The 130,338-nt window shown below is 46.9% G+C and overlaps 1 protein-coding gene across 1 annotated transcript; it reads right to left on the bottom strand.

Annotated features, from left to right (window-relative positions):
• Nucleotides 1-37,143: 37,143 nt before the first annotated feature.
• On the bottom strand, nucleotides 37,144-129,531 carry LOC141201356 (retinol dehydrogenase 7-like). The gene is made up of 5 exons (XM_073663368.1): nucleotides 129,377-129,531; nucleotides 78,739-79,072; nucleotides 47,391-47,649; nucleotides 40,997-41,163; nucleotides 37,144-37,501 (listed from the first exon to the last, which is right to left on the bottom strand). Exons 2-5 carry the CDS (start codon nucleotides 79,049-79,051, stop codon nucleotides 37,287-37,289), a joined length of 954 nt encoding a protein of 317 aa, XP_073519469.1. The 5' UTR covers nucleotides 79,052-79,072; nucleotides 129,377-129,531; the 3' UTR covers nucleotides 37,144-37,286.
• Between the last annotated feature and the right edge of the window lie 807 nt (nucleotides 129,532-130,338).

The raw sequence follows: 130,338 nt of genomic DNA, 5'->3' as shown, positions 1-130,338 counted from the left end.
CGACGGTATGACAGTTGTACAGGTACTACCGTCTACAGCGCATGATAGCAGCTCCTGTTCTTCCTCCTCCTCCTCCTCTCCCTCATTGTCCCCAATGCACGTTGGGATGAGATGAGGCTGGGCTGTGTGTAATCGCCCGCTACGGCTTCTTGATCCATCTCATCATACTCTGGCTGCAATGCCTCCTCTTTAATTATCTGCAGAGAGCGTTGCAAAAGACAGACAAGTGGGATGCTGACGCTAATGATGGCGTCATCGCCACTCACCATCTTGGTTGTCTCCTCAAAGTTTGTCAGGATGGTACATATGTCAGACATCCAGGTCCACTCCTGAGATCTTATGTGTGGAGTCTGACCTGAATATCGACGGCCTTATTACAGCTGGTACTCCACAACTGCTCTCTTCTGCTCACAAATCCTTTGCAACATGTGGAGGGTAGAGTTCCAACGTGTGGGGACATCACACACCAGTCGGTGTGCCAGAAGCTGCAAACGCTGCTGCAACACAGCAAGGGCGACAGAAGCTGTAGCCGACTTGCGAAAATGAGCTGACAGGCGGCGTACTTTGATGAGCAGATCTGGTAACTCGGGGTACGATTTAAGAAACCGCTGAACCACGAGGTTATGCACATGAGCCAGGTATGCTCCGTGTGTGATCTCGCCTCTCCTCAGAGCCACCACCAGGTTACGGCCATTGTCACACACGACCATGCCTGGATGTAGGTTCAGCGGTCTCAGCCACAGATCTGCCTGCTCTTTCACAGCCGTCCACAACTCACAAGCAGTGTGAGGTTTATCACCTAAGCTTATGAGTTTCAGCACAGCCTGTTGAAGCTTGGCTGAGGCAGTACTGCAGTGCTTCCAGCTTGTAACTGATGTGGTGATATCTGAGATGGAGGCTGAACATGAGGAGGAGGAGGATGATGCGCAGGAGCTGTACACTGTGGGGGCAACTCTGGCTGACATAGGGCCCGCAATCCTCGGTGTGGGGAGGATGTGTTTACCCAGTGTGCCGTCAGGGAGATGTACCGTCCCTGGCCACAAGCACTTGTCCAAGTGTCAGTTGTCAGGTGGACTCTCCCAGTAACTGGGTTGTTGAGGGCACGGCAGATGTTTTGGGACACGTGCTTGTGTAGTGCAGGGATGGCACACCGGGCAAAATAGTGTCGGCTGGGGACCGAGTACCGAGGGACGGCCACCACCATAAGGTTGTGTAAGGATTCCGTCTCCACCAGCCTAAAAGGCAGCATTTCCAACGCAAGCAGTCGTGAAATGTGCGAATTTAGGACTGTGGCCTGTGGGGTGTTGGCTGCGAATTTGCGCTTTCGTTCAAAGCTCTGGGATATGGACAATTGAATGCTGCGGTGGGACGTGGACGTGGACATTGATGCTGTTTCTTGAGAAACTGCCATAACAAGTGAAGACTGAGAGGAGGGGGCATCTTTGCATGCAGTATGGACAGGGGATTGCCTTGCACGCACAACAGGGGGTTCTCTTGCACGCACAACAGGGGGTTCTCTTACATGCACAACAGCGGAAGAAGCAGTGGTGACACCCGCTGACACTGGTCGTGGACCCTGGGGTTTGCCCCACAAAGTCGGGTGCTTTGCTGACATGTACCTGATCATGCTTGTGGTGGTCAGGCTGGTAGTTTTGTCACCCTTGCTGATGCTGGCCTGGCAGGTGGTACAAATGGCCTTTTTGGGGTTATCCAAATTAAATAAAATAAAAAAGCGGTCTATAGGGCGCTAAAAGAATGAACACTAGAGGTGAAAAAATTTTTAGGGCTAAAAAATAAATTGAATGAGCCCTTTCCACACCGCGTTTCGATAGTGAACTATCTTCCCTTGGGGTTATCAGCAGAGTCTTTAAAAAAACTCCAGACTCTGGAAGACCTACTGGTTGCACTGGCAACGTCCCTCGTGTTGGTGTTACGGTTGCCTGCCTTCTGTCTGTGGCCACCACACTGCTTCTTCCTGCCTGTTGGGGTACTCTGCCTCCCTCCCTCTGTGTGCTGCTGGCCTCGCTCTGCGTGTCCTCCTGCCATGTTGGGTCAGTTACTAGATCATCCACCACCTCCTGCTCTTCCACTTCCGCACCACGGTCCTCCTCCTCACTTTGTGGCAATTGTGTCTCGTCATCGTCCACCTCTTGTGACAAATTGCCAGCGTCTCCTTCCTGTGGCCGTGGCTGTTCAAATATTTGGCCATCGCTACATGGGATCTCCTCTTCCACCACTTCAAGCGGAGCAGGCGAGGGGCCCAAATATGGAAATGGACCAGTGAACAGCTCTTCAGAGTGTCCAAGTGTGGGATCAGTTGCTGTCTGACGACACTCGGCATGGTGGAAGGAAGGAGCATCAGGGTGAGGAGGAGTATGCAGTCGAGACTCACGGCTACTAACACTTGAGCGTGTGGAAGACAGACCGGAGGTGGTGGTGCCCAGGTAACTGGAAGTATTATCTGCTATCCAATTAATAACCTGTTCACACTGATCAATTCGCAATAGTGGTCTTGTTGTTGTGTGCTTCCCTAGTAATTCAGTCAAGAACATGGAGCGAGAAGATGTGGCTGTTGGTTGTGGCACATTGTCACCTTGGCCACGGACCATCACCAGAACATCCTGTTCTACGTTACTTGCAACGCACCTTGCCCATTGTAAATGAAGTAAAATAGCTTACACTCGCACTATCAATGGCAAAAGGGTAATAAAAAGGAGATTAGAACCGTGGAAGAGGAAAACCACAGTTCTCTTTCTCTGGACTACACCAGAATCTTTTAAACAGATATATTGGTGTCTGAACAGTCAGCGAGACACTGAAAATGTTTTTTTTATGGAGAAAAGATAAAAAAGTGGATAATACAGAGATTTGAACCGTGGAACTGCAAAACCACAGTTATAATTTCCTGGTGTATACCAGACTTATTAAAATAGATATATTTGTGTCTGAGCAGTCAGCGACACACTCAAACTGTTTTTTTTTATAGAAAAAAGGCAAGCAGGTTGATAACACCCAGATTTGAACCGTGGAGGAGGAAAAACACAGTTCTAGTTATCTGGCCTACACCAGACTCTTTTAAACAGATATATTTGTGTCTGAACACTCACAGAAACACTCATTTTTTTTTTTTGGGGGGGGGGATACCAAAAGGTTAATAAGACGCGTATTTGTACAGTCTGACTGAGGAGAAAAAAACAAAAAACAAAACCAGGATTTAGATAAAAAAAAAGGATTTTTCCTGGCCCCTGAGACCTGGGGATAAGTCTAGCAATTTAACCAGCAGGAGCACACAGGACTGTAATGCAGTGTTTGTTGGTATAACCACTGCGTCTCCTATACAGCCTGCCTGCCGACCTGATATCTGGGATGGATATTAGTCCTGAGAAGGACTATTTGTTTGATTTTGAAGGCTTTAGAGACCCTACACTACCTATTTCGAAGTATAAATTTCTCCCTAGCTCAGGAGCACTGACCCTACACGGTCTGATCCGGAGCGACTGTGTCCAAGATGGCGGCGCCCGGTTTTAAATACTCGAGGTGACGCTGTGCGACCAGTCAATCACTGTAATGCCCACAAACAGCATGGCTGCTGCATTACAGTGACTGGCTGGCAATCCCTGCGTGTTTATTGGCTCTGTAAAGAGCGCCAAACATGCAGGGCGGAGACCCGAGCTCCCGCCCGAGTAACCCAGTAAATGCTCGGTGCTCGCCGAACATCCCGAGTAGTGAGATGCTCGTGCGAGTACCAAAGCAGCATCGAGCATGCTCGCTCAACACTAGTTCCTATGTCTTCATGTATGGATGAGTCACTTAGCCGTGTTTCCATGTCTAAGGTATGACTTTTTGCCGTGATTCTTCCAGACAATGGCCCTAAGTATAAAGTCAATGTCATCTTTAGCTTTAAGAAGAACAAGGAGTCCTGGAAGTAATGTTATGGCCCCCCACAGAACCCTGATCTCACCATCATCAAGTATGTCTAAGATTACATGAAGAAACAGAAGGATTTGTACAAGCCTACATCCTCAGAAGATCTGTTTTGTTCTCTAAAATGTTTGGAACAACCGCCCCACTGAGCTTCTTGAACACAGTTTTTTTAAGCGTACCTGGGATGGTAGTCACTACTCACAGACAAGCTGTGAGGCAGGGTAGTCAAGAAGTCCGGGGTCAGATACCTATACGTTGTAAACTAAGGGGAAAGACAAAGGCATAGTGAAGTTATGGTCTGAGGTCAGAATACCAGGAAAGTAGTGGATCAATACAAAGAGACTAGGCAAACTAATGGTCAGAGGTAAGGTCCAAGGTCAGCCAGCAATTAATCAGAGACAAAACACTGAAGAACAAGGCAAACATGCACCACTGAGCTAAGGCTTCAGCTGGCAGTAATCTGAGGCAGGCAGCAAGCTAAATTGCCAGGTAATAACCCAGTACAGGAGACACCTAGAGAAAACCCAGCATGCCCCAGCCCTGATTGAATGACTGTACTGTCATTCACAACACTGACAGCTCAGCATGCCCCAGCCTCAGACTGGGTGGCTGAATCATCAATCAAAATACTGACAGCTCGACATGTCCATGCCTCAGATTGGATGTCTGAATTGTCACTCACTATGTCAAAGACACAATGAGTGGTGGAATCCTGACAGTACCCAGAAGCATTCATGCTTTGATTTTGTTTTGGAGGTAAAAGGCGGTCATACCAAATATTAATTTGATTTACATTTCTATATTGTTCACTTTGCATCTTGTTGATTGAAATAAATAAACTGATAGCAATACATATTTTCATTTCTATATATACTGTGGTAGATCGGTTCACTTGGTTGTACATAGAGGTACACCAGAACACTGTCTCTTTAAATCTTCTGCTGAGTTTATTAAGAGTACTGCATAAACCACGGCAATGTTAGCAAAACAAACACGGCCTTCCTGGCATAAGAGGAAAACAAAACATAATGTATGGCACAGTCCTTGTTTCTATGGGTAACCGCCCGCTTCAGGAACAAACAACCCAAGGTTTAGCTTTCCTTCACATGGCAAAACAGCTCAGAGCTTTCACCTCCAGGCCCACCCCACACCAAATACTCTAACGGTTGGGATTTCATCCTCTAGCCTCCTCCCTCTCTCTGGTCCAATGCCCACCTGATGGCTTAACACTCCTTCTCCATGATGGAGTAGTTTTCCTCACAGGGAGATAGTTTACGACTCAGGTACATTATTGTGCTCTTCGCCATTCACTTCCTGAGACAAGACGGCACCTAATTTGACAACTGATGTGTCCGTCTGGACCCCAAATGCCTTGGAGAAGTCTGGAGCCACCAAAACTGGCTGTTTACACAAGACTAGCTTCAGTTCCTGGAAGGCTTTCTCAGCTTCTGGGGACCACTTAGTCATAGCCGACTTCATCCCGTCAGAGGTGCGGTTACCAAGGCGAAGTTTGTGATCAGCTAACGGTAATAGCCCATGATGCCTAGGAATGCTCTGACCTGCTTCTTTGATACAAGATCTTATTCAGCTTCCGGTAGTCATTGCAGAACCATCATTCTTCATCTGGTCTAGGGCTAGACCAGCCGCTCTTGGACTCTTCTATGACACCTACAGTTAAAACCAGAAGTTTACATACACTATATAAAAAGACACATATGAATGTTTTTCTTAATATCTGACATGAAATCAGAATAAACCTTTCCCGTTTAAGTCAATTAGGATTTCCTAATTTTTAATATTTGCCAAATGCCAGAATAATGAGAGAGAGAGAGAGAATGTTTTAAGGCATTTTTATTACTTACTGCAAAGTCAAAAGTTTATGTGGCACCCCAGGGGTCTGGTTACCACAGTAATAGAAATATTACGTCTAAGAGCAAGTGGGAGGTTTCCTGGTCAGGAGCCCTTAAACATGCAACACCTCCTGTCCCAGACAGATAGGAGTGGAACCTGCCCTATATAAACTGGATCTGGGACGGGGTTAGTGAGTCAGAGCCTGGAGTTAGTTCCAGACACAGGGAAAGTAACAGCGAGGAGCTCTGTAGGAGCAGGAGCTGAAGACCAGGGACTTGAGCTAAGCCGAGTTCGTCCTAGCAGAAGATGCTAAGAAATGGACACAGGAGTCCGAGGCTGTGGGGACGTATATATACCCAGCAGCAGAAATCCGCCGGCAGGGGATTTCAGGTCCTCTGGCCATAGAAGCCCGGAGGCTCAGTCACGAGCAAGGGACCAGCACCGCCATCGAGGAGCAGGAGCTATCAGAAGGCCCCAAGTCACCAGCCATACGGGTGAGCACCACACGGTACACTCAGGGACGTGGGCTACTTCCACTCGCTTACAGCAAGGTAGCCAGGAAGAGTGCAGTCAGACGGGGAGGCCTACAACTCCACCTGGTCAGGGGAACTCCTGTTTGCTCACAGACTGACCAGGCCCCTTATGCTAGCCAGTACTCCCGGGAGGGTCTGCCTTATTATCACCAGTAAAGACCCTGAACTGCACTGCAAAGACTCTGAGTCGTTCCTGCTGCGCCCGTGCACCATCACTCCCATCATCCACATTCCCTGCCCTGAGGCTATACTCTTCCCGTGGGGAGTTATCCCATCCTTTGCTGCGCACACCACACCAGCCTCAGCGGTCTGCCTTGCTGCGGCGGTACACCCTGACCGCAATCCACGGGTGGCGTAGTCGGACATTAAACCACAAAAACCCTATAAAGACTGCCACTGGTTTGACCACCCTGAGCCACGGGACCGGGTCGCCGCCATGGATACTACAACCCGCAGAGACCCGGCTCCGGGTAACCCACACACGTGCACACACGGCCCAGGGGACGCGTCAACTTTGGCGTAGTCGGCAGGATTGTGACCAACCCGCCACAAACTGGTATTGCGTGCCTGAAAAAGACTTTGCACTTACCTGAGTGAAGTTTCCCGCCATCCGGAGCCGTTTCCCGCCATCTTCAGTCGTCTCCCGCCATCTTCAGTCGTTTCCCGCCATCTTCAGCCATTTTCCCGCCATCAGACACCATCTTCAGGACGCCGCGCGGCAAGAAGAGGGGCGTGGACGTCCAAACCGCGCGAGACCTGAAGCCCCGCCTTACGCACCGACGCTGCGCAAGGTCCTGGAAGGGAGAGAGAGCGACGCTGACGTCACCAGGACGCGACGCAAGGTCCTCGTCCGTAGCAGCACCAGCGGAGCCGCGGCCTACGGAAGAGGATCGACGGAAGGTAGGCCACACTTAACTAGGGGGGAGGAAGATGACGGACACGGAGGGACCCTCTACCACCAGCGCGGCCGCTGCCGCAGTAATGCCGTTCACAATGCCTTACATCCCCGGAGCGGCCTGGCTGCCCCAATACTCAGGGGAGTCGCATACTCTAAGCGACTTTAAAGAGAGACTGTACAGCCTATTTAAGGTATACCCCCTGACGGAGGGCCAGAAAGTCAGCATATTGATAGGCCAGCTAACCGGCACAGCCCAACGCAAAGTAAAGTCCTGGTCAGTCAGGGACAAGGAGACCGTAAAGGAGATCTTGGCCCGTCTGAAGGACACTTTTGATACCCGCACCTCAGCCGAGATCAAAATGAGATTTTATGGGTGCAAGCAGCGGGCCCAAGACAGTATAAGAGACTATGCTTTGAGTTTGCAAGAGGCCCTCGGAGCCATTAAACAGGCAGACCCTGACAGTGTGCGGAATGCAGATGAACTGTTAACTGAGCAATTCATTGAGGGTCTGCTATCCAACGCCCACCGAACCCAGTTACGTGCAATGGCCTTGCAGAACCCTGGTTTAGACTTTGCAAAGTTCAAAGACAGGGCCATCCGGGTGCTCCGAGAACCGGCACCGGGTAGCGCTGTAACCCACCGGCGCCCTGCTATTACCTATCATCAGGAGGCAGCGCCCTTGTCTACAGAGTCTGTAGGAGCTGGTGCGCAGGCTTTGGACAACAACCCGGCTACAGACCTGCACCATCAGGTCCAAGAGCTGACTAAAAGCGTAGCCGCGCTAACCAGAACTGTGCAGTCTTTACAGGTCTCTCCTCCAGGAAAGATCCAGCTGGCGTCCGGACCGGAGGACGTCCCGTGGCACCGACAGAGGAGGATCCCATCGTCCAGAGGAAGACCCAGCGACAGATACAACGAGGACGGACAACCCATCTGCCGCCACTGCAATCAACCCGGACATATGGCAAGGTACTGTCATTTAAACGGGCACAACCTGGGGCAGAGGGCCAATCCCCAGGCATAAGATCATCAGGCCCATCGAACTGGCGTGATAAATACGTAGGGGGATGTCCAGTCTTGCCTGTGGTACTGGATGGCATTCCTATGAGTGCCCTAATAGACACCGGGTCACAGGTAACTACAATCCCTTATGTGCTCTTTAAGCGGTACTGGAATGACTCGGACATAACCCGCTACCCAGATGACGACCTGAGTATCATCGCCAGCAATGGTCAGCCCGTGCCGCAGGTGGATTCAAAGAGGTGACCATTAAAATCGGTAAAGTTGAACTGGCGGCACAAGGACTGATTATTGTGGACATTGACCATCGTGAGAGTCACCCTAAAATAACCTTGGGAACTAACGTGATTGAAAATTGTCTTGCAGAGATAATTCTCATTTTACAGCAGGTTGCCAAGAACGCCAGTTCCAGCCAGCAGCGTGTTCTCCAAAAAGAGATCCGGGCACTGATGAAACGGCAACAAATGGAACTATCTGGTGGTGAGATTGGTAGCGTGAGAATGTGTGACCCGTTCCCTATTGCCATGCCCCCGAAAAGTGAGATGATGATCTGGTGCCGGGCAGCTATTGGTCTAAGAGGTAGAGACTACCAAGCAATGGTGGAACCGTTTACTCAGACAGTAGGCCCACCATTTTGACAGCACGGGGGGTGATCGATGTACGCCATGGGAGGGTACCTGTCCGCATCATAAATATCGGGGAGAGAGAAGTATACCTGCCCCGGTATGCCACGCTAGCCAAATTGTTCACCATAAACCAAAATTCTGTAAGGGCCATGGAACCCTTGCCTCCATCTCAACCAGAGGAAGGTAACGGCTCTAAGAAACAAATGGAGGACTGGTGTCAGCAACTGCATTTGGGTACTGACTCCACTCCCTCACACCAAAAACAGGGAGTCTACCGGGTGGTTCAGGAGTACGAAAGAGTCTTTAGTAAACACCCGCTAGACTTCGGACGAGTAAAGGGGGTAGAACATCACATCCCCACAGGAGACCATCCACCCATAAAGGAAAGATACCGACCTGTACCCCCTGCACACTATCAGCATGCAAAGGGGATGTTGCGAGACATGAAGGAGGCTGGGGTAATCAGGGACAGCTGTAGCCCCTGGGCAGCTCCACTAGTTCTGGTGAAAAAGAAGGACAACACAATGAGAATGTGTGTAGACTACAGAAAGGTCAACCGTATCACACACAAAGATGCGTACCCGTTACCTAGAATAGAAGAATCTTTAGCTGCATTAATATCTGCTAACTTCTTCTCCACTTTGGATCTTACTAGCTGGTACTGGCAGGTTCCTGTAGCAGAGGCGGACAAGGAGAAGACTGCGTTCACCACCCCAATGGGTCTCAGCGAATTCAACTGTATGTCGTTCGGGCTCTGCAACGCACCAGGAACCTTCCAGCGGTTGATGGAATGCTGTCTGGGACATCGGAATTTCGAGACGGTCCTGTTATACCTGGACGATATCATCGTTTATTCCAAGACCTACGAGGACCATCTGAAACACCTGGCAGAAGTGTTTGACGCCCTGGCAAGCTACGGCCTAAAGGTGAAACCCTCCAAGTGTCACCTGCTGAAACCAAAGGTACAGTACCTGGGAACCATGGTGAGTGCTGATGGAGTGGCTCCTGACCCCGATAAGATTACCGTGATTAAAGACTGGCCAAGACCCTCCAGCATAAAGGAAGTGCGGCAGTTCCTCAGTTCCTCGGGTTGGTAGGCTACTACCGAAGATTCATTCCCGGTTTCACCAAAATGGCAGCTCCTATGCAGGACCTCCTGATAGGTCAATCCAGGAAGGCCAAAAACCAGAAGCCGCCCTTCAGGTGGGAAAAGCTGGAAGAGGAGTCCTTCCGCCAGCTGAAGATGGCCCTCACGGGGGATGAAATCCTGGCGTACCCTGACTACGGCCAACCCTTTATCCTCCACACAGATGCGAGCAACATCGGGCTAGGAGCCGTACTGTACCAGATCCAGCAGGGGAAAGAACGGGTAATCGCTTACGCCAGCCGAAAACTATGACCCACAGAGAGAAACCCTGAGAATTATAGGTCATTCAAGCTAGAGTTCCTGGCGGTGGTGTGGGCAGTGACTGAACGTTTCAAGCATTACCTTGCCTCTTCCAAGTTCACCCTGTACACGGATAACAACCCGTTGACACACCTGGACACTGCAAGGCTTGGTGCCCTGGAGCAGAGATGGATGGCCCGCCTGTCCAACTATGAATTCACCATCAAATACCGGGCGGGACGCGCAAATGCCAACACGGATGCCCTATCCAGAATGCCAAACTTACCGGACGTAGGGGAAGATCCAGAGGAACTGGAAGTCGAACTCCCTGCGTTCCACCGTCAAGGGGTTACCCTCTATTCCCACCGTGTAAGGGACAGGTGCTCTGCTACGTTCAATCCCTTACCCCACTACAGCTGGGCGGAGACACAAGACAGTGATCCCGCAGTCCGTCTGGTGAAGGAAATGCTGACACAGGCTGATGCCCGTCTTGACCCAGACGCTCCGGAGGAGACCAAGCAACTGTGGAAGGAGAAAAGTAAACTGTTTCTTTACAAGGAGAAGCTGTGCCGGAGAATGGTCAACTCTAGAACACATGAGCTGACCTGGCAGGTAGTGGTCCCAAGACGAGACGCGGCTATGGTTCTGGAGGCATACCACGACGGAGCAGGACACTTTGGATGGAAGAAGATGGAGTTCTTGTTGCGTGGACAGTTCTACTGGGTAGGCATGAGAGGAGCCATCGAGAGGTGGTGCAGAGAATGTGGCCCGTGCAGCCTAAGAAGAACAAGAAGAGACCGTGCAAGCCAGAAGACTCCCCTGCAGCCCATCATCACCAGGCAGCCACTGGAACTGGTAGCCCTGGACCATGTGAAACTGGCTCCAAGCAAATCTGGGTACGTCTATGCCTCCACCATCGTAGATCACTACTCCCGGGTCCTGGTTGTGGTCCCTGTCAAGGACTTAATGGCTCAAACAGCAGCTAGAGCCTTCCAGCAGCACTTCTGCCATCCACACGGGTATCCGGAGCAAGTGTTGACTGACCAAGGGCCAGCCTTCGAAGCGGAGGTCTTCCAAGAGTTCTGCAATCTGTATGGCTGCAGGAAGATAAGAACAACGCCCTATCACCCTCAGACCAACAGACTATGTGAGAAAATGAACCAGGTGGTGATAGACTAGCTAAAAACATTGCCCCTGGAAGAACGCAGTCTGTGGCCTGAAAAACTGCCTGATCTGGTGGACTTGTATAATCACATCCCCGTAGGTTCCACCAACTGTACCCCGGCTTACCTAATGAGAGCAAGACCTGGTAAGCTGCCTATTGACCTGGATATGGGAGTCCTGACACCTGAGGAAACCTCACCAGGGGCAGACTGGGATACAGAACGGCAGCAGCAGTATCGGAAAGTGCAGGAGAGCGTCGAGTGAAGTCTGTCTCAAGCAAGAGAAAGGCAAGAGAAGACTTATAACCAGCATGCTCCCGCTGTTCCCCTGGTACCTGGAGAGCAGGTCTTGAAGAGTAAAAGGCGGCTCTACAAGTTGGACGACCAGTGGGAGAAGGACCCGTACACAGTACTGCCCTCAAGCCATGATAATCCAAAAGTCTGCATGATCAGTAAGGATGGAGGAGAAACCACAGCCATTGTTTCCAGAGACCACCTGAAAAAGTGTCCCGAGCAGCTGCAAAGCCTTGACGAAGATCAAGAGAACCCTCAACCCGCAGAGGAAAGGGAAGAAATGATCAGTACCGTACTCGGAGACTTTCCCCGGTCCTGGACTCAAATTAACAACGCGGTCGTGGTACCCGTCCTCACCTTTCTCCAGCCAGCCCCTCAAGGGCCTACAGAAGAACAGGGAGTGTCAGAAGAGCAGCCGGCCCAAGAGGCAGAAGAATCCATACCAGCAGCCCAGGAGAATCAACCCTCTGCAAGTAGTGAGCCTGCTGTGCCCCTAGTAAGCCAAAGAGTACTCAGAAAGCTGCCAGACCTACCCGCAACACCTCCTACACCCTGTAGTGCAGAATCAGATAGTGGGTTACGTAGGTCCACCAGGAGCACTAGAGGACAGATGCCCGCTCGCTGGAGAATCTAAAATGTAATGTGAATTTACCTGTAAACTGCAAATGTTGAAAATGGTTTATGTTTGCTGCCTGTTTATTAATTATGCTTCTCTAGTTACCCTTCAGGTTTATTTGGACTGATAGGTTATGGACGCTGAATAACCGGAACTACATTGTAAATAGTTGCACCAGGTGCCTCTTGCGAAGACAGCCACGGAAGAAAAACCTGTCTGGCGTGGTCCCGTGTGGTCCAAAGAAATTAGCTTCGCCTTGCAGCCACGCCCAGGGCCAACGTTTGGGGTTTGCTTTGGACAGGTCCCCTACTCCGTTCTAAAACTTCACCTTGGGTGATATGGACACCTGGTTACGGAAATGCCGTGACCTTAAAGACAAAATGTCCTTGTACATATGTTATGCTATTGTTATACCCTGTATTTGTGTTTTCTTAAAAAAAAATGTGTTTAGTCCCGGAGTACTAAAATTTACTAGGGGGGAATGTGGCACCCCAGGAGTCTGGTTACCACAGTAATAGAAATATTACGTCTGAGAGCAAGTGGGAGGATTCCTGGTCAGGAGCCCTTAAACAAGCAACACCTCCTGTCCCAGACCAGATAGGAGAGGAACCTGCCCTATATAAACTGGATCTGGGGCGGGGTTAGTGAGTCAGAGCCTGGAGTTAGTTCCAGACACAGGGAAAGTAACAGCGAGGAGCTCTGTAGGAGCAGGAGCTGAAGACCAGGGACTTGAGCTAAGCAGAGTTCGTCCTGGCAGAAGACGCTAAGAACCGGACACAGGAGTCCGAGGCTGTGGGGACGTATATATACCCAGCAGCAGAAATCCGCCGGCAGGGGATTTCAGGTCCTCTGGCCATAGAAGATCGGAGACTCAGTCACGAGAAAGGTACCAGCACCGTCATCGAGGAGCGGGGGCTATCAGAAGGCCCCAAGTCACCAGCCATAAGGGTGAGCACCACACGGTACACTCAGGGACGTGGGCTACTTCCACTCGCTTACAGCAAGGTAGCCAGGAAGAGTGCAGTCAGAAGGGGAGGCCTACAACTCCACCTGGTCAGGGGAACTCCTGTTTGCTCACAGACTGACCAGGCCCCTTATGCTAGCCAGTACTCCCGGGAGGGTCTGCCTTATTATCACCAGTAAAGATCCTGAACTGCACTGCAAAGACTCTGAGTCGTTCCTGCTGCACCCGTGCACCATCACTCCCATCATCCACATTCCCTGCCCTGAGGCTATACTCTTCCCGTGGGGAGTTATCCCATCCTTTGCTGCGCACACCACACCAGCCTCAGTGGTCTGCCTCGCAGCGGCGGTACACCCTGACCGCAATCCACGGGTGGCGTAGTCGGACATTAAACCACAAAAACCCTATAAAGACTGCCACTGGTTTGACCACCCTGAGCCACGGGACCAGGTTGCCGCCACGGAGACTACAACCCTCAGAGACCCGGCTCTGGGTAACCCACACACGTGCACACACGGCCCAGGGAGCGCGTCATTTACATACACTAAGATTACTATGCCTTTAAATGTTTCAGGACTGCCATCATACTGATCAGGAAGGAGACGCGTTCTGTGTCTCAGAGATGAACGTGCTTTGGTCCAACATGTGCATATCAAGCCAAGGACAAAAGCAAAAAACCTTGTGAAGATGATGGCGGAAGCAAACGAGTACTGTATCAACACGGGCTGAAAGGTCTCTCTGCCAGGAAGAAGCCATTACTCCAAAAGAAACATAAAAAAGCAAGATTAATGTTTGCAAATGCTCACAGGAACAAAGACCTTAATTTTTGAAGACATGTCCTGTGGTCTGATGAAACTAAAATGTTACTTTTTGGGCATAATGACCATCGTTATGTTTGGAGGAAAAAGGGAGAAGCTTTGAAGCCTAAGAACACTATCCCAACTGTGAAACAAGGGGGTTACAGCATCATGTTGTGAAGTTGTTTTGCTGCAAGAGGGTGCACTTCACAAAATAGAGGATATCATGAGAAAAGATGAGGTGGCAATACTGAAGCAACATCTCAAGACATCAGCCAGGAAGTTAAAGCTTGGGTGGAAATGGGTCTTCCAAATAAACAATGACCCGAAGCATATTGCCAAAATGGTAACAAAGTGACTTAAGGATAACAAAGTCAATGTTTTGAAGTGGCTGTCACAAAGCCCTGATCTCAATCCAATTGAAAATTTAGGGCAAAGCAGAAAAGGCAGATGCGAGCATGGCGACGTACAAACTAGGATCAGTTACACTAGTTTTGTCAGGAGGAATGGGCCCAAATTCCGACCAACTATTGTGAGAAGCTTGTGGAAGGATATGCCAAACGTTTGACTCAAGTCATTCAGTTTAAAAGCAATGGTACCAAATACTAATGAAATGTATGTAAACTTTTGACTTTGCAGTAAGTAATAAAAATGCCTTAAAATATTCTCTCTCTCATTATTCAGGCATATGGCAAATATTAAAAATTATGGTAATCCTAATTGACCTAAAAACGGGAAAGGTTTATTCCGATTTCATGTTACATATTGAGAAAAACATACATATGTGTCTTTTTATATAGTGTATGTAGGCATAGTAACATAGTAACACTTGAGGCTCTATGAGGACTTCATTTTCTATGACCTGAATATGACCCGACAACTCCGAAAACAGGTCTCTGTTCCGATGAAGCAACTCTTGGCACTGCTGGGCAAGTGACAGTGTCTCTGCCACCTTGATATCTTTCACGTCATCTTTGGATATAGCCAGCAAACATGGAGTTACCACTGGGTCCTCACCCAGCAGCAGCAGCTGCAGTTTCAGCGGCAACAGCAGGTGCAGCACCAACAGCAGCAGCAACAGCTGTACCAGCAGCAGACAAACAATCTGATTATGCATCAGATTGCGGTCCTGCGAGAGACGCCCCGACTGCCAAACCTGGATTGTCCTGAGGCCGGGGACAAAGTCAGGTCAGCAGTGAGAAAGATGAGTCCCAAGGACGACATGGAAGCTTTCCCCACAGTGTTTGAGTGCACTGCAGAGAAATTGCCAATTTTCCAGTTGGCTGAAGTGGTGGCCTCGTACCTGATGGGAGATGCCCAGAAGGCATACTTTGACCTCAGTTGGGAGGATGCCAAGAACTATGGAAAACTTAAAATTGAGATCCTTGCCTGACTGGGGGTCAATACGTATGTACGGGCACAACGTGTGTACCAGTGGCCCTTTGTGGAGACCCGCCCGTCTAGGTCTCAGGCGTTTTACTAGTTGCAGTTAGTAAAAAAGTGGCTTCAGCCTGAGACCTTGAGCCCGGCCCAGATGGTAGAGAGGGTTGTAGTCGACCAGTTGGTGCAAACTCTGCCATTAGCCATTCAGTTCTGGGTGGGACAACTGGATCCGGACAACCTAGATTAGGTGGTTAGCCTAATTAATTGAGCACTTTATGGCCAGCCAGGACTGGGATCCTAGTGACACTTGTCAATGGGTCGTTGGTTGCCGGGGAAAATCCCAATAGTCAGAAAATACATGTATACATGGGGATCTCCAGAAGTATCCGACAGCGGAGGTCACCTTTTCCACCCTGTGTCGGGAGATTAAACATACAGTGCAAAGACCCTCCCATACGGGACTGTTTTTGGAAGAGACTTGACTCTGTTCTGGTCCCTATAGGAGAGCAAAACTAAACCTCCCAAGGTAAAAGTATATCCGGGAGCTGAACCCAAAGATCCCCAGTCAGGAATACCTGCCATAGGGGTCATCATCATAGGGAAGAGTATAATCTCAATAGGTTTTTCCTGGTGGTCTTGGCAGGAGAGGTCGAGGAGACCACATCACCTCCGGAGCAGGAAGTATCACGGGGTACTTTTGGAACAGCTCAGCTCCAGGATCCCACACTAGCCTGGCCACGGGAATGGGTGAAATGATAAATGGGGTAACACGGCAACCTGGCACACAGGTGGTTTTTCTTCAAATGGCAGTCAATCAGGAGTTATTATACTGGGTGGAGAAAGTCTGCAACAAAATAATAGACCAGCTGGTAGTGCCCCAATCATACCACGGGGAGGTGCTTGAGATGGCACACAAACAAGTGCTGGGAGGTCATATGAGAGCTAAAAAAAACGCAATAGCGTATTTTGCAGTGGTTCTTTTGGCTCGCGGTTTATGCTGAGATTCAGAGGTTTTGTGAGTCATTGCCAGTGTGTCAGCTGACTGCACCCACAGCAAACTTCCGTAGTCCACTGGTTCCTCTGTCTGTCATAGAGGTACCTTTTGAGTGGATTGCTATGGTTCTGGTAGGGCGAATAGTGAAATCATCCCGGGGCCGCCAAAACTTATTGATTGTACTGGATTATGCGACTCATTACCCAGAAGCAATTCCTCTTCACCATACTGTAGGCGGGTGGAGGGCTGACGAAGATGCCGTGGCAACAAATGGGTTGACAGAGTTGAAGATGTTAAATGTGTGTGCTGTGTACTCTATAAGTTATGTGATAAAGTTTTGCTGTCTTTTATCCCTATGGCCATTACTGTATTCTGGTTCTCCTACAGGCTCTGTGTAAGGCCGTCCTTGGGAATGCGGGAGGTCTGTCCACTAGGGGAACCATAAAATAGGTAGGGATATAGTTTACATTACATTACTTAGACATTAGAGAGTTAACTCAGGGATTATATCATCAGTTGGGAGGGATTAGATCATCAGTTGGGAGGGGTAAGAACAGTTTTATAGAAAACAATTTCCAGGTTACAGGGAGTTGGTCAGGGTGTAGTCCATGACACGGACACCCGAGTTCTGGGTCCAAGAACCTTATAGTATGGGAGCAGTGTAGGTCCTATACGAGAGAGAGAGTGGAGTGTAGAAGGAAGGCTGAACGGACAGGGAGACAGGTTATGTGGCGCCCCTGAGGGTTCAATCACCACAGAGGTACTGCACCTCACCCAGAGGTGTGGTGTCTCCTTCTCTCAGGTAAGGAGGGAGTGCTGCCCGGAACCCCAACACCCACATTCAACACTACACTGCTCCAGGCCGGCTGGAAGGGCAAGATGCAATGTGTTTTCCTGCTGAGCCCTGTCCCTAGCTGGAGTGGCGGGAACCCAAAGGTAGGGGTAACCAGTAGTGGGTGGAGGAAGTAGAGTAGGGGAGCACCATAGAAGGAGGTATATAAAGGGAAGCCATCTTAGGGTGGCAAGACAGTTCAGTAGGTCAGTCAGTGAAGACAGTCTGGGAGCAGAGTCTCCTTAGGAGCTCTGCCCCACAAGTGGGGCCTAGTGCTAGAGGCCCAGGAGGGGAGCAGAGGAGGAAGGCTCCGTTCTATTGATGGGATCCCAGGGGTACGGCGAGTGCAGGACGGCACCCGTATGCCCCGAATCTGTCAGAAGACAGAGGGATCAGGCCGCAAGAAGGGGACCAACCCCTGGACCAGCCGGTGTTACTCCAGGTCTCGGCTGGAAAAACCGGAGGCTTCTGGCTTTTATAGTGCAGTTGCCACAGCCTCATCTTGGTCACCGTGAGGGTCAAGCAGGTCCGGGAACTCCAAGTTGCCCAGAGGGACTTCAGAGCACCCGAGCGGGACTGTGAGTGGGGAAGCGCAGGGCAGGAGGGAGAAGACCCAGCGTGAAGTCGGTCTAGAGAGGAACATAAGAAAGCGGGGTTCCGTCAAGTGCTCCTAACCTACCTGAGGAAGAGCTGAACCCCCGGTCTGGTGAATGCAGCGAGACGTGGGAGGCTGGAACCCGCGCAGTGTATCAGTGGAACGTACATGAGAACTGTGAGTAAAGACTCGGATGACTGCACCGCAATGCCTCCGTCCATTATTTCAGCTGCGCCATCACTACCACCTGCACTGCAAGTCCCAGCATCACCACCATCAAACTCCACACTGCCCCGGGGGCCCACTCCTCACTGTCCCGGGGGCCCGCTCCACCTGTGGGGAGCAGAAACACCTCAGCTGCCATCCCATCACCCCCCGGAGGTCTGCAGCAGCACTGGTAAACCTTACCAGGTACCACAGGTGGCGTCACAAACTATTTATTTTATTTTTCCTATCCAAGTTACAATCCCCCTTTTTGGTTGACTGCCCTGGGCCACGGACCGGGCGAGCCACTGTGACATATCCCCCACCAGCATCCATAGGCCCGGCTGCCGAGTACCCCATTGCCCTTGGGGGCGCGTCAGTTACAGCAAGCAGATACAGTGGTGAAGAGTGTTTTATCAGAGCAAGTTTCCTGAATAGAATGAGGACGCATTTGACGCATGATCTGGACTCTGGCACAGTCCAGAGCGTAAAGCCTACAGGAGGTACTGAGAAGCAGGCCTCTGTATCCCTCATGGGGAGAATTCCAGCTGGGTCGCAGAGGAAGTGGAAGATGGTGGTCTCAGGACAGGACGAGGATGAACACTGGAAAGGCACATAACCAAGAGTACTTCTCTAACAGAAGACCATGTTTTAATATGTATGCTGCATCCGTGTGTATAAGAATTGCACAGTAAAAGTGAGCCTGTTAATCCAGATCTAAGATCTCCTGTCTTGTTTGAAGTCGGTTCCGGTCCCATGGACAATATAAGAGTGAGTACAGAAAATCCTTCAGCACACAATACACTGCACTCTCCGTCCTTTTATAGAAGAGGGGACACAGGGGGAAGAGAACTCAGTTCGGGCCCACACCGTGTTGATACTGGCCCTGTGCCTCCCCCTTCAATACCTCAGTAAAACATATTGCCCGATAGTTGTTTGCCATGTTCTGCTGCTTTGGACTACCAAAGTAGATCCTTACCGACCAGGGGACTCCTTTTATGTCCAAGGTCACTAAAGAATTGTGTAATTGTGTAAACAGTTGTGCATGTCAGTCTACCATCCACAGACCGATGGTCTAGTAGAAAAATTTAATAAGACCCTAAAATCTATTTTAAAAAAGTGGTAGCTAAAGATGGGAAGGACAGGGATATGTTGTTGCTGTATCTAATGTTCGCCATCCGGGAGGTACCACAGTTCCACGGATTCTCTTTGTTCAAACTATTATATGGTAGACATCCCAGGGGCCTGCTGGACATTGCCAAAGGGACATGGGAACGGGAACTCACTTCTCATAAAAGCATTGTAGAGCACATTGCGAGTATGCATGACAGGATTACTTCCATAATGCCTATTGTAAAGGAATATCTCCTGAATGCCCAAGCAGCTCATTGCTGAGGTTACAATAGAAATGTCACAGTTAGGTCCTTTAAACTAGAGGATAAAGTATTGGTTTTTGTACCCACCGCAGAAACTAAGTTCTTGGTCAGGTGGCAAGGCCCATATAAAGTCTGGGAAAAAATTGGAGAGGTGAACTACAGGGTGTATCAACCCGGGAAGATGAAACCTGAGCAAATTTACCATGTCAATCTATTAAAGGCATGGAAAGACGGGGAATGTTTTGTTACAGAGGCGACTCCGGTCGCATCTCCTATGGTCCCTCATACACCAACCTGGGAAGATGCTGCAAATGAGGTAAAGATTAGCTAAAGTCTCTTGAAATAGCTGCAATGGTAAGCTTAGAAATTAGTGCATTGGAATACGGACGTATTCTCGGAACTGCCAGGTCGGACAGCTGTGATCCAGCATGATAGCATCACTGAGCCTCAGGTAAGGATGTGAATAAAGCCATATTGTGTTCCAGAGGCCCGGAGGCAAGCCATCTTGGAAGATGTAAAGAAGATGCTCCAGTTAGGAGTCATTGAGGAGTTCAGGAATGAGTGGACTAGTCCCATAGTACTGATTCCAAAACCAAATGGATTGTTACGATTCTGTAACGATTTTCAGAAATTGAATGAGGTGTCGAAATTTGACCTTTATCCAATGCCACAAGTGGAAGGGCTGATTGAGAGGCTGGGACAGGCACAGTACTTCATGATGCTCGACTGAACTAAGGGTTACTAGCAGGTGCCTCTGACAGAGTCAACCAAAGAAAAGACCGCCTTTGTTACCCCAAAGGGTCTCTATTAGTGTTGAGCGAGCACTAAAATGCTCGGGTGCTCGAAGCTCGGGCCGAGCTCACCGTGATACTCGGGTGCTCGACCCGAGCAATGAGCCCAATGTTAGTCTATGGGAGACCCGAGCATTTTTGCGGTGGCACACCCGGCAGTCTGTAGAAAGCCTAAAAAGTGGCCAAAACGATAGTGACAGTGCTCAAATGACATGGGGACAGCATGGGCATCGCCCATGGAAGCATTTCTGACCCCCAGGTCACTGCTGTCAACAACGTGGTCAGAGGTATTAAGCCACTTTTACGGGCTCACAATAAAACGTTCAAAAACGAAACTGAAACTGCTTTCCTGTGAAATATGTTAAGGAACTTCCTTTCCAGGGAAAAGACTTGTGTATAAGGTAAAATAAATAACCAAAAACAAAAATACTCCTCCACACCTTGGGCTATGTTCACAAGTAGCATTTTTTATGCGTTTTTGCACTTTTGCATTGCTTTCAACCGTGACAAATGCATTCACCAGGAAATGTCATTTTAACATTTTACAATCTTATCTGGCCATGTGCTGTGTGATAAATGCATACAGTGCTGAAAAGACATGGGAACAGCATGGGGAAGACCCCTGGAAGCATCTCTGACACCCAGGTCACTGCCTAAAAGTGTGCCCATCAGAAGTGATCCTTTATGCATCAGAAGATGCAGACTTGCAACTATCCCCGTGCAAGTCCTTGTCCCAGGGCAGTGTTCAATTGTACCTCCCCCATTCCTTGCAATGCAAGCGCAAGTATGCAGCCTGACACCCACCCACCCCCAGGCTGCAATACCATACTGCTTGCTTGCTTGCACTTGAAATGGGGCCTTTTAGTTTGGAGGAGGCTGAAGCTGGCCACTAAATCATGGCTGCTTCGGCAGCGAGGTATCCATACTCAGTCGCCAGCCGCCCAGCGGCCGGGTGTCCACGCTCGCTTCCCAGCAGCCAGGGGGTGGCCGGGTGTCCATACTCGGTCCCCAGCCGCCCCGCGGCCGGGTGTCCACACACGCTCCCCAGGCGCCTGGGGGCGGCCTGGTGTCCATAAGCGGTCCCCAGTCGCCTTTTAGGCATGTGGAGGCGGAATCTGGCCACCACGTCATGGCTGCGTCGGCGACCTGGTATCCATACTCAGTCCCCAGCTGCCCAGCGGCCGGGTGTCCACGCTCGGTCCCCAGCCGCCAGGGGGCGGCCGGGTGTCCATACTCGGTCCCCAGCCACCCCGCGGCTGGGTGTCCACACACGTTCTCCAGCCGCCTAGGGGCGGCCGGGTGTCCATAAGCGGTCCCCAGCCGCCCCTATTTCTCCTTGGAACATCCCCCCACACACTTTTCTTAGCCCGGCCTGCTTTAGGGCAGCATTGGACGAGCCCACCAGAGAACCAGACTCCTCCAGTGGGCCCTAGATTCTCCATCAGGGGAGTTGAGAGTGCCAAGATGAGGAGCATGATGATGATGATAGAAGTTAGCGTCTGCTTTGTTTTCTTGGAATGCAAGCACATGTATGTAGAAGCGGCTAGGCCTGAGGTGATCAGCATTTTGGCGCATATCCTACCTCCTCCAAGAATTGCTGGATATTTTCCTGCTACTATCCCAGTTCTATGACTCCCGTTAAAACAAAACTTCAGGTGATGAATGATGGATGAGGTGGTGGCAAAGGAGAAAGAGCAGGAGGAACAGGGACCATTCACATCAATATCAGGCCAGTCAACCACACATGTCTTGTAGGATATGTTTCTGTACCAAAAGGAGCGGTTCGGCTACACAGCTAAAGGGCATGCAGTGAGCGCAATGCGTACCAAAAATTTCGAGGCACTCCAATGCCCCTTGGAAGTGAGATGGAGGTCAGAGGGCCTTAACTAAACCGTTTTTTCCATTTATAGCAACTGGGTCTCCTGTGCACTGTAGGCCTAAGCAGTGAATGGAAGGCTTTCCAAAAATTATGAGGAACTGCAATGCCCTTTGAAACAGACGTGGATTACAGCGTACTAAAAACCTTCTACCCATTATTGGGGAGTGGGTCTCCCTTAGTGTTCGCCTATGCATTGAAAAGCAAAAGCTGACTAAAATTAGGAGGAAATGCAATGCCCGTTGAAGAGTCGTGGAGGTTAGAGGTAATTAAAAACAACATTTCAATGCCCATTGAAAGAGTGGTGGAGGTCGCAGTGGAATTAAAAGACAATATCAATTAGGAGGAAATGCAATGCCCGTTGGAAGAATGGTAGAGGTTGCAGTAGCTTAACAAGATGGTTTTAATGCGCCTTGGAAAACTGGTGGAGGTCGCAGTAGCTTAACAAGACGGTTTTAATGCCCCTTGGAAAAGTGGTGGAGGTCGCAGTAGCTTAACAAGATGGTTTTAATGCCCCTTGGAGGAGTGGTGGAGGTTGCAGTAGCTTAACAAGATGGTTTTAATGCCCCTTGGAAGAGACGTGGAGGTCGCAGTGGAATAAAAAGACAATATCAATGCCCCTTGAAAATGAGGTGGAGGTCGCAGTAGCTTAACAAGACGGTTTTAATGCCCCTTGGAAGAGATGTGGAGGTCGCAGTGGAATAAAAAGACAATATCAATGCCCCTTGGAAGAGTGGTGGAGATCGCAGTAGCTTAATAAGACGGTTTTAATGCTCCTTGGAAAAGTGGTGGAGGTCACATTAGCTTAACAAGTCAGTTTTAATGCCCCTTGGAGAAGTGGTGGAGGTCGCAGTAGCTTTACAAGATGGTTTAAATGCCCCTTGGAAGAGCCATGAAGTACAGCATCTTAAAAACATTATTCCCATTATTGGGGAGTGGGTCTCCCATAGTCTTTGCCTATGCCTTCCAAGCAAAAGCTGCCAAAAATTAGGATGGAGGAACTTGCAATGCTGGCAACACGGACCAAGGTCACCCTGGTGGTATAGTGGTGGTGGAGGCTGAGGATAAGGAGAAGAGCAAAATACAGCCGAAATGAGGAAGCATATACCCATGTGTGGGTGTGAAGCGGTGCATGGGAATACACCTCCCGAAATAACACAGTGGATTTGGCTTTATGTTACTCTGCTGTCATTTGGTGGTGATGAGAAGTCTGGCCCAATCCAGCCCTTGTTCATTTTGATAAGGGTCATCTTGTCAACATTGTCAGTTGACAGGCGAGTGCGCTTATCTGTTATATTTCCCCCAGCGGCACTAAAAACACGATCCGATAACACGCTAGCGGCAGGGCAGGCCAGGACCTCCAAGGCGTACAGAGCGAGTTCATTCCAAGTGACCAGCTTGGATACCCAATAATTAAAAGGCACAGAGGAATCACGGAGGACGCTGGTACAGTCGGTAAGGTACTCCCTCACCATCTTTTGAAACTTTCCACTCCTTGTGAGAGTACCCCACGCCTCAGGGCCTGTAAGCTGGGCGGGTCTCAGAAAACTGTCCCAGAACGTTGACAGTGTTCCCCTGCCTCTGCTGGATTGGAGTTGCGTCTCTCTCACCTGTACACCTTGGTTGGGCAACGAACTGTGACCTCTGCCGCTAGCGTGTTCAGATGGGAATTTTTTTAACAGTTCTGCAGCAAGGGACTTCAGGTGCTGTCCCATTTTTGTAGACCTCTCCAGCTCAGGAATAAGAGAGTGAAAGTTCTCCCTGTAGCGAGGGTCTAAAAGTGTCACCAACCAGTAATGACTGTCACCCAACATTTTGACAATGCGAGGGTCACGGTTAAGGCAGCGTAACATAAAGTCAGCTATGTGTGCCAGACTGGTAAAGGGCAAGACTTCCGTGTCCTCACCAAGAGGACGACTGACCATGCTCTCCTCCTCCTGCTTCCCCTGTCCTAAGGCCACCCACGCTGAACCGATGGTATGACAGTTGTACAGGTACTACCGTCTACAGCGCATGATACCAGCTCCTGTTCTTCTTCCTCTTTCTCCTCCTCCTCTCCCTCATTGTCCCCCAATGCATGTTGGGATGAGATGAGGCTGGGCTGTGTGTAATCGACCGCTACGGCTTCTTGATCCATCTCATCATACTCTGGCTGCAATGCCTCCTCTTTAATTCTCTGCAGAGAGCATTGCAAAAGACAGACAAGTGGAATGCGGACGCTAATGATGGCGTCATCGCCACTCACCATCTTGGTGGACTCCTCAAAGTTTGTCAGGATGGTACATATGTCAGACATCCAGGTCCACTCCTGAGGTCTTATGTGTGGAGTCTGACCTGAATATCGACGGCCTTGTTGCAGCTGGTACTCCACAACTGCTCTCTTCTGCTCACAAATCCTTTGCAACATGTGGAGGGTAGAGTTCCAACGTGTGGGGACATCACACACCAGTCGGTGTGCCGGAAGCTACAAACGTTGCTGCAACACAGCAAGGGCGGCGGAAGCTGTAGCCGACTTGCTAAAATGAGCTGACAGGCGGCGTACTTTGACGAGCAGATCTGGCAACCCGGGGTATGATTTAAGAAACCGCTGAACCACGAGGTTAAGTGTTACGCTCGCGCCCGGACTGACTGGCGTGAGCGTGATTAGAGATCCTACTGTACCATGAACTGAGGAGTGCCTGGAGGGGCGTAACTAAGTATCAACCCGATCCAAGGTCGCACGGCGGCTAGTCGACTCCGTGGACCAAGGAGGAACCGAGCAGAGGGACCAGGTGCGACTCCAGGTCAGACCCCGGTCACAGTTGTTAACCCACACTGGGGAATGCAGGAACAGGAAGGTTAGACTGGCATACAGGCAGGTGGTTATTGGCAAGTACGGCTGGTATGCAGACAGGTGGGCACTGGCAAGCACGGCTGGTATGCAGACAGGTGGGCACTGGCAAGCACGGCTGGTATGCAGACAGGTGAGCACTGGCAAGCACGGCTGGTATGCAGACAGGGAGATACTGGCAAGCACAGCTGGAGTGCAGACAGGGAGGTACTAGCAGGTTGGAGTGCAGGCTGGATAGGATCCAGTACAGACTGGGAGACAGGTACAGAGCAGCAGATGCAGTAGACAAGCAGAGTAAAGTGAAACCGTCGGAGCGGAGGACAAGGCAGAGGAGAGAGGAACTGCTGGTGCGGTGAGCAAGCAGAGTGGAGCGAAAACCGCAGGTGCGGTGGGTAAGGCAGAAAATAGGGAAGCCGCCGGAGCGGTGGGCAAGTCAGAGCAGAGAGAAACCGCTGGAGCGGTGGGCAAGTCAGAGCAGAGAGAAGCTGCCGGAGCGGTGGGTAAGACAGAGCAGAGGGAAGCCGCCGGAGCGGTGGGCAAGTCAGAGCAGAGAGAAACCGTCGGAGCGGTGGGTAAGGCAGAGCAGAGGGAAACCGCCGGAGCGGTGGGAAAGTCAGAGCAGAGAGAAACCGTCGGAGCGGTGGGCAACACAGAGCGGAGCGAAACCGCAGGTGCGGTGGACAAGTCAGAGTAGAAAGAAACCGCCGGAGCGGTGGGCAAGACAGAGTGGAGCGAAACCGCAGGTGCGGTGGACAAGGCAGAGAGGACAGGGCTCTGTTCACATGGAACAGACTGGAAAATACAGGAAGATACCGAGGAAGGGAAAAGGGACAAGCAGAACCAGATACACACAAGGTACTTCCTATGAAGTAGCGAGTGGACACAAAACTCACAAACAGAAGTACAGAGACAATGAGTTGGAGTTAGGTGCAGGTTCAGATACTGCAGGAAAAGGGAAGGTACAGACATAGAGACAAACAGGTAACAGGCTAGGATACAGTTCAGACAGGAACTGCTGCTACAATGAGATACAAGAACGAGCCTGGGTATACAGCCCCCAGAGATGGCGGAAACGGACAGAAGACACAGATAACAGGTCTGGGTATGCAGCCCCCAGAGATGGCAGAAACGGACAGAAGACACAGATAACAGGTCTGGGTATGCAGCCCCCAGAGATGGCGGAAACAGACAAGAAGCAGAACTGGACCTGGCAACTTCAGAGTCAAGGAGCACACTGAATGTTAGTGTTGCTCAGGCACCTCCTACTGAGTGGAGGGGGTTTAAATATCCAGTGACTCATAGCAATAGGCTGGAGACGCATTAGGGGTGCGCCCACAGCAGCTATAAGAATCAGGAAGTAACCGGGCCGCCGCCCTAAACAGTCAGTCAAGAGACATGCACACAGCATGAACTGGAGCAAGACTTGCAGGCTGGACTGACAGGTAAGATTGCGGTCTTGCATAGTGGGAGGTGGTGCACTATGCAAGCACGCTGCCAGGGATGTTACATTAAGCACATGAGCCAGGCATGGTACATGTGTGATCTCGCCTCGCCTCAGAGCCGCCACCAGGTTACGGCCATTGTCACACAGGACCATGCCTGGATTTAGGTTCAGCGGTCTCAGCCACAGATCTGCCTGCTCTTTCACAGCTGTCCACAACTCACAAGCAGTGTCAGGTTTATCACCTAAGCTTATGAGTTTCAGCACAGCCTGTTGCCGCTTGGCTGAGGCAGTACTGCAGTGCTTGTAACTGATGTGGTGATATCTGAGATGGAGGCTGAACATGAGGAGGAGGAGGAGGATGATGCGCAGGAGCTGTACACTGTGGGGGCAACTCTGACTGACATAGGGCCCGCAATCCTCGGTGTGGGGAGGATGTGTTCCGTCCCAAGGTCCGACTGGGTCCCGGCTTCTACTATGTTTACCCAGTGTGCCGTCAGGGAGATGTACCGTCCCTGGCCACAAGCACTTGTCCACGTGTCCATTGTCAGGTGGACTCTCCCAGTAACTGGGTTGTTGAGGGCACGGTAGATGTTTAGGGACACGTGCTTGTGTAGTGCGGGGATGGCAAATTGGGCAAAATAGTGTCGGCTGGGGACCGAGTACCGAGGGACGGCCACCGCCATAAGGTTGCGGAAGGATTCCGTCTCCACCAGCCTAAAAGGCAGCATTTCCAACGCAAGCAGTAGTGAAATGTGCGAATTTAGGACTGTGGCCTGTGGAGCTTTCACTGCAAATTTGCGCTTTCTTTCAAAGCTCTGGGATATGGACAATTGAACGCTGCGGTGGAACGTGGACGTTGATGCTGTTTCTTGAGAAACTGCCATAACAAGTGAAGACTGAGAGGAGGGGGCATCTTTGCGTGCAGTATGGACAGGTGATTGCCTTGCACGCACAACAGGGGGTTCTATTACACGCACAACAGTGGAAGAAGCAGTGGTGACACTCCCTGACACCTGTCGTGGACCCTGGGGTTCGCCCCACAAAGTTGGGTGCTTTGCTGCCATGTGCCTGATCATGCTGGTGGTGGTCAGGCTGGTAGTTTTGTCACCCCTGCTGATGCTGGCATGGCAGGTGGTACAAATGGCCTTTTTGGAGTTATCAGCAGAGTCTTTAAAAAAATTCAATACTCTGGAAGACCTACCGGTTGTACTGGCAACATCCTTCGTGTTGGTGTTATGGGGAACTGTGCCCGCCTTCTGTGTGCAGTCACCACACTGCTTCTTCCTGCCTGTTGGGGTACTCTGCCTCCCTCCCCCTGTGTGCTGCTGGCCTCGCTCTGCGTGTCCTCCTGCCACGTTGGGTCAGTTACTAGATCATCCACCACCTCCTCCTCTTCCACTTGTGCACCACGATCCTCCTCCTCACTTCGTGGCAATTGTGTCTCGTCATCGTCCACCTCTTGTGACAAATTGCCAGCGTCGACTTCCTGTGGCCGTGGCTGTTCAAATATTTGGGCATCGCTACATGGGATCTCCTCTTCCACCACTTCAAGCGGAGCAGGCGAGGGGCACAAATATGGAAATGGACCAGTGAACAGCTCTTCAGAGTGTCCAAGTGTGGGATCACTTGCTGTCTGACGACACTCGGCATGGTGGGAGGAAGGAGCATCAGGTTGAGGAGGAGTATGCGGTCGAGACTCACGGCTACTAAAACTTGACCGTGTGGAAGACAGACCGGAGGTGGTGGTGCCCAGGTAACTGGAAGTATTATCTGCCATCCAATTAATAACCTGTTCACACTGATCAGTTCGCAATACTGGTGTTGTAGTGTGGTTCCCTAGTAATTCGGTCAAGAAGTGGGAGCGAGAAGATGTGGCTGTTGGTTGTGTGACATTTTCACCTTGGCCACGGCCCCGTCCTCTACACGCACCATCACCAGAACGTCCAGTTCCACGTCCCTTGCCACGTTCCTTGCCCATTGTAAATTAAGTAAAATAACTTACACTCGCACTATCAATGGAAAAAGGGTAATAAAAAGGAGATTAGAACAGTGGAAGAGGAAAACCACAGTTCTATTTCTCTGGCCTACACCAGAATCTTTTAATCAGATATATTTGTGACTGAACAGACAGGGAGACACTATTTTTTTTTTTACGTAAAACAGGCCAAAAGCTGGATAATACAGAGTTTTGAACCGTGGAACGGCAAAACCACAGTTCTAGCTTACTGGCGTATACCAGACTTTTTTTAATAGATATATTTGGGGCTGAACAGTCAGCGACACACTCAAACTGTTTTTTTTATGTAAAAAAGGCCCAAAAGTGGATAATACAGAGATTGGAACCGTGGAACTGCAAAACCACAGTTATATTTTTCTGGCCTACACCAGAATCTTTCAAACAGATATATTTGTGTCTGAGCAATCAGGGAGACACTATTACTGTTTTTTTTACGGCAAAAAATGCCAAGAACAGGATAATACAGAGATTTGACCCGTGGAACTGCAAAACCACAGTTATATTTTTCTGGCCTACACCAGACTCTTTTAAACAGATATATTGGTGTCTGACCAGTCAGGGAGACACTATTACAGTTTTTTTTTACGGCAAAAAATGCCAAAAACAGGATAATACAGAGATTTGACCCGTGGAACTGCAATACCACAGTTCTATTTTTCTGGCCTACACCAGACTCTTTTAAACAGATATATTGGTGACTGAACAGTCACAGACACACTCAATTTTTTTGGGGGGGAGGGGGAAACCAAAAGGTTAATAAGACGCGTATTTGGACAGTCTGACTGAGGAAAAAAAAATACAGGCTTTAGATGAAAAAAATAATAATTTTTCCTGGCCCCTGAGACCGGGGTGATAAGTCTACCAATTTGACCAACAGGAGCACACAGGACTGTAATGCAGCGTTTGCTGGTATAACCACTGTGTCTCCTATACAGCCTGCCTGCCTGCCTGCCTGATATCTGGCATGGATATTAGTCCTCAGAAGTGTAGCGTCCCGAGGGTTCGGTTGCTACAGAGGTATTGCATCTCACCCAGAGGTGTGATATCTCACTTCCAGGTAAGGATGGAGTGTGGCTCAGTACCCTAACACCCACATGCACTACACCACATTTCCGGGGGACAGGGCGACAATGCTCCCGGGTGTGAGCACAACTGCCCCTGTTCCTGGCTGGAGTGGGGGGAGGGAACACCTAGAAAGGGGGAACCCGGTAGTGTGTGGGTGAGGAGAGTAGATCCTGGGTGCACTGATTAGAGAGATATATAAGGTGGGCACCATCTTAGATCAGGAGAGAGTTCAGTCAGAGGAAGCAGAGAGAGAAGGAGGCTGGGAGCAGAGGCTCTGCATGGGCTCTGCTCCACAGGCAGGCCAAGTCTTAAGGCCTGGGCCTGGAGGAGAAGGAGAGGAGAGGAACGGAGGAGGCTCCAGGAGTGGAGTGAAGGGACCCCAGGGGTGCGGACCAGCCAGTCGCCACCGTACGCCCGCCGCTACCAGAGTAGGGGGGTCAGGCCAAGAAAGAGAACCGGATCCCTCATCTAGTGGAGGAGAGCAACTACCCTCAGCTAGTAACCGGAGGCCGTGGCATTGTACGTGCACGGCCCCTCACTACACCCGTTAGGAAGGCACCACATAGGACCCAGGGAAATGGAACATGCGTTTGCCCGCCAAGGCCTGAGGCAGCTGGACAGAAACGTGGTCAATTGTGGGGTACGACAGGCCAGAGAAAGCACACACGAAGGGGGTCCTGAAAAGCACTCCAAACGTACCTGGGAGTTGGCCGCGCCCCTCGCCTGGTGAGCACAGCACGACGTGGGCAGCCATTACCTGCAGAAGTGGCTTGGAGTGTAAAACTGTGAGTAAAGACCCTGGACTGCATCACTGGACTCTGAGTCATTACTGTTGCTCCCGCGCACCATCACCCCCACAATCTGCACTCACTGCCCTGAGGCTATACTCCTCCCGTGGGGAGTTATACTACCCCCTGCTGCGCACACAACATCAGCCTCAGCGGTCTGCCCGCAGCGGTGGTTCTCAGTGACCGCAATCCACGGGTGGCGTAGTCGGACATTTAAACATTAAAACCCAAATAAACAGATCCGCCACTAGTTTGACCGCCCTGAGCCACGGGACCGGGTCACCGCCACGGAGACTACAACCCCCAGCATTACACAGAGACCCGGCTCCGGGTATTTCCCTACACACACGGCCCAGGGGGCGCGTCAGAAGGACTGTTTGTTTGATTTGGCAGGTTTTAGAGACCCTACACTAACTCTTTCGGAGTATAAATCTCTCCCTAGCTCAGCAGCACTGACCCTACACTGGCTGATCCGGAGCGACTGTGTCCAAGATGGCGGCGCCCGGTTTTAAATACTCAAGGTGACGCTGTGCGGCCAGCCAATCACTGTAATGCCCACAAACAACATGGCTGGGGCATTACAGTGACTGGCTGGCAATCCCTGCATGTTCATTGGCTCTGTAAAGAGCGCCAAACGTGAAGGGCGGAGACCCAAGCTCCCGCCCGAGTAACCCGGAAATGCTCGGTGCTCGCCGAACATCCCGAGTAGTGAGATGCTCGGGCGAGTACCGAGCAGTGTCGAGCATGCTCACTCAACACTACTCTATCATTATGTTGTCTGGTCTTTTGGTTTACATGTGGCCCCGGCCACATTTTAGAGGCTGGTAGACACAGTGTTAGAGCCCTATCAGAAGTATGCTTCTGTGTACTTAGATGATATCATCATCTATAGGTCCTACTTGTCCTAGGTGCAAGCTGTAGTGGATTCGCACAGAGCTGCGGGCTTGATGGTGAATCCAAAAAAAGGTGCAATAGGTCTTGAGGAAGCCCAGTATTTGGGGTACGTGATTGGCCATGAGATTTTCAAACTCAAAATAAATAAAATTGAAGCCATTCAAAACTGGCCCCAGCCTCTTACTATGAAACAGGTGACAACATTCCTCGGTATCATTGGATATTATAGATGGCTTATACCTAATTTTGCTGGGAGATCAGCACCACTGACCGATCTCTTAAAGGGAGGAAGTCAGTCATGGTACTGTGGAGTCCTTAGGAGGAGGACTCCTTGCAGATCATGAAGCTGGACCTTTTCAGATAGGTCATCCTTTTCAATTCAAACTTTAAGAACGGGTTTATCATGTGAACAGACACCTCTGAGATAGGGCTCGGAATGGTTCTGTTGCAAGAGATGAATGGAGCAGAACATCTGGTCACCTACTTGAGCAGGAAACTTACCCCGGCAGAGAAAAATTATCGTGTAGCGGAGAAGGAGTGCTTGGCCATTAAGTGGTCCTTGGAGTCACTACGCTATTATTTACAGGAGTGACAGTTCAGGCTGGTGACAGACCTCTCACCCCTGATCTGGATGAGAAATGTTAAGGAGAGGAATGCTCGAATCACCAGATGGTCTCTGTTTTCCATTGGAACATCAAGCTGGGAAGTCGTAATATAATGCGGATGAACTGTAAACACACCTTGTAAGAGGACAGGTGTTGAATTCCACAAGTTTGAACAGATAGGGTAGTATGTGAGACAGTGAGGAGAATCTTATGCGAGGGCCTTTATGTATTACTCAGAATGTGCTTAGAAGCATACTGTATCGCTTGAGTGCATTGTAATCACTGCCACGGCTGTAGCCACCATGCATAATAAAAGTAAGTGTTGGCCGAGTCAAGTTATTTTACCAAGTCAGTTTAGGAAAACCTGTATTGGGCTTTTATTTTTGGAGAGATCTGCAACACCCTCGTAATGGGGGGGCTTTCAATTCACTGCTATCCATCCGCACTCAGCGTCCGCAGCAGAAGGAATGACCACAAATGCAGGTCTCAGGGATAACAGCTGCTTAACTTCAGCAGAATGGTGAAATATAACATGGAGGAATTCTTTACAGTTCAGGTTAGAATCTGACATGAAATTGAGGTTCTGACGCTTTAAGAACCCCTAATATTTAAGTGTGGAACTAGTAGATAGTTATAAGGAAGTTCAGAGTCTTTTGGTGGCATAAGAGTAGAAGAAGAGATGTATAGCAATAGTATTTACAGACCTGGAGTCCTGTATCCATTTCACAGCTGTCACGGTCTGTGCAGAAAATATACACTGCTCCAAAAAATAAAGGGAACACTCAAATAACACATCCTAGATCTGAATGAATCTACGTGCCTGTATGACCTCCCTACAGCACCTGGGCATGCTCCTGATGAGGTTGCGGATGGTCTCCTGTGGGATCTCCTCCCAGACCTGGACAAAGCATCCGCCAACTCCTGGACAGTCTGTGGTGCAACGAGATGGATGGAGCGAGACATGATGTCCCAGATGTGCTCAATTGGATTCAGGTCTGGGGAACAGGCGGGACAGTCCATAGCTTCAATGCCTTCATCTTGCAGGAACTGCTGACACACTCCAGCCACATGAGGTCTGGCATTGTCCTGCATTTGGAGGAACCCAGGGCCAACCGCACCATCATATGGTCTCACAAAGGGGTCCGAGGATCTCATCTCGGTACCTAATGGCAGTCAGGCTACCTCTGGCGAGCACATGGAGGGCTGTGCGGCCTTCCAAAGAAATGCCACCCCCACACCATTACTGACCCACTGCCAAACCAGTCATGCTGAAGGATGTTGCAGGCAGCAGATCGCTCTCCATGACGTCTCCAGACTCTGTCATGTCTGTCACATGTGCTCAGTATGAACCTGCTTTCATCTGTGAAGAGCACAGGGCGCCAGTGGTGACTTTGCCAATCCTGATGTTCTGTGGCAAATGCCAAGCGTCCTGCACGGTGTTGGGCTGTGAGCACAATCCCCATCTGTGGACATCGGGCACTCATACCACCCTCATGGAGTCGGTTTCTAACCGTTTGTGCAGACACATGCACATTTGTGGCCTGCTGGAGGTCATTTTGCAGGGCTCTGGCAGTGCTCCTCCTGTTCCTCCTTGCACAAAGGCGGAGGTAGTGGTCCTGCTGCTGGATTGTTGCCCTCCTAGGGCCCCCTCCACATCTCCTGGTGTACTGGCCTGTCTCCTGGTAGCGCCTCCAACCTCTGGACACTACGCTGACAGACACAGCAAACCTTCTTGCCACAGCTCGCATTGATGTGCCATCCTGGATGAGCTGCACTACCTGAGCAACTCCTGTGGGTTGTAGAGTCTGTCTCATGCTACCACGAGTATGAAAGCACAACCAACATTCAAAAGTGACCAAAACATCAGCCAGAAAGCATTGGTACTGAGATGTGGTCTGTGGACCTCACCTGCAGAACCACTCCTTTATTGAGTGTGTCTTGACAATTGTCAGTAATTTTCATCTATAGTCTATTCCATTTGCACAACAGCATGTGAAATTGATTGTCAATCAGTGTTGCTTGCTAAGTGAACAGTTTGATTTCACAGAAGTTTGATTTACTTGGAGTTATATTCTGTTGTTTAAGTGTTCCCTTTATTTTTTTGAGCAGTGTACTTAAACCAAATGACGAACAAATGCGGTGAGGCGAGCGACTCTTGATTTCCTCAACACGAGGGCAATAGGTTCTTCGGTACAGATAGTATGACCTAATGCTGAAGAAGCACGGGTTAATCCGGACAGCGAGTACCCAGGGTTAAAAAGGGTTAAAAGTCTTTAGCCACCTTGGCTGTAGAAGTCAGAGGAAAATCCTAGGCTTTAGGCCTGGCTGAAAGTATTGAGAAGAAAAGGATGGATTACCCTAAGCATGGAGCCTGGAGGAGGTGAGGATGTGCCCTGTGTCACATCTTGTACCAGACTACTTTTGGGGACTTTCCAGATCTCTGTCTTGTCTAGACAGAGACTGAAGGTACCTCCCCCTACTGAATATTCAATTCTCATGTCAGATCTTCACATTGAAAAGGGGATATAAATCATACACTTTTACCAACAGATATGCTGGAACACAACAAATGAAAAGTGATTCAATAGCACAACTGAAACATACCTGAAGAATATATGAGATTAATGAACTTTAGATTCATTTAAATCAGGGGTCCTCAAACTACGGCCCGCCGGGCTGTGGGCAGAGGAGAGCGGTGCCAGCGCCCGCCCTTCCCCCCGCTTGCTCAGGGCCCCGGCAGCCGGATACTTACCTCTCCCCATGCCTCCGCAGATCCGCTGTCTTCCTGCTCTGCGCTCCCTGTGACGTCTCAGGTCAGAGGGTGCGGTGACGTCTTTACACCGTGCCCTCCCCTGAGCCATCACAGGCAGCGCAGAGCGGGATGAGTCCGGAATTGAGCAGCTGCAGCAGGTGAGGAGGAGAGAGGTGAGTATTTGATTTTTTTTTTTTAATGTATGGAGGCATGGGACATAATATTAGGGGTGACATCCTGCATGGGGCATTATATGGGGGGGTGACATCCTTCATGGGGCATTATATGGGGGGAGTGACATGCCGCATGGGGCATTATATGGGGGGGGTGACATCCTGAATGGGGCATTATAACGACAGGGGAGTGATATCCTGCATGGGGCATTATATGGGGGGGTGACATGCTGCATGGGGCATTATATGGGGGGGATGACATCCTGAATGGGGCATTATAATGACAGGGGAGTGCTATCCTGCATGGGGCATTATATGGGGGTGTGACATCCTGAATGGGGCATTATATGGGGGGGGTGACATGCTGCATGGGGCATTATATGGGGGGTGACATCCAGCATGGGGCATTATATGGGGGGGTGACATCCTGAATGGGGTATTATAAAAACAGGGGAGTGATATCCTGAATGGGGCATTATATGGGGGGGTGACATTCTGCATGGGGCATTATAAAGACAGGGGAGTGATATCTTGCATGGGGCATTATATGGTGGGAGAAAGGGACATCCTGCATGGGGCATTATATGGGGGGGTGACATGCTGCATGGGGCATTATATGGGGGGTGACATCCAGCATGGGGCATTATATGGGGGGGTGACATACTGAATGGGGTATTATAAAAACAGGGGAGTGATATCCTGAATGGGGCATTATATGGGGGGGTGACATTCTGCATGGGGCATTATAAAGACAGGGGAGTGATATCTTGCATGGGGCATTATATGGTGGGAGAAAGGGACATCCTGCATGGGGCATTATATGGGGGGTGACATCCTGCATGGGGCATTATAAGGGGGGAACAGCCTGCATGGGGCATTATAAAGGGGGAACAGCCTGCATAGGGCATTATAAGGGGGAAACAGCCTGCCTGTTGAGGACCTATGCTGCCTATTGGGGACATTTACCTGCCCATTGAGGACCTATGCTGCCTATTGGGGACATTTACCTCCCCATTGAGGACCTATGCTGCCTATTGGGGACATTTACTTGCCTATTGGGGACATTTACCTGCCTATTGAGGACCTATGCTGCTTATTGGGGACATTTACCTTCAAATTAAGGACCTATGCTGCCTATTGGGGACATTTACCTGCCTATTGGGGACCTATGCTGCCTATTGGGGACATTTACCTGCCTATTGGGGACATTTACCTGCCTATTGAGGACATTTACCTGCCTATTGGGGACCTAGGCTGCCTATTGGGGACCTATGCTGCCTATTGGCGATATTTACCTGCCTATTGGGGACCTATGCTGCCTATTGGGGACATTTACCTGCCTATTGAAATACCGGTTGATTTAACTTTACTTGTTCTTCATTTTAAATATTGTATTTGTTCTTGTATTGTTTTTTTTACTTCAAAATAAGATATGTGCAGTGTGCATAGGAATTTGTTCATAGTTTTTTTTTAAAACTATATTCCGGCCCTCCAATGGTCTGAGGGACAGTGAATTGGCCCCCTGTTTAAAAAGTTTGAGGATCCCTGATTTAAATCATATGACTGTAGAGGGATAACTAAGGAGTGAGTTGCAGTATACAGAAGCTACTTACAGTCCTAGGTTACTTAAAGGGACATACACAGTATGGACCGGATAACTACCGATCTATAGGATGGCAGTGGGACAGATCGCTTCCTCGAGTCCAGGTCTTACAAGTGGCTCATGGCCACGGTTTTCATTTAAACCTGCAGTTAAGGTTTGGGTTTGTCAGTTTGTGTCTGGTTTCACATGCAGCAGAGCTTTAGGTGCTGTGGACGTATGCCTGGCTGGGTGAAGCTAACACAGACTAGAGCCAGCAATGTGGACAACCACAATAGCACTCGAGAACCCTACGACCTTGCAAATGCCAGCGGCACTGGACTTTATTTAGGTATTCCCGGCTGCGAATCGGAAGTAAGCTATTTCATGTGGGCAGTATTTGAACAACAAAGGATGTTTTACTTAGCTTGCCTGGGTCATTGTCTCACTAAATTCTCTGGTGGAAATGCCGCTCCCTTACAATACATATTTTGTATAAGTCTGGCTGCAGTACTGTGGATTTTCCTATTGTAGACTCAGCGCTTGACCCAGGGAGGGTAATAACAGTTCAGATTATTTATTAGCTGTGGACAGGAGTTTTCTGAAACCCCTTTAAGTTTTCTTAATTTATTAGAAAAAACATGGATAAAACTGAATATAAAAGCAGTTAAGGATAAATAATGTTATATTTTATCATATGTATAAAATGTATTATCACACACCTTTTATCTTCTATTACCTTTCCATTCACTATGCTTCTGATCTTGTTGTGGTGATGTGGACCATTGTGCTATATATTTCTAATTTACACCTATCATTAGTAAGAGGTCACAACATACTAATTTGTAAGAATAAACTACATCACAATAGGGACATTCTTAAAACATTTATTAATAACATAATATTATATATGTATAACAGTAAGTCTTAGTTGATGATAATTATTAGAATTACAACATTTTTTTAAGCTAAATCAAATCAGCCACGTTTGGTTGTACTTTGTTCTGTTGGTAACTACTTGTTGGCCGGTTTGGGTGCATATCGACAGAGCAAATAGTCAGATAACACTGTAGGGAGGTATGATAGAGGGATATAGTAGAGCTTGGCGTCCCAGCCAGCAGAATATCTTGTCCAAGGGTGCACAGCGGTCAAAGCATGTTCCATACAATTTGTAACCTTGTAAATCTTCGGACTTCCTGTCTTTAGTAAACCCTTCAAGTCATTTTCAACTGTAGATATATGAATGAAAATGTTATTCTATAAAATATTGCTAGAATTCTCTACTAGTTTATGTAAGCGATCTCAAGCAATATGTTGCCTTTCTGGATAAGGTTCATGCAGATGGGAGCTTATTGTAAAACTTTTTGAGCAACGATGATAGCGCCCCCTGGACCACGTGCTGTAAATGTCACTATAATAGAATGAGAAACAGATTAACAGCCACTGGCAGAGCTCCTCTCCGCTCACAGTTGTTAGAGGCAGATGATGGCTGAATAACACTGCTGTCATCTGCCAGGCTCAACTTCCGTACTGCACTCATCATTAAAAGGTTAAAGGGGATGTCTAGGTATCATTTAAATTATACAGGTGGATTGGTAAAATAAAAAGCAACAAGCAAGGCAGTACTCTCCTACTGCCACTTACAAAGACTCAATGGATCCGCCCTGTGGTCTTCATTTTTTCCGGCAGGAAGCACTCACTTTTCCAAGCAGCAGAATTGTTGGGGGGACCGTTTAATTGGCTGCCATAGTTAGTGTCTTCAGCAGCACATCAATGTCACCGATGACACGTTATTGAAAACACCTGACCACGACAATCAATCACGGTCCCTGTGGTTCTGCTGCCCCTTTGAATGGTAACTACTTCCTGCTACTAAGACCATGGGGTGGGATATGTTGGATCCTGGCAAGTGCCAGTAGGGGATTATTGCTTTTTTTCTTGCTTTTTATTTTACCACTGGTAACATTCAAATTTTTCCCAAACAACTAACTTTAAGTACCACCTTGAATAAAATAAGCTATGTTGTACAAACATAACATCACAGCACATGTATCAGGAAATCACTGTGCAAATGTCAGGGAACACGTAGCACGGTCACAGGTATCACAGGTATAGCGCACACATCGCATTCTCACATGTTACATGTCACATGGGCACACCAGCACAAACACAAGGAACAAGAACCGTGCACACAAGTACAGAATATACACAGCAGAAACCACATTATGAACATTATTATTAACCCCTTCACCCCCAAGCCTGTTTTCACCTTCATGACCAGGACAAATTTTCCAAATCTGACCACCAGTCAATTTACGTGGTAATAACTCTGGGGCTCTTCAACGGATCCCACTGATTCTGTTTTTTTCATGACATGTTGTACTTCAAGATAGTAGTAAAAATTTGTTCGATATAACTTGCGGTTATTTGTGAAATAATTTATAAAAACATTTCTCATATGTCTACTTTACATCTGAATCATTTTAAACATTATTTTTTTGTTAGGAAGTTAGAAAGGTTAAAAGTTGACCAATTTTTAGGGACAACATCACATTTGAAGTGACTTTGTCAGGGCCTATATGACATAAAATACTCAAAAGTGACAGCATTTTAAAAACTGCACCCCTCAAGCTGCTCAAAACCATATCTAAGAAATTAATTAACCCTTCAGGTGCTTAACAGGAAATAATCCAACGTAGAAGGAAAAAATTAACATTTTTACCTTTTGTTCACAAAAATTTTTCTTTTGCCAACAATTCTTTTAGTTTCACAAGGGTAAGAGGATAAAATGGACCACAAAACTTTTTGTGCAATTTCTCCTGAGTACGTCGATACTCCATTTGTACGGGAAAACTACTGATTTGGTGCACGGCAGGGCTTGGAAGGGAAGAAGCACAGTTTGATTTTTTTGAATGTAAAAATACCTGGAATTGGGCGTGGATATCAAGTCGTGTTTGGAGAGTCCCTGATGTGCGTAAACAGTAGAAAGCGACAACTGCATCACCTCAAGGAATGTATCTAGATGTGTGGTAAGCTCCTTGAACTTCCAGGTGCTTCACAGAAGTTTATAACTTAAAAAAAATCTATTTTTTTTCCCACAAAAATGTTGTTTTATTTTCACAAGGGTAAAAGGAGGAAATGGACCCCAAAACTAGTTTGCAATTTCTCCTGAGTAAGCAGATACCCAATACATGGGGATAAACTACTGTTTGGGTGCACAGCAGGGCTCAGAAAGGAAGGAGTAATGTTTTCGAACGCAGACTTTGATGGAATGGTCTGCGGGTGTCACGTCGTATTTGGAGAGCCCCTGATGTGCCTAAACAATGGAAAACTCCTACAACTGACCCTATTTTGGAAACTAGACAACTATTCCTCAAGGAATGTATCTAGATGTATGGTGAGAACCTTGAACCCCCAGGTGCTTCAAAGTTTATAACATAGAGCAGTGAAAATAAAAAAAAATCACATTTTTCCCACAAAAATGCTTTTAGCCCCAATTTTTTTAAATTTCACAAAGATGGCAAGAGAAAATGGAACCCAAAATTTGTTGTGCAATTTCTCCTGAGTACACTGATACCCAATGTGTGGTTGAAAACTACTTCTGAGGCACAGTGCAAAGTTCAGAAAGGAAGAAGCGCCATATGGGCTGGTTTGAGGGTGCCAAGTCACTTTGGCAGAGCCCCTGAGGTGCCAAAACAGAAGAAACCCCTTATAGGTAACCTAAGTTTACAAACTATAGCACCTAATGAATTCATCTAGGGGTGCAGTGAGCATGTTGACACCACATGAACGAGGTATTGTTAGTTAATCCTGCCCATCTAATTCATGAAACTTTACTGCCATAAATTTTGCCAATTTCTGACTGGAGTACATTTCTAGTAGAGGGGCACGTCAGATTTGAGAAGCGCATAAAAAAATAAGTCGACTGACACTTAATGTATTACATGTATTTTACTCTAGCAGCCTAATTTATTAAGATTGTCGTGCAAAATACCAATTTTAAGGAATCGGGATCTGCAGTCATAGCAGAAAGGCACCTTTTAAACTGTTCCAGAAAGTAAAGTATTTTTCAAAAAATGATTGCAATTACATGTCTCGCTATCCACATATTTATTTCCATTGTGTGTATTGGAACATCGCAAAAAAAAACTGAGAACAAAAGGCAAATTTTACATAATTTCACAGAAAACCCCAAAATGGTCCAGACAAAATTGTTAATGCCCTCGAATTAATATTTGGTTGCACACACTTTGTAATAAATAACTGCAATCAATTGCTTCCTATAACCATCAACAAAATTCTTATACCTCTCAACTGGAATTTAAAAGGTGCCAACGCTGACTGTATACCTCTGCTAAATCTGCATCTTGGTGTCTGCAATGCAGTAACCGATTAAATCTTATGATCAAAACCAACTTTGCTTGATGGACCCTATTGAACTAATAAGGTCTATGTGTTACCTTTCCGTTATTTTGAGTAGAAGGATAAATCTATTTTTTCATCAAATGTGATACATGCTGCTATTTAGGTTTTTAACAGGGCATCCAACACATATGTTAACACAGTCCATGCTATTTATTACTTCAATGTTTGCTGGTAAAATTAAAGTGATGTTTTAAATATATCTGGCTTCTTGGATCCCCATCCTCTGTTTCTATTTTTACTGAGTTTTTGAAAGTAAGGCTTTCTGATACATGAAGTTGCATCTATAGACATAAACTTACATTGCTCATAGTATTGCTTGCCATAGCTGTCTTTAATTTCTGTGGAGAGATTTCCCCAGAGACGCTTTAAGTTATTTAAATGACCATCAGCTGAGAGCAGCATTGTTGTTTCGAAAGCACCTGGTTCTACTATAGAGACCTTTACTTGAAATTCACGTAGCTCCCTCCTGTAGATTAAAAATAAACATTGGTATGGTTAATATGCAAATCCATTTACAAGAATAAATTTAAAAACCATCTGCTTAATATTAGTGGGTTCCTCTCATATTGGCAAAACAATTCTGACCTGTTGTCCATCTTATTCACACAGCATAGGGAGGAAAAAGTTATGCTGGAATTATGAAGTGACTCCTTTGGGTTCTAGTTGAACGAATGTAAAAAGGAGCGGGAGTAGCAGACAGTCTGCAGGATAATCTGACTGATCTCTTCAGCTTCCACGAGTAGCATGTAGGGGGCTGGGGGTGATGAAGACGTCAATATGAAGATTATATGTGTTTATGATTATTTATGTGATAAAAGTGTTTCTTGTGTGAAATCCCTGATTATTGTATGCCGGTTCCCTATGGGCTTTGCCTAAGGCCGTCCTTGGGATGCGGGAGGTCTGCCCAGAAGGGGGAACTATACAATAGAGATAGGGATTTAGTACACTACACTGCTTACCCACTAGGTAGTTAATACTGGGGTTACATCATTAGCTGGGAGGGGTTTAGAGTCGTTTTATAGAAAATCATTTCCGGGTTACAGACAGTTGGGAGAGAGTGAGTAGTGAGGAGCATTAGGCAGTGTATGCCTGCCATTATGGGAGGCCTGGGTCAGGTCACTACATCCCTGGGTTCAAGACCCGATTGCACAGGACCGGTGTAAGTTCTGTCCCATGTTCAGACACTGGAAAGGCACATTACTAAGGGTACTTCAGTAATCATAGAACTTATCTTGATCTGTATACTGCAGCCATGTATGGAAGAATTGCACAGTAAAAGTGAGTCTGTTAGCCCGGATCTACGATGTCCTGTCTTTCTTGAAGTCGGTGTCATATAATCATAGAATCATAGAATGGTAGAGTTGGAAGGGATCTCCTGGGTCATCTGGTCCAACTCCCTGCTCAAAGCAGGATTCACTACATCATCTCAGACAGATGTCTGTCCAGCCTCTGTTTGAAGATGTCCATTGAAGAACTCACCACCTCTCGTGGCCGCCTGTTCCACTCATTGATCACCCTAACTGTCAAAAGTTTTTTCTAATATCTAATCTGTGTCTCCTCCCATTCAGTTTCATCCCGTTGCTTCTAGTCTTTCCTTGTGCAAATGAGAGTGAAGATGATCCTTCTACATTGTGACAGCCCTTGAGATATTGGTAGACAGCTATTAAGTCTCCTCTCAGTCTTCTTTTTTGCAAGCTAAACATTCCCAAATCCTGTAACCGTTACTCATAGGACATGGTTTGCAGACCGGTCTCCATTCTGGTCGCTCTTCTCTGAACTTGTTCCAGTTTGTCAATGTATTTTTTAAAATGTGGTGCCCAAAACTGGACACAGTATTCCAGATGAGGTCTGACCAAAGAGGAGTAAAGTGCAATAATGATTTCACATGATCTAGACTGTATGCTTCTGTTAATATATCCCAGAATTGTATTTGCCTTTTTTGCTGCTGCATCACACTGTTGACTCATGTTCAGTCTATGATTTATTAGTATACCTAAGTCTTTTTCACGTGTGCTGTTGCTTAGCTCTATTCCCCCCATTCTGTATATGCTTTTTTCATTTTTATTGCCCAGATGTAGTACTTTGCATTTTTCCCTGTTAAAAACCATTCTGTTAGTTGCTGCCCACTGCTCCAGTTTATTTAGGTCTTTTTGAAGCCTCTCTCTCTCTTCTCTAGTGTTGGTTATCCCTCCTAGCTTTGTGTCATCAGCAAATGTAATCAGTTTACCCTCAATTCCTCCATCTAAATCATTGATAAAGATGCTGAACAATACAGGTCCCAGGACAGAGCCCTGTGGTACCCCACTTGAGACATTCATCCAACTGGATGTGAAGCCATCTTTGAGTCCGATCACTAAGCCAGTTATGAATCCACCTAACAGTTGCCTTGTCCATTCCATACTTGGTCATTTTTTCAATAAGGATGGTGTGAGATACTTTGTCAAATGCTTTGCTGAAGTCAAGATATACTATATCTACAGCATTTCCCTGATCTACCCAGTCAGTGATTCTGTCATAGAAGGAAATGAAGTTAGTCTTACATGACTTGTTAGTTACAAACCCATGCTGACTCTGGTTAATCACTTCATTCTTATCCAGGTACTTACATACATGTTGTTTAATAATTTGTTCAAAGATCTTTCCTGGTATAGAAGTCAGACTCACCGGCCTATAGTTCCCTGGGTCCACCTTCTTCCCCTTTTTGAAGATAGGAACAACATTTGCTCCTCTCCAGTCTTCTGGGACGTCTCCTGTTCTCCAAGAATTTTCAAAGATTATGGAGAGTGGTTCTAAAATTTCTTCTACGATCTCCTTCAGTACTCTGGGGTGTAATTCATCTGGATCTGGAGACTTGAACTAATTTATGTTAGCTAAATATTCCCTCACAGTCTTTCTGTTTACAGATAACCTGGATTCTTCTATTCCTTTAATAGGACAGTGAAGATCAGTTGATGTTACATTTTCTTTCTGAGAGAAAACTGATGAAAAATAGGAATTAAAAAGTTTGGCCTTTTCGACATCCTTTTTTACCATTTCACCATTTTCATCCTGTAAAAATCCTATAACATCTTTGGCTTTTCTTTTACTTTTGACATACCCCCAAAATCCTTTTTTATTGCTTTGACATCCCTTGCAAGCCTTAATTCATTGTCAGCTTTAGCTAACCTGAAACGTGCCCTGCAGGTTCTGCAGACTGCATTATAATCTTCTTTAGATATGCCTCCCGCTTTCCCTTTGATAAACATTTCTTTCTTTCTTTTTAGCACGTGTTTAAATTCTGTGTTTATCCATCCTGGTTTCCTTAAATGCTTCCCATTCTTCCTACTTTTCGGGATTGTTAACGATTGTGCTTTGAGAATCTCATTTTTAAAAATTTCCCATCCTTCCTGGACATTTTTGTGCTTAAGGACATCCAGCCATTGGATCCCTCCTATTCTCTTTCTGAGTCGCTTAAAATCTGCGTTTCTGAAACCTAACCTTGAAGTTTGAGTCTTCACATGTCTTCCTCTAGTTATCCAAAATTCTATAATAGCATGATCGCTGCCTCTAGGGTTCCAGCCACTTTTACCTCCTCAACCATTTCCTCCTTGTTTATAAGGATTAGATCCAAAGAAGCAGATCCCCTTGTTTTCTCCCCTACCTTTTGGAAGATAAAGTTGTCAGCAAGAGAGGATAAGAATTTGCTTGACCTGTTAGTTTTACTTGAAAGAGATTCCCAACAAATATCTGGATAGTTGAAATCTCCCATGACCACTACGTCAGATTTTTTGGAGAACTTGGTCATTTGATACATAAAGAGTTCATCCATATCTTCAGTTTGCCCAGGTGGTCTGTAGTAAATGCCTACAATGGTGTCCTTTCCGTTGTTCTCTCCTTGTATTCTTACCCAAACAGTTTCCACAGAACTCTCAGTCTCTGAAGCTTCAATCTCTGTGCAGATATACGCTTTTCTAACATACAATGCGACACCTCCTCGTTTATCAAGTCTGTTTCTTGTAAATAAATTGTATCCTTTTAGCCTTGTATTCCAATCATGTGTATCGTCCCACCCAGTTTCAGTGATTCCAATGACATCATATTCCTTTTCCTGCATTAGTAGTTCCAATTCTCCTTGTTTGTTGCCCATGCTTTGTGCATTTGAATAAAAACATTTTAGTTTGTGATTGGTTTCTCTTCCTCCCATATTTTTATTATTTAAATTGTTTTGTCTTTGTTCTTCTTTTCCACTTCCAATAGCAGAGATCTCAATAGTATTTGTCAGCTGTATGGCTTTTTCTGGCCTTTTGCTTCCCTTCCCACATTGTTCTAGTTTAAAGCTCTCCTGATGAGTGTAGCAAGGCGACTTCCAAATACACATTTTCCAGTCTTCGTAAGGTGCACCCCATCTGTAGCAAGTAGTCCATCATATAGGTAATTCATTCCGTGATCCAGAAATCCAAATCATTGTTGACGGCACCATCGACGTAGCCAGTTGTTCACCTGTAGAATCTTATTCCACCTCATTGTTCCATGGCCATCCACTGGGAAGATGGATGAGAAGACCACCTGCGCTCCCAAATCATTCACTTTCTTGCCTAAGTTTTCAAAGTCACTGCAGATAGTTTCCAGGTCCTTTCTTGCGGTGTCATTTGTCCCCACATGTATTAGCAGGAATGGGTAGTGATCTGTAGGTCGGAAGAGTCTTGATATGCTGTCAGACACATCTTTAATTTTTGCACCTGGGAGACAGCACATTTCTCTTGAGGTTATGTCTGGTCTGCTGATAGCGGCCTCTGTTCCTCTCAACAGGGAATCCCCCAGTTCCATGAACGGTGTAACAGTGAGTACAGCAAGTCCTCCATTGTAGCACATACTCCAGTCTCAGTCCTTAACAGTAGAGGGGGCATTGGGTGAAGAAAAGATAGTTCCGGCACACAGCGTCATGGTAGCGGCCCCGTGTGCTCCCCTCTACAAGCACACCAGCTGTCCCACTTTATCCAACATGCCATAAGCACTTCGGCCTCCATGTGGACAGCATGAGAATTCTGACAACTTCAAACAATGGCTTGTTTTGACCCCTAATACATACAGTGGATATAAAATGTCTACACACTTTATGCCAGGTTTTTGTCATGTAAAAAAATCATACCAAGAAGAATTGAATAATTTCAAAACTTTTTCCACCTTGAATGTCAACTATAATCTATTCAATTTAATTAAAGAACAAACTAAAATATACTAAATATGCACAAATACTTTGTTGAAGTACTAACAGCATTCAGTCTATTTGGGTAGGAGTCCATCAACATGTCACATCCAAAATTGTCAATATTGGTCCTCTTTTCCTTGCAGTAGTGTTCCAAATCTGTCAGAATGCATGGGCATCTCCTGTGTACAATGCACTCTTCAAGTCATCCCACAGATTTTCAATCGGATTCAGGTCTGGTCTCTGGCTGGACCTTTCCTAAACTTTATCTTACTCTGGCAAAGCTTTTCTTTTTTTATTTCGGAGTCATGCCTAGGGTCATTGTAAAAAGTGAAATTCCTCTGCATAATTTTAGCAGATACCTGAAGGTTTTGATGTAAAATTGACTGATAATTGGAACAATTTATAACTCCTTTCACCTTGACTAAAGCCCTAGTTCCAGCTACTGAAAAAACTGCACCCAAAGCATCATATTGCCTCCACCATGCTTCACTGTGGCTATGGTGATGGGTAGTGTCGGCTCTGTGCCAAACTTACCTTTTGGAATTATGGCCAAAATGTTCAACCTTGTTCTCAGACCATAACACGTTTTCCCAGATGCTTTTGCCAAACTTTATGTAGGTTTTGGTAAAACATAGCTGGGCTTGGATATTTTGCTTTGTAAGAGAAGGATTCCATCTTGCCACCCTACCCTCCAGACCAGATATATGAATACAGGAGAATGTTGTCACAAGGCAAATGTTGCTGTATTCCTCTTTGCAGCCTTCCAGATCAATGCTCTTCTTGTCTTTTCATCAATTATTGAGGAATATCCAGTTCTAGTAATGTCATTGTTGTGCCACATTTAAGCCACTTTTTGATGACCATCTTCACAGCGTTCTATGGTACAATAATAATAATAATCTTTATTTTTATATAGCACCAACATATTGCGTAGCGCTTTGCATACATTATCATTGCTGTCCCCATTAGGACTCACAATCTACATTCCCTATCAGTATGTCTTTGGAGTGTGGGAGGAAACCAGAAAACCCGGAGGAAACCCACGCAAATACAGGGAGAACATACAAACTCAACTAATGCCTTGGAAATTTTTAAGTACCCTTCTCCTGACTGATACAGACCATGGCTTTTGATGTACAGTCCAACTAAGAAAATGTCAAGAAAATACTACTAGAAAAGCTAAACTTTATATGGGGTTAAACAAAATCAATGTAAATGATGACAGCTGTGTACTGACTACAATTTAACATGAGTTTAAATGTGATTGGCTAATTCTGAACACAACTAGATGGGTGTTATGAGAGACATTACCGGTTTAAAAAGTTCTGAAATTATTCTTTTTTTACATGACAAAAGCCTGTCATTTTAATAGGGGTGTGTCGAATTTTTATATCCAGTATATGTTCTTAAATGAACATGGAGCAAGATGTAAAACATGCCATATTAGCAGCCATCTGCGCTATTCTTACCAATATTAGGTGTTTGACACAATTTTTCAAACTTACCTTAAACAATCAGAGAAAGCCTCCACACCATACTTTGACAGGCAATATCCTCCACCAATAGTGGACATTCTTCCCATAATACTAGCTACATTAACAATTCGTCCTTTGGCTTTTCTTACAAGGGGCAGTAGATGTAAAGTCACATCCACCATACCAATCAAATTCACATTCAGAACCTTGAGAAAATCTTCCTTTTTTTGCCATTCATTGGGAGCAAGAGCAAAGCCATACCCTGCATTATTAACTAAGCCCCAGAGCCCTGCAATGTATAAAAAAAAAAGTTGAATAAAAACAATGAGGAAGAATCTATACAATAAAAAACAGTTTTAATTAGTGATGAGAGAGCACTAAAATGCCCGTGTGCTCGTTGCTCAGGCCGAGCAAAATGTAATGCTCGAGTGCTCAACCCGAGCAACGAGCCCAATGTAAGTCAATGGGAAATTTCAGCATTTATCCGGTGGCCCCCCTTTGGAGGTCTGGAGGGGGCCTAAAAATTGGCCAAGTCGCTCAAATGATATGGGAACAGCATGGGGAAGACCCCTGGAAGCATCTCTGACTCCCAGGTCACTGCTGTGAACAATGTTGTCAGAGTATTACGCCACTTTTACAGACTGACAATAAAACATACAAAAACGAAGCCAAAATGTATTTTCCTGGAAAAAATGTTAAGGAACATTCTTTCCAGGGTAATCACTTGTATATAAGGCAAAATATATAGCAAAAAAACAAAAATGCTCCCCCACACCTTGGGCTATGTTCACAAGTAGCGTTTTTGATTAATTTTTGCACTTTCGCATTGCTTTCAACTGTGAAAAATACGTTCACCAGTAAACGTAATTTTAACATTTTACTACCTTATCTGGCCCTGTGGTGTGTGAGACATGATCAGACACATCCTGTTTCACTTATGAAGGAGAGACTCTGAAAGTCACAAAGCCTATTTTATAGAACCATCAGGCGGCCCTTACTATTGTTAGAGGGCCAGCAGTTGGCCCTCACTATTGTTAGAGGGCCATCAGCTGGCTATGCTTTGTTGTTCCCATTATTAAGGAGCGGGTCTCCTATAATGTTATATCGTATGCAGTGACTTCAAGGCCTGCCCAAAATTTGGAAAACCCCAATACCCATTTGAAGAGACATAGAGGACCTGATTTAAAAAAATAATCTTCCATTATTAAGGAGCGGGTCTCCTATAGTGTTATATCGTATGCAGTAACTCTAAGGTCTGTCCAAAATTTGAAAAAACCCCAATACCTCTTTAAAGAGACATAGAGGAGGGCCTCAGTAAAAATGTTTTTTCCATTATAAAGGAGTGGGTCTCCTATACTGGTAATGCCCATGCAGTGACTGCAAGAGCTGCCAAAAATTAGGATGCACTCCAATATCCCTTTGAAGAGATATAAAGGAGGGCCTCAGTAAAAAAAATGTTCCCATTATAAAGGAGCGGGTTTCCTATACTGGTATTGCGTATGCAGTGACTGCAAAGGCTGGCAAAAAATTGGACACGCTCCAATACCCATTTGAAGAGACATAGAGGAGGTCCTCATTAAAAAAAATGTTACCATTGTTATGGAATGGGTCTCCTATACTGGTAATGCCCATGCAGTGACTGAAGGGGCTGGAAAAAAATTGGACTCACTCCAATACCCCTTTGAAGAGACGTAGAAGAGGTCCTCATTAAAATTTTTTTACCAATGTTAAGCAATGAGTCTCCTATACTGGTAATGCCCATACACTAAGTGCATGGGCTGAAAAACATTTTCCCAGTCGGTGAGCTGGAAGCTGCAAACGCTGCTGAAGCACGGCGAGGGCAGCAAAAGCTGTAGGTTAGGTGACTTTCTGAAATGGGCACACATGTGGCGTACTTTGACAAGCAGATCAGGCAGATCCAGGTAGGTTTTGACAAACCGCTGAACCACTAGGTTGAGGACATGGGCCAGGCATGGTACATGTGTGAGGTTGCCTAGCTTCAGAGCCACCACCAGGTTCTGTCCATTGTCACACATGACCATGCCTGGCTGTAGGTTTAGCGGTGACAGCCACAGATCTGCCTGCTCTGTTACAGCTGTCAACAACTCTTCAGAGGTGTGGGGTTTGTCCCCTAAGCATACTAGCTTCAGCAGAGCCTGTTGCCACTGGGATGAGGCAGTGCTGTAGTGCTTCCAGCTTGTGACTGATGTGGTCATTTCTAAGATGGAGGCTGAGAAGGCTGAGGAGAAGGAGGAGAAGGTGCAGGAGCTGTAGAATTTGGGGGCAACCCTGATTGACCCAGGGCCCACAATCATCGGCGTCGGGAGGACTTGTTCCGCCCCAAGGTCCAACTGGGTTCCAGCTTCCACTACATTAACCCAGTGTGCCATCACAAGATGCACCGTCCCTTGCCACAAGCACTTGTTCATGTGTCCGTGGTTAGGTGGACCTTCCCAGTAACTGCGTTGTTGAAGGCATGGCTAATGTTCTGGGAAACAAGCTTGTGTAATGCGGGGATGGCACACTGGGAGAAATAGTGGCGGCTGGGAACCGAGAACTGTGAGACAGCCGCTGCCATCAGGTTGCAGAAAACTTCTGTCTCCACGAGCGTAAAAGGCAACATTTCAAACGCAAGCATTCGAGAAATGTGTGAGTTTAGTAGTGTGGCCTGTAGGGCATTGGCTGCCTATTTGTGTTTGCATTCCAAGAACTGGGGTAGGGACAACTTAATGCTGTGGTGGGACAAGGACGTGGATTTGGTTGCTGATGGTGGTAATGACAAGGTGTGCAATGACAGGTGCAGCAGGTGAGAGGCATCTTCACATGTGCCATGGACAGGGAATTGGTGTGCATGCACCACAGCAGAACAAGCAGTGATGTCACCCCCAGACACAGTTTCTGGACCCTGGCGTTCGGCCCACCTGGTTGCTGTCATGTGCCTGAGCATGCTGGTGGTGGTCAGGCTGGTAGTTTTGCTGCCCCTGCTGATGATGGTCTGGCAGATGTTGCAAATGGCCTTTTAGGGGTTATCTGGACAGTCTTTAAAAAACAATGAGACTCGGGAAGACCTAACAGTTATACTGGCAACTTCCATCGTGTTGGTGTTACGGGGAAGAGTTGCCTGCCTTGTGTCTGTGGCCACCACTCTGCTTGTTCCCGCCTGTTGTGGTGCTAGGCCTTCCTCCCCCTGTGAGCTGCTGTCCTCAATCTGCATGTCACCTTGCCAGGTTAGGTCAGTGACTTCATCGTCCACCACCTCGTCTTCCACTTCCGCATCCTGGTCCTCCTCCTGACTTTGAGGCAATTGTGTCTCATCATCATCCAGCTCTTGCGACAGTTATTGCACTTAACCACCATCGCCTTCATGTGAAAATGGCTGCTCAAATATCTGGACATCGTTACATGTGATCTGCTCTTGCCCCACTTGAAGCTAGCCGGGTAAGAGTCCTGAATCTATAAATTGAAAAGTGAACAGCTCTTCGGAGTGTCCAAGTGTGGGATCACTTGTCTCCGGGCACTGGGCATGGTTGGAGGAAGGAGGATCAGGGCGAGGAATATGTGGTTCAGATTCACGGCTACTGAGACTTGACCGTGTGGAAGCCAGGGTGCTGGTGGTGGTAGCTAATAGATAGGCAGGCGGGCACCACTGATATACAGGCTGGCGGGCACTGGGACCTGAGGACTGAGAAGAGTGTTAGCACACAAGCAACAATCTTGCACAGGCACCTCCATTTTGGAAGGCGAAGCGGCCCCTTTAAGAGGGAGGGAGCGCGCGCCCTAAGTACAGCGCCCAGGGAACTGCGCGTACCCTGGGCAGACGCAGGAAGGTAGCCGGAGGATGCTGGACCGGGACCGCGGCGGTGAGGGGATCGGCGTCTCTGCCCTGCAGGAGGCAGAGACACCGATGCTACTCTTTTCACACTGCTCTGGCTTCAAGAGTGGTGTTGGGACAGGAAGCTAGTTCGACATGATGTGGCTGTCTCTTGTACTCCCTCAGTAAACACAGTTTCATTTTGCCCACGGCCTCGTCCTCTGCGTGCACTATCACATCCACTTTCCTTTCCCTTACCACGTGCCTTTATCATTTTAAATGGAGTAGAATATTTGGCACCCTCCACAAAATGTCTGAATTATTACCGCAGTAATATTGTCATGGGTGTGTCAGATGTGACGAGCAGTTGCCCTGCAGTTGGTTGCAGAAGATCTCTTCATTTGGCATTATACCTTCTTAGCTGTTTCACTCTAGGACCCAGCAGCTACCTCCCTCCTGCTCTAATTGACACTCTTGGCTGGGTGTTTAAATAGTTTCACTTTGCTACAGGGTGGTGCCAGTGATATTCACATGTTTCTCTCTGAAATCAGCTCATGCTAAGTTATCTTTCCCCGTGTCTGTCTACCTGATTATCTTTAGTTGTTAGTGGGGATCGACTAGTACTCATCCCCCCCTTCATTATTCATGGCCAAGTGCTAGGAAATAGAGGGATAGGTTTCTTTGCTCTGAATGGTGAAGAACCAATATAGGGACGGTAGGGGGGAAAAGATGATATCAGATCAGCCTAGTAGGTCTCCACTCCCCCCTTTCCCTAGAGTCTAGGTTCTCTTCCCATCTTCCCTTTGTGTTACACTTAGTCTTTCCCACACCTTGCGTGACAAATATGCGATCATGTGTGACGACGACCACAGATTTTGGCTGTGGCTTTGTAGTATAATATTGGTCAGCGACCAAGTTTGAATAGGTTTACCAAAACACAGATGGCTAACTTTAAATGGAGGGGAATATTTGGCACATTCCACAAAATGTCTGAATTAGTTCCACAGTAATATGTGATCATGTGTGACGACCATGGTTTTAGCCTGTGACCTTGTAGTATAGTATTGGTCAGCAACCAACTGTGAATAGGTTCAATAAAAAACAGATGGCTAACTTTAAGGCTGTGTGCGCACAATGCCAGACCTCATGTGGCTTGAGTGTGTCAGCAGTTGCACCACAGCCTGTCCAGGAGTTGGCGGATGCTTTAGTCCAGGTCTGGGAGGAGATCCCACAGGAGACCATCCACAACCTCATCAGGAGCATGCCCAGGCGTTGTAGGGAGGCCATACAGCCACGTGGAGGCCACACACAATACTGAGCCTCATTTTGACTTGTTTTAAGGACATTATATCAATGTTGGATCAGACTGTAGAATGTTTTTCCACTTTAATTTTGGGGGTGACTCCAAATCCAGGCCTCCATTGGATAATAAATTTGATTTCCATTGATAATTTTTGAGTTGTCAGCACATTCAACTTTGTATAGAACAAAGTATCCAATGAGAATAATTCATTCATTCAGATCTAGTATGTGTTATTTGAGTGTTCCCGTTATTTTTTTGAGCAGTGTATATGTATATATATATATATATATGTATATATATATATATATATATATATATATACATATATATATATATATATATATATATATATATATATATATATTGTGGAATACCTGTACTAACTAATAAACAAGAAAATCTCTCCCTCACTCAGCAGCAGCTCTCCCTACTCTGCCTGTTTCCGGGGTACACTGTGACGGGCATAGGGTCACCCGGACTTACATAGACCTGATGACACTATGTGGCCAGACAATCACTGTAATGCCACAACCAACATGGCTATGGCATTACAGTGAGTGGCAGGCAATCCTTGCATGTTAATTGGCTCTCTAAAGAGCACCAAACATGCGGGGAGGGGACCCGAGCCCCCGCCTGACCATTCCGGAAATTCTCGAGGAGCGCTGAGCATCTCGAGCAGTGAGATGCTTGGGTGAGTACCGAGCAGTGACAAGCACGCTTGCTCATCACTAGTCACCATCCCACTTCTCTGTCTACTTAAACGCTCGCTTCTCACAATTAAAGAAGAGTCATTGCAGGCGGAGCATGAGGAAATGGAGCAAGAAACTATACAGGATGATGCTACACAACCCAGCCTCATTTCATCTTAATGCAGATTCGGTGATAATGAGGAAGAGGAGGAGGAACAGGAGCTGGTTTCCTGCGAAACAGATGGTACTACCCACGCCACATTCATACCGTCTGTTCAGTGTGGATGGCATGAGGAGCAGAACAAGGCGAAAACGGTGTCCTTGAGGCCTTTAGAGCGGAGCATAGCGAGGAGGAGCTGGTGATCCACAGTATCAAATGCGGCAGAGAGATCCTGGAGAAACAGCAGGGAGTAGTGCCAATTGGATTTAGCTGTAAGTAGATCATTAGAGACTTTTGTGAGGACAGTTTCAGTAGAGTGTGAAGAGCGGAAACCAGATTCTATAGGGTCGAGAAGAGTGTTGTCTGGGAGATAGCAGATGAGACGGGAGTGGACCAAGCGTTTCAGGAGTTTACAGATGAAAGGAAGATTAGAGACCGGTCTGTAGTTAGCAGTGCAGTTCTGGTCCAGGGATGGATTTTTAAGAAAAGGGGTTATGATTGCATGTTTGAATGAAGAGGGAAAGATACCTGAAGAAAGAGAGAGATTAAATATTTTAGTTAGATGGGTAGTGACAGCAGGGGAAAGGGACTGAAGGAGATGTGAGGGAATAGGGCCACTGTTGCAGATTGTAGGGTGAAAAGGAACGAGGAGTCTGGTCACTTCTTTTACTGTGACAGGTTCGAAGATGGAAAGTGACCTTGAGGTGTGGCAGGGAAGGGTATCCAGACTCTGAGTGGATTGTGCAAAAATGTCTTGACTGTTATGATCGAATTTTTTGTAGGAAATAAGTGGTCAGATCGGCAGCTCTTAGGTTGGTGATGACGGGGATCTGTACTTTAGGGCTCAGGAGGGAGTGTAAGGTTTCAAAAAGTAATTTAGGATTGTTGGCTAGAGAATGTGATGAGGGTGGTAAAGTAGACTTGTTTAGTCAGGTGGAGAGTAGAGTTGTAGGTTTTGAGCATGAACTTATAGTTGATGAAGTCTTCTGCTGTAAAAGATTTTCTCCACAAACGCTCAGCGCACCTAGAGCAGCGCAGGAGAAAATGTGTTTGCATCGTATGGCAGGGCTGCCGTCTATGCCGGGTCATTCTGAGTATAGCAGGTGCTGCTTCATCCAGGGAACTCTGTAATGTGTTGTTATAGTGTGACAATGCTGAGTCTGGACAAAGCTGGCGGCAGAGGTCACAGTTCCTTGGACAACCAAGGAGTACAGGCAAGTGAGACACAAATCAGATGTGGCAGAAGCAGGGGAACACTGGCAAAGGTCTGGGAGAGTTTTTTCAGACCCTCCTAGTTCCCAGGCTCTGATACATGGGGTACTCTGACAAGGAGGGAAAAGTTTTGGGAGATGATGAAGGACCACCTTGCTGACCGTACCAGTGTCCTCAGTGATTACTCTGTATCTTACAACTATTGGGTATCCAAGCTGAACACGTGGCATGAACTGGCTCTCTGCCTTGTAGGTCCTGGCCACTAGCATTTATTCAGAGGTGGTTTTTAGTGACGCCAAGGGCATTATAACTGATAGGTGCATCTGCCTGTCAACTGAAAATGCTGAAAGGCTGACTCTTATCAAAATGAACAAGGGCTGGATTGGGCCAGACTTCTCAACACTACCGAATCATAGCATCAGAACTTAAACTCAAATTCAATGTTTTTTTTTTTGGGGGGAAGTATATTCCCATGCAACCCTTCACACCCAGACATGGGTACACTCTTCAAGATTTCTTCTATATTATGTCGCCCTCCTTCTTCTCCTCATAATCCACCATCATACCACCAGGATGACCATCATGCAACGCATACATAATTATTTTAAGGGTGTATATGATGCTTGTAGGAACTATTTTTAGAGGACTACCTATAACTTCATATATATGTATGTATACCCCAAGGGATCAATGTTTTTCAGTCCATGCACTTAGTGCATGGGCATTACCAGTGTGGGAGACCCACTCCTTAATTATAGAAAATATTTTTTTAACTGAGGCTATTCACTACGTCTCTTCAAATGTGTATTGGAGTGCGTCCTAATTTTTTGCAGCCCTTAAACTTACTGCATACGCAATAACAGTATAGGAGACCCACTCCTTAATAATGGGAAAGACAATTTAAATAGATTCTATATTCTACAATATTACCTCTCTTATTTGAAATTTGTTTACGGGTGAGCTATCACAGTATGGATAGCGTATTACACCTATCCAGCCAGGTATTATTGCCTTATACTGCATGCTGTAGAAAAAAATGCAAATCTATACCCTATTGATTCTGCTGCTAGATGCATTTACAATAGGGACAAGTGCTAGGTAGATGAGTGTTCATTCTGGTCGCATAGATCTCTTCCACAGTCCATAACTTTATTTTATGCTTTTCTATGCACTCATTGACCGATTCATAATTTTTACAGTGTTTTTCATATTTGTCAGAAATTAATCAAAGTTAACACAATTTAATGATTTACTGTGTCATTGCCAGTTTATCTACAGCTTCTGAATGTAAGAGGTAGTGGTGGCAGACTTGACACTATTGGAGCTGGAATTACCACTTCAGAACTCTCCAATGCTTTGTTTCCATCCATTTCAGGGTGCTTCTTGAAGTATGGTTGGGATCATTGTCCTGCTGGAAGACCCATGACCTAGGATGCAAACCCAGCTTTATGACACTGGGCACTACATTGCGACCCAAAATCCATTGAGAATCTTCACATTTCATGACGCCTTGCACAAAGTCAAGGCACCCTGTGCCAGAGGCAGCAAGTCAACCCTTAAATATCTTTGAACCTCCACCATATTTGACTGTAAGTACTGTGTTCTTTTATTTGTAGGCCTCATTCCAATTACAGTAAACTGTTGAATGATGTGCTTCTTTACCAAAAAGCTCTATCTTGGTCTCATCTATCCCAAAGAAGCCTGCTGGCCTTCTAAAAATAGTGGAGTCCACCTGCTGTCACTCTATAAATTGTGAGGGCAGCCTGCTGGGCATCCATAAATTGTGAGGGCCCCATGATTGACATCAAAATTTCAAACTTGACAGAATATATAAACGAAAAAGAAAATGTGACCACCTCAGATGGATACGTTGTATTGCAGTAGCAATGAGGGGCTATGAAAAGCATAGCTGGTTGATGACCCTCTAACAATAGTGAGGGCCAACTGCTGGCCCTTTAAAAATAGTAAAGGCCGACTGATGGCCCTGTAAAAATAGGCTTTGTGACTTTCAGAGTCCCTCCTTCATAAATGAAACTGGATATGTCTGATCATGTCTCACACACCACATGGCCAGATAAGGTACTTAAATGTTAAAATTACATTTACTGGTGAATGTATTGTTCACCGTTGAAAGCAATGCGCAAGTGCAAAAACGCATCAAAAACACTACGTGTGAACATAACCTAAGGTGTGGAGGAGCTTTTTTTTGTTTTTGTTATTTATTTGGCCTTATATACAAGTCATGACCCTGGAAAGAATGTTTCTTAACATTTCAGGAAAATCCATTTTAGATTAGTTTTTGTATGTTTTATTGTCAGTCCGTAAAAGTGGCATAATACTCTGACAACATTCACAGATATGCTATTGGTCAGCAACCAAGTGTGAATAGGTTTGAACAACACACAACTGGCAGACTTTAAATGGAGTATAATATTTGGCACACTCCCAAAAATTTCACTATTACCGCAATAATATCGGATCACGTCTGATGACCATGGTTTTCGGCAGTGGCCTATTAGTATGGTATTGGTCAGCGACCAAGTGTGAATAGGTTTGAACTACACACAACTGGCAGACTTTAAATGGAGAATAATATTTGGTACGCTCCCAAAAATGTCACGATTATTACCGCAGAAGTTTCATGTCACATTTGATAACCACAGTTTTAGGCAGTGGCCTATTAGTATGGTATTGGTCAGAAACCAAGTGGGAAAAGGTTTTAACAACACAACTGGCAGACTTTAAATGGAGTATAATATTTGGCACGCTTCCAAAAATGTCACGATTATTACCTCAGTAATATCGGATCATGTCTGATGATGGACAAGTTTATCTGCTTCCACAATACAGCAGTGCGAATAAAATTGAACAAACCTAGCTGTATACTGCTAACAAGTAGTGATGAGCAAATTTGTTTGAAATCTGAACTTACAACTTAAATTCGACACGAATATGGCACATTTGGGTTCATGATCAGAAAGACGATCATTTTTACTTAAAATCGGGAAAAATCGGCAATGCACGGCGAATAAGTGTGGGAACGTGATTGCGGAGCAACTACAAAATTTTGAACAGTTTAGGTAGCATAGTGGCTGTTTTTGATGAGCTGGGGGACGTGTTAGATGAGTGGAGGGGCTGCTGACAGCTCAGAACAGGGCAGAGCAGCGGCACACTTGTGATCTTTTTTTTTCCCCTGTAACTTTAAGTGAGGCGGCTAGCCAATCAGAGCACAGGAAGCATCCACACTGTCCAGACACAAGGGCTTCTGCCATTGGCTGCTGAAATCACATGTCCTCTTATTTAAAGAGTGGCTATGTTCCCTCAGCGCAATGTTATGCATGTCACTCACTGCTGCTGCTCAGTGTGCTCCTGTGTGCTAAGTCCTGTGCTGTTTACCTGTGAAATTGATGTTGCAGCACATTTTTTTTTCTTGTGCAATTCCTGAGATTCTGTCAGAAAGAGCAGGGCCCATGCTATAGAACTGTGTTGTGCACCGGTTGTATTGTGTTCTATGCAGGAGTATGCCTTCAATCTGTTTTTTCACTTGCTAATGTGATAAAGCAAGCAAGCAAGCCCTTGAAGTCCACCTTTTGAATTTTTGGGGTTGAAATAGAGCTGTATACAGACTCTGCAGAGCTTCTCAATGCACAGCACAAAAATCTTTTTTTTTCATTTGCTAATGTGATAGTGCAAGCTGTAGCAGCCCACTTTGTCATTTTTTGGTAGGTGAAATTCAGCTGTATGCACAGTGAAAAAAATTGATTTTTTTCTGTTGCTTGCAAGAGTCCACCAAAGATTGTTTTGTGTCTCAAACGTGATGCACTCTGCAGAATGCTGCCTACCATTTTAGTGGCATTGAAGTTCAGCTGTTTTCAGAGTAAAAAAAAACCATTTTTTTGCTGTTCCTAATGTGATACAGCATGCTAGATCTGAGTTTGAAATAGTTTGGAGACTATGTCGTATGTTATACAAGCCTCATCCAAACTAAAAAAATACTTTGTTCGGTTCCTAACGTTATACAGCAGGGGACATCTCAGTTTGAAATAGTTTGGGGAACATCTCGTATGTTTTATCGCCCTAATCGCACTAAAAAAATTGTTTCTTCTGTTAATAACATTATACAGCAAGCCATATCTTACCTTGTCATTTAATGCCGTTGAAATTCAGGTGTGTGCAGAGCTGTTGCAGAGGAAAACATCTAATTTTATTTTACTAATAGTGTGCTCCTACAGCAGTATCTGAGCAACATGAGTGGGAAAAAGAGAGGTTGTGGTGGAAGGGGGAATAGGCTTGGTGTTCAAGGTATACATGGGTTAGGTGGTAATGTTAGTGAAAGCATTAGTGAACCAACACCGTCATGTCCTATCTGAAGACAACTCACAACTGCTGTTACTGGACAGGCTACTCCACTCCCTTTCTTTGGCAGCCGCACAGCGATATGCCTTGTTGATAAGGGCCAGAAAGAGCAGGTGCTCCAGTGGATGGTAAGCGCTGCTTCAAGTGGCCTCTCCTCTTTTTCCTTCACCTCAACATTACTCACAGTACAGTCCACAGAGGTGGTGCCTGCCCCAAATACCCTTGCTTCCCCCATGTCACAACTGTACAACTGCCCAACTGACTGTAGGGAACCACAGATGAGCGAGTCTGTAGAACTGTTCACCCATTCTATACCTACCATGGGCATCAGAAGTGTACTCCAAACATTCACAGTCAAGAGGAGGAAAGCATCTGCACCGATGGCCAAAATTTTTTTAGGTTGGATTGGGGGCAGGATGAAGCAGGGTCTGAGTAGGTTCCTAACCCTCATCACCAGACGTTAACCACCGGGGAGGGAGGTGATCCTGATGAGACTCCGATACCTGAGGCTCATGCGGACAGGGACAGTATGGTGGCTCAGTGGTTAACACTGCAGCATTGCAGCACTGGGGTCCTGGGTTCAAATCCCATTAAGGACAACATCTGCAAGGAGTTTGTATGTTCTCCCAGTGTTTGTGTGGGTTTCCCCCAGGTTCTCTGGTTTCCTCCCACACTCCAAAGACATACTGAAAGGGAATGTACACTGTGTGCAGAATTATTAGGCAAGTTGTATTTTAGAGGATTATTTTATTATTGATCAACAACTATGTTCTCAATCAACCCAAAAGACTCAAAAATATCCACGCTTAATATTTTTGGAAGTTGGAGTGTTTTTTTTTTTTTAGATTTGGCTATCTTAGGAGGATATCTGTTTGTGCATGTAACTATTACTGTGCAGAATTATTAGGCAACTTAATAAAAACCAAATATAATCCCATCTCACTTGTTTATTTTCACCAGGTAAACCAATATCCGTGCACAAAATTTAGAAATAAACATTTCTGACATGCAAAAACAAAAACCAAAAAATTAGTGATCAGTATAGCCACCTTTCTTTATGATGACACTCAACAGCCTTTCATCCATAGATTCTGTCAGTTGCTTCATCTGCGTGCAGCAACCACCACAGCCTCCCAGACACTGTTCCGAAAGGTGTACTGTTTTCCCTCCCTGTAGATCTCACATTTTATGATGGACCACAGGTTCTCTATGGGGTTCAAATCAGGTGAACAGGGGAGTCATGTCATTATTTTTTCTTCTTTTAGACCTTTACTGGCTAGCCACGCTGTGGAGTAGTTAGATGCATGTGATGGAGCATTGTCCTGCATGAAAATCACGTTTTTCTTGAACGATACCGACTTCTTCCTGTACCACTGCTTGAAGAAGTTGTCTTCCAGAAACTGGCAGTAGGTCTGGGAGTTGAGCTTCACTCCATCCTCAACCCGAAAAGGTCCCACAAGTTCATCTTTGATGATACCAGCCCATACCAGTACCCCACCTCCACCTTGCTGGCGTCTAAGTCGGAGTGGAGCTCTCTGCCCTTTACTGATCCAGCCTCTGCCCATCCATCTGGCCCATCAAGAGTCACTCTCATTTCATCAGTCCATAAAACCTTTGAAAAATCAGTCTTAAGATATTTCTTGGCCCATTCTTGACGTTTTATCTTTTGTTTCTTGTTCAAAGGAGGTCGTTTTTCAGCCTTCCTTACCTTGGCCATGTCCCTGAGTGTCGCACACCTTGTGCTTTTTGATACTCCAGTAACGTTGCAGCTCTGAAATATGGCAAAACTGGTGGTGAATGGCATCTTGGCTGCTTCAAGCTTGATTTTCCTCAATTCATGGGCAGTTATTTTGCACCTTTTTTGGCCAACATGCTTCTTGCGACCCTGTTGGCTATTTGCCATGAAACGCTTGATTGTTCGGTGATCACGCTTCAAAAGTTTGGAAATTTCAAGACTGCTGCATCCCTCTGCAAGACATCTCACAATTTTGGACTTTTCAGAGCCCGTCAAATCTCTCTTCTGACCCATTTTGCCAAAGGAAAGGAAGTTGCCTAATAATTAAGCACACCTTATATAGGGTGTATGTCATTAGTCAACACCTCTCCTCATTACACAGATGCATGTCACCAGATTTACTTAATTGGTAGTTATCTATCAAGCCTATGCAGCTTGGAGTAGGACAATATGTATAAAAAGAATCATGTGATCAAAATACTCATTTGCCTAATAATTCTGCACACAGTGTAGATTGTGAACCCCAATGGGGATGGTGCCGATAATGTCTGTAAATTGTCTGAATTGTAAAGCGCTGCGGAATATGATGGCGCTATATAAATAAAAAAAGATTACTAAGATTATTATTACTGTGCTGTCAGGGCAACAAGAGGAGAAGGGTCACTCTGAGGGCGAGGAATGGGATAACAGATTAGATAATGATGAGGTTGAAGATCCTAATTGGTGTGAACCCAGAGTCATGCAGCTGATAATGTGTCTTCAGCACTGCTGGTGGTGTCCTGACAGATAAGTGCAGCTGGTTGTCCCATGAAAGGGTAGACCGCTTAAAGAGGTTGTCCACTACTATTTAAAATATGCCAAAGTGTTTTTATGATGAAAATCAGCTGCTTTGTAATTACATCCCTCTGCCATTTCTGCCTGTGAGCGGCGCTATCACTAGCCACTCACAGATATCTCGTGACCCCTGGCTGCAGCCGGCTCTGACATCCGCTGACGTCACAACAAGACCAGGCTGCAGCCGGGGGTCTTTCTCTTCCAGTGTTCCACGGTGGCTGCTGGGTTGTGGGTGGGGTTATCCCCTCGCGTCATACCCAGCATCCACGCCCTCTCTCTCCCCATTCATTGGGAAAGCGCGAGGTGGATGCTGGGTGTGACTTGGTGGGGTAACCCCGCCCACAACCCAGCAGCGACCGTGAGGACCCTAGCGCTGAGTCATGGTACTGGGAGCACTGGCAATACCATGGCGTGCCATAATTCACTGGAAATATTCCAGGCTGGTTGGAGACGAGCTTATTCCCACAGAAAAGTACCAGAAGCAAGCTAAGGAGATGGTGGCCTCTATTATCATGAAGGAGTTAGCTTGTTGTCTAGGAGACCGACCACTCCTGCTGTCTACCTTGTGAACATTGTGTTAAAACTTGCAAGGTGTTACGTGCTTACTGTGACAGAGAGGAGCAAGAAGACCACAGCATCTGATTCCTCCCACTCCTGCACTGAGTAGAAGCCTTTTGCATTCATATTAATCGGTGCAGAGGTTAATCTGCTCAGTTGTGAGTTCCTGGAAGCTTACCGTGACTTAGGCTCTCAGCAGATTTGTCCAATGCATCTCCCCTACCATGTAACCCAGTAATCCAATGTGGCGCCCTGCTGCGTACAGGTGCCACAGAACCCAGTAGGGTGCATGGATGGACTTCTCCACAAGAGGCCCTCACACATTCACACACCTCCACCCTACCACCTCAGACCACAAGAGGGAGCCCGTTAGGGATATATATATGGAGGGTGGAACCAGACAGCTCAGTTAGTTGTTCAGACAGAGTCAGTCAGAAGTTAGTCTGAGAGTGTGCTGGCACTTAGACCAGTGAAGATGCAGCTCGTCTGCTGCTTCCGTAGTGAGGGCCCTGAGTGTGGAAGACAGCAAGGAGGAAAGGAGAGAGGAGTTGAGGGGGCAGAGGAGCGTACCAGGCTCACCCCGAACTATACACCGGACACCGGGTCCGCGCCTACAGGGACCCTTTATACCCAGTAGGGACCACTGGATACCTGGAGGACTACAAGTCCCAGGACGATCAACGCTGACTATTGTACCTGGGCTAGGAGTCACGGAGGCCCCAGCGTCCAGGGAGAGTGATCTCCAAGAGAAGGCCCTACCACCAGGTCAGCAGGTGCAAGAGAGAAAGAGAGACAGTAACAAAGCCAGGCCTAGCTCAAGGCAGGTCAGAAGCTTAGCAAGGGGAAGCAACGGATCAGGAGGCCCTATACCCGCTCACTGGGGAGAGTCCAGAAGTGCACCCTGCGTACCGACTACCCTGGACCATACCTGCATCTCCACCAGTAAAGGTAACGAAGCGAACCCCCGTGTGAGTGTCTGTCATTTCTCCCTGAACGATCCTGGCGTCTCTCCCCTGTACCACCATCCATTACCCCACGCTGCCCAGAGGCCTGCTCCACCTGTGGGGAGCCATTCCATCACAAGCTGCCCTACCATCTGCCTCAGAGGACTGCTCCGCAGCGGCGGCTCCCTTTAGCCGCATTCCACAGGTGGCGTCACGAACACTTTACAAATCCCCTATAAATAATTCCCCTTTTGGGTGACCGCCCTGGGCCACAGACCGGGTCAGCCACCGTGATATCCCCCACCAGCATCCATAGAGGCCCGGCTGCCGAGTACCCCACGGCCCTGGGGGCGCGTCACCAACACATCAGACTGTTGCCTACCGTGGAAACTTTGAAAAGGAAGCTGAAGATCCACTTCTTCTGACAAGCGTACAATCTTCAGTAACCCTCGCTCCAGCATATTGCTGCACGACTAGCTGTACCCTGACCTACTGTATCCTCACTCATCCCTTGTACATTGTTTGTGACGCGCCCCCTGAGCTGCGTGTGCGTACTTGCGTGAGTTACCCAGAACCGGTTCTCTGGGGCTTGTAGTCTCCGTGGCAGCGACCCTGTCCCGTGGCTCAGGGTGGTCAAACCAGTGGTAGTCCACTTGTAAGTTTTAGATTAGTTGTCCGACTACGCCACCCGTGGATTGCGGTCAGTGCGGACCGCCGCTGCAAGGCAGACCGCTGGGGCTGATGGTGTGTGCAGCTTAGGTAGTGTGACTCCCCACGGGAAGAGTGCAGCCCCAGGGCAGAGAATGTGGATGATGGGAGGGATGGTGCACGGGCGTCCCAGCACTAGTAGTGCTGGTGCGGCGACGAAGCACAGAGACGTGGGATTGCAGTTCAAATGCTTTACTCACAGTTCTTTATATTCTTAGTCATTCCGCCGGCAATGACAGCCCAAGCCGTGCTGCGTCCACGAGGCAGGGGGCTCGGTCAACCCCCAGGTAATTCCAGAGTGTGGCACAGGACTCCCTTCTATTCCTTTCTCTGGCCGTGCCCCACCAGTGACGCTACTTTTATCCAGCTGCCTCGGGCCTTCTCTTGGGAGGGCTTCGTGCTCACCTCCCTGACCCTATGTGGTGTGCCTTTCTAGCAGGTGTAGTGAGGGGTCGCACCAAGATATGATCACGACTGCCAGTCCTGGGTTGAGGATTAGTCACCTCCACCAACTTGGGATCCGGTACCCTGTTCTGCCAACCCGTCACCCGCAATCTCTTGAGCCTTTGGGGTTCCTTCTGCCCTCGTGTCTCTGGGCCTCCCTTGGTGTTCTGTTCCTTTCTTCCTTTCCTCTCTGTTCCTTTCTGTTTCTGTTCTCTCTGCTGTTTCTGGCCTTCCCTCCAGGCCTGCCTCGTGGAGCTGGGCCCAGACTGAGCCGGAGCCCCCTGTCAGCCCTCTCTGGCTGAACTTCTCCTCTCTCTCCACTCAACTGAACTAAACTCCCCTGTCCTAAGATGGTGCCCACCTTATATACCTCCCTCTGTGTATGAGCCCAGGTGACTTGCAACCAATGGGCTCCTACCTATGCCCAGAAACCCAACCCCTATCTGCTCCTACATTACTGGGTTTTCCTCCCCCCTCCCCACTCCAGCCAGGGACAGATGCTGTCGTGCCTGCACTTCTGTCTAGTGGGAGCACCGTTGAGCTGTCCCTCGGAAATGGGGTGTGTGTGATGCATGCAGCTTACTGAGTCTTGGTCCACACTCCATCCTTACCCGGGAGTGGAATATCACACCTCTGGTTTGAGGTGCAATACCCCTGTAGCGGCCGAACCCTCGGGGCGCTACATTTGTGCGCCTTCGCAGGCAGGGTCCTCTCTCATCTTGTACCAGTCGGTGACCCCTTTTCACATGTAAGTGCCACAGAATAAATGTCGCTGTAATAGTAATAATAATTATAGTGCTTATACTCTGGGTAAATTGATCGCACTTTCCAGGTGTCTGCCCCTAAATTGATGTGTTTTGGCAGCTTTTGGGCCCGTTTGAAGATGTTGTATATGCTTTTTTTTCTGTCCCCCCATTGAATCCTATGGTGTTCAGCAATGTTCGACAAATGTTCAACGGATATTTCTTCGAATATTTCCAAATCGAATATTGAAATGTTCGCTCATCTCTACTAACAAACGGAGCAGTAAAAATGGTGCATTACATTGCATTTCAAGCAAATATTCAGGATTAAGAGCAAAAAGAATATTAGTCCTGATATCTAGGGCTATGGATATCAGTAACAGCGGCAGACAGAACATGCAATGGACCCTATTCTGCTCTATACACTGTCCACAAACTCTGCCTGCCTAACTCCTGCTATCACCAGGATTGATATGCATCTGAATTAGTCCTTAGAAGGACTGTTAGTTCAGATGTATATATGTATTGCTTTGGAATACCTATTACCTAACTAAATAAATAGCCAATTCTCTCCCTAGCTCAGCAGCACCTCTCCCTACTCTGCCTGACTGAAGGGTAGACTGTGACGAGCGTAGGATCACCGAGTCTTCTATAGACCCGATGACACAATGCGGCCAGCCAATCACTGTAATGTCACAACCAACATGGCTGCGGCATTTCAGTGAGTGGCAGGCAATTCCCGCATGTTTATTTGCTGTCTAAACAGCGCCAAACATGCGGGGTGGGGACTCAAGCTCCCACCTGAGCTTCCAGGAAGTACTTGCCGAGCATCTCGAACAGTGAGATGCTTGGACGAGTACAGAGCAGTAGCGAGCATGCTCGCTCATCACTAGTTTTGATGTCTTTCTGGGAAAATCCTACTTGTTTCCAAAGCGAATCTGTCAGTAGAATCAACCCACGTAAGCTATCTACATGGGCATGAAGGTCATAGCATAGAGTTGAATAAAATTATACCTTAATATCTGTCATTGGATGGTTTATTGCAGAAAAATCCATCTTTTTCTTTATATGTAAATGAGCTGTGAAGCTCCCTGTGCAAGACACAGATCTCCCTGAAAGTCTGCTTCCAGAACTTGCTTTAAATTAAAGGGGGCGTTACCAGTGTGAGACATAATAACTGAAAAGATAGGAGAGGGGCGCAAATAGTGCCGTTACCTAGTACAATTAAAATAAATTTATAGCAATGACGCTCACCTTATTAGGTTGTGAATATGCACAACTCATACGTACGCCTGTGCTGCAGATGACCCAACCCTTCCTGGGTCCGAAATACATCAACGTGTGGATGAAGAAAAAACTGTGTCCAATTATCCGCACTTCTCCATACCAATAAGGATTCAGTGTCCGAAGATTAGATTAAATCCATTTATTATAAGCTAGGTCAAACGCGTTTCACAGACATCCAGTCCGCTTCATCAGTGAATATCTAATACATGAAGCTCCCTTATGCACACCTATATACAAACATTCTCTAAAAAGGAAAAAAAAATGCAAACTTGGCGCCAAAAAACAGCTTGTCCGTATAAAACTACTGCCCAAATTAGTGCTATCTGAATCATCTCTTTCTTGCAATTTCATAAGTATATAAATTGTAATAATTTTAAATAAATTAAAATCAGAAAATCTTTCTTTGCTCTTTTTTATGTATATATGTTCTTTGTGAGCAACCCTATCAAAAAAAGAAAATATTATTTATTGGGCTACACTATCCCTATATGTGTTCAAACCTATGGTTCCTAATTGGTCAATGTTTATGTTGTAGTCACTTTTCGGAACCACCACTCTGTAGGTGCTAATACAGCCCCTGGAAAAAAATATGGAATCACCGGGCTCGGAAGATGTACATTCAGTTGTTTAATGTTGTTGAAAAAAAGCAGATCACAGACATGGCATAAAACTAAAGTCATTTCAAATGGCAACTTTATGGCTTTAAGAAACACTAAAAGAAATCAAGATAAAAAATGTGGTACTAAGTAAGCGTAATTTTTTTCAGACCAAGCAGAGGGAAAAAATTATGGAATCACTCAATTCTGAGGAAAAAATTACCGGGAAAGTCCACCTAACCACGGACACGTGGACAAGTGATTGTGGGCAGGGACGGTACATCTCGCTGACAGCACACTGGGTTAACATAGTGGAAGCCGGGACCCAGTCGGACCTTGGGACGGAACACATCCTCCCGACGCCAAGGATTGCGGGCCCTAGGTCAATCAGGGTTGCCCCCACTGTCTACAGCTCCTGCACCTCATCCTCCTCAGCCTCCTCCTCCTCTTCAGCCTCCATCTCCGAAATGACCACATCAGTCACAAGCTGGAAGCACTGCAGCACTGCCTCGGCCAAGCGGCAACAGGCTGTGCTGAAGCTAATATGCTTAGGTGACAAACCACACAATGCTGAAGAGTTGTGGACAGCTCTGAAAGAGCAGGCAGATCTGTGGCTCACACTGCTGAACCTACAGCCAGGCATGATTGTGTGTGACAATGGCCGGAACCTGGTGGTGGCTCTGAGGTGAGGCGAGCTCACACACGTACCATGCCTGGCCCATGTGCTTAACCTCATGGTTCAGTGGTTTCTCAAATCCTACCTGGAGCTGCCGGATCTGCTTGTTAAAGTACGCCTCCTGTGTGCCCATTTTAGAAAGTCGACTACAGCTTCCGCCACCCTTGTCGTGTTTCAGCAGCGTTTGCTGCTTCCAGCTCACAGACTGGTATGTGATGTCCCCACGCATTGGAACTCTACACTGCAGATGATGGGAAGGATTTGTGAGCAGAAGAGGACAGTTGTTGAGTACCAGCATCAACAAGGCCGTCGGTATTCAGTACAGACTCCACACATAAGACCTCAGGAGTGGACATGGATGTCAGACCTATGCACCATCCTCCAAAACTTTGAGGACTCCACCAAGATGGTGAGCGGCAATGACGCCATATTTAGCGTCACCATCCCGCTTCTCTGCCTTCTCACAATCAAAGAGGATGCATTGCAGACGGAGCACAATGAGATGGAGCAAGGAACCATACATGGTGATTACACACAGCCAAGCCTCATCTCATCCCAACATGGATTGGGTGACAATGAGGAAGAGGAGGAGGAGGAAGGACAGGAGTTAGTTTCTTGCAGTATAGACGGTACTACCTGCACAGCTGTCATACCGTCTGTTCAGCAGGGATGGCCAGAGGACAGAGAGGAGGAGGAGAGCATGGTCAGTCATCCTCTTGGGGAGGACACGGAAGTCTTGCCTGTTAGTAGTCTGGCACGCATGGCTGAGTTTATGTTACGCTGCCTTTCCTCGTGTTCTCAAAATTTTGGGTGACAGTTATTACTGGTTGGTGACACTTCTGGACCCACGCTACAAGGAGAACTTTATATCTCTTATTCCTGAGGTGGACAGGTCTACAAAAATTGGGCTGTACCAGAAGGCCCTTGTTGCGGAACTATTAAAAAAATTCCCATCTGAAAACGCTCGCGGCAGAGGGCACACTTCGCTGGACAACCAAGGAGTACAGGCGAGAGAGACACAACTTCAATCCAGCAGAGGCAGGGGAACACTGTCAAAGTTCTAGGAGAGTTTTCTCAGACCCTCCCATCGCACAGGCCCTGAGGCTTGGGGTACTCTCACAAGGAGTGGAAGATGCTGAGGGAGTACCTTGCTGACCGCACGAATGTCCTCCGTGATTCCTCTCTGCCTTATAACTATTGGGTATCCAAGCTGGATACGTGGAATGAACTGTCTCTCTATGCCTTGGAGGTCCTGGCTTGCACTGCCGCCAGCGTTTTATCAGAGTGGGTTGTTAGTACCGCTGGTGGAATTATAACTGATAGGCGCATCCGCCTGTCAAATGAAAATGCTGACAGGTTCACTCTGATAAAAAATAAAAAAAAAGTCTGAAATAGCATGACTACTCCACACCACCAGATGACAGCAGCACGTAAAGTGTTTTTAATCTTCAATATTTGAATGAGTCCCTACAGTTGTTGCCTTCAAGATTATATGGATGACCCTCCTTGTATTTTTTTCTGGCTTTGCACTGTGTGTAAAGACTTTGAGTGTAGAAGTACTGCAGCTACACTTTCTTAATTTTTTATGAGGCACTCCAATTGGTGCCTTCAAGGGTGTATGGATGACCATGCTTGTAATTTTTGGCAGGCTTTGCACTTAGTGCATAGCCTTTACGTGTCTGGGAGTACCACTACATGACAATTTGAACAGTATCTTAGTCCCTCTTTCATCAAATTTTTGTCAGTTCTTGCTTCCTTCATAAATTACACTGAAATGTCCAATTTTTTAATACAAATGGAAATTTTGTTTTACTTAAATTATTATTTTTTTTTAATTATTAAATATTATTACTTTTTTAAATTTTGCCTTATACACAAATCATTATACAGGAAAGAATGTTTAACATTTTTTCTCTGTAAACTTGAATTTTTCGTCAATTTTGAATGTTTTATTGTCAGTCCTTAACCCCTTAAGCCCCGCGGGTGGTTTGCACGTTAATGACCGGGCCAATTTTTACAATTCTGACCACTGTCACTTTATGAGGTAATTACTCTGGAACGCTTCAACGGATCCCCCTGATTCTGAGATTGTTTTTTCATGACATATTGTACTTCATGATTGTGGAAAAATTTCTTCGTTATCACTTGCGTTTATTTGTGAAAAAAATGGAAATTTGGCAAAAATTTTGAAAATTTTGCAATTTTCAAAATTTTAATTTTTAAGCCCTGAAATCAGAGCGATATGTCACACAAAAGAGTTAATAAATAACATTTCCCACATGTCTACTTTACATCAGCACAATTTTGGAACCAAAATTTTTTTTTGTTAGGGAGCTATAAGGGTTAAAAGTTGACCAGCGATTTCTCATTTTTCCAACAAAATTTACAAAACCATTTTTTTAGGGACCACATCACATTTGAAGTCACTTTGAGAGGTCTTTATGACAGAAAATACCCAAAAGTGACACCATTCTAAAAACTGCACCCCTCAAGGTGCTCAAAACCACATTCAATAACTTTATTAACCCTTCAGGTGCTTCACAGGAATTTTTTGAATGTGGAAGAAAAAAATGAACATTTAACTTTTTTCACAAAAATGTTACTTTAGACCCAATTTTTTTTATTTTCACAGGGGTAACAAGAAAAAATGGACCCCAAAATTTGTTGTGCAATTTCCCCAGGGCACGCAGATACCCAATATTTTGGGAAAAAACACTGTTTAGGCGCACGGCAGGGCTCGGAAGGGAAGGAGCGCCATATGACTTTTTGATTGTAAAATTTGCTTGAATAATTAGCGGACGCCATGTTGTGTTTGGAGAGCCCCTGTGTGCCCAAACTTTGGAGCTCCCCCACAAGTGACCCCATTTTGGAAACTAGACCCCCCCAAAGCACCTTTCTAGATGCATAGTGAGCACTTGGAACCCCCAGGTGCTTCACAAATTGATTCGTAAAAATGAAAAAGTGAAAAAAAAAACACTTTTTCATTTTTACGAATCAATTTGTGAAGCACCTAGGGGTTCCAAGTGCTCACTATGCATCTAGATAGGTGCCTTGGGGGGTCTAGTTTCCAAAATGGGGTCACTTGTGGGGGAGCTCCAATGTTTGGGCACACAGGGACTCTCTAAATGCAACATGGTATCCGCTAACAAATTGAATGGAAAATCGGCTCAAATTGTTAGCGGACACCACATTGCGTTTGGAGAGCCCCTCTGTGCCCAAACTTTGGAGCTCCCCCACAAGTGACCCCATTTTGGAAACTAGACCCCCCAAGGCACCTTTCTAGATGCATAGTGAGCACTTGGAACCCCCAGGTGCTTCACAAATTGATTCATAAAAATGAAAAAGTGAAAAAAAAAAAACACTTTTTCATATTTATGAATCAATTTGAGAAGCACCTGGGGTTCCAAGTGCTCACTATGAATCTAGATAGGTGCCTTGGGGGGTCTAGTTTCCAAAATGGGGTCACTTGTGGGGGAGCTCCAATGTTTGGGCACACAGGGACTCTCTAAATGCAACATGGTATCCGCTAACAAATTGAATGGAAAATCGGCTCAAATTGTTAGCGGACACCACATTGCGTTTGGAGAGCCCCTCTGTGCCCAAACTTTGGAGCTCCCCCACAAGTGACCCCATTTTGGAAACTAGACCCCCCAAGGCACCTATCTAGATTCATAGTGAGCACTTGGAACCCCAGGTGCTTCTCAAATTGATTCATAAATATGAAAAAGTGTTTTTTTTTCACTTTTTCATTTTTACGAATCAATTTGTGAAGCACCTGGGGGTTCCAAGTGCTCACTATGCATCTAGAAAGGTGCCTTGGGGGGTCTAGTTTCCAAAATGGGGTCACTTGTGGGGGAGCTCCAAAGTTTGGGCACAGAGGGGCTCTCCAAACGCAACGTGGTGTCCGCTAACAATTTGAGCAGATTTTCCATTCAATTTGTTAGCGGATATCATGTTGCATTTGGAGAGTCCCTGTGTGCCCAAACATTGGAGCTCCCCCACAAGTGTCCCCATTTTGGAAACTATACCCCTCAAGGATTTTATTAAGGTGTATAGTGAACATTTTGAACCCAGAGGTACGGCACAGAATTTGTTTACATTAGGTCATCATATTGAATAAGTTGTCATTATTCTTGAGCGCAAGTGCTCACTACTTGAGTTTGCATCGGGTACTCAGGTATGCACCATGTACAGCGTGTGCTCGAGTGACATGCTAGAGTCCATGCTCCGCATGTTTCACGGTTATTAGACACCCAAAAAAAAACATGCGGGGATCGCTCGTGCATGGCAGGCAATCCCCGTAAAGCTTTTTGGCCGCGAAGCATATGGGTCAGAGACTCGAGCATGTCACTCAAATACCCACGATACTCAATGCATACCAGAGCACCCGATGCAAACTCAAGTAGCGAGCACTTGCTCTCAACACTAGTCGCCATATCGTCATCTTTTTTTCTTACTTTTGAAAAAAATCCCAACCCCAGCCCTAACCCTAGCACAACCCTAGCCCTAGCACAACCCTAGCCCCAGCACAACCCTAGCCCCAGCACAACCCTAGCCCCAGCACAACCCTAGCCCCAGCACAACCCTAGCCCCAGCACAACCCTAGCCCCAAACCCAGCCCTAGCCCCAAACCCAGCCCTAACCCTAGCCCAATCCTAACCCAAGAGTTTATTTTTTACGCTGTTCCTTGTGCGGTATAAGTGATTAGACGACTTTATTCTTCGGGTCGGTGTGATTACAGCAATGCCAGAATCATATGGGGTTTTTATGACTGACAGCTGTCACACACTAAAAGACGCATTTTTTGTAAAATCTAGTTTTTGCATCGCCATATTTTGAGAGCTATAATTTTTCCAGATTTTGGCAGACAGTCATGTGATGGCTCGTTTTTTGCGGGATGACTTGACGTTGTTATTGGTGCCATTTTCAGGCACGTGACATTTTTTGATCGCTTTCTATTCCGATTTTTGGGAGGCAGAATAAACAAAAACCAACAATTCAGGAATTGTTTTTTTTTTTTTTTAATTCTGTTCCGTGTGTGGTAAAATTGATGAGGTATCTTTATTCTTCGGGTCAGTACGTTTACAGCGGTACCACATTTGTATCATTTTTCTATGTTTTGGCGCTTATACACAATAAAAGCTATTTTATAGAAAAAAATATTTTTTAGCATCGCTTTATTCTGAGAGCTATAACTTTTTTATTTTTCGGCTGATGGAGCTGTGTGGCGGCTTGTTTTTTGCGGGACGAGATGACGTTTTCAGTGGTATCATTTTTATTTATATGCGTCTTTTTGATCGCGTGTTATTCCACTTTTTGTTTGGCAGTATGGTGATAAAGCATTGTTTTTTGCTTTTTTTTTTTTTTTTTTTTACAGTGTTCACTGAAGGGGTTAACTAGCAGGACAGTTTTATAGGTCAGGTTGTTCCGGACGCAGCGATACCAAATATGTGTACTTTTATTGTTTTTTTTTTTTTTTTTTTATAATAATATTTATTGATGGATACATTATATTTTTATTTTTGGTGGATTATTTTTTTTTATTTTTTTTTTATATTTTTGCAAAAATTTTTTTTATTTTTTTTTCCACTTTCACACAGTTTATACACTTTATTACTTTGTCCCACTCTGGGACTTTCACTTTTTTTTCTCTGATCGCCTGCATGGCACAGGAATGCAGCACCATCCCCATGCCATGCAAGCTGTCAGAAATGCACAGTGTGAAGATTGCTTGGAGATGCACTGCGCATGTCCAAGCAATCTTCCTGCTGTCTGGTGACCCGGATGTTGTCATGACGACATCGGGTCGTCATGGCAACACCCGGTAAGCCTTTGCAGACTGCGCTGGAAGCCGGAAGAGGTGAGTATCGGCGATCACCTCCCCTTGCCCCCGCAATGCCGCGATCGACTTCGATCGACTTCGATCGCAGCATCGCGGAGGTTAATATGCCGGGAGCGGTGCAGGACCGCTCCCTGCACATAGTACCGGGTGTCAGCTGTGACAATCAGCTGACACCCAGCGGCGATCGCGCCCGCACAGCCTGTGTGCGCGCGCGATCGCCATGACGTACTAATACGGGTCTGGCTCTTAAGTCCCAGGGCACAGACGCGTATTAGTACGTCAGATGTTATTAAGGGGTTAAAGTGGAGTAAAAGTGTGACGCCATTGTTCTCAGCAGCGATCTAGGAGTCAGAGATGCTTCCAGGGGTATCCCCCATGCTGTTCTCCTTCCAGTCAGTACTTTTTCCATCCATTTCAACATTTTCACTATCCCCCAGATAGGGTCTGTAGGGTCTGCCGGAAAAATGCTCGGATTTTACATTGACTACCATTATACTGGTTATTCGAAATGAGCATCCAAGCATTAGGAATTGCTCAGTCCAAGTAACGAGCATCCGAGCATTTTAGTGCTTGCTCATCCCTAGTATTTAATCTACCTTCAAAGTAACCTGACTGGGCTTTCACTGTTATATTATACAAAATTACTAGGACTTACCAACCTACTTTTCCATTTTTTTCAGGAACGACCACATTGACTTCCCCACAAGCATACAGCACATTCCTCATAGGGCTATAAAAAGGCCTAGGTGTATAGTGTACTATTGCTGACAAACATTGAAAATGGTAGTGATTGTCTCAGTCTGTGAATAACAATACAAAGATTTAAGTGATAGGTAGGTGCTGGACACAGGGCCGCCATCAGGGCATACTGCCCTTACTCGTGTAAGGGGCCTGGTGAGGAGAAGGGCTGGGACGTGGCCCCCCCTCTGCTCACCGGGCCCCAGTGAACTGAACTTGCCTCCTTGGAATCAGGTTCACTTTAAATCTATTGCCATGTGGGAGTCTTCCTGCATGGCAATAGTTAACAGATGCCATCCAATCACAGGCCGGCAGCTGACATCAGCCCGTACATCGCTGGCGTATGACATCAGTGCCGGCCTGTGACTGGCTGGTGTCCACGCTTCAAATCGATGGAGAGTCACCGCTGGATTGGTGGCAAAGTAAGGAGAACTTTTTTTTTACTTTTTTGTGAAGCCGCACCGTGGGGGCACAATGGGAGATGACATAGGGGCACAATGGAGTCATGGAGGCAGAATAGAGAACACATGGGGGCAGAATGGAGATGACATGGGGGCAGAATGGAGATGACATGGGGGCAGAATGGAGATGACATAGGGGCAGAATGGAGACATGGGGAAGAATAGAGATGACATAGTGGCAGAATGGATATCACATGGAAGTAGAATGGAGATGACATGGGGCAGAATGAAGATGACATGGGGGCAGAATGGAGACATAAGGGTGGAATGGGGATGACAAGGGGAAGAATAAAGATCACATAGGGGCAAAATGGATATGACATAGGGGCAGAATGGAGACATTGGGCCAGAATAGAGATGACACAGGGGCAGAATGGAGACATGGGGAAGAATAGAGATGACATAGTGGCAGAATGGATATGATATGGAAGTAGAATGGAGATGACATTGGACAGAATGGAGACGACATGGGCCAAAATGGAGACAACATGGGCCACAATGGGAGATGACGTGGGGGTACAATGGAGACATGGGGGCAGAATGGAGATGATGAGGGGGCAGAATGGAGAAACATGCGAGCAGAATGGGGGCAGGATGGAGAGACATGGGGGAAGGATGAAGTCACATGGGGGCAGGATGAAGTCATATGGTGCCAGGATGGGAGAACATATGAAGGCAGGATGAAGACATATTGGGTCCAGAATGGAGTACATATGGGAGCAGGATGTGGGACATTATTACTGTAGGGGCTAATTAAAGGATATTATTACTTCTGTGATGTATATTATTTTTGAGGATACTGTTTTCAGTGGGGAGGAGGTCCTGTTACTATACAGGGCGACAATATGTCACTTTTTTTCTTCATGTGGTGTAGTGTAGAAGTTGGGGAAAAATTGGGGAATCTGCTCTGGAAACTGCTCTAGATAACTGTTATTTTCTGCAGAGATGAGTCCTGGCTGGATGGTGGTCTGTGTTGACTGAACAAGAAAAGCTAAGATGAAGGACTAGAGACGTCACCGGTGAGTCAGTGTTACCTGTACACCGATACTATACAATACATACTATACACAGGGCTCCTGTGTATAATGTCACTGGTGATCACTGTATTACCTGTACGCTATACACTATATACAGAGCTCCTGTGTATAATGTCACTAGTGATCACTGTATTACCTGTACACTATACATCACCAAAGATTAACCCCAAATTAAATAAGGCGATAAAGCACAAAATAAAAGCACAAATATAAATAAACCAAAAAAAGACACTTTATAAACAAGCCCAATATATTAAAAATTAATCAATTGGAAGAATAAATACAAAACATCTTAAAAACACATAGAACAGTGAGACACACCACTGGAAGAACCTTGGTGGGCAATCCCAAGCATAGATAACAATGTTTAAAGTGCTAATAATTATTATACCATATTATTTTAATTTTATGCGCATTCAGAGGTTAGAAACATACTTCTGTACAGTGTACATACATTTGTAAAGTGTCAGATACCGTATATGCAAATACAGTAGTGCACCACAAAATGGTATGGCACATAGTATATAAAAGCAACAGAGTGCAAAAAAACAAATATCGCTATTCAAAACAATAGATACATTTAGGCTATGTGCCCACGTTGCAGAAATGAAGCAGAAAATTTCTGCTTCATTTCTGCAAGTCCTCTCCCGGAAAAACGCATGCGGAATTCCGCATGCGTTTATCGCGCGTTTTCCACATGCGGAATTGCCTTGCGTTTTTAATGCATTGCACAAGGCAATTCCGCTTGCGGAAACGCTAAATTAATGAACATGCTGCGGATTTTTGAACGCAGCATAAACGCTGCGGAAAAATCCGCAGCATGTGCATAGAACTTGCGGAATCCCCTTGGGGACCATGGGGAGCGGATTACCTAGCGTTTCACATGCGTTTACGCTGCGGAAATTCCGCAGCATATACGCATGAAAAACGCTACGTGGGCACGCAGCCTTAAAGGATATAGAAGGTCAGCAGCACATAATTACTTAAGTAGGAGCTCCAAGGTACCCACCACATGCGACGTGCATTTTGCACTGAAATGCTTTGTACTTAAAGAGCTCCTGTGTATAATGTCACTGGTGATCCCTGTATTACCTGTACACATATACTATACACTGTATATTATATGCAGAGCTCCTGTGTATAATGGCACTTCTGGTAATATTAGTATTGTGGTTTTGAATTAATGATCAGTATTGTAGTAGTCAGTCACTATATCATGGTAATATGTGGTCGGCCATGGTATGGCTATATTTGTTCCTTGTATGTGGTATTATTTGGTCACTATGTGATCGCAATATGTGGTTTGGTCATGGTATGGCTATATTTGTTCCTTGTATGTGGTATTATTTGGTCACTATGTGATCGCAATATGTGGTTTGGTCATGGTGGTTTGGTGATGGTGTGACAATATTTTTCCATTGTATATGGTATTATTTGGTCACTATGTGCTGGTAATATGTGGTCTGTTCATGATGTGGCAGTATTTGTCCCTAGTATGTAGTATTATTGGTCATTTTTAAAAAATGTATGTGACACATTCCCTTAAAGAAAAAGAAAGAAATATATATCTAAAAGGAGTATTGGGTATTGTAAGAAATGCTTAAAAGGTTAGAGTAGAGTAGGGCCCGGCCCGACTTAAAAAATCTTTTGGCCAAAACAAAAACTGCTGGCTATGTATGAGATATGGTTCAAATGGAACTGTTAATGTGTTATTGGTAAGGATGTGGTGCAGAAGAGGAGTTTTTCCAAGAGTGGGCGGTGTGGTTGTGGAAGGTTCGAGAGGTAGAGGCAAAGCTGGGGTGGAGGCAGAGCTAAGGTGGATCCTGGGGCATTGTCTCAAGGGGGCCCAAAAATGTTGCCAGTATGGGGCCCTGAAATTCCTGGTGGCAGCCCTGGCTGAAAATGCAGAGTCAATGTAACTGTAAGCAGATTGACTTTAGATGTGCGTCAATACAGCAACTTAACACCATTTTTACTTTTTTCATTCTTGATGCACTGCAAACAAAATTTAATGTTAGGTTTCCTTAAATTCATGTTTTTAACCCTTTTCCGATGTGTGTCGTAATAGTATGACACACGTCGGCTCCCTCCCGTCACTGGCTAGCGGGTGAGCATTTCTCCTACACACAGGCGATCTGATGATCTCCTGTGCGTAGTACAGGCAATCAGATAATTGCAGCTTCTAATCTCCCATGGAGACTATTGAAGCATGCAGAAAGTAAAAAGAAAATGTTTTTAAAAAAATAAAAAACTATAAAAGTTTAACAATAAACAATAAAAAAAAAATCACATATATACATATTTGGTATCGCCACATTCAGAATCGCCCAATCTATCAATATAAAAAAAGAATTAATCCAATCAGTAAAAGATGTAACAAAAGAAATCAAAAAGCCAGAATTAAATTTTTTTGGTCGCTGCTACATTGCAATAAAATGCAATAACGGGCGAACAAAACATTGGATACATTGGTACTTCTACCCCAAAATGGTATAAATAAAAACATCAGCTTGGCACGCAAAAAATAAGCCCTCATCTAGCCCAAGTTCCCAAAAAATAAAGATGCTGCGGGTCTCGGAAAATAGAGCCATTTTTTTTTTCTTAACAAACTTTGGATTTTTTTTCACCACTTAAATAAAAAGAACCTATACATGTTTGGTATCTACAAACTCGTAATGACCTGGAGAATCATAATGGCAGGTCATTAAAAAAATAAAAACATGGTAAAAATAAAAACAAAACTGTGGAATTGCACTTTTTTTTTCAATTTCACCGCACTTGGATTTTTTTCCCCGTTTTCGAGTACACAATATCGTAAAACCAATGGTGTTGTTCAAAAATACAACTTGTCTCGCAAAGAAATAAGCCCTCACATGGCCATATTAACTGAAAAATAAAAAAAAATTACTCTGGGAAGAAGGGGAGCAAAAAATGAAAGCGCAAAAACGGAAAATGACCCGGTCATAAGTTTTGTACGAAATTTCAGTAATAACATACCTGGTTGTCAGTGGTAACATGTGTAAAGGGAGACAGACAGAAATGTGAGTGCCAGTCTACTGCTCCATAATACAGTTACTAATATCATGAGAAAATCAACAGGACTAATGTGATTTTCTAGGACTAACATTGGAAGCAGCAGATGTGTCACCATTTCTATAAAATATGGAAGAAAGAGAAACCTTTGCTCTACTCCTAGACATCCCCATTTATCCTTTTAAAGCAAAATGGAATAATAATAGATTACCTTTACTTCCAACTGTGGCTGCCACCTTTTCAGCAGCAGAGCTTACACTTTTGCTGTCAGTAACATCCAGTATTATTGTTTGCAGTCTACTGGAGGTCTCTTTCTTTAGGTTCTCAGCCCCCTGATCGGTCAGACAAGCAGCCAGAACCTTCATTCCACGTTTATCTAATTGCTTTGCCAGGAGGTTTCCGAATCCAGTGTCACATCCAGTGATAAAGACGTATTTGTCGGTGAGATTTTCCAAGGTCAAACTTTGTCTGTACCACCTGTACAAGAAGATCAGGCCAAATACCCCCAACAGAAGGAGCCACATGATGGATGATGCAATTTTAACCTGCAATGTAATCAGCAATTGAAGGTGAGTTTTTTTTCACATAACTAAGCAATACTGAAAAAAAATATAAACTAAAATATGATTCCAAGTAAAAGCTAAAAAATTTAGCTTCTGGTCAAAATTATTGAAGCCTACCTGCCCTAAAAGTTCAACACATAACACACGTCTACAAAAAAAATATTTCCAGATACCAACATTTTTTAAATGCATTTATGATATTTTCAGGGTGCTGAATTCAAAACTTCCATTACTTAATTGATTCTAATTTTTGAGATAATTCATCCAGATGTATGGTAAGCTGGGCTGTGGAGTCGGTAAGCCAAACCTGGGACTCCGACTCCGACTCCTCAATTTCCCTTACACCGACGACTCCCACATATATTGCTTATATTTAAGTGAAAAAGTTATTGTAGTACAATGTGAACATCAGACATTTAATCATTTTTATGATACAATTAGCAAGATATTTAGATAGAACATAATATATATTTATTGGAATACAACTTTAGAACACAAACTGTAATAAATTGTAAATATGTAATACACTATGTAATATCGATTATATATTTATATATCTATATATATGTATATATATATATTGTGTGTATATATATATATATATATATATATATATATAACACTATGTAATAAACTATGTAAGTGGAAAAAAACAATTTTCAACAAAAACATACTAAATAACATTTGTGCAGTCTATGAATTTGTTCTAAGAAATAGAATTGCCTCCATCAGATCCTCCATCATAGATGACCTCAAATCTGACCTAATAATTTTAAGGCTAGAGAACAACCTCTCTACACTAACTTGGGTTGGAGGCAAAGCCGTAACCAAATGGGCAACATCTCTAACAATTTCCGGGTATAAAGGAATTGCCTCATGCACAGTCAGTTTTGAAGAACAGTTAAATTTTTCTATTTCTTTGAGAGCAAGTGAAACATTTTGCTGAAATATGGTCAATCTGCTTGCTATAAGAGATGGAGTGAAATCTTTTTCCTTGCGGCAGCGCTTTGACTGATCCATGACATCCAAATACTTGTCAAAGTCAAACTCCTCATCTGATGAGGATGAAGATATGGCAGCAGTAGCACTGTCAGGACCCAAGTCCTCTTGCGCCTGGCAGTCCTCCAGTAGGCCACTCATCCTAAGTGCTACCTCAGTCACAGCTTCTTTTCCTTTAGTAAGCTGTTGATCATCAAGCAGTATACGATGACTTGGGTCCACATAAACAACTGCCAGAAAAAATTATTTTCCAATAGCTGTGTCTCTCCGTTTCATTGAAGCAGAAATGCCATCTGCAATTAAACTTCCTCTTTGGGAGAGGCAAAATAGCAAGTTCTTCCACTCCCTTATGAAAATGCCAGGAGTTAAATCCTCAGCTTGTAATTTTTTAGTCATGGTAAATGGGTGATTAAGCAGTTCCTTCAATTCAGCCACCTGTGTCCATTGACCTTCATTTATGGTTACCTGAGGGTTCGCCATATCTATAAGAAACGTTTTTAGTTCAAGCAATCGCTCAATCATTAAATAAGTGCTGCCCCACCGAGTGGCCTGATCGACAATTGCCCCTTTCCCAGCACGTCTCTTCAAGATGGAATCCATTTTAGGAGTTCTGGCGGCAATAACCAATTTCCTCACTTTTCCAATCAGATTTCCAGCATGTCCCTCTTGCAGACTATCTATTATTGCCAGCTGCAGCGTGTGCACAACACAGCGCATGTGATGAATAGGAAAGTGTTTTGAAGCAGCTTCAACAAGATCATCTATTTCTAAAGTATAATTTTGCTGTTCTTCTGTTGTAATATCTGTTTGTTCCTCAGTTACATGAACAGCACTGTGGCCTTCCATCTCAAACATACTGAATCCTAAATTTTCTTCTAGCTGTTGTTCATTACTCTCATTCATCAGTTTAATTGTACTTATCAAGATAGATATGACTCACCCAGGGGGATATATGGGGGAGACTCTGTACCCGGGCCTTTACCTTCTTTGCAGGATATCAAGGCAGTCGGCTCCTGGGCCCGTCCTCTGGGTCACTCTTTAAAAGGGGGTTTTGTGAACAGTTTGTCTCGTGATGCCACCTGTGGTTCCCGGTAATAAGTACCGGCGCTGCTGCAGACCTCCGGGGGTGATGGGATGGCAGCTGGGATGTTTCTGCTCCCCACAGGCGGAGCGGGTCCCCGGGGCAGTGTTGATGGATGGGATGCAGTTGAGAGATGGCCCGGTCAGGTCAGGGGGAATGATGGACACGCACACAGGGGACTCGCTTCATTACCTTTACTGGTGTAACGGCAGGTATGGTCCAGGGTACTTGCTAGGAAGGGTGCACTTCAGGACTCTCCCCAGTGAGCGGGTATAAGGCCTCCTGATCCGTGTCTTCCTCTCTCTAAGCTTCTGGCCAGCCTGGAACTTGGTCCAGCTTCTATGTTGTGTTGCTCTCTCACCTGACAGCTTGGTAGTAGGACTTTTCTTTGGCAACCACTATCCCTGGACACCAGGGCCTTCGTGGTTCCTAGTCCTGTATTTGATGGTAGCTTCAGGATGACCAGGGGTCTGGAAGCCTCCTGGTATGCCAGTTGTCCCTACTGGGTGTAGAGAACCCTGTAGACGCGGACCCGGTGTCCGGATTGTGTCTTGGGGTGAGCCTGTGATGCTCCTCTGCCCCCCTTAACTCCTCTCTCCTTGCCTCGGCCACACTCAGGGCCCTCAACACAGCAGCAGCTCACGTGCTGCTTCTTCACTGGTCTAAGTGCCAGCACACTGTCTGACTACCTAACTCCACCCTCCGTATATATATCCCTAACAGGGTTCCCTCTGGTGGTATGAGGTGGAAGGGTGGAGGTGTCTGTTTGTAGTGAGGGCCTCTTGTGGAGAAGTCCATCCCTGCACCCTTTAGGATCCTGTGGCACCTGTAGTAGAAGGGTGCCACATCCCCCTTAGTACAATTCAGTACTCCTGGACTGAAGCATTTTAAACAGATAACAACAAGTAACAATAATAATAACAATAACAATGTTACAGTAAGTCCCGTCACCAGGTATCCATTTCACTGATGAAGGTGTAACAAAAGTAGCATGAGGGACCCGCCTGAAAACCCTCAACGTAGGCCCTGGGCGTGGCTACAGGGCATAAGTGATCCAGGTGTTGGACCATGTCTTCAGCCACGCCAAACGGGTTTTTGTTCTGTGGTCTTTTTATGAAACAAATAAGGGGGCACTTCGATAAGTGCAACTATTTACAAGGGAAAGTTTTTGGCTGCTCACAGTCCTCAGCCTACAAATCTTTATACCCTTAAGGGTAACTAAATGCACATACTATTTTCAGTTTACACAAATAAATAACAGTAGGCAATACCCAACTGGGTAACTATTTACAATGTAGAGACTTTGTACTTATTCCCTATACGTGGCAGGGATTTGGGCTTGTGTGCAAAGTGGACCTTCGTAGCACTGGGGTGATACTGGTGTCTGTGCATGCACTCTCTGTTAACCTAACAGATCTACGTGCTGGTAGATTATAAGACTGCCTCAATCTCTCTATGGGACTGGCAAGTACACTGTTTACTAGGCCTTCAGGCTCTGCCTCAACAGGTGATCCTCCTCTTACAGAGGACTCTTCTTGTTCCTGAGCAGGTTCTTCTAGGGCGCCCACAGGTTCTTCTTGTGGTGGAGGTTCTTCTGGTGGTTGACAGAAGTGTATTACTGGTATAATAACTGCTCCATCAAGTTGAGGCCAGTCCGCAGGGAAGTCTCCTAGAACTGTATGAAGTACATCTTCCTTGGGTTTCTCTGGTATTACAAGAGGTGCTTCTTCCTCCTGTGTCTTCAGTAGACCTGGGCACAACTTCAAGTGGTCTCTCGAAACTGTTGCGGTCGTCTTACCTCCATCCTTGCTGATCAGGCAGGTTTTGGTGTTGTCGAATTTGGAATTTAACACCGTGTAGGGCTCTCTTTCCCACTGGTCATCGAGCTTGTGACCTCTTCTTTTCCACTTGAGCACTATTTCTCCTGGTGCCAAGGGTTCTGCTGGTGCATGTTTGTTATACTGCTCTTCTTGTCTTTCCCTCACCTTGTTTAGACTGTCTTCGACACAGGCCTGTACTTTCCTGTGCTGCTCTTGCTGACTTGTGTCCCAATCTTCAGTGGACGTATCTGCAGAAGGTTCTACCACTCAGAGCTCCAGATCCATGGGCAATTTTCCAGGTCTTGCTCTCATGAGGTATGCTGGGGTACAATTAGTAGAACTCACGGGTATGTGGTTATACAGGTCCACTAGGTCAGGTAGCTTTTCTGGCCACTGGTTCCTCTCTTCCAAAGGTAGGGTTTTTAACAGGTCTATAACGATGTTATTCATTTTCTCGCACATACCGTTGGTTTGCAGGTGATATGGCGTAGTCCGGATCTTCTTACATCCATACAGGTGACAGAATTCCTTGAATAGCTCAGCTTCAAAAGCAGGGCCTTGATCTGTTAGCACCTTGTCTGGATATCCATGGGGTCTGCAGAACTAAGCTTGGAATGTTTTTGCTGCAGTTTCTGCTGTCAGATCCTTGACAGGGGCTACCACCAGGAACCGGGAACAGTGATCCACCATGGTCAGGGCGTAGGAGTAGCCTGATCTGCTGGGTGACAGTTTGACGTGATCCAGAGTGACAATCTCCAGTGGTTGGGTTGTTTTGATGGACTGCAAGGGTGCTTTCTGGCTGCCGTAGTCTTTTCTTCTGAGGCTACAGGGCCCACAATTCCGGCACCACCTTTCTATGGAACTCCGCATTCCAACCCAATAGAATTGGTCCTTCAGCAGGGTTTCCAGCTTCTTCCAGCCAAAATGACCTGCTTGGTCATGATAGGCCTCTAATACCATCTGGATATCCGTCCTGGGTACAACAATCTGCCACACCATTTCATGGGTTCTGGGGTTGACATACCTTCTGCACAGCTTTTCTCTGTAGATGAACAGCGGGCTTCTCTCATTCCACAGGAGTTTGGCTTGTGGAGGAGCATCCTTCTCCAGGTGAGAACCTTCTTGGGTTATCAGTCCTTTGATGAGGCTGACAACCGGGTCACTGTCCTGGGTCTCCTTCCAACTGTGGTGAGGTAAAGGATTCAGCGTCCTACCATGACGTCTTCTGGAGGCGTGTTCCTCATGGTCCACTCCGCTTCTGTGGAAAGCAGGTAATTCAATTTCTTCTATGTCATCCACTTCATCCTTGGTGTCTGACTGGTGGGGCATTCTTGACAGGGCATCAGCATTGATGTTCTTGTGACCTGCCCGGTACTTGATTGTGAACTGATAATTCAACAACCTGGCCACCCAACGCTGTTCAATGGCTCCCAACCTGGCTGTCTCCAGGTGTGTCAAGGGGTTATTGTCGGTAAAGGCTGTGAATTTAGTTGAGGCTAGGTAATGCTTGAATCTTTCAGTGATAGCCCAGACCAAGGCCAGGAACTCCAGCTTGAAGGAACTGTAATTCTCCGGGTTGCTCTCAGTAGGGCGAAGCTTCCTACTGGCATAGGCAATTACCTTTTCTCTGCCGTTTTGCTTCTGGGACAAGACAGCTCCCAGTCCCTCGTTGCTGGCGTCAGTGTACAACAGGAAAGGTTGGCTGTAATCGGGGTAAGCCAGGATTTCCTCACCGGTTAGGACTTCCTTCATTGATGCAAAGGACTCAGTCTGCTCTTTGCCCAACTGGAATGGGGGACTTTTGCCTCTTTTGGACTGTCCTACCCGGAGATCTTGTAGAGTCGCCACCTTTTTGGTATAGTCCTTAATGAACCTCCTGTAGTACCCGACCAGTCCCAGAAATTGACGTACTTCTTTGATGTTCCTTGGTTCGGGCCACTTCTGGATGGCAGTGACCTTTTCCGGGTCCGGTGCTACTCCCTCTGAGCTGACCACGTGTCCCAGGTACTGAACCTTCTGTTTGAGCAGGTGGCACTTGGAAGGTTTTAGTTTCACCCATACCGGGACAATGCCTTAAATACCTCCGCCAGGTGCTTCAGATGGTCTTCATACGTCCTCGAGTACACAATAACGTCATCCAGGTACAGCAGCACTGTCTCAAAGTTCCGGTGTCCCAAGCAACACTCCATCAACCTCTGGAACGATCCGGGTGTGTTGCAGAGTCCAAATGGCATGCTGTTGAATTCGCACAATCCCATTGGGGTGGTGAAGGCTGTCTTCTCCCGGTCCTCCGCAGCAACAGAGACTTGCCAGTACCCGCTAGTGAGATACAATGTAGAGAAATAATTGGCAGATTTTAGTGCAGCCAGGGATTCCTCTATACAGGGCAAAGGGTATGCATCCTTATGTGTTATTCGATTAATTTATCTGTAATCTACACACATCCTCATACTACCATCCTTCTTTCTGACCAGGACCAGGGGAGCTGCCCAGGGGCTACAGCTATCCCTTACCACCCCTGCCTTTTTCATGTCATGCAACATTTCTTTGGCTTTTTGGTAATGTGCTGGTGGTATGGGTCTGTAACGCTCCTTAATGGGTGGATGGTTACCGGTGGGTATGTAGTGTTGTACCCCTTTAACCCTTCCAAAATCAAGTGGGTGTTCATATTCCTCAACCACTCTATAAACACCGTGTTTCTGATGGACAGGAGTGGCGTCAGTCCCAACATGGAGCTGTTGACACCATTCCTCCAGCTGAGCTTCGGAGTCATTGTCCTCCACTGTATCCGGTGGGGTCAAGGATTCCACTGTGTGTATGGCATCATTATTCACAGTATACAATCTGACAACAGTAGCGTATCATGGCAATTTAACTTCCTCCTCCCCACAATTTAGGAGACGTACGGGTACCCTTCCATTGCGCACATCAACTACCCCTCTAGCAGTTAGGAGTGTAGGTCTGTGTTCTGAATTGATGGGCTCTACTACCGCCTGGTAGTTCTGTCCCTTGAGACCTATTGCTGCCCTACACCAAAACAGCATTTCACTCACTGGGGGAATCACAATGGGTATCGGATCCGTCACCCCTACATTACCAATCTCACCACCTGTTAGCTTTACCTGTTGCTTGTACAAGAGGGCGCAAATTTCCTCCTGGAGCACCTTCCTCTGCCCTGGTTTGACAGTGTCAGCAATCTGTTGGAGTAAGAACAACACTTCTCCCAAACAGTTACCAACAACATTTGTACCAAGTATCATATATGGATTGGTATCACCAGGGTTAGATTCTATAACAATCAGTGCTTGGTCCTTTAGTTCCACTCTCCCCACCTTCACTGTCACGCCCTTAACCCCTACTAGGTTAAGAGGAAGGCCGTTGGAGGCATACACAGAGAGATTTGGGGCTGGCGGGTAGAGTTCATCTATGGACCAGTACCTTTTATAGAGAACATCAGGTATGATGGTTACCTGTGAGCCGGTGTCCAGTAATGCAGGTGTTGCTATGCCGTCCAGCACGATGGACAGGAAAGGCCTTCCTCCTACAAACCGATCGTACAAACTTGATGGGCCTGGTTGATCTACTCCTGAGTGTCAGCCCTTGGCCCCAGGGTTTGCCTGTTTAAAGGACAGATCTGCGCGGTGTGGCCTGCTTTGTGGCAACGGTAGCAGATGAGTTCTCCTGGAGGGCGACGTTGGTCCTCCCACGGGGTGGCGTTGTCCTCCTTCTTCTCCTCATCCAGGGGACATCCTCAGGACTGTCGGCAAGTAGGATCCTTCGATCCGGCTCGGGCTCCGTCTGTAGCTGCAGGGCACTCAGGACAGTGGTCAGAGTTTTACTTAGCTGACGCACTTCAGAGCACAGGCTGTCCAGCTCGCTAGGGGGCGCTGTTTGCACTTTTGTCTCAGCTGCTAATGAAGGGGCAGTGAGTGCTGTGGCCATTGGGGTGGCCCCACCCTGGTAATGCTGGATAGCAGTATCTGATGTTTCCAGGGGCTGAAGGCGCTTAATAGCCATGTCCTTCAGGGTGTCAAAGGTGGCATTTGGATGATCTAAGGCCCAACACCGTACAGTTCTGCTCTCCTCCTGGGACCTTAACCCCTGGATGAATTGTTCTATCAGCATTTTGTTCTCATCATGTATGCTGGCTGGACTAATCCGTTTCAGGGCCCGCAGGGCCTCTTGTAAATGCCAGGCATAGTCCTGGATACTGTCCTCAGGTTTCTGGGTACAGTGGTAGAACCTCATCCGAAGATCTGTCTCAGTGCAGTTTTCAAAGACAGTTTGCAGTCTCTTAAATATAATGGATACTGATTCCTGGTGCTCCGGTGTAGGGAGAAAAACCGTACATTACACATATGCATCTTAAAAAACAGTCCTTTTGAGGACTAACTAATCCATCTACAGGGCTATCAGGCAGGCAGAGTATATAGGCAGTTCACACATTGCACAGAGAGCACATAATAATCACCTACAATATTAGCATTAGTTGTACTTTCACTTTCTCACTTTCTCCAGCTAGGGGCTCAGGAATCGGATCCTGTGCAGGGCAGGCACCCCTCCCCCTCCTCTCTCTGGTAAGATGGCAGAAGACAGGACAGAGGAGGGGAGATTGCCCCCTGCAGTCTGGAGCCGATGCAGGACGGGAGCACTGCAGCATACAAGTAAGTTTTGATAGGTGCGTGCCCCTGCTTCTAGGGGGGGGGGCAGCTGCCCCCCCCGGCCCCTCGCTGGCTACGGCCATGATTCACACACAGCGTTTTTGTGGATCCGTGTTTTGCAGAAAAATGCAGTGACTCTGGGCATCCCAGCAAATTCAATGGGTTTCAAGATATGACATTCAGACACATCGTTTTGTGAGGATTCGTTTTTGGGCTCAAAAACGGATCCTCACAAAGAATGAGCATGTCAGTTTGTGCTGCGTTTTTCTAATCTGCTTTTGCTATTGAAAACATTATCTATGAGCACAAAAACCTTTCAGGTGATGCGTTTTTTTAAAAAGCTGATCTGCTTTTGCAGCTGAAAAACGTATCCTCAAAAAACGCAGCAAAAACGCTGTGTGTTAATGTAGCCTTAGTGTCATGGGTGTGTCGCCACGAAGATCGTCGCGACTACACAGCCTGACTTCTCGCAGCTGAGTTTTTGGTGCTTTGTGTTTTTTGGTTGTGAGGGAGTTAATTCTCTCTCTCTGTGCTTGACGAGGCTCAGCCTCGCCCAGCTGCAGTTAATGCTGCAGTATTGGGATTCCTTCAAATACCTGCTGGTCTGATAGGGAAGTTGTCAGTGAAAGCATTTCTTGCAGACCTTCAGAGTGGATCGTTGTTTGGTGGAGTTCGGAGCGAGGAGTATGCGGTGTGGTTTGTTCCCTTCCTCCCTTTATCATTTATCTCCTAACCTGTTGTTGTTCCCTCTATAATTGTGGTGTTAGTTTTTGTATGCAAGGTGGTTTTTGGTTTTCCCCTTGTACTGTCTCGTTTGTCTATTACTGTGTTTTGGGCATTTTCTATCCTGTTCCCCATTGTTGTGATCGGGGTCCTTCTCAGGACTAGATTACTTAGGTTCAGGGATATTCAGGAGTTTAGGGTTACGCTGGTCCCCTGGACCTCTGTACCATTAACAGTACCTCCAGGTTGAGGGATTAGTCAGGGCCCCCGTCTAGGGTCAGCTCAGGCCCCTGACCCCCCTGTACGCTGAGACAGCGTGACATTTTCACCGACCGACAAAAAAAAAAAAAAAAAAAATTTTTTTTTCCAACCACCATGGATCCAGCAGCCAGTCTAGCTCGGCAGTTGCAGAGTTTGTCCATGGAGTTGGCGGACGTTAAGTCCAAGGTTTTGTGTCCTCTGGAGCAAGCCGGACCAGAACCTAAAGTAGCTCTCCCTGACAGGTTCACTGGGGGGCGGGACAAGTTTTTTGTTTTCCGGGAGGCATGCAAGTTGTACTTTCAGCTGCAGCCTCGGTCATCGGGGAGTGAGGAGCAAAGGGTGGGAATTGTCATCCTGCTCCTACAAGGGGACCCACAATCTTGGGCGTTCTCTCTTCCCCCGGGCTCCCCGGCTCTCCAGTCAGTGGATAGGTTTTTCGCTGCTCTGGGACTCGTATATGATGACCCAGATCGGATCTCCCTTGCTGAATCTAAGTTACGTAGGATCCACCAGGGAGATCGTCCGGCGGAGGAATTCTGTTCGGAGTTCCGTAGGTGGGCCATGGACACCCAGTGGAATGACCCGGCTCTTAGGAGCCAGTTTTGTCAAGGGTTATCTGACAAATTAAAGGATGTGTTGGCACAGTATGACCCTCCCGCCTCACTGGAAGCCGCTATGGCCCTTGCTATTCGCACTGACAGACGGCTTCGGGAGAGGTGCGGGATAACTCCGCCCCCTGGGATGACTCCACCTCCTACAAGGTCCCCTCATATGGAGGTTCCCCTAGTCAGTCCAGAGGAGCCTATGCAGTTAGGAGGGACATCTTTCCGGGGGAGGGGACCGGCGGTGCACCACAAGACTGGAAGGTGCTTCTTCTGCGGGAGAAAGGGACATTTTATTGGGGGGTGTCCATCCCGTCCTTTGCAGAGTAAAGAGTCGTCGGAAAACTATTGATCCCAGGTTGTGTGGTGGACGGCAATCTGGGAGTAGGTATTTCGTCCCTTGGTTCGTCTCAGTTTCTCGTACCGGCGGAGGTGGTGGTGGGTACGAGAACTGAGAGGATATCTGTTCTTCTAGATAGTGGGGCCGAGGCTAATCTGGTGGACGCTGGGTTTGCCCGGGTTCAAGGTATGCTATTGAATATGTTGGCTAAACCCATCCCCATATTTTCGATCGACGCCAGGCCTCTCGGTCAGGGAAGTTTTTTGCAAGTGGTGCATAACGTAAATCTTCAAGTGGGGGCGATACATAAAGAACTGTTGTCTTGTTACGTGTTGGAGGGTCTTCCCACTCCTATTGTGTTGGGCCTTCCTTGGTTAACTAAGCATAATCTGGTTATTAATTGGCAATCCAGGGAGATAAACCAATGGAGTGAATTCTGTAATAAAAACTGTATGAATACGGTCATCGGTGCTGTCACTCCTAGGGTCTTACCTCCATTTCTGGCGGACTTTGAGGATGTATTCTCGGAGAAAGGGTGTCAGGAGCTACCTCCTCATCGCGTGTATGACTGTTCTGTAAAATTGCTCCCTGGGCCCAAGTTACCTAAATCTAGGTTGTATAACCTATCTGGTCCGGAGAGGCAGGCCATGAAGGATTATATTTCTGAGAGTCTGGCTAAGGGGCATATTAGACCTTCATCTTCCCCGGTGGCCGCGGGGTTCTTCTTTATGAAGAAGAAAGATGGAGGCCTACGCCCTTGCCTGGATTTCCGTGAACTTAATCGGATTACGGTCCGAGATCCGTATCCACTCCCACTTATCCCCGATCTCTTTAATCAGATCGTGGGCGCCAAATGGTTCTCTAAGTTGGATCTCAGGGGGGCGTACAATCTGATTAGGATAAAGGAGGGGGATGAGTGGAAGACGGCGTTTAACACTCCGGAGGGGCATTATGAGAACCTTGTCATGCCATTTTGTCTGACTAATGCCCCGGCGGTGTTCCAACACTTTGTTAATGACATTTTTCGCCGCCTGGTGGGTCAGTTTGTGGTCATATATCTGGATGACATCTTAATTTACTCGCCTGATCTTGTGTCTCATCAGGAGCATGTTAGGCAGGTGTTACAGATCTTGCGGGATAATAAACTGTACGCCAAATTGGAGAAGTGTGTGTTCGCCGTACAGGAACTCCAGTTTTTAGGTTTCCTGGTGTCAGCGTCCGGTTTTCGTATGGACCCAGGGAAAGTGCGGGCAGTTCTTGAGTGGGATCTGCCAGAGAATCTTAAGGCACTACAACATTTCCTGGGGTTTGCTAATTATTACCGGAAATTCATTCGTAATTTCTCATCCATGGTTAAACCTCTCACAAACATGACAAAAAAGAGGACAGATTTTTCTAGGTGGTCTGACAAGGCTTGTCAAGCATTCTCCTCCTTGAAAAAATGTTTTTCCTCAGCACCCATACTCATTCAACCTGATGCGTCACAGCCGTTCATTGTAGAGGTAGACACTTCTGAGGTAGGGGTGGGAGCAGTTTTGTCACAAGGTTCGTCCCCTGGTAAGTGGCGTCCGTGCGCTTTTTTCTCCAAAAAATTGTCGTCCGCTGAGAGGAATTACGATGTCGGCAATAGGGAACTCTTAGCTATTAAGTTAGCTTTTGAGGAGTGGCGCCATTTTTTGGAGGGGGCAGTCCATCCGGTCACGGTCATCACTGATCACAAGAACCTGCTTTATCTGGAGTCCGCAAAACGTCTGAATCCCAGACAAGCCAGGTGGTCGTTGTTTTTTACCAGGTTTAATTTTGTCGTTACATATCGTCCTGGCGCAAAAAATGTGAAGGCGGATGCCTTATCTCGTAGTTTCCCTGGGGCCGGGAATACGGATGATCCGGTTCCTATCCTTCAAGAGGGGGTGGTGGTGTCGGCAGTATGCTCTGAGCTTGAGGAGGAGGTATTGGAGGCTCAGGGGGACGCCCCTGTTGGACCTCCAGGGAGACTGTTTGTTCCAGATCAGCTACGACAAAAGGTGATCGAGGCACACCATAACTCAGCTTTGGCAGGACACCCAGGGAGTAAAGCAACTGTGGATCTCCTCTCGCGTCGGTTTTGGTGGCCTAACTTACATAAGAAGGTGGTAACTTTTGTTGCGTCCTGTGGGGTTTGTGCGCGCTCTAAGACCCCACATACCCGTCCGTCTGGGGCCCTCTTACCTTTGAAGATCCCGGAGCGTCCTTGGACTCATCTGTCTATGGACTTTATTACAGACCTCCCGCCGTCCTCGGGTAAAACGGTCATACTCGTTGTAGCAGACAGGTTCAGCAAGATGGCACATTTTATCGCTCTTCCTGCTCTTCCTAATGCTAAAACTCTTGCGCAGGTGTTCATTGGAGAGATTGTGAGGCTTCACGGGGTACCCTCCGATGTGGTGTCGGATCAGGGGTCTCAGTTTCTGTCCAAATTCTGGAAGGCTTTTTGTACTCGGCGGGGGATGCATTTATCGTTCTCATCGGCTTTTCATCCTCAGACCAATGGTCAGATGGAACGTCTGAACCAGAGTTTGGAGACATATCTCCGGTGTTTTGTGTCAGAGAACCAGGAGGACTGGGCTTCTTTCTTACCTCTGGCGGAGTTTGCTCTTAATAATAGGCGGAGCGAATCCACTGGTAAGTCCCCGTTTTTTGGGGCATATGGTTTTCACCCCCAGTTTTGTACTTTCAGTAGAGGGGGCTCTTCGGGGGTTCCTGAGGAGGAAAGATTTTCGTCATCACTCGCTTCAGTATGGAGAGGGGTACTGAATAATCTGAGTACTATGGGGAACCGATACAAACGTATGGCTGATAGGAGGAGAGTGTCTGGTCCGGACCTAAGTGTGAACGATCGGGTATGGTTGTCTACCAAGAATATAAAACTCAAGGTTCCCTCCTGGAAACTGGGTCCCAGGTTGATCGGGCCGTACAGGATCAGTTCTATAATTAATCCGGTGGCATTCCGTCTTGACCTCCCCCCTACGTTTAAAATTCATAACGTGTTCCACAGATCTTTGCTTAAGAGGTATGTGGCGCCAATGATACCGTCACCTTTACCTCCTCCTCCAGTGGTGGTCAATGGAAATTTGGAGTTTCAGGTATCGAAAGTCATCGATTCACGTTTTAGTCGCCGGTCCCTTCAGTACCTGGTTCAATGGAAAGGGTATGGTCCTGAGGAGAGAATGTGGGTTCCTGCGTCAGATATTAATGCAGACCAGTTAATTCGAGCCTTCCACACGACTCACCCGGATAAACCTGGCCCTGAGGGTCCGGAGGCCCCTCGTAGAAGGGGGGGTACTGTCATGGGTGTGTCGCCACGAAGATCGTCGCGACTACACAGCCTGACCTCTCGCAGCTGAGTTTTTGGTGCTTTGTGTTTTTTGGTTGTGAGGGAATTAATTCTCTCTCTCTGTGCTTGACGAGGCTCAGCCTCGCCCAACTGCAGTTAATGCTGCAGTATTGGGATTCCTTCAAATACCTGCTGGTCTGATAGGGAAGTTGTCGGTGAAAGCATTTCTTGCAGACCTTCAGAGTGGATCGTTGTTTGGTGGAGTTCGGAGCGAGGAGTATGCGGTGTGGTTTGTTCCCTTCCTCCCTTTATCATTTATCTCCTAACCTGTTGTTGTTCCCTCTGTAATTGTGGTGTTAGTTTTTGTATGCAAGGTGGTTTTTGGTTTTCCCCTTGTACTGTCTCGTTTGTCTATTACTGTGTTTTGGGCATTTTCTATCCTGTTCCCCATTGTTGTGATCGGGGTCCTTCTCAGGACTAGATTACTTAGGTTCAGGGATATTCAGGAGTTTAGGGTTACGCTGGCGGCCTGGACCTCTGTACCATTAACAGTACCTCCAGGTTGAGGGATTAGTCAGGGCCCCTGTCTAGGGTCAGCTCAGGCCCCTGACCCCCCTGTATGCTGAGACAGCGTGACACTTAGATCAGGAATAGAACAGCCATTTATAGGACATTTCATAACTTTCCCAAATTCCTATGACAAAATATTCAGCACATTCTGCATTGAACCACTGTACCGAATTTATTATATATTTTAGCAGTCGGAGTTGGTCCATTTTATACCGACTCCGACTCCACCAAAATGAGCACCGACTCCGACTCCACAGCCCTGATGGTAAGCACCTTGATCCCCCTAGGTGCTTCACAGAAGTTTATAGATTTAAAAATGTAACATCCCTGGCGGCGTGCTTGCATAGTGCACCACCTCCCACTATGCAAGACCGCAATCTTATCTGTTAGTCCAGCCTGAAAATCTTGCTCCAGTTCATGCTGTGTGCATGTCTCTTGACTGACTGCTTAGAGCGGCGGCCCGGTTACTTCCTGATTCTTATAGCTGCTGTGGGCACACCCCTAATGCGTCTCCAGCCTATTGCTGTGAGTCTCTGGATATTTAAGCCCCCTCCACCCAGTAGGAGGGGCCTGAGCAACACTAACATTCAGTGTGCTCCTTGACTCTGAAGTTGCCAGGTCCAGTTCTGCTTCTTGTCTGTTTCCCCCATCTCTGGGGGCTGCATACCCAGACCTGTTATCTGTTACTTCTGTCCGTTTCCGCCATCTCTGGGGGCTGCATACCCGGACCTGTTATCTGTGACTTCTTGTCCGTTTCCGCCAACTCTGGGGGCTGTATACCCAGGCTCGTTCTAGTATCTCTTTGCAGTAGCAATTCCTGTCTGAACTGTATCCTAGCCTATTACCTGTTTGTCTCTATGTCCGTACATTCCCTTTTCCTGCAGTATCTGAACCTGCACCTAACTCCAACTCGTTGTCTCTGTACTTCTGTTTGTGAGTTTTGTGTCCACTCGCTACTTCATAGGAAGTACCTTGTGTATATCTGGTTCTGCTTGTCCCTTTTCCCTTCCTCGGTATCTTCCTGTATTTTCCAGTCTGTTCCATGTGAACAGAGCCCTGTCCTCACTGCCTTGCCCACCGCTCCGGCGGTTTCTCTCTGCTCTGACTTGCCCACCACTCCGGCGGTTTCCCTCTGCTCTGCCTTGCTCACCGCACCAGCGGTTTCTCTCTGCTCTGACTTGCCCACCGCATCGGCGGCTTCTCTCTGCTCTGCCTTGCCCTCCGCTCTGGCGGCTTCTCTCTGCTCTGCCTTGCCCACCGCTCCGGCGGCTTCTCTCTGCTCTGCCTTGCTCACCGCACCAGCGGTTTCTCTCTGCTCTGACTTGCCCACCGCTCCGGCGGCTTCTCTCTGCTCTGCCTTGCCCACCGCTCCGGCGGCTTCTCTCTGCTCTGCCTTGTCCACCGCTCCGGCGGTTCCGCTGTGCTCTGCCTTGTCTACCGCTCCGGCGGTTCCGCTCTGCTCTGCCTTGCCCACCGCTCCAGCGGTTTTCACTCCGCTCTGCTTGCTCACCACACCAGCAGTTCCTCTCTGCTCTGCCTTGTCCTCCGCTCCGGCGGTTTCGCTTTACTCTGCTTGTCTACCGCATCTGCAGCTCTGTACCTGTCTCCCAGTCTGTACTGGACCCTATCCAGCCTGCGCTCCAGCCTGCTAGTACCTCCCGGTCTGCACTCCAGCCGTGCTTGCCAGTATCTCCCTGTCTGCATACCAGCCGTGCTTGCCAGTGCCCACCTGTCTGCATACCAGCCGTGCTTGCCAGTGCCCACCTGTCTGCATACCAGCCGTACTTGCCAGTACCCACCTGTCTGCATACCAGCCGTACTTGCCAATACCCACCTGCCTGTATGCCAGTCTAACCTCTAGTCCCTCTGCTCGGTTCCTCCTTGGTCCACGGAGTCGACTAAGCCGCCGTGCGACCTTGGTCGGACCGGGTTGATACTTAGTTACGCCCCTCCAGGCACTCCTCGGTTCATGGTACAGTGGGATCACTAATCACGCTCACGCCAGTCAGTCCGGGCGCGAGCGTAACAAAAAAAAAAAATCACATTTTTTTCCCACAAAATGTTCCTTTTGTCCTGTTTTTTTTTTATTTTCACAAGGGTAACAGGAGAAAATGGGCACCCAAAATTTGTTGTGCATTTTCTCCTGAGTATGTACATGATACCCCATATATAGGGGAAAACTACTGTTCGGGCGCATGGCAGGGCTCAGAAAAGAAGGAGTGATGTTATGGAACTCAGACTTTGATGGAATGGTTTGCGGGTGTCATGGCACGTTTGGAGAGGCATTGATGTGCCTAAAGAGTGGAAAACCCCCACAATTGACCCCATTTTGGAAACTAGACCCTTCAAGGAATTTATCTAGACATGTGGTGAGCACCTTGAACCCACAAGTGCTTCACAGAATTTTACAATGTTGATCTGTAAAACTGAAAAAAATATATTTTTCCCACAAAAATCTTGTTTCAGCCCCAATTTTTTTCATTTTCACAAGGATGGCAGGAGAAAATGGACCAAAAAATTTCTTGTGCAATTTTTCCTGAGTACGCTGATACCCCATATATTGTCGCAAACTACTTTTAAGGCACAGTGCAAAGTTCAGAAGGGAAGAAGTGCCATATTTGAGTTCAGATTTTGTTGGGATGGTTTGAGGGTACCATGTCACATTGGCCGAGCCCCAGAAGTGCCAGAGCAGCAGAACACCACCCATAAGAGACCCCATTTTACAAATTACACCTATCAATTAGAGATGAGCAAACATGTTCGGAAAACGTTCGGCACTTTCAAATTTGGCACGAACAATGCACATTTAGATTCGTGATCGGACCTTTGAGCACTTTTACTCAAAATCGACAAAATTCGGCCAAAGTGCGTTAAATGATCACGTTTTGGCTAGGATGATGGTGCTGTATGATGAGCGAGGGGACATGTTTCTTTTTTTTATTAACTTAATGTGTGGAGATTCCAGCAGCCAATCAGGGTGCAGAAACCATCCACAACGTCCACTGTGTCATTGGCTGCCAAAGTCACATGTCCCTCTCAATATAAAAAGCGGACATACGGTTTTGGCTCCATTTTGTCAGTGTAACAGCGCAAAGAGGCTGCTCCTGCTGCTGCTACAGGATAGTCAGATAGTTATCTAGGCAGTTGATTGTCAGCCAGCTAGCTCAAATAGATAGGATCCTGTGTGACTGTGAAATCAACCTTCCAGTAGATCAATCCTTTGTGCTAATTGTGTGGTCCGGAGACACCAGGCAACATTTCAGCATATAACTCTTTTGCGCTGCTAATATTGTGATCCAGCCAGGAGTCCACATTTCAGAATCTAAATTCTTTGTGCTTATAGCGTGGTCCAGAAACCAGGGCACATTTAAGTATATCAATTTTTTGTGCTAATATTTTTGCTCCAGCCAGGAGTCCACATTTCAAAATTAGTGATGAGCGAGCATGCTTGCTACTGCTCGGTGCTCGCCCGAGCATCTCACTGTATTTCTGGGGTTGCTCGGCGGGAGCTCGGGTCCCCTCCCTGCATGTTTGGCGCTTTTTAGAGCACTAATCAACATGCAGGGATTGCCTGCCACTCACTGCCTAGCCATGTTGGTTGTGGCATTACAGTGATTGACTGGCGGCACAGCGTCATCAGGTCTATATCAGACCTGGCGCCACTGTGCTCGTCACAGTCACTCCGGAATCAGGTGTAGGGAGAGGTGCTGCTGCGACAGGGAGAGATTTGCTTGTGTATTAGGTAGTGTAGGGAGAAAAACCGTACATTACACATATCCATCTTAACAAACAGTCCTTTTGAGGACTACCTAATCCATCTACAGAGCTATCAGGCAGGCAGTGTATATAGGCAGGCAGGGTATATAGCAGACTGCAGTGCATATAGCACAAGAGGCTCCATTCCAATGCCTGCCTACATACCCTGCCTTCTGCTGCTGTTAGATATTTCTATACAAAGGCCCAGGTCTCAGGGGCCAGGAATAGTTTTTTTTAGATCTTAATCCTCATTATTTGCTTAAAAAGCAATCCAGAGAATACAGTTTTTCTGCGCCATTTGCTTGTTGGCACTGCAGAATACAGCCAGGTCCTTTCCATATTACAGCGCTAGAAATCCAGCTATTTAAAACTGTGTTTTCTCCGTCAAACGGATCACATATATGTTGTCAGAAAATACTGCAATTTCTGGCCTCCATTAAAAATTTCTTTCAGTGTGTCAGTGAAGCAATTCACACCAGTTTGCTGTTAAAACTACTTACCTACAGGCCAGGTATGGTATTTAAAACTCTGTTTTCTCCATCACATGGATCACATATAAATTCGCTCCAAACTCAGTCATTTGTAGTGAGCGTGGAAGATATTGTCCTCCATTTAAAATGGGCAAGGCACGTGGCAAGGGACGGGGAACTGGACATGATGGTGATGGTGCATGCAGAGGCCGAGAACAAGGCAGTGGGCAAGCTGAAATTGTGCCACAACAAACACCCACATCTTCTCGTCTGATCTTCCTGTCCCAATTTCTAGGGGACCGCAGCACACCACTATTGAACCCAGAGCAGTGTCAAAAGGTTGTTGGTTGGATAGCGGATAATGCTTCCAGTCACTTAGCCACCACCACCACCACCCTGTCTTCCACACGGTCAAGTGTCAGTAGCCTTGAGTCTGGACCATATATTCCTCACCCTGCTCCTCCTTCCTCCCACCATGCCGAGTACCCAGAGACAACTGATCCCACACTTGGACACTCTGAAGAGCTGTTCACTTTTCCATTTATAGATTCGGGCCTCTCGTCCGGTCCACTTGAAGCAGGGCAAGAGGAGATCGCGTGTAGCGATGCCCAAATATTTGAGCAGCCACGGTAACATGAAGGTGACGGTGGGAAAGTGTCACAAGAGGTGGACGATGATGAGACACAATTGCCAGGAAGTCAGGAGGAGGACCAGGGTGCAGAAGTGGAAGACGAGGTGGTGGATGATATAGTAATTGACCCAATCTGGCAGGAGGAGATGCAGAGCGAGGACAGCAGCACACAGGGGGAGGGAGGCAGAGCACCCCAACAGGCAGAAAGAAGCAGTGTGGTGGCCGCAGACAGAAGGCAGGCAACCGCTCCCCATAACACCAACACGAAGGAAGTTGCCAGTACAACTGTTAGGTCTTCCCAAATCTGGTTGTTTTTTAAAGACTCTGCCGATAACCCCAAAAAGGCCATTTGCACCACCTGCTAGGCCAGCATCAGCAGGGGTTGCAAAACAGCCAGCCTGACCACCACCAGCATGATCAGGCACATAGCAGCAAAGCACCCGACTTTGTGGGCCGAACCCCAAGGTCCAGGAACAGTGTCTGCAGGTGGCACCACTGCTTCTTCCACTGTTGTGTATGCAAAGTCAATCCCCTGTCCATGGTGCATGTGAAGATGCCTCCTGCCCTGCACCTGTCGTTGCGCACTCTCAAGTAGCAGCTTCAGAAAGCACATCCATGTCCTTGTCCCAGCGCAGCGTTCAATTGTCCATACCCCAGTCCTTAAAACGCAAGCGCAAATGCTCAGCCAACGCCCCACAGGCCACACTACTAAATTCTCACATTTCACGACTGCTTGCGCTCAAAATGTTGCCTTTTTGGCTTGTGGAGACGGAAGCATTCCGCAACCTGATGGTGGCGGCCGTCCCTCGGTACTCGGTCCCCAGCCGCCACCATTTCTCCCGGTGTGCCGTGCCCGCATTACACAAGCACGTGTCCCAAAACATTAGCAGAGCCCTCAACAACGCAGTTGCCGGGAAAGTCCACCTCACCACGGACACGTGGACAAGTGATTGTGGGCAGGGATGGTACCTCTCGCTGACGGCACACTGGGTTAACATAGTGGAAGCCAGTACCCAGTCAGATCTTGGGACGGAACACGTTCTCCTGACGCCAAGGATTGCGGGCCCTAGGTCAATCAGGGTTGCCTCCATGGTCTACAGCTCCTGCACCTCATCCTCCTCAACCTCCATCTCCGAAATGACCACATCAGTCACAAGCTGGAAGCACTGCAGCACTGCCTCGGCCAAGCAGCAACAGGCTGTGCTGAAGATAACATGCTTAATGCTTAATTGACAAACCGCCCAGCGCTGCAGAGTTGTTGAAAGCTGTAACACAGCAGCCTGATCTGTGGCTCTCACCGCTGAACATACAGCCAGGCATGGTCTTCTGTGACAATGGGCGGAAACTGGTGACTGAGAAATGACACCCAGAGTAGATACGATTTCCCTCTATGCCAGTCCTTTCACCGAGCTAAATACAACGGTCAGCAAAAAAAGCTGTGGACTGGCTCCGTACCGTCCCTGGCCACATTCACCTGTCCACGTGTTTGTGGGTAGGCGGTCCTTCCCAGTAAGTGCACTGGGGAGGGCACGGGTAATGTTGTGGGTCCAGTGCTTGTGGAAGGCGGAGACGATACTGGGAAAAATAATGGCGGCTGGGGACCGAGTATGGATACCTGTTCGCCGCCGCCATAAGATTGTGGAAAACTTCCGCCTCCACGAGCCTAAAAGGCCACATTTCAAGTGCAAGCAGCTTCCCAGAAATCTGGCAGTTTAGTGTTGTGGCCTGTGGGTGGGAGGCTGGCTGCATACTTGCGCTTGCATTCCAAGTAATAGAAAACTAAGCAGATGGTGGCCTCTATCATCATCATGGCCTCACCTCGGCGCTATGAACTCTCCTGAAGGAGAAGCCAGGGCCCACCGGAGGAGTCTCCTGTTCTCTGGTGGGCCCGTCCAACCCTGTCGAGAAGCAGCCCTGGCTAAGAAAAGTGTGAGGGAAGGTTCCCGGACACTCTATGGCTGCTTTTTTAATGTGGATCGGACATGCTTATGCATGTTATTTCTTAAATCGCATTGCAGATCAGGCCATTGTCCAACTCTGTATTCATGATATTAAATGCGCAAAGAAAGATGTTTGTGTGTCAAATCACCACCGACAAGTGTGAGATGATGTTGGATGGGCTGCCATTGCTTCTGCAACAAGCTGCATTAGAGGACTTCCTGGGAGAAATGACATGCAGGGTAGATATGGTTTCCCTCTATGCCAGTCCTTTCACCGAGCTAAATACAAGTCTCAGCAAAAAAAGCTGTGGACTGGCTCCTTACCGTCCCTGGCCACATTCACCTGACCACGTGTTTGTGGTTAGGCGGTCCTTCCCAGTAAGTGCACTGGGCAGGGCACGGGTAATGTTGTGGGACCCGTGCTTGTGGAAGGCAGAGATGACACAGGGAGAAACAGTGGCGGCTGGGGACAGAGTATGGACACCCGGCCGCTGCCGGCATGAGGTTATGAAAAGCTTCCGCATTCCAATTTGCTCGACCCAAGCAATGAGTACCCGAGCATTTTAGTGCCCACTCATCACTATTCAAAATCTAAATTCTTTGAGCTTATAGCGTGCTCCAGACACCAGGCCTCATTTGAGTACAGTTCAGACCAAAAGTTTGGACACACCTTCTCATTTAAAGATTTTTCTGTATTTTCATGACTATGAAAATTGTACATTCACACTGAAGGCATCAAAACTATGAATTAACACATGTGGAATTATATACTTAACAAAAAAGTGTGAAACACCTGAAAATATGTCTTATTTTCTAGGTTCTTCAAAGTAGCCACCTTTTGCTTTGATGACTGCTTTGCACACTCTTGGCATTCTCTTGATGAGCTTCAAGAGGTAGTCACCGGAAATGGTTTTCACTTCACAGGTGTGCCCTGTCAGGTTTAATAAGTGGGATTTCTTGCCTTATAAATGGGGTTGGGACCATCAGTTGTGTTGTGCAGAAGTCTGGTGGAAACACAGCTGATAGTCCTACTGAATAGACTGTTAGAATTTGTATTTTGGCAAGAAAAAAGCAGCTAAGTAAAGAAAAACGAGTGGCCATCATTACTTTAAGAAATGAAGGTCAGTCAGTCCGAAAAATTGGGAAAACTTTTTAAGTGTCCCCAAGTGCAGTTGCAAAAACCATCAAGCGCTACAAAGAAACTGGCTCACATGAGGACCGCCCCAGGAAAGGAAGACCAAGAGTCACCTCTGCTTCTGAGGATAAGTTTATCCGAGTCACCAGCCTCAGAAATCGCAGGTTAACAGCAGCTCAGATTAGAGACCAGGTCAATGCCACACAGAGTTCTAGCAGCAGACACATCTCTTCAACAACTGTTAAGAGGACACTTAGTGCAGGAGGCCTTCATGGTAAAATAGCTCTGGGAAACCACTGCTAAGGACAGGCAACAAGCAGAAGAGGCTTGTTTGGGCTAAAGAACACCAGGAATGGACATTAGACCAGTGAAATCTGTGCTTTGGTCTGATGAGTCTAAATTTGAGATCTTTGGTTCCAACCACCGTGTCTTTGTACGACGCAGAAAAGGTGAACGAATGGACTCTCCATGCCTGGTTCCCACAGTGAAGCATGGAGGAGGAGGTGTGATGGTGTGGGGGTGCTTTGCTGGTGACACTGTTGGGGATTTATTCAAAATTGAAGGCATACTGAACCAGCATGGCTACCACAGCATCTTGCAGCGGCATGCTATTCCATCCGGTTTGCGTTTAGTTGGACCATCATTTATTTTTCAACAGGACAATGACCCCAAACACACCTCCAGGCTGTGTAAGGGCTATTTGACCAAGGAGGAGAGTGATTGGGTGCTACGCCAGATGACCTGGCCTCCACAGTCACCAGACCTGAACCCAATCGAGATGGTTTGGGGTGAGCTGGACCACAGAGTGAAGGCAAAAGGGCCAACAAGGGCTAAGCATCTCTGGGAACTCTTTCAAGATTGTTGGAAGACCATTTCCGGTGACTACCTCTTGAAGCTCATCAAGAGAATGCCAAGAGTGTGCAAAGCAAAAGGAACCTAGAATATTAGACATATTTTCAGTTGTTTCACACTTTTTTGTTAAGTATATAATTCCACGTGTTCATTCATAGTTTTGATGCCTTCAGTGTGAATGTACAATTTTCATAGTCATGAAAATACAGAAAAATCTTTAAATGAGAAGGTGTGTCCAAACTTTTGGTCTGTACTGTATATAAATATTTTTTGCCAATATTTTTGCTCCAGCCAGGAGTCCATCCACAGCGTCCAAACACAAAGACTTTTCCTTTTGAAGTCACATATCCCTCTCCATATAAGGAATGGACATGTTTTGGTGCCATTTTGTCAGTGTAATAGCGCAGAGAGGCTGCTGCTATTGGATAGTGAGAGAGTGAGATAGTTTGCCAGGCGGTTGCTTCTAAGTCAGATTGTTTAGATAGATAGGATCCTGTGTGACTGTGAAATTGACTTTGCAGCAGATCAATCGTTTCTGCTAATATTGTGGTCCAGACAGAGACACCAGGCCACATTTCTGCATATAACTCTGTTGTACTGATATTGTGCTCCATGCAGGAGTATACCACTGATGCTCTAAATTCTTTCTGCTAATACCATGGTCCTGAAACAAGGCCACATTTGTGCATAGAAAGATTTGGTGCTGGTAATTTTTGGGGCCAGCCAGGAATTCACATTATAAAATCTAAATTTTTTATGCTACTACCGTGCTACAGAAACTAGGCCACATTTGAGCTTTTAATTTTTTTGTGCTGAGATTCTGCTTAATAATAATCTTTATTTTTATATAGCGCTAACATATTTCGCAGCGCTTTACATACATAATCATCACTGTCCCTGAAGTGACCGCGGGCAAGGCCGCGCATTGGTATCTATGATCTGGCCCAGCAAGATCCCCACACACAGACTCTATCTTGATAACCGTATCTTTACTCGTATACATTTTTAACACAGCAAAGAAAAACAATAAATGACAACCGTAAATATGCACAGTAATAACGTGTACTGATAAGCTGACCCTCACTGTCCCTACTCACACGTTACCAGTCCTTTACTCCAGAAGGATGTGTCCCCCGTCGCAGGTCTGTCTGTCTTTGCAGGAGGGCGTCCTAGCCGGAAAAAAAACAGGAACAGCAGAATTTGCGGAAAGAAAGGAAGGGGTACTTCGGCCTCTCGCCAGAGGTCCCGCTTACAGTCTCTCTGATCCGGATAGAAGCTCTGGTGGGTCCCCTTATGTAGTCCACACTCCAGTAGCGGGGAGTGTAACAGCTGAATCCTTCAGCAGTGCAGAAGCTGGGGAAGGCTCCGAGGATATGGTGTCAGATAGAAGAAATCACGTTGAGAGTCTCTCCTGCGCCACACACGAGGGCCTGCACACCGTCCTGGCTCTTTTCACAGACCACCGCAGACTCTTCGCGCGCTTTTTCCTGCTTCCCACTTTGGTCACGTGACTCTCTAGGGCGGGACACAGGAGGCTCAGTCTTTTTCTCTGTCATCACACCCTGCGCAGGTGCAACCTCTGGCCACAAGGTGGCAACATCATCCCGTGTAATCACTTCTGTAACAGGCTCTATATCAATTATCACAGAACAGCCAGAGCCAGCCAGCTCACTACACGCCCCCCCACTCAAAGGTTGGCAGTCCCTGCCAACGACCGGCTCCAGGGCGGCGATGGCTGTGGATGTGACAGGGGGCGGCTGGGAAGAGGGCCACACATATTGGTCTCTGTAGGACTGTCCTGGAGGTACCCCTGCAGTGGTCCTCGTTGTCCGCCTAACGGGTTGGATCCCCTCTCTCCTATCAGTCACCCTACTCTCTTTCCCAGTCGACATGTCAGTAGAGGAGGTAATCGGTTCAAGTGCGTCAGTCGGACGGACAGGGGTATGCATGCATTCAGTCTCTACATCCCCGGGGTCAGTGTCTCCGACAGTATTAGTGATATCCATCTCTCTAGGTATCACAGTAGGGGAGTCAGGCTGGGAACGGCAGGGGCGCAACATATTACGGTGCAAAGTTCGGATGCTGCCGCTGTCTTCGCCCTGCACTCGATAGACGGGGCCACCGGGGTACGGCTGTCCAATTACTCGATAGACTTCGGTCTCCCACTTGGGCCGGAGTTTCCCTTGCGGCTTCTTTATTTGAACTAGAACCAGTTGACCTACATTCAGTGGGTCTTCTTGTACCGGAAGTGGGTCAGCGTGCACTTGATCCTGAATTTGTCGGCCTACTAGCCGGTAGACAGTCTCCATTCTCTGGCGGTGTGTTTGTAGCCAGGAAGGATAGGTAGCACAGGTATCTTCTTCGGAGCTAGACAGTTGCAACTCATGGATGTCTTTGCCTGGACGGCCAAAGAGAAGGGTGTATGGGGTGTATCCGGTGACGGAATGGATCTGATTATTATAGGCCCACAGCAGTTCCGGGAGGAATCGAGGCCAGTCGGGCTTTTTGTCTTCAGCCAAAGTCCGGATCAGTTGTAAGAGGGTCCGGTTAAAGCGTTCACATGCGCCATTCCCTTGTGGATGGTAAGGGGTGGTCCTGGACTTCTTGATTCCATACATCCGTTGGAGTTCTTCAATGACTCGCCCTTCGAAACAATCCCCCTGATCAGAGTGTAGCCGCTCCGGACACCCGTAGACCCAAACGAATTGCTGACAGATAGCCTGTGCAGCTGATTCAGCAGTCTGATCCTTGGTAGCAACAGCGACAGCGAATTTCGTGAAGTGGTCCACCATCACCAGACAGTACTGGTAGCCACAATTCGCCGTTCTGATCAACAGATAGTCCACCATCAACAGCTCGAGGGGCCTCGACGTCTTAATAGTCTGGACGGGGGCACGCTGCTCCGCGGACTTGTGGAATTCACAGGTACGGCACGCTTGACAGACGTTTTCAACCAACTTACGGAGCCCCGGACAAAAAATGAACTGCTGGGTCCACCGGAGGGTCTTGTCTATGCCGAAGTGGCCGTTCCTCCTGTGAGCTTCGCCCACCATCTCATGGGCCAACTGCACCGGGACGACAATCTGCAAACACTCCTCCAGCATATGGGATAAAAGGGCCCTGCGACACAGGACTCCATCTTTCATGATCAGCCGATCCCACTGGGCAAGCAGAGCCAAGGCTCCGGTCGATAGTCGGGCTCTCACTTCGGAGGGCGGTTTCTCTTGTTTATTCACATACTGTTTCAGTAAGACGTGCTCGGGATCTCGATCTTGAAGCTTGGCCCATTCTTGCTGGGACAGGGGAGATCCCACTACGGCTTCAATCCCTCCTACCGCATGCTGGCGGCTATCTTCTATTTGCTTTGCGAGCCGGGCAAAGTCAGGCATCTCATCTTCCTCCAACTCTTCATCCCGGTCCCCCACTGGCGGGGATGATGTCACTCTAGACAGGCTGTCAGCATTCTGATTCTCATTCCCCGCTCTGTATTTAATTTTGTACTGGAATCTAGAGAGCCTGGCCATCCAGCGCTGTTCCATTGCCCCTAGTTTGGCATTCTCTAGGTGGGCAAGAGGATTGTTGTCCGTCATGACCAGCACCTCCGCTCCTGTCAGATAGCCGGCAAATTTCTCCGTCATAGCCCAAGTCAGAGCCAAGAGTTCCAAGCGGAAGGAGCTGTAGTTGACGGGATTCTTTTTGGTGTCACGGAGAGACCTACTGGCATAGGCTATCACGCGTTCTTTATTATCTTGAACTTGAGAGAGGACCGCCCTTAGACCTTGAAGGCTGGCGTCGGTGTGCAACTGAAACGGTAATGTGTAGTCTGCATATGCCAGAACAGGGGGTGATGTTAGAGCAGCCTTAAGTGCCTGAAAGGATTTTTCTCGGTCAGGCCCCCAACTGATGCGTCGTCCTCTGGGGCTGTTCGCGGTCCCTCGGAGAACCTCATGCAGTGGTTCAGCAAGCCGAGCAAAGTCCTTGACAAACCGACGGTAGTAGCTTGCTAGCCCCAGAAAAGCCCGGACTTCTTTGACGGTAGTTGGCTGCGGCCACTCTTGAACGGCTGCTATCTTCTCCGGAGAGGGCTGGACGCCTTCGGCCGAGATCCGGTGACCCAAGTAGTCGATTTCCTGCTGGAACAGACGGCACTTGCTGGGTTTCAACTTCAAGCCGTGTCGCCTCAAGCGCTGGAACACTTGGCCAAGCTTGTGAAGATGATCTTCAAAGGTGGCGGAGTATACCACGATGTCGTCAAGGTATATCAGCGTAAACTCAAAGTTGAAGTCCCCCAGACAGCGTTCCATTAGTCTCTGAAAGGTCCCCGCTGCGTTATTCAAGCCGAACGGCATCCGGTCGAACTCATACAGGCCCATGGGAAGGATGAAGGCGGTCTTTTCCCTGTCCTTCTCACTCATTGGAACCTGACAATATCCACTGGCCAGGTCTAGGGACGAAAAATATTTGGCCTTCTTCAGGGCGGTCAGTGACTCTTCGATCCGGGGAAGTGGATATGAGTCCCGGATAGTGCAAGCATTCAGCCTACGGTAGTCCACGCAAAATCTCAGGGAACCATCTTTCTTTTTGACTATCACCACGGGTGCAGCCCACGGGCTCTGGCTTTCACGTACCACTCCGGCGTGTAGCATAGATTCTAACAGGCTTTTCACCTCCTGGTATTGCTGAGGTGGTATCTGCCGGTACCTCTCGTGGATAGGGGGGGTATCACCCGTGGGTATCTCGTGCTGGATACTGGTGATACACCCAAAGTCTGTGTCATGCTTTGCAAAGGAGTCTTGGTGTTCCCGCAGGAGTTCCTCCACTTGAGACACTTCTTGTTTGGTGTACTGAGACGTGTCTAGCTGCACTTTTTCCCGTAGTTTTCGCCCAATGTCTTCATCGTCTACTTGAGCGTTTATGGCTGAGACGGTTACCGTCCAGTCGCCTTCTGTAGACGGGGTGAATTCTAGGGGCCCAATGGGATTCACTTCCGTGGGTAGAGCATATACCCGGGCAAGTTGAGTGCCGGCTTCAAGGGCTAGGCCTACGTTTGCGGTGTTGTTTAGCCTGACAGGGACTCTCCCGTTCCTCACGATGGCTAGAGTGCGAGCAACTAGTGGGTTTAGCTTACCCCCAACTTGGGGTCCTCGGCTCGATCAACACTTCAATCCCCTCAAGTTGTCGGTGGGTGTTAAGGGGTAAGGAAATGAATCTCTTTTTCAGCGGGCAAAGTAATCCGGGTACGGCGTGGCACCGTAATGGCGGCTAGGGGTAGTTGTTCCTCTGCCATCTGTTGAAGTCCAACGGTCCGGATTACGTGCTGGAACGCCAGACGAGTCGGCTTATGTTTGGTGACTTTCTGCCAGTATTTGGGTCCTTTTCTTGTCAACAGCATAAGATCTAGGTCTTTCAAGATGTTCATTCCAACTATCACTGGGGTTTCGGAGCCGAAACCTTCCTTGACGATGACAATCCCTCGTTTCCCTATGTCCTGTCCGCAGGCCTTTGTGTCCATCCAAGCAACTCCGATCACTGGAATGGGTAGATTATTAGCCGCAATAATCTTAATGGCGGTGTCTGGGTCATGAGCAGTTCTTGGTTTGAGGTAATTTTCGTAAAACTGTTCAGAGATCGTGGTCACTTGTGACCCGGTGTCCATCAGTCCCTGTACAGCAATTCCTTCCAGGACAACTTCAAGTGTCGGGCTATTCGAGGCAAGAGCACTCCGCCATCGGCTCTGTTTTTCCACACCCCTCTCCTTGGCCTCCCCTGCTGCGCGAGCCTCAGCTGCAGGAGTGTCTAGTTTAACGGCGGCCATTGTGGTGAGGCCCGGCATGGTAGCTCTGCTTGTGGATATGGCTGGGGTTCCATTCGCTGGTCTGATCGAAATTCCCTTCACTGGGGTGACTGAGGGTTTGGTCGTTGGTGCGACGGAGGTTGTTGCGGAGGGAAGTGTTGAGGACAACGATTTGCCGTATGGCGAGGATCACCACATGACCAACACTGTCCCACGGGACGACTAGGCTGTCTTCGCTGGTCTCCCTGTCGGTCTAATGTTGACTGTAATATCTGTCTCTGTAAGTCTGCTACCATCTGTTTCAGGTCTTCCGTGTCACTGTTCGGATTTTTATTGTCAGATATGGCTCTGCACGCAGCACCTTGAATCCCCACATCCATGACGGGTCCCCTTGAACGTTCTATGGCTTCCTGTTTGACTTCAGCAAAAGTAAGAGCCGGCATCATCCGGATCAGGTCCTGTAACGTGCGGTTAAGATACTGGTCTCTCAGTCCTATTACAAATTGGTCTCTCAGTACCAGGTCACGAGAAGCCATACCAGCTAGTTGTTCCCGTTTTCCACAGGTTTGTTCAAGGAGTACCTGAAGGGCGTTCGCATATTGGGGAATATCCTCCCATTCAAGCTGCGTCCGTCTAAAGAACATGTGTCGCAGTGTTCCCTGGTATGTGGTCGGCCCATAGGTGTTCTCCAGCACCCGCACCAAATCATCTACTGTACGCTGGCCCCTGACCATCTCCAGTCTGACTGTCGTCCATGCCTCCCCCTCTAGCGTCAGTACCGCCATTTCTGCCAAGGTCTTAGGGTCAATATTATACATTTCCCCCAGTATCCGGACTTGTTCCGCCCACTCTGGTACAGGGTAGTTTCGTCCGCCAAATTTCCTGACCTGATTCACAATAGACACCGGCGGGGCTTTCTGACTGTACACATGGCCTGGGTGGGAATCCTGTTGGTCACAGATCCTGCCGACTACGCCAGATGAAGTGACCGCGGGCAAGGCCGCGCATTGGTATCTATGATCTGGCCCAGCAAGATCCCCACACACAGACTCTATCTTGATAACCGTATCTTTACTCGTATACATTTTTAACACAGCAAAGAAAAACAATAAATGACAACCGTAAATATGCACAGTAATAACGTGTACTGATAAGCTGACCCTCACTGACCCTACTCACACGTTACCAGTCCTTTACTCCAGAAGGATGTGTCCCCCGTCGCAGGTCTGTCTGTCTTTGCAGGAGGGCGTCCCAGCCGGAAAAAAAACAGGAACAGCAGAATTTGCGGAAAGAAAGGAAGGGGTACTTCGGCCTCTCGCCAGAGGCCCCGCTTACAGTCTCTCTGATCCGGATAGAAGCTCTGGTGGGTCCCCTTATGTAGTCCACACTCCAGTAGCGGGGAGTGTAACAGCTGAATCCTTCAGCAGTGCAGAAGCTGGGGAAGGCTCCGAGGATATGGTGTCAGATAGAAGAAAACACGTTGAGAGTCTCTCCTGCGCCACACACGAGGGCCTGCACACCGTCCTGGCTCTTTTCACAGACCACCGCAGACTCTTCGCGCGCTTTTTCCTGCTTCCCACTTTGGTCATGTGACTCTCTAGGGCGGGACACAGGAGGCTCAGTCTTTTTCTCTGTCATCACACCCTGCGCAGGTGCAACCTCTGGCCACAAGGTGGCAATATCATCCCGTGTAATCACTTCTGTAACAGGCTCTATATCAATTATCACAGAACAGCCAGAGCCGGCCAGCTCACTACATCCCCATTGGGGCTCACAATCTAAATTCCCTATCAGTATGTCTTTGGAGTGTGGGAGGAAACCCATGCAAACATGGGGAGAAAATACAAACTCCTTGCAGATGTTGTCCTTGGTGGGATTTTAACCCAGGACCCCATCACTGCAAGGCTACACTGCTATCCACTGAGCCACCGTGCTGCCCTCCACATTAGAAAATCTTTTTTTTTTTTCTGGTACTACCGTGTTACATAAACCAAGCCATATCTGAGCTTCTAATTGTTTTGGGCTGATATTCTGCTCCATCCAGGAGTCCACATTTCATAATCTAAATTGTTTGTGCTAATAGTGTGGTCCTGAAACCAGGCCACATTTCACAATGGGACAGGGCTTGGACCAGCATTTTTAGCTTAAACTTTGATCAGTAACAGGTGGATGAGTGACCAGGTGTGGGCCTGGTCTTCTGAGAGCCCTGCCAAATTCAGGCAACACACATGAAGGAGACCCATCAAACACCACTAAAATGGCATCATTTTTTAAATTTCTTTATTGATTTTACTCCCTTATATAACACCATTAATTCCACAGCGCTTTATAGACATTATCAATGTCCCCAGAGTAGAAACAGTATAATGGGGCTCTGACACCCCTTCCACTACAGTCACCAGATGGAGATCCAATTTGGAGTCTCCGCATTTCAAAAAATTGTTAGTAACATCAGCAGTAGTAGCAACAACAGGCACAGAAGCCACAACAAAGGTGTCACAGACTGCAATAATGCCAGATCAATGCAGCACCCTAAAAACGACACCATAGCATAGTCTGTCCAGTCTGCAACTGGGGTGCAAAAGTCATTAGAGATCCATGACTTGTCCATCTTGATGAAAGTTAGGGGGTCTACACTTTCAGGGGACAGCCGGATGCATTTATCTGTCGGGACACTACCAGCAGTGCTGAAGACGAATTCTGAGAGAACGCTGGCTGCCGGCCATGACAAAACCTCCAAAGCATGACAGACAAGCTCAGGCCACTCTTCCAGTTTTCAAGACCAAAATTCAAAAGGGTCCAAACCCCCCTGATGGCACTGATATTGGCACTGATATTGAGCTTGAGAGGAGATACTCCTACTCCATCTTCTCCAGTTGTTCAATACGTGTCAGATTTGTACTCTGTTTTGCTGGTGCACGGACTGGTCTTAAAAATGAGTGAAATGACTCACAGAAATTGTTTTTTTATTTATTTTATTTACTCATATAGCACTATTAACGCCACAGAATTTTACAGACATTATAGGCACTTTCCCTGTTAGGGCTCACAATCTAAATTTCCTATCAGTAGGTCTTTGCAGTGTTGGAAGAAACCTGAGTACCTGGAGGAAACCCTTGCAAATACGGGGAGAACATACAAACTCCTTGCAGATGTTGTCCTTGGAGGGGTGGCAACCCAGCGCTGAAAAGCTGCTAATGTTTTTGCATTGACGGTTCACAGGGTTGGAAGTTTAGAACTGCGATGCACACTGTGCGCCTCAATGCTGTCTTGGGGAAAACCACTCTTAAAATTGTCTACAGCATCGGCGCATCCCTTTGCAGGGGGGATGCATGTGGCAAAGTTTACTGTTGTACAGTGGTTCTAACAGAGTGGCAACCCAGTAGTCAGTACTATTTCTAATCCTAACAATACGGGCAACAATCATGTTGCAGATAATGCAGCAAGATGGTACTCATGTGTCGGGCGCTTCCATGAGGTCCAAGTCCATGGTGTGTTGGTGGAGGGGTAACACTGAAGCTCGCTTCCTCCATCCCCTCCGGCCAATCATGGACAACAGAGAGGGGATCATTATCATCTTCATCTCCTAACTGTTGTGTGCCCATCACCTCTTCCTCCTCATCCTCCTCCATTTGTTCCTCGGCTCCTGCACCTTCACTAACAATTTTTCTGGTACCATTGTCAGCGCTAACTATCTTATTAGCCTTTTCAAAACTGTACAGAAGGGTGCAGAGGTCCTTCATCTGTGCCCACTCTGCAATTTTCACCATGTCCATATCGCATTGGCCCAGACTATGCAAAATGACATACTGCACCAGGGTTTTTCGCTGCTTCCACAGTCGCTGCAACATGTGCAGAGTTGAATTCCATTATATCGGGACATTGCATATCAACTGGTTAACCAGTAGGCCGAAAGTTCTCTGTAGCGATGCAAGTTGATGACCCGCGGGGTGCAAACGGCGAATGTTAGCACACAGTAATTGTGGTTTCTGCAGCAGTGCATCCAGGCCAGGATAGTGTCGGAGAAATAGCTGTACCATCAGGTTGAGGATGTAAACCATGCAAGGCATGTGTATAAGGTTGCCCCGGTGTAGGGCTGCCACCAGGTTCGTAACTTATCACACATGGACTTCCCTGGCTCCAGATTCTGTGGAGACAGCCATTGCTCAAACTTGGCCTGGATAGTGGGTCCACAACTCTTGAGCTGTGTGACTGTGATCTACAAGGCATATTAATTTAAACACTGTCTGATTGCGGTGAACCCTTGATGAGCAGTACAGAGGTGGGGGGATGCTCTCTGCACTGTTGGAACGTGTGTCTCATTAAGGGAGTGGTTGAGGATACAGGTGAATGCCGTAGAGGAGGGGGAGGAGTCAGAAGCAGTGGAGGAAGTGTTAGATACAGGGGCTTGTCCCTCAAGCCTTGGGGATTCCAAGATTTGGTGTCTAGTGGATTAGTTCTCCATCCCCTTGTATGCAGTGGTTGAGTTCTCCAACCCCTATCGTCTATTAGTTTAGTTTTCCATCTTCTGTTATGTAGTGATTTAGTTCTCCAATCCTAGGTGCTAGTAGTTTAGTTTTCCAACCCCTGTTGTCTAGTAGTTTAGTTCTCTTTCTTCTGGTGTCTAGTGGTTTAGTTCTCTATCCCCAACTGTCCTGCAAGCCTTAGGAATTCCAAGACTTGTGGAGCAACCCATTCCACGCCCTGCCCCCACAGCCACCAGAATCACCCAGTTCCCAGTCAGCGAGATGTAACGCCCCTGGCCATGCTTGCTCATCCAGGTGTCAGTATAAAAATATACAAAAGATATTACAAAAGGAGACAAAACAATACAGTATATACAATCACATAAAATAAAAAGGGATAACAAAATGAATCCCATTTTGAGAGGGCTCCAAACTTAAGCCCTCATGGAGCCATTGAACACAATGGCAAACATAATGTGAACACAGGCTAAGATGTGGGTATGAGATTTATACATATGCTGTATCAGGAATAAAAAATTTGAAGGTCAACATTTATGTAAACTAGAAAAGGAGTTGGGTAGAAAAATGTTTTATGCAGTGAGCTATATTCAAAGCAGACGTCAATGTGCCTCTTCTTAAAAAGATGGGAGTCTAATTACAACATACCTAGGCAGCATTAATACACTAGCACAAACTCTTAAAGTCACATAAAGACGTTTTTTTTTTTTATTTTCTTTGATCAGATGTTTCTTTGGAATCTTTAGGTCAATATATGCAGGTAAAAAAAGTTTTTCATGCATTTTAAATTGCTACAGGAGAACACTGGGTGAAAGAGCTATTAAGCCAGTCCCACAAGTGTTGTCCCAACTAGTGTTGAGCCACCCCCGTAGTGTTCGAGTTCGGTTCGGTTCGTCAAACACCCGTGTGTTCGCCGAACTGTTCGTCGAACTGTTCGTCGAACACCTTCGAACACCGTTAAAACCAATGGCAGGCAAACAAAAACACATAGAAACACATAGAAAACACCTTCAAAGGTGTCCAAAAGCTGACAAACTGCTCAGAAGACACAACTAACACATGGAAAAGTGACAAGTACATATAGTCATGCGAAAAGAAAAGAGGTGGAGGAGTAAAAGGAGGGGGAGACACAGATATAGGCATGTCATGCCCTTCTAAAATCCAAAAAGTGAGAAGCCGACACGTTCAGGCCGCTCCTGCCCGTGCCACCTCCGTGTCGCCGGGTTTGTGCCAGAGCCGCGGTGAACCCTGACGGCCAGCCCCCCTCTCCCAATACTGGTGCCTGTCCGCTGGTGAGTCGAGCGAGCCCCCCTGTGGTGGAGGCAGCTCTAAGCTTTTTAATTTAAATTGTCTCTCTAATTTGAATGAATACACTTTAAATCCATTTACAAGGATCTATTGGAGGGCAAGTCTCATGCCAGCAACCGCGTAATTCCAGCTCCAGTAGCGTCCACTAAAGCTGCTGCAGTTAAAAATCTTTTATAAGGATCGAGCTCGGCTGTCCACCGCAAGGCATCCTACTGCCAGTCCCAGCCCCTATGCCTTGGGGTGCCTCCTGATGCTCTTCACTGAGTATCCCGTGGTCCCGAAGCATTTCCTTTGAAAAAATTAAGTGTCCAAACTACAGGTGGTGTAGCTTGCTTAACAGCCGGGATAATCCACTGACTAGCAGACACTGCTACTAGGCACAAAGTATTTCCTGGGCTAGATGCAGTTAAAAATTTGTAATTAGATACTCTCGCTGGATGCTGAGAAAGCATTCCATAGAGTCTCCTGGCACGCCATATATGATTCTCTTAAAAAGCTTGGGGTAGGGGTCTAGGGGACCATTTTATAGCCAAAATCACGGCCCTGTATCACAATACGTCACCTAGGCTGAAGATAAATGGAACTGTAGCACCCTGAGGGCTCGGTTGCTACAGAGGTATTGCACCTCACCCAGAGGTGTGATATCTCACTCTCAGGTAAGGATGGAGTGTGGATCAGGACCCGACACCTGCATGCATTACACCACATTGCCGTGGGGCAGGGCGACCAATATGCCTCTGAGATGGGCACGACAGTCCCTGTCCCTGGCTGGAGTGGGGGGAGGGAACACTGAGGAAGGGGAACCCTGTAGTGCAGGAGCAGGGAGGAAGCAGTTCCTGGGTGCATTGAGAATGGAGTATAAAAGGTGGGCACCATCTTAGTTCAGTGCAGAGAAGTCTGAGCAGAAGTGGCAGGGAGCAAGGGCTCTGCATGGGCTCTGCTCCGGAGGCGGACCTAGTAACAGAGGCCCAGGCCTGGAAGAGGGAGAAGGAAGGAAGAGGAGCGGAGAAGGCTCCAGGAACGAGTAATGAAGGGATCCCAGGGGTGCGGACGGGCGAGTCGCCACCGCACGCCCGAATCCACCTGCGTGGAGGGGTCAGGCCAAAGGGGGAGACCGGTCCCCGAAACTAGTGGAGGCAGGAAACGACCCTCAGCTAGAAACCGGAGGCTGTGACATTTTATGTGGCGCAGCCCCTCGCTACACCCGCTAGGAAGGCACCACGTAGGGTCAGGGAAACTGGTGCCAAGTTTACCAAGAGGAGGCCCGAGGCAGCCGGACAGAAGGGTTGGTAAGAAAGGCCAGACAAAGGACGCACAAAGGGGGTCCTGTGAAGCGCTCCAAAGTTATCTGGGAGTTGTCTGAGCCCCTCACCTGGTGAGCACAGTACGACGTGGGCAGCCGTTACCTGCAGACGTGGTCTGGATAATAAGAACTGTGAGTAAAGGCCCTGGACTGCATCACTGACTCCGTGTCGTTACTGCTGCTGCCCTGCACCATCACCCCCATCCTCCGCATACACTGCCCTGAGGCTATACTTCTCCCGTGGGGAGTTATGCTACGCTCTGCTGCACCCACAACACCAGCCTCAGCGGTCTGCCCTGCAGCGGCGGTTCACTCTGACCGCAATCCATGGGTGGCGTAGTCGGACATTTAAACATCAAAACCACATAAATAGTTCCGCCACTGGTTTGACCACCCTGAGCCATGGAACCGGGTCGCCGCCACGAAGACTACAACCACCAGCATCCACCAAAAAGGGTCTGGCTCCGGGTGTCCCAAGGCCCAGGGGGTGCATCAGAACATTTTCATCACATTTCACAATCACCAATGGGACAAGGCAGGGATGTCCTCTGTCCCCTCTCTTATACATCCTAGTGACGGAGCACCTGCTCTCATCAATTCGCCATAACCCCAATATTAGGTGGATTGAGGTGGGAGGCACCGAGTACAAGTGCTCTCTATTTGCTGATGATGTCCTAGTATATATCACTCAATCACATATATCCATCCATGCTGTTATGGCTGAAATAGATCACTTTGTTACATGGTCAAATTTTAAAATAAATGCAGCGAAGTCTGAGGCCCTCGATGTCTCCCTCCCCAAATCCATATAGGATTCCATCCAGTCCAACTTTCCCTTTGCCTGGCCCTCACAGGGTATCAAATACTTAGGAATTCCTATTCATAGAGACCTCTCCCATCTATGTTATCTTAATTTTGGGCCCTTTATTGAACAACTCCATACAGACCACGGTTGGCAAGTTAGAACTGTAAGATTCACTACGTGAACCACTGGTGTTTTGTGGAAAAGCACATGTACACTGTGTTCCAAATTATTATGCAAAAAGTGTTTAGGAGTGATAAGGGAAGAATTTGTTTGTTTGTCAGTTAAACTCATTGATGGTGATGTGTGTCAGGGCTCTTTATATCACTGTAAGCAATTGCAGACACCTGTGCTAATTAGTTTGGCAGGTGTGTCCAATGAAAGGCAAGACTACTTAAGAAGGCTGTCTCACATTATTAAGCAGCCTACATTTTCTGCCAAAATGGGAAAGAAAAAGGATGTGTCAGCTGCTGAGAAGCAACAAATTGTGGAGTGTTTAGGTCAAGGCATGACTACAATCAACATTGTGCGATGATCAGGATGAAGTGTCTTGGCAATCAAGAAGTATGTAGCTGATTCACAGTACACACGTGTGCGTGCTGATAAGGGCAAACTGAGGACTCTTTCCTACAGGCAATTACGTCAGGTTAAAAGAGCAGCGGCAAAAAAGCCTTGTCATAGCAGCAGACAAGTTTTTGAAGCTGCTGGTGCCTCCAACATCCCCCGAACAACAAGATGCAGGGTCCTTCAGAGGTTTGCAGCTGTGCATACGCCATCCTGTCGACCTCCTCTATCCACTTCACACAAGCAGAAACGGCTCCAGTGGGCCAAACATTACATGAAGACTGATTTCAAAACTGTTTTGTTCACGGATGAGTGCCGTGCAGCGCTCGATGGTCCAGATGGATGGAGTGGAGGATGGCTGGTTGATGGACACCCCACGCAAACACGGCTACAGCGCCAACAAGGAGGAGGTGGAGTAATGTTTTGGGCTGGAATCATGGGGAGAGAGATTGTCGGCCCCTTTAGGATCCCTGAAGGCGCTAAAGATGAACTCCATAATGTATGTGGATTTTCTCAAACAGCACTTCCTGCCATGGTTCAAGAAGAAGAACCGTGTATTTCACAGCAAGATCATTTTTTTGCATGATATTGCACCATCTCATGCTGCACATAAAACATCTGCATCTCTGACTGATATGGGCATAAAAGGGGACAAACTTATGGTGTGACCCCCATGCTCCCCTGACCTCTACCCCATTCAGAACTTCTGGAGCATCATCAAAAGGAGTGTCTATGATGGCGGGAGGCAGTTCACATCTAAGCAACAGCTCTGGGAGGGTATTCTGTCCTCATGCAAAACAATTGAAGCAGAAACCATCCAAAACCTGACAAATTCAATGGACGAGAGAGTTCAGAAGCTCCTTTCGAACAAGGGGTCCTATGTGAAAATGTAACATCACCTAGAATAAAGTTTTGAGTTGAAAACTGTTTGATTTCAGTTTCTAATAACCTGCTAATGCTTATAATTCAAAAATGACCATTTTTTTGGTCTTTATTAAAATGAAAAGGTTGATCGAAAAGTTTGGGGGATCTAAGAGTGTGGCAACCCAGTAGTCATGATTACTTCGAATTCTGACAATATGAGGGTCATGTTGCAGGTAGTGCAGCAAGAAGGCACTTATGTGTCTTGCGCATCTCGGAGCCCCAAAATTATTTTCCGGGCTAGATGCAGCTAAAAATTATTATTAATTTTAAATCTGGTGGAGCTTAGTATAGATGGCCTAATAGGATCAGTGCTGCACACTGCTACAAAGCCCAAATTATTTTCCAGTCAAGATACAGATAAACATGATTAGTAATTTTAAATCTGGTGGAGCTTATTATAGATGGCCTAATAGAATCAGTGCTGCACACTGCTACAAAGCCCAAATTATTTTCCAGCCAAGATACAGATAAACATGATTAGTAATTTGAAAGCTTAAAACGGTTGGTAGGGTGATTTTAACCAATCATCAAGCTTTTACTCTCCCCAGGATGACACAGGGGTAGAAAAGTCGTTTCGGATCCACGATTTGTTCATCGTTATGAACGTGAGTCTGTCTACATTATCAGTGGAGAGCCGCGTGCGCTTATCTGTCAGCACACCACCAGCAGCGCTGAACACACGTTCAGACAGAACGCTGGCTGCGGGGCATGACAAGATCTCCAAGGCGTAAGTGGCTAGCTCCGGCCATTTATCCAGATTGGAAGCCCAAAAAGAGCAAGGGTCCAGTGACACAGTCATGGCTTCAATGTTTACTTGGAGATACTCCTGTACCATCGTCTCTAGGCGTTGACTATGTGTCAGACTTCTTGTCTCCTGTGGCCTTGCAAAGGATGGGCTAAAAAAGTGGTGAAATGATTCCGCAAAATTGATGTTACCAGCAGATACTGTGGTTCTGTTACGGTTTGAGTGCTGAACACTTGACGGTCCCACGGTTGGCAAGTTGGAACTGTGAGATTCACTACGTGCACCACTGGTGTTTTGTGGAAAAGCACATGTAAGATTCTGCAACAGTCTCTGCTGATACTCCTGCATGCGTGCATCCCTTTCTACGGCAGGAATAATTTCTGCAAATTTACTTTTGTACCGGGGATCTAACAGTGTGGCAACCCAGTAGTCAGGATTATTCCTAATTCTCACAATTCGAGGGTCATGTTGCAGGTAGTGCAGCAAGAAGGCACTCATGTGTGTTGCGCATCCAGGAGCACCAAGTCCCTGTTGTGTTGGTGGCGAGGTAACAATCATGCTTCCTTCCTCTGTCCTCTCCCCCCAACCTCGCACAACAGAAATGTGATCAAGGTCTCCCTCATCTGATGAGTCTTCCATCAGTTCGTCCTCCACTTCTTCCTGGGCTCCTGCACCTTCCTCACTAGTTTGGCTGCTACCATGCGCCCTAGTAAAACCATCTCCCCCACCCTCACATGCCTGCCGCCTTGGTGCTGCCGACCGTCTGGACCTTGCAGATGTTAGCCCTTCCGCATACAACTCCTCCTCCTCTACTTCCTCCACCTCCTCTTGTGCCACCACCTGACTCCGAATTCTGTTTAACATGTGCTCCAGCATGTAAATCACCGGAATAGTCATGCTGATAATGGCATAGTCAGCACTAAACATCTTCGTCGACATTTCAAAGCTGTGCAGAAGGGTGCATAGGTCCCTGATCTGAGACCACTCCTCCAGCGTGATTTGCCCCACCTCTGGATCTCGTTGGCCCAGGCTATACGTCAGAACGTATTGCACCAGGGCTTGTCGGTGCTGCCACAGTCGCTGCAACATGTGCAGAGTTGAATTCCACCGGGTAGGCACATCGCATTTTAGCCGGTGAAGTGGCAGGCCCAACGACTTCTGTAGAGATGTAAGTCGCTGAGCTGCGGGATGCGAACGGCGTTAGTGAGCACACAGCGACCGTGCCCTCTGCAGAAGGCCATCTAGACTGGGATAGTGGGCTAAAAATTGCTGGACAACCAGGTTCAACACGTGAGCCATACAAGGCACGTGTGTGACATTGCCCCGGCGAAGGGCCGCACCCAGGTTTGCAGCATTGTTGCACACAGCCTTCCCTGGTTTCAGGTCCAGTGGAGACAACCATTCATGAAATTGGTTCTCCAGAGCTGACCACAACTCCTCAGCTGTGTGACTCACATTTCCCAGACATTTCAAAGTAAAAACCGCCTGATGACGTTGAGCCCTACTGCCAGCATAGTAAGGAGGTGTGCAGGATCCCTTCTGCGCAGTTAGAAAGCTTGTGGCATGACCAGACAGGCTTTGGGTGCAGGTGGAAGACCGAGAGGAGGTTGAGGAGGCAGAAGCAGTGGAGGAACTTTGACATAAAGAGGATTGACGCACAACTCGTGGGGACGGCAAGACTTGGACAGCAGCCCCTTGTCCTGCTGTCACCATAGTTACCCAGTGCCCAGTCAGCGACATGTAACGCCCCTGTCCATGCCTACTCGTCCAAGTGTCTGTGGTGAAATGCACCCTGTCACACACAGAGTTTCTCAAAGAAGCGGTGATGTTGTGTGTGACATGCTGGTGGAGTGCAGGCACACCTTTCTTTGAGAAGTAGTGCCGACTGGGCATCTGGTACTGGGGCAGTGCGACAGACATAAGGTCTCGAAAATCCTCTGTGTCCACCAGGCGGAAAGGCAGCATTTCTGTAGCCAAGAGCTTGCAGATGGTGAAATTCAACCTCTTAGCTTTCTCATGGCTAGGAGGAAATGGTCTTTTACTTGTCCACATCTGAGGGACCGAGGGCTGGCTATTGTGCTTAGACGGGGTTGATAAGGGTGTCCCCACAAACTGCCGGTCTGTGAGGAAGATGCAGGCGGACATGTTAGGTTGCCTTGATCCAAAGGTGGTGCTATCGATGTCGGACAGCGCTCAACACCAGCTGGTGTTACCATCTCCAAAGAAAATGATGACCTGCCAATCACGCTGGCTGTTGCGGGTAAAGAGGTGGCAGGTCTGCGCCCCAAAACAGGTGTGACTGCTGTCCCCCCAGTCACAGAGGATGAAGAGGCCGCGGATGCACAAGATATGGCAGACGGTGGTTGACCCGGCCGGCTAGGCCGCATTGTAGCACACTGAGCTTCCCACTGCAACTTATGCTTCATGTCCATGTGCCGGTTCATGCATGAAGTACTCAAACTATGTATTTTTTGGCCTCTACTTCGCTTTTGCTGACAAATGTTACAGATAACACGAGTTGGGTCATCTTTATCGATCTGAAAAAATGCCCAGGCTATGCAAGGCTTAGCACCCATGCGACCTGAAGAGCCACCACGACTTGTGGTGAGAGGCAGAGTTGTGTTTGAGGATGCAGTTGTTGACGTGCTTCCAGTACTACGTCTCTGTCCAGGAAGGCGCAACCTGACCTCTTCGTCACTAGCATCTTCCTCCACCTCCTCTGCTGACCTCATCTCTTGGCTGACTGTGGGTTGACAGTAAGTGGGATCTCCAACCTCATCATCATCACCCTGTGCGTTATCACACCCGTCGTCCTCAGAGCCAACCTGTTCCTGCCCTGACAAAAAACTAAAGTTGTCGCTCCAATCAGGTATTTGAGTCTTATCATCGTCTTCCTCATTGTCTCCACCAACAGGAGTTACAGTTTGGGAATGAGGGTCTACATTATGGTCAGAACCTTCTGCGTCTGGTCCTGGATCCGACTCATAAAGATTCTGGGCATCAGTGCAGATCATTTCCTCGTCTGGATTCACAGAAGCGCTGGAGTCAACCTCTGATTCCCAGGCTATAGTATGAGTAAACAGCTCTGCAGACTCAACCATCTGTTCTACCTCATACTCAGACGGGCAGCTGGAGATTTGGGAGCTGTGAGGAAGCAAGTGCGATTGGGGTGACACCTTGGAGGACTGGAGTATTTGTGATGTTGAAGTTGATGTGGAGGAGAGCCCACTTAAAGGAGCACTTGATATCCGTTGAAGCACCTGCTGTTTTTGTGCCTCATCTGGAATTTGTAGCGATTGGCGTGGCCGTAAGAAAGGGATCTTATCACATTGTCCGCTAAAAGAAGTAGACATTTTAGTTTGGCTGGAAGATGGTCTTTCTTCTGCAGATGTTACTGTTGCTTTAACACCTACCCCACGGACACAACCTTTTTTCCCCTTCCCAACACGCCTATTCCCATTTCCACCAGCAGCAGGCCTTTTTCCACTCATTTTGGTGGTTAACTAATTCACAACTCTGGAGTTGTTTGCACAAAAAAACAATGGATGGGAACCGAGCAGAGCTGAGTGGCCAAACTGTGGTATTAGGCCAAAACTATTGGCTGGGTTAGATGCAGAAAAAAATTATATTCAATTTGCAACCTGATGGAGGTCAGTATAGATGGATTAATAGAACAAGTCCCACACACAGCTAGAAGCCCAATATTTTTTCAGAGGTAGATGCAGAAAAAAAATATATTCAGTTTGCAACCTGATGGAGGTCAGTATAGATGGACTAATAGAGAAAGTCCCACACACTGCTAGAAGGCCAAATATTTTTTCAGAGCTACATGCAGACAAAAAATATATTCAATTTGCAACCTGATGGAGGTCAGTATAGATGGACTAATAGAATGATGCTATGCCCAAAAGATTTTACTTCACTAGGTGCAGTAAAAAAATTGGTATTCTATACACAGGTGGTATATCTTGCAACACAGATAGGCTACTCCACTGACTAACACACTCTGCAATAGGCCAAAAAGGATTAGCTTTGCTAGATTCAGCCAAATGCTGTGAAAAAAACTTGCACAGCACTGGCACAGACCTGCCTGGCAAAAACTGATAGGAACTGATGTAACCTAGTCCTGAAAAAGGACTCCAATTACAATTAGTCTTTACTCCCACAATCTATCTATTTAAGAGCACAGACCTGCCTGATAAAAGTCGTAGGAAATGCTGTAACCTAGTCCTTAAAAGGACTGCAATCACAACTATTCCCTACTCCCAAGCTATCTGTAGATTTGTGCGAAAATTGGCTTAAAATTAACAAGGTATAGCGCACACAGCAACAGCGGTGCCGTCTAACACGCAGCTGCAGCAGTGAGAAAATGGTGGCGACGGGGAAAATGGCTGGGTCTTATAGGGCAAGGACATGTGACATACACTGCCAATGACACATGCCCTTGCTTGTGTGAAAAAAAGCACTTCTCTCCGTGTGTGCGCTGCTGACAGATTGCACCTCCCCACTGTAAATGCGGGAAAGAGAAAAAAAAATGGAGATCTTCATTATTCCCTTAGAGATCCATCCCCTGCCTCTCCCCCCGCCCAGCTGTACACTCAAACTGCGTATTAACATTAATTTTCATCATTACTGAGAAAAAATCCAGTTATGATTTTGGTGCACGAACAGTTATCGAACATAACCTCGAACAGCCGAATTTTTCTCAAATCGTTCGTGTTCGCCGAACGGCTCGAATACCGCCCAAAACAGCTCGAATTTGAGATTGGCGAACAGTTCGAGTCGAACAACGCTCATCTCTAGTCCCAACTGTGGGTCTAATTACCCAAACTAACAGTTTCTGCACACTTATTATCTTAATGTGAAACTAGCCTAAAGCTGAACTAACATACTGCTTATTTAAATGCTCAAGATACTTTAAAGTCTATGACAAAATATTGAATAGTCAACAAACAATTTTTTACATTTCGTTTTTTAAATTCCTTTCATTTCTTTGGCTGTGCCGTTTTTGTTTTACAAGAGGCACAACTAACCAAACAACACCATGAAGACCAAGGAGATCTCCAAACAAGTCAGTGACAAAGTTGTTGAGAAGTACAAGTCATGGTTGGGTTAGAAAAATATCCCAATCTCTGATGATCCCCCAGAGCACCATCAAATCCATTATCATCAAATGGAAAGAACACTGTACCACAAAAATCTGCAAAGAATGGGCCACCCACCAAAACTCTCAGCCAGGGCAAGGAGGGCATGAATCATAGAGGCAGCATGGCGACCAAAGATAACCATGAAGGAGCTGCAAAGTTTCCAAGCAGAGACTGGAGTATCTGTCCATCTGACCACAATAACCCGTACACTCTATAGAGGTGGCCTTTATGGAAGAGTGCGCACAAAAAAGCCTTTAGGCTGAGTTCACACGATGCGTATTTAATGCGTTTCCGCGGCTTTTTTGCAGTTGCGTAAACACCGCGGAAATGCATTAAAAATGCATGGTAGAAGGGCAGCAATGTTCCCGCATGTGCTGTGCCCATGATGCGGATTTTTCCGCAGCGTAAACGCTGCGGTCAAAAATCTGCAGCATGTCAATTAATTTTGCGGAAACGCTGTTCTTTTGCCGCCATTGACTTGCATTCGACCGTATGGAATCCGCATCACTGTATATATTGATGCGCTTTTCATGCGGTCTAATGTGCGGATGGTACCCGGGTGTGGAGGAGAGGACTCTCATTCAGACCCAGGTACCATTAAAAAAAAAAAGAATAAAATAAAAAATATATATACAGTGCCTACAAGTAGTATTCAACCCCCTGCAGATTTAGCTGGTTTGATAAGATGCAAATAAGTTAGAGCCTTAAAACCTACTCTCGTTTGCAGTTTGATGAACAGAAGCATAAATCTTACAAACCAAAAAGTTATGTTGCTCAGTTGAATTTTATTAAATTTTAAACATAAAAGTGTGGGTCAATTATTATACAACCCCTATGTTTAATATTTTGTGGAATAACCCTTGTTTGCAATTACAGCTAATAATCGTCTTTTATAAGACCTGATCAGGCCGGCACAGGTCTGTGGAGTTATCTTGGCCCACTCCTCCATGCAGATCTTCTCCAAGTTATCTAGGTTCTTTGGGTGTCTCATGTGGACTTTATTCTTGAGCTCCTTCCACAAGTTTTCAATTGGGTTAAGGTCAGGAGACTGACTAGGCCACTCCAACAGCTTGACTTTTACCCTATTGAACCAGGCCTTGGTTTTCTTGGCTGTGTGCTTTGGGTCGTTGTCTTGTTGGAAGATGAAATTACGACCCATCTTAAGATCCTTGATGGAGGAGCGGAGGTTCTTGGACAAAATCTCCAGGTAGGCCGTGCTATCCATCTTCCCATGGATGCGGACCAGATGGCCAGGCCCCTTGGCAGAGAAACAGCCCCACAGCATGATGCTGCCACCACCATGCTTGACTGTAGGGATGGTATTCTTGGGGTCGTATGCAGTGCCATCCAGTCTCCAAACGTCACGTGTGTGGTTGGCACCAAAGATCTCGATCTTGGTCTCATCAGACCATAGAACCTTGAACCAGTCTGTCTCAGAGTCCTCCAAGTGATCATGAGCAAACTGTAGATGAGCCTTGACATGACGCTTTGAAAGTAAAAGGTACCTTACGGGCTCGTCTGGAACGGAGACCATTGCGGTGGAGTACGTTACTTATGGTATTGACTGAAACCAATGTCCCAACAGCCATGAGATCTTCCCGGAGCTCCTTCCTTGTTGTCCTTGGGTTAGCCTTGACTCTTCGGACAAGCCTGGCCTCGGCACGGGAGGACACTTTCAAAGGCTGTCCTGGCCGTGGAAGGCTAACAGTAGTTCCATAAGCCTTCCACTTACGGATGATGCTCCCAACAGTGGAGACAGGTAGGCCCAACTCCTTGGAAAGGGTTTTGTACCCCTTGCCAGCCTTGTGACCCTCCACGATCTTGTCTCTGATGGCCTTGGAATGCTCCTTTGTCTTTCCCATGTTGACCATGTCTGAGTGCTGTTCACAAGTTTGGGGAGGGTCTTAAATAGTCAGAAAAGGCTGGCAAAAGAGATCTTTAATCCACACATGTGAAGTTCATTATTCTTGGTGCCTGAACTACTTCTTAATATTTTAGGGGGACCAAACAGAATTCTTCTGGTTTGAGGGGTTGAATAATAAATGACACTCTGAATTAACTTTTTACGTTTAAAAAAAAAAAAATAAAAAAAAAATAAAAAATTTGCTGCAGTGCATTTCCCACTTCCAGGCTGATCTACAGTACAAATGTCACAATGCCAAGTTAATTCCGCATGTGTCAACCAGCTAAATCTGCAGGGGGTTGAATACTACTTATAGGCACTGTATTCTCACCTTCTGACGGCCCGCGCAGCGCTCCTGCGCGGGCCGCCAGAAGGTGAGAATATATATATTTTTTATTTTATTCTTTTTTTTTTTAATGGTACCTGGGTCTGGATGAGATTCCTCTCCTCCACACCCGGGTACCATCTGCACATTAGACCGCATGAAAAGCGCATCAACATATACAGTGATGCGGATTCCATGCGGTCGAATGCAAGTCAATGGCGGCAAAAGAGCAGCGTTTCCGCAAAATTAATTGACATGCTGCGGATTTTTGACCGCAGCGTTTACGCTGCGGAAAAATCCGCATCATGGGCACAGCACATGCGGATTTCAATTGGGGAACATTGCTGCCCTTCTACCATGGGTTTTTAATGCGTTTCCGTGGCGTTTACGCAACTGCAAAAACGCAGCGGAAACGCATTAAATACGCATCGTGTGAACTCAGCCTTCCACACAAAAATTGTAAGGCTCGTTTTGAGTTTGCCAAAAGACATGAAAACATGAAAAATGTCAAAAGGCGAATACTTTCGCAAGCCACTGTACCTCAGGCTTGTTCCCTTTGTATACAGACTTCAGACTAGATGTCACATTCTTACCTTTACTCCATTGATCCCTGCCCAGAAGCAGAGAAATAGATAAGACAAAGGAGGGATTAGTACAGAATGTGAGGCAACCGAGAAATTTGCAGACTATCAATTTGTTAAAGATTATGCATCCAAGTATTAGGGAAGGGTGCCTTTAATCCTGTTAATATCATCTTCTAAGTTTCTTTTTTTTTGTCCAATGAATATAGGTTATTTTTTTTTTGTTGAATCTATTTGGACATGCTATTATCTAAACAGCAAAAAAAGGCAACAGTATTTACCTACCCAGGTATCAGAACTAAAGCCTATTTTTTTGTGCAATTTTAATACTAAGCAATCATCCCCTCCATGAATTGGTAGGTTGTGAGTTGTTGTCTCATCAGTATTTTGTACCTGTGTTGCCCCCATCTTTATTATATGGGTTTGTTGCATCTTGATAGTACATTAGTTCTGAGACCTGGGCAGGTGAATATTGTTGCCCTTTTTGCAGTTTAAATTCTTGAATTTTGGGGGGAATTATAATTCCTCTTTTTGTCTTTTTTACTTTTAATTTTAGTATAGGGATTTTTTTCTCGCGAGTATGAGCACCCTTGACGCGAGTTGTGAGCTTGTGTAAATTTTCCAAAATATCGACCAATACCTCATATATATTATATATTTTTTTTGCATGTTATTTATATTCAGGGTGCAGCCAAGCCCATAAATCGTGGCCTTGCAAACTAGTGTGTCTGTCCTCATGGGGTGGCAGACTGAATAATCTGATAGCATGGGCGTCACTAATAGGCTGTAAGCCAGACACTGTGCACTATCTGTGTGTGACCAGCACCCTGTAAAAGCCTTTTTTGTGTGCAATCCTAAGGTTGTGTGCCCACAATGTGGATTTAATGCGTTTCCGCGGCGCCATTTCCGCCGTGAAAATGCATTAAAAATGCATGTTAAGTTGTCTGCCATGTTTCCCAACAATAATCCGCATGTGCTGTACACATGCTGCGGAAATTTCCGCTGCGGATTATCATTGCGGAAAAAAGCGCAGCACAACCATTTCTTCTGCGACATGCCGACATTGACTTGCATTGAACCACATAACATGCTTGCATGCATGTATGCATGCGGATTTTACGCGGTTCAATGCGCGCATGGTACCCGGGTCTGGAGAAGAGATTCTCCTCAAGACCCGGATACCATTAGTAAAAAAAGAATTAAAACGTAAAAAATAAAAACATTATACTTACCTCTCCGGTGGCGACCGGTCTCCTCTCCGGTGGCTTCCTCTGTCATCGGCGTCCCGTGGTGTTCTGAAAGGACCCGCGGGGACGTCATTTAGTCATGTGATGGTCACGCGACCGCTGACGTCGGCGGTCGCATGACCTGTCAGGTGACTAAATGACGTTAGCGCAGGTCCTTTCTGAACACCGCGGGACGCCGAGGACTGAGGACGCCACCGGAGAAGGAGACCGAGGGCCACCGGAGAGGTAAGTATAATGTTTTTTTTTATTTTTTACTTTTTAATTCTTTTTCTTTTCTATTGATGCTGCATTTAAAACAGCATAAATTGGTTACGCACTATAAATCCATGCCAGTTGCATGGATTTATATTGTGTGACCAACTTGTCAAGCACTTTTCCAAGTGATGCTCAAAATCGCTTGGAAAAGCGCTTGAAAAAAATCATGCAGAAATGTATGCAAAAACGCTTGAAAAACCCTTATCCCTGGCAGAAAAAACGCATGTATTTTACATGCGTTTTTTCTGCCAAGGAGATGCAGAAATGCTCAGGAAATTTCTGCTTCATTTCTGCATCATGGTCACATAGCCTAATACTAAGCAATTACCCCTCTCCATGAACTGATAGGTTGTGAATGGTTGTATCATCGGTATTTTGCACCTGTGTTGCCGCTATCTTTAGTATATGTGTTTGCTGCATCCTGATAAATAAATACTGTTGTTCCCAGCTAGATCTGATCCAAGCACTTTAACCCTTCAGATGTCAATGTCATTATTGACAGAGGCATGTTGGGAGTTTGACAGAGGGAGTGCGTTCCTTCTGTTAGCCCACTGGCACCCATGCAATGTGATTGCTGGCTGCCGATAAGTTGCTATGCAACTGGAGGTCTCCAAGTCTGCCATATACTGCAGCTCATCATATTCTGCTGGATGCAGGCTTAAAGGATCACATGTTCAAGTCCCCTTGTAGGACTAATGAGTATTGCAAAAAAAATATGTAAAAAAAATAAGACCCACAAATCTCAGTTTTACTAATAAAAAATTGGTTTATTTGAAAAAAGTGAACCCTTGTAAAAACGACACATTTGCTATCGCCATTTACATAACGACCTGTAATTATAAAACTTTATTATTGTGAAGACATGAAAAACTATGCAAGAATTGTTGAATTTGTTAATCTGGCCTCACAAAAAAAATTAAATAAAAAGTCATCAAAAAGTCTTGCATTTTCCAAATTATAATAATACCTACTACTGCTAGTTAGGTAAAGGAATGGAAGAAGTGACCACCTTGACAATTGGTGGCAGCCATGGGATCTGTGTGACCCCTCAGCTGTTATCCTTAACAGGTGCCAATAATGCACATGAAAAGAAGGAATTCTTTGGCACCATGCACAGGTAGTAACCACATCCAAAGAAACAATCGATTAAAGGTATAGGAAGGGATTTCATATTAATATACTTAATTCAATGTTCAAGGTGGTGCTAAGTGGCGCCAAATAGAACAATCCAATATTTGGAGAATTTATTCCATGGCACTTCCAAGGGCCGTCCATTAAATTCCTTTATTCATGGATAGCAGGTTTTACAAGAGGAAAAGTATTCCAAGGTGAACTGCGGCTATTTCGCGAGTGAATATGTTTTCTTAAAGCTTTGAGCTGTGGACTATATTCTCTGAAAATTGACTTATGGTTCCAATAATGTCAACCACAAGTTTTCCCACCCCAGTCTTAAAATCAAGTTACTGTAGCAAGAAATACTCAAATCTATGGGAGGTGCAATCGCATGCCTCTTACCATCTAAAGTATGAGTCAGAAACTTAATGCACCATATGGTGCACAATATCATTCGGAACAATAGAGAATTCCATATATGTCATAACAACCACACAAATATACAACATAGACCCATAGATAGAACACAGAGAAGTATTGTGGCACTGCAAAAATCCTTTCAATATGCTTTAATTTCTGTAATAAGAAACCACTATAATTATTTCAGATTTAGAATCCGTATGACCATAGTTCCTACCTTTGTTTGGTATTTCTGCAACTTGCTATGTAATGGTTGAGCTGAATAGACTGCTGTCGATGTGGAATTTCTCTCTGGAGTTATTTGACTTCTGGAGGGGAGAGAAGGTTTGGAGTTTAAGTACACTGAAATGAACAGGAAAGGGTGGGAGGAGGCAGAAACAGAGGTCTTGCAGTGCCAACAGTGTGATGAATGCATAAGTCTAAGTTTCTACTTAGCTTGTACGTTTTTTTAATTAAATTAAGCAAATCATCTTTACAATGCAATTGACGCAGAAAGACCAAAAGAAGCACTAACATACTTGTATGTATAAAGCGAATAAGCAGAAAGACAAAATCAGAAATCGTAAGTATATTACTCGAAAAATATTCTCCTAAAATGTCATGTCTAGAAATTTTTGATTATGCCTGCATTGGCTGGTTACACTTAATCTGTTAGGGTGCTTTTGACGCGCCCCAAGGGCCGTGGGGTACTCTGTGCCGGGCCTATAGATGCTGGGGGAAGGGATATGTCATAGTGGCGGCGGCCCGGTCCGTGGCCCAGGGCGGTCAACAAAAAGGGGAAGAAAAATATTTATATGGGACTTGTAGTTCTTAGGAAGTGTTCGTGACGCCACCTGTGGTTTCTGGTAATAGGTACCAGCGCTGCTTCAGACCTCTGGGGCGGTTGATAGGGCAGCTGGGTTGGAACGGCTCCCCACAGGTGGAGCGGGCCCCAGGGCAGTGTAGTATAGATGAAGGTGATGCGGGGGCTTGTGGTGCAGGAGAGATGGCGCAGTGAAAATAACTGACAGAGTTAGCGGAGTGCAGTCATCCGAGTTTACTCACAGTTCTGTTCAAGTTCCTCAGGTACACTGTACGGGTGTCAGCCTCCCGCGTCGCACTGCGTCTACCAGATAAGGGGTCCAGCACTTTCTCAAGTATATCAGGAGTGCTTGACGGAACCCCGCTTTCTTTATGTTC

Source organism: Phyllobates terribilis, unplaced genomic scaffold (assembly GCF_046119375.1).
Source record: "Phyllobates terribilis strain yellow unplaced genomic scaffold, ASM4611937v1 Scaffold_2__4_contigs__length_985480577, whole genome shotgun sequence".
Taxonomy (NCBI): Eukaryota; Metazoa; Chordata; class Amphibia; order Anura; family Dendrobatidae; genus Phyllobates; species Phyllobates terribilis.
Note: the sequence above shows the minus strand (reverse complement) of the source record. Positions and strands in the feature narration are given on the sequence as shown.

What these genes read in the sequence shown, in the direction of transcription:
- LOC141201356 (XM_073663368.1), bottom strand. Translation starts at nt 79,051, where the DNA reads ATGTGGCTCCTTCTGTTGGGGGTATTTGGCCTGATCTTCTTGTACAGG. An exon ending in AGCCACAGTTGGAAGTAAAG is followed by an intron (nt 47,650 to 78,738) that starts GTAATCTATTAT and finishes TATACATTGCAG; the next exon opens with GGCTCTGGGGCTTAGTTAAT. An exon ending in CAAGCAATACTATGAGCAAT is followed by an intron (nt 37,502 to 40,996) that starts GTAAGTTTATGT and finishes ATATATCTACAG; the next exon opens with TTGAAAATGACTTGAAGGGT.